Source organism: Schistocerca cancellata, chromosome 5 (assembly GCF_023864275.1).
Source record: "Schistocerca cancellata isolate TAMUIC-IGC-003103 chromosome 5, iqSchCanc2.1, whole genome shotgun sequence".
Taxonomy (NCBI): Eukaryota; Metazoa; Arthropoda; class Insecta; order Orthoptera; family Acrididae; genus Schistocerca; species Schistocerca cancellata.
The window spans coordinates 30,884,104-31,028,282 of NC_064630.1; the positions used below are offsets into that span (position 1 = coordinate 30,884,104).

Consider the following 144,179-nt stretch of genomic DNA (forward strand, 5'->3'; position numbering starts at 1 on the left):
GGTGTCTAACAGATTACCCATCTTCCAAAAGACATATTTCAGCATTGTAGTGTTGGAAAGAACAAAGGAGGGGTAAGTATACGAGCGAAATTAGAGAAAGAGCATTACTTTAAGTGGAAAACATATCGAAGGAAGTCAGCTCTTACTCCCTTGCTTGCCAGAAATGAAGTGATTCAGAGAAGCAACAACCAGTCTAAATGAGGAACCGCGTGTGTTGCTACAGATGTAAAACGGTGTACTAATTTTACACGACAGCTGTACAAATCGCTGTCCGTCCAGTCACATTCAGGTTTTCCGAGTTTTCCCTAAAACGCTTAACGCAAATGCTTGGATGGTTCCTTTGATAGGGCGCACTCTTGAATCCTAATCGTTGTTCCTAAATTAGGACTGCTAGGCGGGGACGAAAAGTTTCTTCCATCCGAGCTTAAATGCTAGCCCCTATACAAATGACAAAATACATCTCTTCTAGGTACATAGCATTTATTTCCTATCTAGTATCGTCAAGAGGTAGAGGTTATGGCCGACTGGGAAACTGTTGGTACTATCAAATAACAGCTGCAATACCATATTAATGTTTGCGCATCTGTGCCCCGTTAGTTTCGACAAGTGGAAGATAATTGAGTGTCAAGGCGAGAAAAGAACACTATGTAGATAAAATACCTGCCCATTTTCATTGTAGGTATAACGATAAACACTCCGCTGTCTGTCTTTCAGTACTGAGTGCTCAAGGGCGCCCATATCTTGGGGCAAAGGAGGTGCCCCCTCCCCCACCGACCGCCACCTCCCCCCCTACCTTTTAGAGAGAGGAATAAATATACTGCAGTAGGTGTTTTTCTTTGAAGAAAATTGTTAAAAAGTCGGTAGTAAGCATGTTTTTAACAGGGTCGGAAGTAGAGTTTTGTAATGGCTACTTGCAAGTCGCTATTCGACTTCCAAATGATTACGAGTACTCCAAGCCCTAAGGTCTTGCCTCCCCATTCTTTCCTCCCCCTCCCCCCATACCACCCCCATCCCCCCGCCCCACTACAAACTAATTGTACGGGTGCTCTTATGAGCGATGGAAGCATAATATTAACAACTGAAGCATTTGTGGATCAAATTACAGTTCTCTGGCTTATATGTACAGTACAGAGTATTTCTAATTTTTGAAATGGAACATTTAACTATGAACGACTAAACTACTCTGGAAACCGGATAAACTAAGCGTTTGCGTTTGTTTCAAGAGTGTGGTAACTATGCTTTTCGATACTGCAACGAACTGACCAAGTTTTTTTTGGGAAGAAATGGCAGTAAGTAGGATAGAACATAAACTCATTCATTTGGCCGCCGTAACATGCAATTTAATACAATAAATGTGCGTATCGGAGTATATCATTATGATGGTGCATGCAAGGCTACATTCTGGCTAATGCTCCACGAGTCTTCCTCGGTAGTCATAATGCGACTCTCCAGGAAACTATATTTTCACAATTTCGTTTACGGATGTTACTTATAGTCCGTCTTATTAGCAATTTCTTTTTTTATTCGTATGACCGGTTTCGGTTCATTCAGAACCATCTTCAGATCTGATATATCAGTTACAGGAGTAACCCGTCCAGATCCAGCAAATTTCACATGCTGCGTCACATGAGCGTCACATGACGCAGCATGTGAAATTTGCTGGATCTGGACGGGTTACTCCTGTAACTGAAATATCAGACCTGAATATGGTTCTGAATGAACCGAAACCGGTCATATGAATAAAAAACAAAAAAAAATGCTATCAAGACGGATTATAAGTAACATTATAAAATCACTGATTGCTGTTATCCCATCAGACATTACGTCTGTTTTTTGCAAAAATCGTTTACGGATATCACAGATTTTCTGTAACTGATATTTACTGATCTGTTCCGTTATTTCGGCCGCTTCGGCAAAAGTCTAATAACAACTCTTGTCTTTGATACTGTGTATTTCAGAAGTTTTAGTAATGTTTCAGCGTCCTTTTCACTGCTCGAGGAGCCCATAGAGTGGTTCAAATTTCGGTCAACAGTCGCATACTAGCGGAGACACACATGTAATATGGCTGGACACGCCACACAATCAGAGCGATCTTTTATTTGGACAAGAAATATGTTTTAGTAATTTTCTTCTACGGCCTTCCGAGGAGCGATTCCAAATGGCAGCCAGTGACGAACGGTGTTGATAATCCGGTTATCTTCCACACGGCTCCTGCGCGACGACCACGGTGAAGAGGCCAGACCATAATAACAACAAAAGTCTTGAGAGTCGGCAAGTACTGCACGCGGTCCTCCGCGACTGTCCACCGGGGCATTTCGCTCAGCTGGAGCGCCGCTCGCCGGCCTCGCTCAGCGGTCGCTGGGCGGCCCCGACAGCCGCCACACGGCGTCGACGTCCGCGTCGTGGAGGCCGTCGCCGCCGAGGCGCGCCGCGGGTCAGTGCTGCAGCGAGTCGGCGCTCAAGGTCAGCGTGGTCAGCACGCCGCGACGCGACGGGTTCACGCCCAGGTTCTCCCAGTTGATCCACGACAGCCGCGCCGTCAGGTCTGCAACGGTTACATTCGAATACTGCTACACTCGTCTACAGCAGCTGCAAAATCTATAGCCGGAGTCACGAACGATGGCGGTCGAGTTTATGCTTCTTCTCCGTACCTACGTCACGTAGGCACCGACAGCCAATGAGCGTCCAGTGCGTTCTCTGCTGTGAATGTCGTAACTAATGCGAGCATTAAACGTGATCGTAGCGATTTGTTTATTGAATTTCGATTCCATTCGTTGCGAGTTGCTATCCCTGATTGTACTGGTAAATGATAAATTCTCCACGAGTAAGCGAGAGACATACACTACTGGCCATTAAAATTGCTACACCACGAAGATGACGTGCTACAGACGCTATATTTAACCGACAAGAAGAAGATGCTGAGACATGCAAATCACTAGCTTTTCAGAGCATTCACACAAGGTTGGCGCCCGTGGCGACACCTACAACGTGCTGACATCAGGAAAGTTTACAACCGATTTCTCGTTCACAAACAGCACTTGACCGGCGTTGCCTAGTGAAACGTTGTTGCGATGCCTCGTGTAGGGAGGAGAAATGCGTACCATCACGTTTCCGACTTTGATAGCGGTCGGATTGTAGCCTATCGCAATTGCGGTTTATCGTATCGCGACATTGCTCCTCGCGTTGATCGATATCCAATGACTGTTAGCAGGATATGAAATCGGTGGGTTCAGGAGGGTAATTCGGAACGCCGTGCTGGATCCCAACGGCCTCGTATCGCTAGCAGTCGACATGACAGGCACCTTATCCGCATGGCTGTAACGGATCGTGCAGCCACGTCTCGATCTCTGAGTCAACATACGGGGACGTTTGCAAGACAACTATCTGCACAAACAGTTCGACGACGGTTGCAGCAGCATGGACTATCAGGTCGTAAACCATGGCTGCGGTTACCCTTCACGCTGCATCACAGACAGGAGCGCCTGAGATGGTGTTCTCGGCGACGAAACTGGGTGCACGAATGACAAAACGTCATTTTTTCGGATGAATCCAGGTTCTGTTTACAGCATCATGATGGTCGCATCCGTGATTCGCGACATCGCCGTGAACGCACATTGGAAGCGTGTATTCGTCATCGCCATACTGCCGTATCACCTGGCGTGATGGTATGGGGTGCCATTGGTTACACGTCATGGCCACCTCTTGTTCGCATTGACGGCACTTGGAACACTGGATGTTACATTCCAGATGTGTTACGACCCGTGGCTCTACCCTTCATTCGATCCCTGCGAAACCCTACGTTTCAGCAGGATAATGCACGACCGCATGTTGCAGGTCCTGTACGGGCCTTTCTGGATACAGAAAATGTTCGACTGCTGCCCTGGCCAGCACATTCTCCAGATCTCTCACCAACTGAAAACGTCTGGTCAATGGTGGCCGAGCAACTGGCTCGTCACAATACTCCAGTCACTACTCTTGATGAACTGTGGTATCGTGTTGAAGCTGCATGGGCAGCTGTACCTGCACACGCCATCCAAGCTCTGACTCAATGCCCAGGCGTATCAAGGCCGTTATTAGGGCCAGAGATGGTTGTTCTGGGTACTGATTTCTCAGGATCTATGCTCCCAAATTGCGTGAAAATGTAATCACATGTCACCTCTAGTATAATATATTTGTGCAATGAATACCCGTTTATCATATGCATTTCTTCTTGGTGTAGCAATTTTAATGGCCGGTAGTGTAATTTGCGGGTATACGCTTTCTTCATGTGGAAAGCACGCGCATGCGCGTACCGCAACTGTCGCTTGGAATCCTCAACAATGCAATCCCACTGTCCTTTCCCCGACATGCGCCAACCGCCATCGTGCGTGGATCGGGCTATAACAAAAGTGGAAAGCTAACTGTGGCGATTTGCGTGAAGAGTATTTAATTTCATTGTACTGTGTGGAACGTTTATGTGCCATCTTCTTATTAATGAGCTACGTAATTAATTGTTTGTTTGTTTATCTGCAGTCAAGAAACGAACAAAAATTCCTAAGCCACAGTACTGTTAGCACGCCTAGAGGGGAAGTAAAACAAGCTTGTGCAGCCTATGTACACCCCCAGAGACTCAGAAATTGCAATTTTTATAGTATGTGAGTTGATCTGCACGAGACGTATCATACAACAAGAACTAAATTTTAAAGGTGACACTTAAAAGCTTATTATGCAGGGGTTGGATGAAACGTAGTAGCAATCTCTAATTCTTATATCGATTAGGAGTAGGTTTATTTTAAGCAACTGTGTATCTGCAATTTATAAAGTGTGCATTCTGTGTTGCTTGAACTCCTTGATGTGTGGCAAGAAAATTACAATTTTGTATTGTATGAGGGTCACTCCAAAAGAAATTTTTGTAAAAAATGCAGTTTTCATTCTGCATTTGTGAAAGTTTTACAGTGTGTAGATACATCGTTCCCGCTTGTTTTCAAACTTAGTTCAAACTGTTCCCGTGAGTGGCGCCATCACAGCATGTCTTCAAGATGGCTGCTACACTTGAAGTTCGTCAGAAGCAACGTGTTGTCATAGAATTCCTGTGCTGTGAAAACGAGACAGTGGGAAACATCCATAAGAGGTTGAAAAAGTTGTATTGAGATGCTGCTGTCGATCGCAGTTCAGTTAGTCGGTGGGCAAGCAGATTACGTGATGAAAGCGGGCATGGCAATATTGAGGATTGTCCTTGCAGTGGTAGGCCTCGTACTGCACACACTCCAGACAATGTGCAGAGAGTTAACGAATTGGTGACTGCTGACAGACGCGTCACAGTGAACGAATTGTCACGCTACACTGGGATAGGGGAAGGAAGTGTTCGCAGAGTACTGAAAGTGTTGGCCACATGTCAGTCAAAAAACCATGGAAGCGATCACAAAACTCGGATGGACAACACTGAAACACCCGCCTTGCAGTCCTGACCTGGCTCCATGTGACTATCATCTCTTTGGGAAACGGAAATACTCTCTTCGTGGTACAAGGTTTGAAGATGATGGCTCTCTTGTGCACGCTGCCAAACAGTGGCTTCAACAGGTTGGTCCAGAATTTTACTGTGCCGGTATACAGGCGCTGGTTCCAAGATGGCGTAAGGCAGTTAAGAGGGATGGAAATTATGTGGAGAAATGAAAATATTGTTCCTAAAGTATGTATCTACTCACTGTAACACTTTCAAACATGTAGAATAAAAGAAGGATTAAAAAAAAATAGTGTGCATTTCTTTTGGAGTGACCCTCCTGTATATGAAAAAAGCAAAAGAATATGTGCAAATTTTAAATTAATATAATATGAATATGTTTATGAAATAAGTATGTTTGTTAAAAGCTGGTTCATGCTTAGGGCATTTGTAACATGTAAACGCTGTAGGGAAGTCCCTCCGCAATGGAAGTGGCATGCCGCGATGTAGAAGGTGGGTTTGGCGGTCGAACTGAGCAGCTCCTCTGTGTGAACGGCACGCAGCGTGTGGCTAGCCGTAGCACGGTACACCTCGACGGTACTGAGAGAGGCAATTGGGAGTGGCATTACGAGGTGCATTCAAGTTCTAAGGCCTCCGATTTTTTTTCTTTGGACTGGAAAGAGATAGAAACATGCGCATTGTTTTAAAATGAGGCTGAGTTCATTGTCAATACGTCCCAGAGATGGCAGCACCATACGGCAGATGGAATATTACCGCCAGTGGCGAGAATGAGAACTGTTTTAAATACTTAAAATGGCGACGTTTTCCTTAATTGAACAGTGTGCAATCATTCTTTTTCCGAATTTGCGTGGTGTGAAACCAATTGAAATTCATCGACAGTTGAAGGAGACATATGCTGATGGAGTTATGGATGTGTCGAAACTGCGTCGTGGGTGCGACAGTTTAATGAAGGCAGAACATCGTGTGACAACAAACTGAAATAACTGCTGGCTCGCACAAGCCGGTCTGACGACATGATCGAGAAAGTGGAGAGAATTGTTTTGGGGGATCGCCGAATGACTGTTGAACAGATCGCCTCCAGAGTTGGCATTTCTGTGGGTTCTGTGCACACAATCCTGCATGACGACCTGAAAATGCGAAAAGTGTCATCCAGGTGGGTGCCACGAATGCTGACGGCCGACCACATGGCTGCCCATGTGGCATGTTGCCAAGCAATGTTGACGCGCAACGACAGCATGAATGGGACTTTCTTTTTGTCGGTTTTGACAATAGATGAGACGTGGATGCCATTTTTCAATCTAGAAACAAAGCGCCAGTCAGCTCAATGGAAGCACACAGATTCACCACCACCAAAAAAATTTCGGGTAACCGCCAGTGCTGAAAAAATGATGGTGTCCATGTTCTGGGACAGCGAGTGGGTAATCCTTACCCATTGCGTTCCAAAGGGCACTACGGTAACAGGTGCATCCTACGAAAATGTTTTGAAGAACAAATTCCTTCCTGCACTGCAACAAAAACGTCTGGGAAGTGTGCTGTGTCACCAAGACAACGCACCCACACATCGAGCTAACGTTACGCAACAGTTTCTTCATGATAACAACTTTGAAGTGATTCCTCACGCTCCGTACTCACCTGACCTGGCTCCTAGTGACTTTTGGCTTTTTCCAACAATGAAAGACACTCTCCGTGGCCGTACATTCACCAGCCGTGCTGCTATTGCCTCAGCGATTTTCCAGTGGTCAAAACAGACTCCTAAAGAAGCCTTCGCCGCTGCCATGGAATCATGGCGTCAGCGTTGTGAAAAATGTGTACGTCTGCAGGGCGATTACGTCGAGAAGTAACGCCAGTTTCATCGATTTCGGGTGAGTAGTTAATCAGAAAAAAAATCGGAGGCCTTAGAACTTGAATGCACCCCGTAGAAGGGATTTGCTTCGGATGTGGATCCGGCTATTATTTGGTATTTGCAGAATAATGGAATGGCTCTAGTATGTTGAAAATCCGACATCAAGAAGAGATTTTATAGAGCATTCGCACATCAAGAGCCGTGAATACATTTAGCCGCCATTTCGCCTGCCACTAATCTTCGCCACTGCTTCACAGATTTCATACATTCAGTTAATTTGTGTGTTGTTCCAATAATAATCACATAAAACGTCAGTTCGTGTTCGAAACCGTAACTTCAATCCTGATCACGATCCTACTTAGGATCCTTGCCTAAGTGCCACTAAAACCGAACATCCTGATTTAAATGAACAACTCTGGCGTTCATGTGTTTAAAAGTGATTTTTTTGTCTAAAGTAAAGGGAGTAGCAAAAGTTAGAGAAAAATTTGGATGGTTTGTTTATGGACTACTCCAAGTGAAATTGTTAAGCTAGGAAGTTTAATTACAAAAATTTAAAGATCAGTCAATAGGAAAGTGAAAACCTTAATTATTTAAAAGCTAAAGCCATAAAAGTGAAGTTGGATAGGCTTTTGCTAAAGTGTCCTTAGTTAGCCTGCTCGGTTGGCCGTGCGGTCTTTCCGGGCGGGAAGGAGCGCCTGCTCCCCGGCACGAATCCGCCCGGCGGATTTATGTCGAGATCCGGTGAACCAGCCAGTCTGTGGATGGTTTTTAGGTGGTTTCCCATCTGCCTCGGCGAATGCAGGATGGTTCCCCTTATTCCATCTTAGTTCCACTATGTCGGCGATTGCTGCGCAAACAAGTTCTTCACGTACGCGTACACCACCCTTACTCTACCACGCAAACATAGGGGTTACACTCGTCTGGTGTGAGACGTTCCCTGGGAGGGTCGACCGGGGGCCGAACCGCACAATAAGCCTGGGTTCGGTGTGGGGCGGCGTAGGGGTGAAGTGGACTGCGGTAGTCGTCGTGGGGTTGTGGACCACTGCGGCTGCGGCGGGGACGGAGCCTCTCCGTCGTTTCTAGGCCCCCGGTTAACATACAATACAATACAATACAATCCTCAGTTTATTATAAAATATAGTTTTGTAGGATTACAGTGCAGGATTGTGTAAATATTATTGCCAAGAATACCTGCTTCACGGGTGATTAAAGTACAAGTACATATAAATCTTTAATGAAGCGATTTGCAGCAGTACTATTAGAAGTGAAGTTACACACATTTTCAAAGATAGTGTAGTTTTGGTACCCATCATGAATGGTTCCTTTTGAATTTAATTAAGCCCATTCTTGCATCTTGTTACCTTACAAAATAAGTGAATGATTAGCTTTTAGAGATAGGTTTTACCTTTGCAATAATCAAAGAACCTTGGATGGTGAAACTATAACAGTTTATGGGTCCCTATTTTGTTGTCCTCCTATTAAGAAAAAAATAAACTGTTACTGTTGCTAAGGAAAACTGCTACATGCAGAGGAGCTTAAACAGTGTAGTTAAGATGTTATTTATCTTTATTTGTGTTATTCATGTCACTCAAGATAGAAGCCTCTCATGTCAAAAGTTAGTTCTGCACTTCATACAGTGTTGTTTCAGTGTTTTGATTAAGTAATACTATTGATTGTGGCCACCATTAGTATGAGCTCGGTGCAATTTTGCTCCCCCATAACTTAATGGTGTCTGTGTTATTGGTAACTGCTGCTAAACACAGTACAGAGTGCACTGCGTCAGTTTGTATCCTATTTGCTATTCAAAAGAAAATCTCAAGAAAAGTAACTTCAATAACTAATATCCAATTTTCTCAAATATATATTTCGAAATTGATGTGCCTAATTAGGCTGGCGACCTTTTATTTTATTTTTTTTTCTTTCACTTATAACTCTACCACTTCTGTAACTCCCAAGGTGTCCATTAGACACTCGCACGGTCGAACTTTGAAATTCTCTCAGAGGGTAACGTTAGCATGTTTCACGGCACGTTAGTGTTATACGTAGCTTTTCCCGTGACAGAAGTAAAGGTTCAGTAATTACGGAATAGAGTTATAAACACTTCCGTAGCTTGAAGGACGTGCGTCAAAACGCAGGGGCGCTGTCTGTAGCTAATAGCAGAAGGTCAGTGCGAGAGGCCAATTCAAGCGCCTTAACAGCACGTTTAAGGAAACACGAACAACGTGCGTGGATCAAGACTGAAGTGGCACGAGGTCGGAGTGCACGACATTGTTTTAAGGGACTGTGTGAGGTGCGTGTGTGGGACGCAGAGTTGCCATATCGTACAGTGGCGAACTCCGTGTACGCAGCGGTTGGAGATACTGGAACATCCACCGTATTCACCCGATAGAGTCCGTCCGATTACGATGTGTCAGCCAAAATGAAGGAACCTCCTCATGACATGCGCTAGGGCACAAGAGAAGACGACGTTCGCGCCATAGGGCGGTTGTTGCGAAACATCGACAGAGACGGGGGAAGGATATCGAGAACGGGGCAATTATATTGAGGGCATGTGGTACGGCGGACGTCTGTCAATGAAGTCTGATATGAATTATAACAGTGTCGCCACTACTTTTTATCCAACCCAGGTATACCACAGAACTGAATGTTATCCACTCAATAATTGTTGTAGGTATATTGTTAATTAAAAGATAAACAGGATTTCACTATTATCTTCAAAGTGCATCTTTTTGTACACTATCTGATCAAGAGTATCAGGACACCTGTTAGCGGACGGCTTGAACTCTACTGGGGATAATTTCCTTTACTTCACGTCAATGATCGCAAAGTTTTTCATCATCAGACCACCTGTTTTGGTCTATAATGCGCATTTTCAGATCTGTTTTATAAAAACATGTCCTGATATACTGGAACCACAGTGGTATCGTCAAATGCTAAACACTAAATCAGCGCCAGCATCGTCAAATGTACAGGGCTATTACAAATGATTGAAGCGATTTCATAAATTCACTGTAGCTCCATTCATTGACATATGGTCACAACACACTACACATACGCAGAAAAACTCATAAAGTTTTGTTCGGCTGAAGCGGCACTTCACGTTTCTGCCGTCAGAGCGCTCGAGAACGCAGTGAGACAAAACGGCGACAGGAGCCGAGAAAGCGTATGTCGTGCTTGAAATGCACTCACATCAGTCATAACAGTGCAACGACACTTCTGGACGAAGTTCAACAAAGATCCACCAACTGCTAACTCCATTCGGCGATGGTATGCCCCTCTGTAAGGGGAAATCAACCGGTCGGCCTGCAGTGAGCGAAGAAACGGTTGAACGCGTGCGGGCAAGTTTCACGCGTAGCCCGCGGAAAATTGGCTCATGCCACAACTGGAGACCGACAGCGCCGACTTCATCTTTCAACAGGATGGTGCTCCACCGCACTTCCCTCATGATGTTCGGCATTTCTTAAACAGGAGATTGGAAAACCGATGGATCGGTCGTGGTGGAGATCACGATCAGCAATTCATGTCATGGCCTCCACGCTCTCCCGACTTAACCCCATGCGATTTCTTTCTGTGGGGTTATGTGAAAGATTCAGTGTTTAAACCTCCTCTACCAAGAAACGTGCCAGAACTGCGAGCTCGCATCAACGATGCTTTCGAACTCATTGATGGGGACATGCTGCGCCGAGTGTGTGAGGAACTTGATTATCGGCTTGATGTCTGCCGAATCACTAAAGGGGCACATATCGAACATTTGTGAATGCCAAAAAAACTTTTTGAATTTTTGTATGTGTGTGCAAAGCATTTTGAAAATATCTCAAATAATAAAGTTATTGTAGAGTTGTGAAATCGCTTCAATCATTTGTAATAACCCTGTATATAAATATCAGTGTTTCGGCACCTTGTTTTAAAATGTGCACTTATTGTATTTCATTTCACCTTTTATTATTACTGTTTTTAACTACCAATGCAAGAAGTGACCCATCGTATATCTAAAAACTTCAATTTATTTTTCACCTTTTAAGTTTTAAATCCGATCTAAATATCTCCTCTATCTGTTTCTTGTTTTCTTCCCCCTAATTTAATTTTTATTGTGAACTGGCTGAAGAGCTCGTTGCCTGTACTAGGACTGTTGATATATTTCGAAATACCTGGAAACGGATATATTGATTTAAAAAATATGCAATTATGCGCCTCCGATATATCGACAATAGCATCGGTGACATCGACACCGACAGCAAAGATATCGACGTGACTGCCTATAAAATATCGGATGCACATTGTAAGCATACTGCCGGTTTTAAAACTGTATATTTAAGTACTGATTTATTATTAGATATTCTGTACATCAGCAAGTTAGCACCCTGCCTTTTCCTCTTAGAGCAAGAATTGAAAGGAAAACGATGCACTTTCATGCTTGGCGATAACCACTGTGCCAACAATGGTTATCGCACAGTGGCACAATGAAAGGTGTCCAATGGGTCCGTCGTTCGGTTTCGTCACATATCGGATTTGTCTGGAACACTTCATGTCGACTTCCCTGTTTTTTTCATTTCTGCCAATGCCAGAGACCTAGCAGTTGTAGTGTCAAAACTGCGTGGTGAAGTTAAACGTTGCAGTTTCATGTTGGTAGCACCGAGCGCCGACTACGTCAGCATTTCCCCTCACACGTCTCCGCCAAAACCAACGCTGTCATTTAGATTTTTGTTCATCATTTTCAGCAACTGTTTTCGAAGAACGTCGATGAGTAAAAAGAAGTAGTAGAGTGCTATTCTTCATATTGGAAAATCTTGTTATTCCATTCACACCCCTGCATCCCTCCCTCCCCCTCCACCCTCCACCCCTCCCAGTGCAACTGGACTTCTTTTGTGCCCAAGTACACTTACTTCACGCAGTCAAAGAGAAAGATTGGACGTGATGAAATCTCGAAAAGTGGTAAGACTCCTTCACACTGTGAAAGTGTAATTGGGCCTAATTATGCAATAAGGATCCAACCACAATTTTCTGGATTTTTGGATTTATGTTGGAAAATGTGCCTGAAGGTGTGTACCATGTTATGCAAAATAGAACCAATTCCTTTCTGTAATGTGCTGCCATCTAGATAGTGCAGAACTGCCAGCACTAGAATCGAAGGTGCAGTGATTTGCAATACGGAACAACGTCATGTCTACAGGTCCTTAGCAGGCAAAAACATGACTTTAAAGGAACCTCACAACTTGACAAGAGTAATGTTAATAGTAAAGAAGACATACATCAGAATAAAGTAACCTTGCTGCAACTTCGTCAGATTAGAATATTAAAGAGCAAACCCTTCTTTGTATTTACGAATACAGAATTAGATGAGAATTTTGTTGAAGTTGATGTCAAGAAAAGAAGAGCTGGACGCCCAAAGTCTGCAGTAAACTTCTCATCGCTCCTGTTACCTTTGTGGCCTATTGGAAAGCCTATATCACAGTCAAAATTGGACTACATCGCATCCATTATGCATCTCATTCCGAGTGATGCTACCACGTTTAACAGCAATCTTTCAGTAGTTTGTGGTATTGTGGATGATATTGATGGGGGTCGATGGGGAGCTGGACTTAACCTTGGAATAACATCGGATTCATTGTACAAAATGTATTATTTTTCTTACCATTGCACTGTATTATGTTCATATTGTTTGGTAAATAATTGATGATGTTTGTTTTGTGGGGCGCTCAACTTCGCGGCTATCAACGCCCGTACAAATTCCCAACCGTTGCTAAGTCCAATCTCGCCACTTTTATGGATGATGATGAAATGATGAGAACAACACAAACACACAGTCATCTCGAGGCAGGTGAAAATCCCTGACCCCGTCGGGAATCGAATCCGGGACCCTGTGCTCGGGGAAGAGGGAACGTGACCGCGAGACCACGAGCTGTGGGCGTAAATAATTGAAATTTAATACATGAATACATGCTAACATCACTATTGCCAGGTTTTTCACGGTCTTGCTGCACACTGCCCAGTTCCTCAAAATACGATTCAAAAGATCCAAGTGCCATTTTAACTTATTGAAGTAAGCAATAAGGAACCAACTCCCGTTTGGGCCGTTTCCACCTAAGGAAATCTATATTTTATACCTTTCTTCATTTTAAATGTTGGTATCTAACACCTATACTGTAATAACATTCTCACCTTGTCTACATTGTATTTGCTTGAATTTTATTTTCAATGTCTCGCAAAACAGGATTTAGCTAAAAACTACGACGGTTGGAACTTTAAGTGGCAAATATTTATTTACAGCTCGTACAAAATACGTGTTTCAAAGTTTTACTGACCTTCAAAGTAGTCACCAGCATTGTGTATAACCCGTTGCGACCGATATGGAAGTCGTAGGATAGTCTTCCTATCCTAGGATAGTCTTATACATGGAAGAACCCTGGAGATACTAAAAGGTATCAGATAGATTATATGATGGTAAGACAGAGATTTAGGAACCAGGTTTTAAATTGTAAGACATTTCCAGGGGCAGATGTGGACTCTGACCACAATCTATTGGTTATGAGCTGTAGATTAAAACTGAAGAAACTGCAAAAAGGTGGGAATTTAAAGCGATGGGATCTGGATAAACTGAAAGAACCAGAGGTTGTACAGAGTTTCAGGGAGAGCATAAGGGAACAATTGACAGGAATGGGTGAAAGAAATACAGAAGAAGAAGAATGGGTAGCTCTGAGGGATGAAGTAGTGAAGGCAGCAGAGGATCAAGTAGGCAAAAAGATGAGGGCTAGTAGAAATCCTTAGGTAACAGAAGAAATATTGAATTTAATCGATGAAAGGAGAAAATATAAAAATGCAGTAAATGAAGCAGGCAAAAAGGAATACAAACGTCTCAAAAATGAGATCGACAGGAAGTGCAAAATGGCTAAGCAGGGATGGCTAGAGGACAAATGTAAGGATGTAGAGGCTTATCTCACTAGGGGTAAGATAGATACTGCCTACAGGAAAATTAAAGAGACCTTTGGAGATAAGCGAACCACTTGTATGAACATCAAGAGCTCAGATGGAAACCCAGTTCTAAGCAAAGAAGGGAAAGCAGAAAGGTGGAAGGAGTATATAGAGGGCCTATACAAGGGCGAGGTACTTGAGGACAATATTATGGAAATGGAAGAGGATGTAGATCCAGATGAAATGGGAGATACGATAATGCGTGAAGAGTTTGACAGAGCACTGAAAGACCTGAGTCGAAACAAGGCCCCCGGAGTAGACAACATTCCATTGGAACTACTGACGGCCTTGGGAGAGCCAGTCCTGACAAAACTCTACCATCTGGTGAGCAAGATGTATGAAACAGGCGAAATACCCTCAGACTTCAAGAAGAATATAATAATTCCAATCCCAAAGAAAGCAGGTGCTGACAGATGTGAAAATTACCGAACAATCAGTTTAATAAGCCACAGCTGCAAAATACTAACACGAATTCTTTACAGACGAATGGAAAAACTAATAGAAGCCGACCTCGGGGAAGATCAGTTTGGATTCCGTAGAAATACTGGAACACTTGAGGCAATACTAACCTTACGACTTATCTTAGAAGAAAGATTAAGGAAAGGCAAACCTACGTTTCTAGCATTTGTAGACTTAGAGAAAGCTTTTGACAATGTTGACTGGAATACTCTCTTTCAAATTCTAAAGGTGGCAGGGGTAAAATACAGGGAGCGAAAGGCTATTTACAATTTGTACATAAATCAGATGGCAGTTATAAGAGTCGAGGGACATGAAAGGGAAGCAGTGGTTGGGAAGGGAGTAAGACAGGGTTGTAGCCTCTCCCCGATGTTATTCAATCTGTATATTGAGCAAGCAGTAAAGGAAACAAAAGAAAAATTCGGAGTAGGTATTAAAATCCATGGAGAAGAAATAAAAACTTTGAGGTTTGCCGATGACATTGTAATTTTGTCAGAGACAGCAAAGGACTTGGAAGAGCAGTTGAATGGAATGGATGGTGTCTTGAAGGGGGGATATAAGATGAACATCAACAAAAGCAAAACGAGGATAATGGAATGTAGTCGAATTAAGTCGGGTGATGTTGAGGGTATTAGATTAGGAAATGAGACACTTAAAGTAGTAAAGGACTTTTGCTATTTGGGGAGCAAAATAACTGATGATGGTCGAAGTAGAGAGGATATAAAATGTAGACTGGCAATGGCAAAGAAAGCGTTTCTGAAGAAGAGGAATTTGTTAACATCGAGTATAGATTTACGTGTCAGGAAGTCATTTCTGAAAGTATTTGTATGGAGTATAGCCATGTATGGAAGTGAAACATGGACGGTAAATAGTTTGGACAAGAAGAGAATAGAAGCTTTCGAAATGTGGTGCTACAGAAGAATGCTGAAGATTAGATGGGTAGATCACATAACTAATGAGGAAGTATTGAATAGGATTGGGGAGAAGAGAAGTTTGTGGCACAACTTGACCAGAAGAAGGGATCGGTTGGTAGGACATGTTCTGAGGCATCAAGGGATCAGCAATTTAGTATTGGAGGGCAGCGCGGAGGGTAAAAATCGTAGGGGGAGACCAAGAGATGAATACACTAAGCAGATTCAGAAGGATGTAGGTTGCAGTAGGTACTGGGAGATGAAGCAGCTTGCACAGGATAGAGTAGCATGGAGAGCTGCATCAACCAGTCTCAGGACTGAAGACCACAACAACAACAGGATAGTCTTAGCAGTGGCAGTTGTGTTGACAGTTCGAGCGGCGCGGTCCGTTGCCCGACGAATTTGTAGCAGTTCTGAAGCGAACGCCGTGAAGTGTCTCTTTCAGTTTAGAAATCGAGTTGAACTTACGAGGGCTTAAGTCTGTCTCTGTGCTGTTCATTTTTGGAACACATCCTACGACCAGTTTAGAGACAGAAGTCATGACACTTTCTGCAGGACCTGACCATCATTTTGCTGGACAATGCTCGAGCATGTACAGTGCAAGCTGTTACTGATTTGTTTGACTAATGGAGCTGCTAAGCGCTATATCTCGTACTGCACTCCCCTGACTCAAGCCCTCATAAGTTCAACTCAGTTTCTAAACTGAAGGAAACACTTCAGGGCATTCGCTTCAGAACTGCTACAAATGCGCCGGGCAGTAGACCGCGCGGTGTCCGCAGCTCGTGGTCGTGCGGTAGCGTTCTCGCTTCCCGCTCCCGGGTTCCCGGGTTCGATTCCCGGCGGGGTCAGGGATTTTCTCTGCCTAGTGATGACTGGGTATTGTGTGCTGTCCTTAGGTTAGTTAGGTTTAAGTAGTTGTAAGTTCTAGGGGACTGATGACCATAGGTGTCAAGTCCCATACTGCTCAGAGCCATTTGAACCTTTCAGTAGACCGCGCCACTGGGACTGTCGACACAACTGGCACTGCTAAGAGTATCCTACGACATCCACACCGCTGGCAACGGGTTATACACAATGCTGGTGACTACTTTGAAGGCCAGTAAAACTTTGAAACACGTACCTATTTTGTACGAGCTGTAAATAAATAGCTGCCACTATTGAAGTTCCAACCCTCGTATAAATTTGGTGTTGGTTCCATACTGCATAGCTGGGCCCAATTATGATGTACTGCAATTTTAAAAGAGGAGCTACAAATATTTACCGAAATTGTGAAAAAAAGTGTAAAATGAAAATATTGACACTCGATATTTTCATTTTTACATCTTTCTTTCTTTCTTTCGGTTACGCCATGGTCCCGGAGCGATCGCAGGGTCGGCGTGGTTAGAATGGATTTGGCAATGTTAGTTATAGGGATGGCCGGATGCCATTCCTGCCGCCACCCTGTACCCCCAGGGATGGAATCAGTGTACCCCCGCTGTCTGCATCTAGTGTAAATCATGAAATAGTGCGAACGTGTTTCAATGGAAAATTGTACTGAAATGCAGGAGGATCTGCAGCGAATTGACGCATGGTGCAGGGAATGGCAATTGAATCTCAATGTAGACAAGTGTAATGAGCTGAGAATACACAGAAAGATAGATCCTTTATCATTTAGCTACAAAATAGCAAGTCAGCAACTGGAAGCAGTTAATACCATAAATTATCTGGGAGTACGCATTAGGAGTGATTTAAAATGGAATGATCATACAATGTTGATCGTCGGTAAAGCAGATGCCAGACTGAGATTCATTGGAAGAATCCTAAGGAAATGCAATCCGAAAAGAAAGGAAGTAGGTTACAGTACACTCGTTCGCCCACTGCTTGAATACTGCTCAGCAATGTGGGATCCGTAACAGATAGGGTTGATAGAAGATATAGAGAAGATCCAACGGAGAGCAGCGCGCTTCGTTACACGATCATTTAGTAATCGCGAAAGCGTTACGGAGATGATAGATAAACTCCAGTGGAAGACTCTGCAGGAGAGACGCCCAGTAGCTCGGTACGGGCTTTTGTCAAAGTTTCGAGAACGTACCTTCACCGAAGAGTCGAGCAGTATATTGCTCCCTCCTACGTATATCTCGCGAAGAGACCATGAGGATAAAATCAGAGAGATTAGAGCCCACACAGAGGCATACCGACAATCCTTCTTTCCACGAACAATACGAGACTGGAATAGAAGGGAGAACCGATAGAGGTACTCAAAGTACCCTCCGCCACACACCGTCAGGTGGCTTGCGGAGTATGGATGTAGATGTAGGGCAAGTGCAAGCCGCTATTTCCATATTTTTATCTGTTCACTCTATGCAGGATGGACACGTAGGAGCTGAAGAACTTTTCAACATTCCTGTTATAGTTTTTCGCCATTAAAACAAGCCTGCGACCATTCGCGTCACCTTTCCCTTATTGATAGTATTTCCAAACCAGAGAACCATTCCTGACTCACTGCAGAACGGAGAAAGAACGCTTAGCTTCTGCAACAGTAGTGGGTTGTGGTAGTCACATCAGGATAGATTTAAATTCTTAACTACATTAGTTCGCTGGAAGCATAAGGGAAATAATATAAGAAAAGCTATTTAAAAACTTAACAGTACATGGTACAATTTTAACATCTTTGAAAGAGGCGGCAAACATGAAAATAGGCTATATTGCTCCATATTCGTCTGTAACATACTTCCCTCCTTGAAACAAGGTGTTTAGTTGCGAATAAATGATGTGAATCATTGTATAAAAATATGTCTTTAAGTCAAGTTATGGTCAGCCTCTCGTCCTCGCGAAGGTCCTCTGCTGTTTTAATTCGTTTCTTGCATAATTTAAACTGAACGGTTCATGTTTCACACATGTTTAAAGCTTCGACAAGTATTTGTCGCTCGATTCTTTGATGGCAGCTACCTCTGAGAGCAACTGAGCGATACGTAGCAGTTACGAGACAGACACTGGTCTCGCAATCAGGACGACGACGACTCGCAAGGAAACCCTTGACCGCGCTTCCATGCACCACAGACGGGTGGTAATTGTAATTTAGGGGGGGGGGTGTCAGACAGCATGATGCTACGGAGCGTAATTGAACTGGTTAGTTGACGAGTAACAACAGTGCTAAATTGACATTTCGGCAGAAAGGAACCCAAGGAATTTCGCAGAGTGAGAAAGAAATGGCAGACGACATAGTGTTTCTGCAAGATGAGTCACCGAAATATGTGGGGTCGTATACGCTCGACTGTGCGGACAATGTACATAAGTACAATGATATGTGCTTAACAAGTGAAAGCGGTACTGAAACAGGTGACGAGCTATGTAGTTCGTCATCCTTGTCGGACAGGGAGCCACAAATCCCATCTCCAGTGAAAATTGCGACGTGCTGAATGTGGAAATCAAATCAGGATCGAAGATACAGTTTACTGATATAAAACATAATAATTCAGAAATATAATGAAGATGACACAAATACATGACGTTACGCTGGACAGATGTACCGATTTTGGAGGACAGAAACTGAAGGTGGCAGTTTAAGCAGGATACGACGTTCTTCTCCAAAGCAACAGAAACAGTCCAGTCAAAGTGAGTACGAACTGTTTCCATCCAAACAGTCGACGCCCAGTGTATTAGAAGATATTGATGACAGCGTGCTACAGAACATCCATAGAACATTTACGTAGACTTACAATAGTGGCTTCAATTCGTATAGCAAACTAATGAGTCGTATAAATGCATTAAAAGTAAATCAAATTGCAGACTAATTCTGAATTATGTACCGAGCAAAAAGCGGAGTATGGATGTAGATGTAGATGACGCGTGTAACTGAGACGGAACGTGGGGACCAGCCTGGTATTCACCTAGCGGGAAGTGGAAAACCGCCTAAAAACGCCATCCAGGCTGGCCGGCACACCGGCCCTCGTCGTTAATCCGCCGGGCGGATTCGATCCCGGGCCGGCGCGCCTACCGGAGTCCAGGAAGCAGCGCGTTAGCGCTCTCGGCTACCCTGGCATTTTTACATCGATATATCGAAATAAACAGTCGATACACGTCGATGGTCTTGGAAAAAATGTTCGCCAACAGCCCTAATCTGTATCGCTGACAGGTCCCCCGCCCACACGGAGCGCGGGGGGGGGGGAATAAAATAACAACAATAATAATAATAATAATAGATAAATGAACGGAGTGGGCGCCGCCGCCGCCGCCGACTGACCGCTGGTGTTCCACTCTGCGCGCTCGGCCGCCTTCACCTCTCCGCGCAGGCAGCGTTCGACGTAGGTGAGCGGGTCGCAGTCGGCCGCCAGCACCTCCCTCAGCAGCGCGATGTAGGCGATGGCCAGCCGCAGCGTGTCGATCTTGCTGAGGCGCTTCTCGTACGGGAACGTGGGCACGTGCACGCGCAGTTCGTCGAACGCCGAGTTGATGCTGCTGAAACCACAACAGGGACCCAGCACAGGTTGATGGCGTGCGTCCCTCCGGCGCCAGCCGCTTGCACTCTAGCGCTACCGTCAGCTGACTAGCGCCTAGCGGGCGAGAGCCACTCTACGGTGCACCTGAAACTGTACGAAGCCGTGCTCATCCGTCGTAGCCTAACCGCTCTCCACTGCAGCCGAGTCCTATCCCTCGACAGCATACCTCGTGTGACTAACCTGATTCAGGTCATGCGGCAGCAGATGTTAGGTGGCCTCGGAGGCCAGGAACGCAATTTATACACTACTGGCCATTAAAATTGCTACACCAAGCATAAATGCACATGATAAACGGGTATTCATTGGACAAATACAGGGTGATTCAAAAAGAATACCACAACTTTAGGAATTTAAAACTCTGCAACGACAAAAGGCAGAGCTAAGCACTATCTGTCGGCGAATTAAGGGAGCTATAAAGTTTCATTTAGTTGTACATTTGTTCGCTTGAGGCGCTGTTGACTAGGCGTCAGCGTCAGTTGATGCTAAGATGGCGACCGCTCAACAGAAAGCTTTTTGTGTTATTGAGTACGGCAGAAGTGAATCGACGACAGTTGTTCAGCGTGCATTTCGAACGAAGTATGGTGTTAAACCTCCTGATAGGTGGTGTATTAAACGTTGGTATAAACAGTTTACAGAGAATGGGTGTTTGTGCAAAGGGAAAAGTTGTGGACGGCCAGGCAGCCCGTGACAGAGCACTTCATCACTGGCCTCCAAGAAGCCCTGATCTTACCCCCTGCGATTTTTTCTTATGGGGGTATGTTAAGGATATGGTGTTTCGGCCACCTCTCCCAGCCACCATTGATGATTTGAAACGAGAAATAACAGCAGCTATCCAAACTGTTACGCCTGGTATGCTACAGAGAGTATGGAACGAGTTGGAGTATCGGGTTGATATTGCTCGAGTGTCTGGAGGGGGCCATATTGAACATCTCTGAACTTGTTTTTGAGTGAAAAAAAAACCTTTTTAAATACTCTTTGTAATGATGTATAACAGAAGGTTATATTATGTTTCCTTCATTAAATACACATTTTTAAACTTGTGGTATTCTTTTTGAATCACCCTGTATATTATAGAACTGACATGTGATTACATTTTCACGCAATTTGGATGCATAGATCCGGAGAAATCAGTACCCAGAACAACCACCTCTGGCCGTAATAACGGCCTTCATACGCCTGGGCATTGAGTCAAACAGAGCTTGGATGGCGTGTACAGGTACAACTGCCCATGCAGCTTCAACACGATACCACAGTTCGTCGAGAGTAGTGACTGGCGTATTGTGACGAGCCAGTTGCTCGGCCACCATTAACCAGACGTTTTTAATTGGTGAGAGATCTGGAGAATGTGCTGGTCAGGGCAGCAGTCGAACATTTTCTGTATCCAGAAAGGCCCGTACAGCACCTGCAACATGCGGTCGTGAATTATCCTGCTGAAATGTAGGGTTTCGCAGGGACTGAATGAAGGGTAGAGCCACGGGTCGTAACACATCTGAAATGTATCGTCCACCGTTCAAAGTGCCGTCAGTGTGAACAAGAGGTGACCGAGACGTGTAACCAATGGCACCCCATACCATCACGCCGGGTGATACGCCAGTATGGCGATGACGAATACGCGCTTCCAATGTGCGTTCACCGCGATGTCGCCAAACACGGATGTGACCATCATGATGCTGTAAACATAACGTGGATTCATCCGAAAAAATGACGTTTTGTCATTCGTGCACCCAGGTTTGTCGTCGAGTACACCATCGCAGGCGCTCCTGTCTGTGATGCAGCGACAAGGGTAACTGCAGCCACGGTCTCCGAGTTGATAGTCCATGCTGCTGCAAACTTCATCGAACTGTTGGTGCAGATGGTTGTTGTCTTGCAAACGTCCCCATCTTTTCACTCAGGGATCGAGACGTGGCTGCATGATCCGCTACAGCAATGCGGATAAGATGCCTGTCATCTCGACTGCTAGTGACACGAGGCCGTTGGTATCCAGCACGGCTTTCGGTATTTCCCTCCTGAACCCACCGATTCCATATTGTGCTGACAGTCACTGGATCTCGACCACCGCGAGCAGCAGTGTCGCGATACGATAAACCGGAACCGCGATAGACTACAATCCGACCTTTACAAAGTCGGAAACGTGATGGTACGCTTTTCTCCTCCTTACACGGGGCATCACAACAACGTTTCACCAGGCAACACCGGTCAACTACTGTTTGCGTATGAGAAATCGGTTGGAAACTTTCCCCATGTCAGCACGTTGTAGGTGTCGCCGACGGCGCCAACCTTGCGTGAATGCCCTGAAAAGCTAATCATTTGCATATCACAGCATCTTCTTCCTGTCGGTTAAATTTCGCATCTGTAGCACGTCATCTTCGTGGTGCAGCAATTTTAATGGCCAGTAGTGTATCCGTGAATTATTTTGCTGCTGCGTACTTGTATCAAGGTCGACACGAAACCCAGTGACAAAATTCCACGGGTTGTTTAGTGATATTGTCTGAGTATTTTACAACAATTTAAGGCGTCCGTGGTGCCTCATTGCATAGTACTAATGTAATTAAGATTTATTCTGTTACTTACCACAATTGCCTTCGTTTCTGTGAAACTAGCTACACAGCAGTGAGAAACCAACGTCAAAACGTGCAACACAAAACACACAGAGCCATCCGACAGCGCCCTCACGTGCTATAGAACGGTGACGTGCTTGCCGTCGCTGCGGGACCAGCTCTGTGCCGCTCTTCCACTGCATTCACTGGAACCGTACACGAAGTATATATAAGCCAATTCTTCATCAGTAAATCTCCTCGTACTGCTGCCTATCACTGTCGACGTTGAACTAACGCTGCTGGAAAAACAAACCCGAAACTGAATCGAAGAGTACCGAATGAGGGGTTGGGGGTGTTGATTAGCGCTGTCAACAACTGGTCCCCAGAGTCTGTTTTCAAACGAAACACGTAGCATGTACGACGGGCATTTGAAAAGTCCGTGCAAAGTCCGAGAGATGGCACCACCGGCGCGTATCGAGGTGATGTTTGGTTAGTAGCATCTTTGGAAAGAACGCACACCAAGTTTCAGCCATATTGGTTTATTTATTTGTGTTTGGCATTCGTGTGAATCAAGGAAGTCGAGTGATTGTCAAAAAATGGACGTGTGGTGATTAAACGTTACTTTATCAAAGTAAAAACGCCTCAGCAGACTAAAGAGAAGCTTGATAAACATTACGGTGACTCTGCACCTTCAATTAGAACAGTTTATGAGTGGTTTGAAAATTTTCGGAGTGGGCATATGGGCACAAGTGATGCTGAACGTTCTGGACGCCCTGTGGAGGTTACGACTCCAGAAATCATTGATACAATCCATGATATGGTAATGGATGACAGATGAGTTAATTTGCGTGAGATTGCTAGTGCTGTGGGCATCTCGAATGAACAGGTACATAATGTTTTGCATAAACATTTGCACATCAGAAAGCTATCCGCAAGATGGCTTCCGCGATTGCTCACGCTTGACCAAAAACGGAATCGTGTGAAGTTTTACAAGGATGATTTGCAGCCGTTCAGGAAGAATCCGCAGGACTTTAAGCGTAGTTTCGTCACTGTGGATGACACATGGATACATTACTATATTCCCGAGACCAAACAACAATCTAAACAATGGGTTACCACGGAAGAATCTGCACTAAAAAGGCGAAGACCAGTCCTTCGGCCGGAAAGGTTATGGCGACTGTCTTTTGGGATTCACAAGGGATAATCCTGATCGATTATCTGAAAAAGGGTAAAACTGTTACAGGTGCATACTATTCATCATGCTGCAAGAAAAAAGCCGGCGATTGGACTGCAAAAAAGTCCTTTTCCATCACGACAGTGCACCAGCACACACCTCAGCAGTTGTGGTCGCAAAATTACTGGAAATAGGATTCCAACTCGTTTCACATCCCCCCTGTTCTCCAGACTTGACTCCCTCGGACTACTATTTGTTCCCCAATTTGAAGAAATGGCTGATGGGACAGAGATTTTATTCAAACGAGGAGGTGACTGCAGCAACTAATAGCTATTTTGCAGCCTTGGACAATTCCTATTATTCGGAAGGGATCAACAAATTAGAACAGCGTTGGACGAAGTGTATAAGTCTAAAAGAAGACTATGTCAAAAAATAAAAAAGGCTTACCCCAAACACGTAAAGTAGTTTTTATTTTTGCACGTTCTTTTCAAACGCCCCTCATATAGGGTGACCATTATTGAACTATATGAATAAAGTCGTCATGGCTTCTGACCAGTTCGCGTTAGGATGTTCACTTAGCCGGCCGGAGTGGCCGTGCGGTTCTAGGCGCTACAGTCTGGAACTGAGCGACCGCTACGGTCGCAGGTTCGAATCCTGCCTCGGGCATGGATGTGTGTGATGCCCTTAGGTTAGTTAGGTTTAATTAGTTCTAAGTTCTAGGCGACTGATGACCTCAGAAGTTAAGTCGCGTAGTGCTCAGAGCCATTTGAACCATTTTTTTTTTTTTTTGACGTTCACACGGCACGGTTGGCCACATGATGGGAATTGCACGGTTTGGTTTTGCGACGAAGCCCACTTTCATTTGGATGCGTTCGTCAATAAGCAAAATGGCTCATTTGCCGGACTCAGAATCCGCGTTTGACGAATCGAGATCTCTCTTCACCCTCAACGGGTGTCTATTTGGTGTGCAATGTCCAGTCATGGAATAAACTGTGCGACATTCCTTGATGGCACGGTGACTACCGAACGGTAAGTGAAAGTTTTGGAAGATGATTCCATTCCCCTTATCCAAACTGACCCTGATTTAGTCAAGATGAGGTTCATGCAAGACGGAGCTCGACCCCATCGAGGCGGGAGAGTGTTCGATGTCCTGGAGGTGCATTTTGGGGACGACATTCTGCCTCCGGTGTACCCAGAGGCCACTGGCATGGGCCTCAATTGGCCGTCATATTCTCCGGATCTGAACACATGCGACTCCCTTTTGTGGAGCTAATTTAAAGACAAGGTGTACAGCGGTAACCCCAAAACCATTGCTGAGCTGAAGACAGCCATTCAGGATGTCATGGACAGCATCAATGTTCCGACACTTCAGCGGGTCATGTGGAGTTTCGCTGTTCGTCTGCGCCACATCATCGCCAATGATTGCAGACATATCCAACATGTCATAACCTAAATCCGAATATCTGAAGTGACCTCCACCTGTTGAATAAAGTGCGTGCACGCCGCAGTTTGTGACTAATTTACGTTTTCTTTCATATAGTTCAATAACTGTCTCTCTGTATCATCGACATTTACAGTGTTGTGCACATATTTTCAGTGCAATACACGTGCAAAGATAAGTGGGGGCAAGCAATTAAACGAAACACAGTTACTTCGCAACGTGCCATTGGTGACTACTCCTCGCTTGTACCACAATACTCAGAAAATATCCCTGATTAACTTACGACATTTTCTCAGTGGGGTTTTTGTTCACCTTCAGTATACAAATGACGCTGTAAAGACCTCGGTGATTCAGCATGTTACAACCACTGCAAAAGCAGCTACTTGCGTTCTGCAGACGAAGCTGAGCAACATACGGAGTGGAACGGATATAAGTGCAGACATTTCTATTGGTGATCGGTATTTACGCCAGTATTTACATCAGTGTTTACGTCATTTGCACCCTAATGATTACAGCTACTGCAAGTCGCGGGTTTTTTGGTTGGTTACTACCTCCGAGTATGTGTGCCAAGAGCAAGTCATTAATGGTTATTTTTCCCTGGAAACGGTTCAGCTGTTGAAGTGTGGTTGCACGGAAAGAAAACGGTTAGTCTATACTGACAGGTACAGTCCACTTACAAATGGAGCAGTTAGGACCATGCAGAAAACATCAGGACATAAGGTTTGTGACGTGTTTATGGGACGCAGAGAAAAAAACAACCGACCCAGTGATATGTGCACGTATCAAGGCGCTACGTATAAAAATAGCTGCACTTATACCCGTTGCACCCTGTATATCAAACAGGCACATGAAGGACATTTCAAGTGAACAATAACAGCATGGCATGGATAACGAACTGAAAAGGAACCCTTTTGTTTTGAGAAAAATATATAATTTTTCTTGTATGTAATCTGACGACAATCACTAGTCTTACAATTAACCAGTTTCAGCTGTGATCCACATGCATCTGCAGGCCATTATATTGCTTCTTTTATCTCGCCGGATGAAAGTTACTGGTTTTATACTAGTAGTACCAGATCCTCCATACACCACTCTAAAACACACTGACCACTGAGCTACGGACGTGGACGCATAAACAAAGAGAAGTCTAAAAATCTGTATGAATCCCCATCCTTCATTACGACTGTCAGATAAAAGATTTATTTTCATATTTACAGAATAATTTAGGAGGCGACACAATAAAAAGAAAAAAAAAATCGTGAAACTGCACTGTAATACTATCCATTAAAAAATCACGTCCATAGTTCAGATTATCTAAGCCAGAAGGCTGGCGAGCAAAGCCTTCTGCTGTTTCTATGGTGTGAAATATACTAAACTTCTAACAAATACTTCCAGAAAACACTTTCTAACACATTTACAAATGAATGATAACACTTTTTTTTTCTTCCGACTGCCACTGCGTATTTTACATCCACTTTATTTCTGTACCGTCAGTTTTTGTGGCTGCTCAAATGCAAAAAGTCATCTACTACTTTCAGTGCGTCATTTCTTGTTCTAATTCCCTCAGCATTCAGTTCAACTACACTCAACTACCTATTTGCTACTTTTTTTATGTTCATCTTGTAACCTTCTTTCAAGAGAGTGTCCATTCCGTTCAACTGGCCTCCCATATCCTTTCCTGTCTGTGGCACAATTACCATGTCATCGACAAATCAAGAGATTCCTATGTCTTCGCTCTGAACTTTAATTTCCTTCAAAATTTCTCTTTAGTTTATACTGATTGCTCTGCTTACCGATTGAGTCACTTGGGGGATAAGTTACAGTCCCGTCTCACTTATTTTTCAATTACTGTCTCCCTTTCATATCCTTCGACTATTACGATTGGAGTCTGGTTTCAGTACAGGTGAACCGAGCGAGGTGGCGCAGTGGTTAGCACACTGGACTCGCATTCGGGAGGACGACGGTTCAATCCTGTCTCCGGCCATCCTGATTTAGGTTTTCCGTGATTTCCCTAAATCGTTTCAGGCAAATGCCGGGATGGTTCCTTTGAAAGGGCACGGCCGATTTCCTTTCCAATCCTTCCCTAACCCGAGCTTGCGCTCCGTCTCTAATGACCTCGTTGTCGACGGGACGTTAAACACTAACCACCACCATCAGTACAGGTTGTCGACAGCCTTTCACTACCTGTACCTTATCCCCTGTAACTTGAGAATTCCGAAGGGAGTATTTCAGTCAATGTTGTCAAACATTTTTTCTAAATATACTAATGCCATAAACCTACGTTTGTCTTTCATCAGTCTGTTTTCTAAAGTTACTCGTGGGGTCAATATTGTCTCGCGCGTGCCACGTTCTTCTGGAACCCAAGCTGATCTTTTCCCCGGTCTGTTTCTATCAGTCGTACCATTCTTCTGTAGATAAGTTTTCTTAGTAGTTGTCAAACGCGACTAATTGAACTGGTGGTTTGATAATACTGACACTTGTCAATAGTGCCATCTTTGGTTTTGGGATTATTACATTCGTTTTAAAGTCTGAGGGTATTTCGCCTTTCGCTTATATCCCGAATACCAACTCGAACAGTTTCTCCGATGCTGTCTCGAAGTACTAAAGGCTTGTGTCCACTAGTAAGTAAATTCCGCAAGTAACTTCTGCATGTACTTGCTGAGATGTTTACACTATAACAAAAATTTGAGGACGTTTACTTCTGGAAGTCGCTTGGGCAAGTTAATTTCAGGAACTCGCAGAAGTGTTTCCACTAGAGCTGCGCCACGAGATAGATAGTGGAAGTTTAGAGTGTCGTGGTTAGAAATAGAGCAGCCGCGCGTTATGTTATAAAGGAAAAATCGCGACCCGCGCCGTTGTTGCGTTATGTTATAAAAGAAAAATCGCGACCAAAAACAAGAAGTTAAGGAAAAAAGTATCAGTTGGTTGAAAAAATGGATGCGGAGGCGTAGATATTGAAGTTGTCAAGAAGTAAACAGTAAAAACCAAAGTATTGTTTACAGATCGGATATTCAGAGTGTGCCAATTGGGGTACCGCAGGGGAGTGTTCTAGGACCTCTCCTATTTCTTCTTTACATAAATTATATCAAGATTCCAGTAAATGGTACTCATATAACCCTGTTTGCGGATGACACAAACATTGTAGTAACTGACATAAACCGGGTATTGCCAACATCTGCAACCAGAGTTATAGAATATTTGCAAAATTGGTTTGAAGTGAACAAATTAACCATAAATATCTCTAAAACTAATTATATTCATTACAGGAAAGCAAAGTCACACTCTGATCTAGATCTCAGAATACAAAATAAAGAAATTGTGAGAGTTGCTACCACAAAATTCTTAGGTGTACATATAGATGAAAATTTAGACTGGAAATCCCATATCCTGTATCTCTCACATAAGTTAAGCTCTGCTTGCTTTGCTTTACGCGTTATTAGCTTTGTATGTAGTAGGGAATGTAGCAGAGCTGTTTACTTTGCTTATATACATTCTGCTATTACCTATGGCCTCATCTTCTGGGGTCATAGTAAGAAAAATCTCAAAACCATCTTCACTCTACAAAAACGAGCTGTTAGAATAATTACCAACAGTTCAAGGCTAACTCCTTCAAAGCAATTATTTAAACAGCTGAATATTCTACCCCTACCATGCCTCTATATACAGAAAAGCGTAATTAATATAAAACGAAATATTAACAATTTCCAATCCAACTCGGATCTACATACTTACAACACAAGAAAGTGCAATGACATTCATATAAAAAGAGTTAACAAGGCTTTGGCGCAGAAACAAACAAACATACAAGGAAGTAGATTGTATAACAAACTACCGGTAAAGATAAAAGAAATAAAAAAAAGTCTTCATTTAAAGAAGCAGTATTCAAATTTTTAATGACCAACTGCTATTATAGTGTAAAAGAATACCTGGAATAGCTCCATACTAAACAATTATATTTATGTACTCTGTGCCAATATTAATTTTTATCTGACTGTTGCTATGATCTAAATAAATAATATGTACAAAAGTGCTAGAATTGTATGTGTTATATCTAAATATCAACAGTGTATTCCATGTAAAAAGTCTTTCTCATACATCAATGTAAATAATCAAAGTTGTACATGCTATTTCAATGTGGTCTGATGTTACGTAGTCTACTATGCACATCTGTATTTTGTATAGTGTTGTTCACCCTATATGTGTGTATATATATACTATGTATTTTTTTGACGAAATCCAATCAATGTAAATTGTCTCCGGATGAATAAACTACTACTACTACTACTAAGCAGTACTGAATGAACTAAAATCTAAGGACGCCGTTCAGATTAAAAAATTCTTGAGATTTTGTATGCAAATTTGGAACTCTCTTGTCTGTCATAGGATCAAATTTTGGAAAACAGCGTACAAAAATGCGGCAAGCTATATCAGCAAGAGTTGGCATTTAATAGCTCTTCAAATTCGGAAACATTCTTTATTACTTTCATTCCAAATGTGATGCATTTATCTTCACGCTAACACTAAAAAAATCAGGTAATATTTAAAGATAGCTGTACTGCCATTCTACTTCCCCTTCAGGCGAAACAAAGTAATCGGCAAATTCATTTCGCATTTTCTTGCCTGACGAAGGCCAGTTAAATATGCTTAGGGGTTCCAGTGCTACATTTCTTTAGGCTCGTCAGTCTTTGCGGCACTGACATTATCGTACCAGCATTGAACACACAAAACTTCTGGAACTTTGAGAAAACCTTCAGCAACGGGCAAGCTCGGGAAGTACTTGTAGCAAGATGCATGAAACTGATTAAACCAACTTGCGGAAGTTACTTCTAGAAGTTGACAAAACATGGGGAAGTCGACTTTCTGTGGGTGTTTCGACGTCAAATAACTTGCAGAAGCACACTCCTTGAGAAAGAAAGTGAAGCAGCCAGAAGACATGGTCGGACGTCAACGTAATTTCGTACATATACGAGTAGACACCGGCGGCGGATAAGTAAATGATAAGAACTGCAATTGTCTGTGAAAGGTAGAATGGCCGCCAGGGTTCGTTAGCGTATTTTGTGTTTAGTGTTGTTACCACGCCTGGTGGAACAAGATGTCGTGTGTTCACTGTGAAGGACGTGGAGACGTATGCCACACGTGTGAGACAGCGTTATCAGTACTCGAGGGAGTTTGAAAGTAGCCTCATTGTCGGTCTCAATTTTTCCCAACTAGTCGAATCGTGCAATATCCAGATTTGTGGGGCATTCGGATGCATGGGAACGCGAGGGCAGACATACACTCCTGGAAATTGAAATAAGAACATCATGAATTCATTGTCCCAGGAAGGGGAAACATTATTGACACATTCCTGGGGTCAGATACATCACATGATCACACTGACAGAACCACAGGCACATAGACACAGGCAACAGAGCATGCACAATGTCGGCACTAGTACAGTGTATATCCACCTTTCGCAGCAATGCAGGCTGCTATTCTCCCATGGAGACGATCGTAGAGATGCTGAATGTAGTCCTGTGGAACGGCTTGCCATGCCATTTCCACCTGGCGCCTCAGTTGGACCAGCGTTCGTGCTGGACGTGCAGACCGCGTGAGACGACGCTTCATCCAGTCCCAAACACGCTCAATGGGGGACAGATCTGGAGATCTTGCTGGCCAGGGTAGCTGACTTACACCTTCTAGAGCACGTTGGGTGGCACGGGATACATGCGGACGTGCATTGTCCTGTTGGAACAGCAAGTTCCCTTGCCGGTCTAGGAATGGTAGAACGATGGGTTCGATGACGGTTTGGATGTACCGTGCACTATTCAGTGTCCCCTCGACGATCACCAGTGGTGTACGGCCAGTGTAGGAGATCGCTCCCCACACCATGATGCCGGGTGTTGGCCCTGTGTGCCTCGGTCGTATGCAGTCCTGATTGTGGCGCTCACCTGCACGGCGCCAAACACGCATACGACCATCATTGGCACCAAGGCAGAAGCGACTCTCATCGCTGAAGACGACACGTCTCCATTCGTCCCTCCATTCACGCCTGTCGCGACACCACTGGAGGCGGGCTACACGATGTTGGGGCGTGAGCGGAAGACGGCCTAACGGTGTGCGGGACCGTAGCCCAGCGTCATGGAGACGGTTGCGAATGGTCCTCGCCGATACCCCAGGAGCAACAGTGTCCCTAATTTGGTGGGAAGTGGCGGTGCGGTCCCCTACGGCACTGCGTAGGATCCTACGGTCTTGGCGTGCATCCGTGCGTCGCTGCAGTCCGGTCCCAGGTCGACGGGCACGTGCACCTTCCGCCGACCACTGGCGACAACATCGATGTACTGTGGAGACCTCACGTCCCACGTGTTGAGCAATTCGGCGGTACGTCCACCCGGCCTCCCGCATGCCCACTATACGCCCTCGCTCAAAGTCCGTCAACTGCACATACGGTTCACGTCCACGCTGTCGCGGCATGCTACCAGTGTTAAAGACTGCGATGGAACTCCGTATGCCACGGCAAACTGGCTGACACTGACGGCGGCGGTGCACAAATGCTGCGCAGCTAGCGCCATTCGACGGCCAACACCGCGGTTCCTGGTGTGTCCGCTGTGCCATGCGTGTGATCATTGCTTGTACAGCCCTCTCACAGTGTCCGGAGCAAATATGGTGGGTCTGACACACCGATGTCAATGTGTTCTTTTTCCATTTCCAGGAGTGTACTAGTCCTCAAGGTTCCCGCCGACCACGTTCGTCCACCACAAGGGAGTATCGACATGTATGCATCGATGACATTGTAGCCGCTTCACATCTGCGCCTGCCATCAAAGAACAATTGATGGCCTCCCTGCAAAGTTCTATGTCACCACGCACGGTTGGCCGAATGTTTGCAAGAGCCAGACTAGGGAATTACTGACCCGCCCGTAGGCTGGCAATGGCGCTGCAACACGAGCCACTGCGTCTGGGTTGGTACCGTGACCGTAAGGCTTGGGAGTTGGTGAATGGCGTCGCACTCTGTTGGGCGATGTTTCGCGGCTCTGCAGTATCAGGGACGACCAATGGCGGCGACCTGTGGAGAGGTCCCATTCTTCAATGTTTCGGAGGGACACAGATGTGTTAGGCCTACCGCTGACGTCATGGTCTACAGAGTCATCGTGTATGACTCCACGCCACTGCTGCTGGTGACTGAGGCGACCCTGGCAGCACAACGGTACACCACGGACATCCTGTGATCTCGCGTGTTACCTGTCATGTGGAAGTATCTAAGCACCTACAATCGCTTAGCAGTGGAAAGGCTTCAGCACCAGATGAGATACGTATAAGATTCTATAAAGATTATGCGGAAGAACTTCCTCCCCTTCGAGCAGTAATTTATCGTAGATCGCTTGAGCAACGAAAGGTACCTAACGACTGGAAAAAAGCGCAGGTCGTTCCCATTTTTAAGAAAGGCCGTAAGACAGATCCACACAATTGTAGACCTATATCGTTGACGTCAATATGCTGCAGAATTGTGAAGCATGTTTTATGCTCGAGAATTATGAGGTTCTTACAAAATGAATATCTCTTCTGTAAAAATCAATATGGATTCCGCAAGCAGAGATCCTGCGAAACTCATCTCGCTCTGTTCCTCCACAAGATCCACAGCGCAGTGGGCAACAGCGCTCAGGTTGATGCCGTGTTCCTTGATTTCAGTGAGGCATTTGACACCGTCCCGCATTGCCGTTTAATGAAAAAAAAAATTCGAGCTTACGGAGTATCTGAGCAGACTTGCGATTGGATTCAAGACTCTCTGGCAGATAGAACTCAGCACGTCGCTCTTAACGGAACAAAATCGACAGATGTAAAGGCAATATCCGGAGTACCACAGGGAAGTGTTATAGGACCGTTGCTGCTTACTATGTCTAGTAGAAAGCGTCGCATGCTCTTTAAGGCTAATCGCAGATGATACAGTAGTCTATATCAAAGTAGCAACGCCAGAAGATAGTAATAATTTGCAGAACGACCTGCACAAAACTGATGAATGGTGCAGACTCTGTCAGTTGACCCTGAACGTAAATAAAGTAACATATCGCGCATACACAGGAAAAGATTCAAATGGCTCTAAGCACTATGGGACTTAACATCTGAGGTCATCAGTCCCCTAGACTTAGAACTACTTAAACATAACTAACCTAAGGACAGCACACAACACCCAGCCATCACGAGGCAGAGAAAATCCCTGACCCCGCCGGGAATCGAACCCGGGAACCCGGGCGTGGGAAGCGAGAACGCTACCGCACGACCACGAGATGCGGGCATCTGCCGTAAAATATCTAGGCGTAACTATCCAGAGCCACCTTAAGTGGAATGACCATATATAACAAATAATGGGAAAAGTAGACACCAGACTCAGATTCACCGGAAGAATCTTAAGGAAATGTAACTGATCCACGAAAGACGTGGCTTATAAGGTGATTGTTCGTCCGATTCTTCAGTATTGTTCATCTATCTGGGATCCCTATCAGGTAGGACTGAAAGAGGAGATAGAGAAGATCCAAGGAAGAGCGGCGCGTTTCGTCACGTGATCGTTTAGCTGGCGAGAGAGCGTTACGGAGATGCTAAACAAACTCCACAGGCAGATATTACAAGAGAGATTTACGGAGAGATTTACTATTGAAATTTCGGCACAGCACTTTTCAGGAGGAGTCAGACACATATTACATCTCGCGTACTGACCACGACGATAAAATTCGAGAAACTAGAGCCAATACAGAGGCTTATCGACAATCATTCTTCCCACGCACTATTCGCGAGTGAAACAAGTTTGGAGGGATCAGATAGTGGTACCGAAACTACCCTCCGCCACACACCATTGGATGGCTTGTGGATTATGATGTAGATGTAGATATAAGTGACATTCTTCAACAGGACAATGCTCTTCCATACATGGCATGTGCGTCTATGAACTCCCGTGGCCACCTAGATCACTAGATCTGTCCCCGATAGAACACGTGTGGCAGCAGCTCGGACGTTACCTCTGCACCAGTGCCAGCATACGGGATACCAGTTGTGGACCAGAATGCCTCAGAACAGGATACAGGAGTTTCCTGGTACGATTCGGAACTGGACCAGTGTATGCATCCAGGCCAGAGCAGGTAAAACACCTTGCTGATAAGCGCTCTCATACTGCCAAGTTCTCTGTAAATTTGATCCCAATTTGTAATCACGGAAATAACATCAGACACTCTCTCTCAAGCTGTGTAGTTTCATTTCGTTGCATGCTTCACTTTTTTTCACAGGGAGTATAGCTTCTGCAAGTGAGTTGCGCAAGTTTACTTGATAGTGGACACACGCCTTAAATATGTAGGGTATGTGGGATAAAATAACGCGTGGGAAGGAGTACGTATCAAGTTTTAGGGTGCCTAAAGCAGAAGTTCACCATTTTTCCACCAGGCAGCGCATACGTCATCATCCCCTCAGTCCTATTCTGGAACCTCGTGGCAGTCGGACACTTTCAAAAATGGCTCTGAGCACTATGGGACTTGACATCTGAGGTCATCAGTCCCCTAGAACTTAGAACTACTTAAACTTAACTAACCTAAGGACATCACACACATTCATGCCCGAGGCAGGATTCGAACCTGCGACCGTAGCGGCCGCGCGGTTCCAGACTGTAGCGCCTAGAACCGCTCGGCCACACCGGCCGGGGAAAGGAAAAAAAAGACACAAAATATTACGAGAATTAAGAGAGGATTCCATAAAGACACAATAAACTTTATAGAATATAATTACCACAAAACCGATTCCAGGAACTACTATAAAATCTTTGGGAAACAACTATAGCAGTATGACCCCCGACGCTAATACTATAATATGAAGATGAAAGAATGGCACACAATAACAAAGAAAATACTGAAATCACGGAAAAAGCATTTAATATACATTTTAATTGCGACGAACCCAAAGAACTCTCACAAATCGACATAAATACCTCAATTAAAACCGAACCTAACAAATCAGACTCCACAATTTTTCAACAAGTAGAAGAGTCCTCAAAGGGCAAAAAAATTATAAGGCGTGTAGAAGATCAGGTTTATGCTGAAGAGTGTAAATATTCAAGTGACACAGCCAAGACCTCCTTACACAAGGCTCTGACAAAAATTTAGATAACAGAACAATTCCCTGAACACTGGACCACAGCCATCATGCATCCACTACACAAGAAGGGTGATAAGAGCAATCCAGATAACTACAGAGCAATCTCTCCCTAGACTGCAGATACATGATTTCATCCAAGACCCTACCGGGAAGAATCAGGGAACAACTACAACGGGAGTTAGGGAAATACCAAGGAGGTTCCAGATCACGAAGAAACTGTGCAGAGCAGATCATTAGTTTAAAATTGATTGTGGCATACTACATGAATCGGAAAAAAAGTCTTGAAATAACATTCGTAGATTCTGAGAAGGCATATGACTGCCTCTATCGACATTCAGTACAAAAAATTGTAAGGAATCTAAGACTCCATCCAAAACTAATTAGGTGAATAGGAGTTACTTTTACCAAAGCGAAAGTTCGATTTAGGAAGAGAAATTTCTGAACTATTACTTATAAAAACAGGCTTAAGACGGTTCAACTGTGCTCTTGAATACATAATGAGAAAATGGTACAAGAATAGCCCAAAGAATATAAGAATTGCAAGAGCTAAAAATGATATAAATTTGAGCTGCTTGGGATTTGCCGATGATGTTGCTCTCGCAGCGAACAATGTACACGATACCAGGCAACAAGTTAAATCAGTACAAGACATAGCACAGAAAATTGGCCTCAGAATATCATTTGAAAAAAAAAAAAAACCAGAGATATTGCTAACTGACCCACCACTTGCAAAAGAAATTGGAATAGGAGAACAAGAAATCAAAACTGTGGATAAATTTAAACATTTGGATGAAATCGTAACTTACAATCGAAATGTGAAACCATCATGCCAAAAGTAGAAAAAACTGATCATTACCAAAAACGCATACAATAAAAAAGCCTATCCATAGATGCAAAATTAAAACATAATAAAACAGTTACACAACCAGAAATAACTTACGCAGCTGAAATCATCTTCAAAACAACTAATGCAGCAGAAATTTACAAAATATTAAAGAAAGAAAGAAGAATAATTAGGACATGCGTAAATAAACAATACCAAATAAATGGCTACTGGAGAATAGCTTCAAATAAAACAGCGTACAATGAAATAGATTCAGTAACGAGCACGATCAGGAAGAAATATATTTCATTCTTTGGACATCTGAGGAGAACACCACGAAACAGGATTAGTAAGGGAATAACAGAAAAATTGTGGAAAAATAAGAGCAACGATAAATGGATCACAGAAATTAGGGAATATATAAGAAAACTCCAAATTACAATAGACGACTTAAAAAACAGGACAGAGGAAACCTGAATACTGCAAGATACACAAACCAGGCTACAAACGAAGATCAGTGAAAGAGCTACAGGAAGGGTGATCTCGAACATAGAAAGAAAATATCTGAAAGAATGAAGAAATATTGGGGAAACAGAAGAGAAACACACCATTCATGTAATAATAAATTATAACAATCCCTGTATAACTACCGCACTATTGAATTTCTTATTGAATTGTTATTGAACTGTATTGTACGATTGAATAGTAACAACCTGTATGCACTTTTGCATAACTGACTAGAGCGGTCAAAAAAAAAAAAGGCCATAAAATGAAAATAATAATAAAAGTTAGATAAACTCGGTACTGGAAACGGTGCCTATGAGCTTCCAATTTCCTTCTTAATCTCCATGACTTTAGTCGTGTGTGTTATCTGTAGATAGCCGAAAAAGAACTAAAGCAATGGGGGAAAAGTACTCTGGTCCAATGTGGTAGAAGTTAGCAGTGCGCACTTTTGCCCCATCAGGAAACTACACACACACACACAAAAGTTTTGCATCAAACCAGTTCCCAGAACTCCTGAAGATAGACGTTGACTGTGGATATTGTATCACAGACGCAGTCCCTTTGACTGTTCGGAAATGTCACTAAACCCGCCCAAAGATCTAAACAACCAGGCATGAGCAGCTCCTATTAGACGGAGGGTGTCTGACAGCCGATCAGTTCCAGTCATTCCACCGGGAAGGAGATACACGGCTCGTGTTGTCTGTAGTTCAACCATGCCTAGGCGGTCAACACAGCGGTTCGATCGCTTCCGCATTGTTACTTTGTGCCAGGAAGGGCTGTAAACAGTGGTCCGTTTCTGTTCTATTGAAATTGGTAGTGGGAAATGTACTGATTTGCTAGCCCGTTACTAGGCGAGTGATTGCAATTTGTTGTGTTAAAGCTGCGTGCACTGAGATAACAGTGCTGCTTCATGGTCTGTGTTAATTTATGATTGTGAGTGAGCAGCAAGCTCGATTAGTGATAGAAATGAATCTCGATAACTGTTAAACCGAAAGGTGGCGAACCTGTATCTTACAGCGAGATAATCCAAGAAGACGTGAAAACTGGACTTATTGGTAAACGCTGGACATTACAGGAACCATTGTAGTAAAGTTGAAGAAAAGAGTGGGCACGCTGCTGCTCCCTTATGTTCATGTGACGAGTGACCTTTTATTTTTTTGCCAGATAGGGACTACAGTGGATTTGCGATACGTCAACACCTGAAGAGGCATTCGTTTAAATTAAGGATCATCGTGGTAATGACATTTAGGATTTTTGTCTTAGTTATTTTTGCATGCATTACCGATTCGTATGGGTCTAATTTTGAAAGCACGCGATCACGCATATTCAGTTGTATTGTTGTTGAAGAAAAAAGGTTGCAACAAAACCAAGGTAAAAAAATTGATCCTGCCTTTTAATCATCATTGAGATCTGTTGCCCCCAGGGACGAACGATAGTCCTGAGCATATGATATAAAAATAATAATATAAAAACAAAAAAGGAGGTCAAATAAGTACAACACAATGAGATTATAAAGATTTTAATGACTTTTAAAATCGAAGAATGGTGATAAAGTTCGTAATCGAGGGTTATGGAATGTACGCTTTACGGCAGTAAGATTAAAAATAGTGAAAGCATTGATTCTATTAATGTCCGAAAGAGATTCTTTGTAGAAACAGTTTGATATTAGGATACATATGGCTGATAAACATTGCGAGCTTATCGTTGACTGGTAACGAATCACATCTCTGTTTATAGAGAGAAGTTCGAAAACATCGAAAGTAACGTGAGGAAAGGCAATTTTGCAATTGAAAATGCGAGACTAGTTATTTATTTAATTGGTATTGCTGATATACTTTATAACACCACAACTCTGTGGATGATCATACATTTTCTACGTGTTTTGCGACTTTTGTTTTATTAGCTGTGCTGAATATTACTCTTGTAAATATGTTGTCAAGTTACAAACGCTATTTGTTATTTAAGAAAGAGAATACGCATGGAATGTTAACATTTTGTAAGTAGACATGCTGGTCTAATCAAGGAAAAGATGTTGTCAAAGAGTGTTATGAACTGTAAATGCATTATCGCTGGGCGAGCGAGCACGCCAAAAAAGTAGCAGTTTGGAGTCGCGAGGAGACGGTTGGTGTCTTTGGTTGTGTGTATTCGCCAGAGTGACTATGCAGAAGTGCGGAGATGAAAAGTCTGTTTCCGAAGTGCGGAGCAGTCAAAACTGAAGTGGTTGGGTTGGCGGATGTTTCATATGGGCTATGTGTATGGCACTTATTGGGTACAGTACAAATGCAGCGAGAGTAATTCACATAACATCAAAAGTACCGGTGGGCCCTTGTTATTGGCTATGGTGTGGTAACAAGATCATCCTGTGCCCTATTTTACTGATAAATGAAGGCACTCGACAAAGCAACGGCATCACGAAATGAAGTAAGATCTAGACTTTTTATAACTAGAAGTGTAATAGACTGACCAGCGTAGTTGGAATTTTATTGCTTAAATAACATTGTTTTCGTGCATGTTGTCACATAAATAATTTTCCTAAGTCATCATCCTAGCCCTTTGTATGAATCAAGATAATCAGAAAATGAAGAGAATATTAATTTATTATATTATCAAAATATAGTTTTTACAACTTTTGGACAATTACGTAATTATGAAATCTTTGGCTGTAGTATGAATAATGTCAGAAATAGAATGATGCAAAAGCAAGTATCAATTCATATGACAAATTGACTGTTGGCTTCTGTCTCGGGTTCTTCGGCCGACGTTCGTCTGGTGATTTTTCTGACGTTTCGCTAGCACTTCATGAGTATAAACGGCTAGTTGTGTTTCACACGAATGATGTTTTCTAAATCCATGTTGACTGTGTGTCAATAGACCGTTTTCTTCGAGATAATTCATAATGTTCGAACACAATATATGTTCCAAAATCCTGTTGCTTATCGGCGTAAATGATATGGGCCTGTTTTTTTTTTTTTTTTTTTGCATCAGGACAACGCACCGGCGCACAAAGCCCTCGCAACGCTGGAAACTCTGCGTGAATGCGGGCTCCAGTTATTAAGTCATCCGCCACATTCTCCAGATTTGGATCCATAAGACCTTTTTCTTTTCCCAAACCTAAAAAAAAGACCTCAGAGAGGACGATTTGACAATGATGATGCAGTGATTGATGCTGTGAACGCTTGGTTGGACACGAAATCGAAGGCCTTTTATTTGAATGGTTTGTAGAAGTTACCTGATCGTGCCTGCAAGTGTATTAGTGTACACGGGTATTGTGAGGGTAAGTCAATTATTATCCGCAATTTAGTTATATTATTGTTTATTTTGGTAGTACTGTCGGTTCACGTTGATGACGTATGTTTTGTTTATTTTTTATTATGTCTTTGCAATTTTCAAGCTGCTAGGTTAGTTTCGTTATCGCTGCCGTGCTGTTAATCATGGCTGCCCCGCTGTCTATTTGCACCAAAGAAGAGCAACGTTCAGCTATCCGTTTTTTGTGGTCGGAAGGTGTATCAGGGGCCGAAATTCATCGAAGACTTTCGGTACAGTACGGGAACAGTGTTTTGCCACAACGGAGTGTCTACGAATGGATTGAAAACTTCCGAAAGGGTCGCAGAAGTGTTACGCACGATGAAGGAACCGGACAACCGTTTACCGCCACAAATGAAGAAACCATTGAGCGTTCACGGGAAATGATTCTCTTAGACAGACGATTTTGACGAAGTGGCACATCGTCTGCAAATTAGTCACGGTTCTGCCTACGAAATCACCCACAACAGACTTGGTTTCATAAAGTATGTGCAAGATGGGTCCCAAAACAACTCACACAGTTGCATTAAGAAACGCGCTTGGACATCTGCAAAAAATATTTGGATCGCTATGGTAACGAAGGGGACAACTTCTTAGACAGGTTCATTACTGGTGACAAAACATGGATCCATCATCACGAGCCGGAGAGTAAACGGCAGAGTATGCAATGGAAACATCCAAATTCGCCGTGCAAGAAAAAGTTCAAGACCCAACCGTCCGTAGGAAAACTGATGCTTACGGTTTTTTGGGACGCACAACATCCGGTAATGGAACATTATGGGGAAAGGGGAACAACAGTAAACAGTGTACGTTACAGTGAGATGCTTACCGCCAGGCTAAAGCCTGCAATTCGAAGCAAACGCCGATTGCTGTCAAAAGGTGTTGCATTGTTGCTCGATAATGCCCGTCCGCATACTGCTGACCACACTGCTGAAACGCTCCAGAAACTCAAATTTGAAGTACTGGATCATCCTCCATATAGTACCGATCTTGCCGCTTCTGACTATCACTTGTTTGGTTCACTCAATCAGTCATTAAGGGGCTGTCGATTTGCCTCGGACGAAGCAGTGAAAGAAGCCGTGCATTCCTGGCTCGCAGCTCAATCGAGAACCTTCTTTTACGACGAAATCAGGAAGCTTGTACAACGATGGACCAAGTGCGTTGAAACTCAAGGAGAGTATGTCGTAAAATGATGTTCCTGTAAGTTCCCTATTTGATTACGAGGTGCATTCAAGTTCTAAGGCCTCCGATTTTTTTTCTCCGGACTGGAAAGAGATAGAAACATGCGCATTGTTTTAAAATGAGGCCGCGTTCATTGTCAATATGTCCCAGAGATGGCAGCACCGTACGGCAATTGGATTTTTACCGCCAGCGGCGAGAATGAGAACTGTTTTAAATACTTAAAATGGCGACGTTTTCCTTACTTGAACAGCGTGCAATCATTCGTTTTCTGAATTTGCGTGGTGTGAAACCAATTGAAATTCATCGACAGTTGAAGGAGACATGTGGTGATGGAGTTATGGATGTGTCGAAAGTGCGTTCGTGGGAGCGACAGTTTAATGAAGGCAGAACATCGTGTGACAACAAACCGAAACAACCTCGGGCTCGCACAAGCCGGTCTGACAACAAGATCGAGAAAGTGGAGAGAATTGTTTTGGGAGATCGCCGAATGACTGTTGAACAGATTGCCTCCAGAGTTGGCATTTTTGTGGGTTCTGTGCACACAATCCTGCATGACGACCTGAAAATGCGAAAAGTGTCATCCAGGTGGGTGCCACGAATGCTGACGGACGACCACACGGCTGCCCGTGTGGCATGTTGCCGAGCAATGTTGACGCACAACGACAGCATGAATGGGACTTTCTTTTCGTCGGTTGTGACAATGGATGAGACGTGGATGCCACTTTTCAATCCAGAAACAAAGCGCCAGTCAGCTCAATGGAAGCACAAAGATTCACCGCCATCAAAAAAATTTCGGGTAACCGCCAGTGCTGAAAAAATTATGGTGTCCATGTTCTGGGACAGCGAGGGCGTAATCCTTACCCATTGCGTTCCAAAGGGCACTACGATAACAGGTGCATCCTACGAAAATGTTTTGAAGAACAAATTCCTTCCTGCACTGCAACAAAAACGTCCGGGAAGGGCTGCATGTGTGCTGTTTCACCAAGACAACGCACCCGCACATCGAGCTAACGTTACGCAACAGTTCCTTCGTGATAACAACTTTGAAGTGATTCCTCATGCTCCCTACTCACCTGACCTGGCTCCTAGTGACTTTTGGCTTTTTCCAACAATGAAAGACACTCCCTGTGGCCGTACATTCACCAGCTATTGCCTCAGCGATTTTCCAGTGGTCAAAACAGACTCCTAAAGAAGCCTTCGCCGCTGCCATGGAATCATGGCCTCAGCGTTGTGAAAAATGTGTACGTCTGCAGGGCGATTACGTCGAGAAGTAACGCCAGTTTCATCGATTTCGGGTGTGTAGTTAATTAGAAAAAAAATCGGAGGCCTTAGAACTTGAATGCACCTCGTACAATAAAGTTTTATAACTACTTTGCGGACAATAATTGACTTACCCTCGTATATTTAAAAAGTAATTGGTATTATGAAATTTCTATCATTATTTATTTGTTAGGCTACAAACTATTCGAAACCCCCCACCCCGTCCCTCTTATTGTGCTGTCAGCCGACTGGCGGTGCGTCCTCTGCACGGAGGAAGCGGGCAGCGATGCGAAATTAATGCCAGTAGCGGGCTGTCCGCGACAGGAACAAGGCGCGCCCGCTGCGTGGGAGTGCCAGGCAGCCGGGCGTGGGGGTGGGGAGTGGGGGAGTTGGCGCCGGCGCCGGCGCCTGCGTGTGATGGCCCGTCGTCGCAAGGCGCGGCGCGGCTCGCAGTCCACGCCCCTCTGCCCGGTATTGATTTCCTGCTCCCCACAACCAGTGCAGCGTTAATTACAACTCTCAAAATACGGACGGAGCTACAAAAGGGTGTCTAGTGCTGGTGAAGCGTGGCCCCCCTACAGATATCACAATACGATAACATGATAAAAAGTTATCGGTTTGGCATACAGATGGCGATGATCTTCTTCCTCCTCTTATCTTTGCGTTGGCGTCAATATTCCTTCATTGTTTCTCTGCATTTCTTTTTCCTGTCTTTAGACCACCTAGTTTTAAGTTTACCTTTCCTTCCTGACTCGGAGTCTTTCCAGTTGTAAGACTTTTCCCCTGAAAAACTCTCTTTTGAATACTTATCTTATGTTGTTCCTTTCCAAGTTTTTTCGCTCCTCCTGAATCAAGGTGGTTGTTAATATCTTTTTTCTGAGATATTTGGAGATCGGCTTCGAGAGTCTATTGTCATCCACAGAACCCTGTACGTTGTCCTCGATGGTGAGGGTATCATCTGGAGTGCCCCATGGAAGTGTGGTAGGTCCGCTGTTGTTTTCTGTCTACATAGATAATATTTTGGATAGGGTGGATAGCAATGTGCGGCTGTTTGCTGATGATGCTGTGATGTACGGGAAGATGTCGTTGAGTGACTCTAGGAGGATACAAGACGACTTGGACAGGATTTGTGATTGGTGTAAAGAATGGCAGCCAACTCTAAATATAGATAAATGTAAATTAATGCAGATGAACAGGAAAAGGAATCCTGTAATGTTTGAATACTCCATACTGTGTAGCACTTGACACAGTCACGTCGATTAAATATTTGGGCGTAACACTGCAGAGCGATATGAAGTGGGACAAGCATGTAATAGCAGTTGTGGGGAAGGCGGATAGTCGTCTTCGGTTCATTGGTAGAATTTTGGGAAGATGTGGTTCATCTGTAAAGGAGACCGCTTATAAAACACTAATACGACGTATTCTTGCGTACTGCTCGAGCGTTTGGGATCCCTATCAGCTCGGATTGAGGGAGGACATAGAAGCAATTCAGAGGCGGGCTGCTAGATTTGTTACTGGTAGGTTTGACCATCACGCGAGTGTTACGGAAATGCTTCAGGAATTCGGGTGGGAGTCTCTAGAGGAAAGGAGGCGTTCTTTTCGTGAATCGCTACTGAGGAAATTTAGAGAACCAGCATTTGAGGCTGACTGCAATACAATTTTATTGCCGCCAACTTAAATTTCGCGGAAAGACCACAAATATAAGATAAGAGAGATTAGGGCTCGTACAGAGGCATATAGGCAGCCATTTTTCCGTAATTCTGTTTGGGAGTGGAACAGGGAGAGAAGATGCTATTTGTGGTACGAGGTACCCTCCGCCACGCACCGTATGGTGGATTGCGGAGTATTTATGTAGATGTAGATATAGATTCTGGAAAGTAGTAATCTCCTCTTCTTCCTTATTGTTTATAATGTGAAAGTAGTGGACTAAAGCACGAAAAAATATCAGACGACGGTTGCCAGGTATCGCATGTAGGTGCGATTGTCCCCAATTCCCAGTTGAAAACTCGATTCCCGTTTAAACCGTTCGGTATAGGTAAAAATCCTGGTCACACAAAAATGGTCAATACTTCATATAATATTATGGTCTCCACTTGAAACTGTTCATTGTGATTTTAAAACTGAGGAGTAGTCTTGTAAAAGATACTTAAATTTGAAGTTCTGTTTTTAATTTTAGTCACAGAGCTAAGCTGGCAACTTGATTCAACAGCCGTTGTTTTCCAGTTGCGAGTCAGAAGTGTTTAATGGTTCTCTTGAAGAATAACTGTGTAGTGCTGTGCAATTTCCTTTCTCTATGACATCCTCGGTTGTCAGTAAAAGATGATCGTGTCAGATAATCCAAAAGAGAAGCGGACAGTTACTTGCAGCTTGATTTAGACTGTTAGGCAAATGATTTGACTTTGAAAAGAGCGTGAACAAAGCGTCCAAACCAATTGCGTTAACAGATAAACAGTGTATAATTTCAGAAATCAAAGAAGTGACTTCTCCATATGAACTTCGTGTAGACGAGGATTTGATATTCGAAGAATGTGTGCAATGAAACATCTTTCTCAAGAAAGAAGAGGAATTTTTTTAAACATGAAGTCAGATGATAAGTGGATGAAATAAAATGGTTCAAATGGCTCTGAGCACTGTCATCAGTCCCCTAGAACTTAGAACTACTTAAACCTAACTAACCTAAGGACATCACACACATCCAAGCCCGAGGTAGGATTCGAACCTGCCACCGTAGCGGTCGCGCGGTTCCAGACTGAAGCGCCTAGAACCGCTCGGCCACACCGGCCGGCTGGATGAAATATTTTTGTCGTTGTGACACTGTGGAAAACTGTTCAGAGTTGTCTGTTTCGGGTTTTCTGTACCTCACTCCAATGCGTCTGAGGGAAACCATTCGTCAGTGGCTACATTAGAAGCTGAATTAATGGTGAAGATGGATTACTCATTAACGTGCCTGCACTTTCGTCGTTTTCTCGATGGGGAAGAAGGGAAGGTCGTGGTAAGGACCGGATGCAAATATCAATAGAGTAAAAAGTTGGCCTTTATTACTGGGTATTTTGAGTTTTAGACCTGTGTGTGATTTGTCTACGTTTCGTGAGAAATCCGAATGTAGTACGGAAAAAACGTAGTAATCCTCTTTCAGACCAACAATCCTCTCTCATTTTGGAATTTAATTTTCTGTCTTCTTCAGTGTTCGATTTCAGTGACAGAGTGGAAGGCCCGCTGTAAGAAACCACCACGCTAGGTGGCAGCTGGCAAGAGAAGTCCGCAGTTGCTTCGTGCAATCCGTCGGGGCTCAGGATTCTGCGGAGTCCCAACTTCTGCAAGGATGAATCACACCATCCTTTGAGTCCTTCCGGGTTTACATTGAAGAAGAAATGCTTTGCACACCCTCTTAATAAAAATTCATTGCTAAAAGCTGACACACAAAAAAACCGGAAATTTTCTTAGGCAAACATGAAATCCGGACCTTAGCCGTTCAAGAGAATGTGACATAGACAAAAGAATATACAATCTTTAACGGTAAACCTGCAGTCAAAATTACCAAAAGAACGGCAGTACTAGACAGAGCCTTTTATGTTAATAAAACAATAGCTTATGATATTACCCAATTCAGATTCAGTTGAAAAAGATTATTTCTTTTCACAATGAAATGCAGGAACAAAAAGTATACATTTGTTAACTGCCGTCCGCCAATAAATGAAGTTATCAGGAAGAATCCTAGTAAAACCAAAGTACTATGGAGTCTTCTGGATGATGAAATATCCAAAATATCAAAATCAAATATTATTATACACCTAGGTGACTTTAATGCTCAAACAGGCGTTACTATTCATTTATGGTGCAAGTTGTAAATAATATTAGTCGTCATAGTTATGTTAACACGGCTCTTAAAGCAGTATTCTGTCTGTGTCAGCCAAGTGGATAAATTTCAATACATTGTCTTCATAAAACTTTTGTACTGGGCAGTTTTTCGAGAACGGATGTCCACCCGAAGTTTGTTCTTGAGTGTTCAGGAATGTGTGAGTTAAACTTTTCGTGATCTAATTAATTATACTACTGGCCATTAAAATTGCTACACCACGAAGGTGACGTGCTACAGACGCGAAATTTAACCGACAGGAAGAAGATGCTGTGATATGCAAATGATTAGCTTTTCAGAGCATTCACACAAGGTTGGCGCCGGTGGCGACACCTACAAGGAAAGTTTCCAACCGATTTCTCATACACAAACACCAGTTGACAGGCGTTGCCTGATGAAACGTTGTTGTGATGCCTCGTGTAAAGAGGAGAAATGCGTACCATCACGTTTCCGACTTTTATAAAAGTCGGATTGTAGCCTATCGCGATTGCGGTTTATCGTATCGCGACATTGCTGCTCGCGTTGGTCGAGATCCAATGACTTAGCTGAATATGGAATCGGTGGGTTCAGGAGGGTAATACGGAACGCCGTGCTGGATCCCAACGGCCTCGTATCACTAGCAGTCGAGATGACAGGCATCTTATCCTCATGGCTGTAACGGATCGTGCAGCCACGTTGTAAGTAGGCTGTTTATGTTTTCTTATTGGCAACGTTACGTAGCGCTCTGTATGAAAATCACTGGCTGTGCTGTGTGCAGTCTGTGGCTAGTTTGCATTGTTGTCTGCCATTGTAGCGTTGGGCAGCGGCAGCTGGATGTGAACAGCGCGTAGCGTTGCGCAGTTGGAGGTGAGCCGCCAGCAGTGGTGGATGTGGGGAGAGAGATGGCGGAGTTTTGAAATTTGAAACACTGGATGTCATGAACTACTATATATATTATGACTATTAAGGTAAATACATTGTTTGTTCTCTATTAACATCTTTCATTTGCTAACTATGCCTATCAGTAGTTAGTGCCTTCAATAGTTTGAATCTTTTATTTAGCTGGCAGTAGTGGCGCTCGCTGTATTGCAGTAGTTCGAGTAACGAAGATTTTTGGTGAGGTAAGTGATTTGTGAAAGGTACAGGTTAATGTTAGTCAGGGCCATTCCTTTGTAGGGATTTCTGAAAGTCAGATTGCGTTGCGCTAAAAAATATTGTGTGTCAGTTTAAGCATAGTCTTGTATAATTGTTGAAGGGGGACGTTTCAACGTCTCGATCCCTGGGTCAACAGATGGGGACGTTCGCAAGACAACAACCATCTGCACGGACAGTTCAACGACGTTTGCAGCAGCATGGACTATCAGCTCGGAGACCATGGCTGCGGTTACCCTTGACGCTGCATCACAGACAGGAGCGCCTGCGATGGTGTACTCAACGACGAACCTGGGTGCACGAATGGCAAAACGTCACTTTTTCGGATGAATCCAGGTTCTGTTTACAGCATCATGATGGTCGCATCCGTGTTTGGCGACATCGCGGTTAACGCATATTGGAAGCGTGTATTCGTCATCGCCATACTGACGTATCACCCGGCGTGATGGGATGGGGTGCCATTGGTTACACGTCTCGGTCACCTCTTGTTCACATTGACAACACTTTGAACAGTGGACGTTACATTTCAGAAGTGCTACGACCCGTGGCTCTACCCTTCATTAGATCCCTGCGAAACCCTACATTTCAGCAGGATAATGCACGACCACATGTTGTAGGTCCTGTACGGGCCTTTCTGGATACAGAAAATGTTCGACTGCTCCGCTGGCCAGCAAATTCTCCAGATCTCTCACCAATTGAAAACGTCTGGTCAACGGTGCCCGAGCAACTGGCTCGTCACAACACGCCAGTCACTACTCTTGAAGAACTGTGGTATCGTGTTGAAGCTGCATGGGCAGCTGTACCTGTACACGCCATCCAGGCTCTGTTTGACTCAATGCCCAGGCGTATCAAGGTCGTTATTACGGCCAGAGGTGGTTGTTGTGGGTACTGATTTCTCAGGATCTATGCACCCAAATTGCGTGAAAATGCCATCACATGTCAGTTCTAGTATAATGTATTTGTCCAATGAATACCCGTTTATCACCTGCATTTCTTCTTGGTGTAGCAATTTTTATGGCCAGTAGTGTATAATATCCCACATTATTGTAAAAACTGGTTTTCTGCTATTGGAATGGATACCTGTGAGGCCATGTTGCTGAATTTTGATTGTTGTTCATAGCTTTATAATTATTTTATGATGCCCGTAAGTGTTCCGCTGGACTCAGGGAGGAATAGTTGGTTCCATAACTTTATTCCTGCTCGAGTCCAGCGGAACGTATGCGGCCCATTTAAAAGGAATTTTCTACTAGGGATTAGAATCTGTAAAAAGAAGGAGGAAAGTACCATTATTGTGTCAAACAAATTCCAAAATAATAAATCAGTTATAGTTTTGTCAGCTGCTCAACACCCGAAAGGTATAAATTCGTCACAAGAAAAAACAGAGCCGCTACAACCTACCCTGCCCCCATAGCAGAGAACACAGCTGTGATGGGAGCCGTAGACCGGTTCGACCGGCGGAAAGAAAGACATGCAGTAGGTGGTTATTGGCATCGTCTTTCTTATTTTCTTTTGGGCTCTGCCATAGCAAACAGTTTCATCACGTATAACTGTAATAATGGAGGAAAATGTGAACAATTTACTGTTCACTTTGCTTTTGTGAGGCAGATCTTAGCTGGAAGAAATATAAAGAGACGGAGAAACCAAGCATTCGTCACAAAAACAAACCACGAGTTTGTGGAGTTTTCCATTTCATATCAAATGATAAAAACAAAACAAAAGTAATGGAATTTAGTCAATTGACGTGATGCTTAGGGAATTAGATTAGGAAACGAGACACTTAAAGTAATAGACGAGTTTTGTTATTTGGGCAACAAAATAACAGATGATGGACGAAGTAGAGAGGATGTAAAATCTATTTTAATTTTAATAATTAACAGCCTCAGTTGCACCGTTTACGTATAATTTACCTAGGTTTCAGTCAGGATAACCCAACCTTCTTCAGAATAACAGTAACTAGCGTTTGTCCATAGTGGACATCGTCAAGCTAAAACTACAAAACCATAAATTATCGTCAGACTATAAAATACTTATCTGGAACTGCCTCGGCCCCACTTCGCGACCGCGATGCGACAGCCACTAGTGCTGTACTGGAACTCAGGGTAAAAGGTGCAACTGAGGCTGTTAATTATTAAAATTAAAATTAATATTTACACAGTTGCTGACAGGGCCGCTAAATGTTGAAGATATTTAAATATAAAATCTAGACTGGCATTGGCAAGAAAAGCGTTTCTGAAGAAAAGAATTGTTAATATTGAGCATAGAATTAAGAGTTAGGAAGTCTTTCCTGAAAGTATTTGTATGGAGTATAGCCATGTGTTGAAGTGAAACATGGGTGATTGGATGACGGGTACTTTAGGAAAGAACAGAATGGAAGCTTTTGAAATATTGTGCTACGGAAGAATGCTGAAGATTAGATGGGTAGATCATTTAACTAATGAGGAGTTACTGAACGGAATCAGGGAGCAAAGAAATTCGTGGCACAACCTGACTAGAAGAAGAGATTGATTGGCAGTGCGTATTCTGCGACATCAATGTAACACCAGTTTAGTACTGCAGGGAAGTGTAGGGGTAAAAATCGTAGAGGGAGACCAAAAGATGAATACACGAAGCAGATTCAGAAGATGTATGTTGCAGCAGTTACTCGGAGATGAAGAGGCTTCCACAGGATAGATTAGCGTGGAGAGCTGCATCAAACCAGTCTTTGGACTGAAGACAACAACAACATCAACTCAGGGGAAATAAAATAACATTACAGCACCGAATAAAATATACGAATGTAAAAATTTTAACACAAATATTAACAAAAGGCGTAAATAGAAATTATCTACACGTACTGGCCATAACGCAACACCATTAAATAAATTTCAAAGTGTTATATCAATAAATATGTGCACAAATCTGTATTTTAGTAGCAAATAATGTAAAAAAAGACAAGAAATACCTTTACGGATCTACTGCAGACGGGAAAAAATTACATAAAACCGCCAAAATAGAAGGTGTACAATTCACAACTGAAACAATTAGGAGATATCTCGCGCATTAGGTGCCAAATAATAAGCCTGTTGTCTTCAAACAGTTGATATATTCGACGATAGACCGCAGTACCACACAGGTAGGGGATTTTCATATCCCTTTGAACCCAGGGAAATAAATATGTATGTAGGACACATATGTCCCATTGATCACGAAATGGTTAACTCAAGCGAGGCTTCGTAACCCCTTAAGATGATCTGCCGTTGGTCGTCGAACAACTACAATCGAAGAAGAAAACGTCTAAAACAGGAACAACACGGAATCCGAATGTCGCCAATTAAAGGGTTACAGCGTAGATGACGCTACTGCCAAATCAGAAGCAAGGACACTAAGTTTTACCGTTTAGGAAACTGTGAGGAACTTCTGGAGCCTTAGTCCGAAGAACAAGCGCTTTATATACACTTCTGTGATAAGAATTATGATAATTCCTGGGGTTTCAGTACTGTGGAATAAAGTAGAACAAAAGATGGTTGCTAAGGACCTCGAGAAGGTGCAGAGATTGGCCTACATAGACGTAATAGGTGGTATTAGCAGTACGCCACTGCTGAGATGGAGACTGAAGTGTTGGCAGAAGTGCCAACACCTTGTAGTTAGAGGAGGCCGAAATGCACGCGATAAGCTGACGCAGACTGGCGTGAGGTCTGGAATATTACAAGGTTATTAATATAGCAAATAAAGTACGTCGTTGAAGTAATACTTAACTTTATTCCATAATTGGAGAACATAGGTCTTGATTATACATAAGTGCAATCTCCATCAATTGGTAATGGCGCCTTGCTAGGTCGTAGCAACAGACGTAGCTGAAGGCTATGCTAACTATTGTCTCGGCAAATGAGAGCGTATTTGTCAGTGAACCATTGCTCGCTAAGTCGGCTATACAACTGGGGCGAGTGCTAGGACGTCTCACTAGACCTGCCGTGTGGCGGCGCTCGGTCTGCCATCACTGACAGTGGCGACACGCGGGTTGTCGTATACTAGCGGACCGCGGCCGATTTAAAGGCTACCACCTAGCAAGTGTGGTGTCTGGCGGTGACACCACAGAGACCATGCTGGACATACATCCATTACATATTTGGGCTAGAATGAAGGCAACAACAGGGTCATACATATTAAAAACTGGAAATATCCACAATCCAGCACTAATAGAATGAATGTAAGTACAGGAATGATCGTAGAAATGCAGGCGGACTGCACAATGACATCCAGCTGCTTCAATAAATCTTTCAGTGTAACAACAGGAAGTAGAGAGCAGCGAAGAAGGAATCATGACACCTTTCAGGTGGCATACGTTGGTCCACTGACGGGTCGGAAACAGAAGACGGTAATCGGGTCCGGATGAACGGGGCACACTCCAGCTGATCTGGCTACGGTATTCCTGGCTGAGACATTCACTGTCAGAGAATCTACGTAGGTGCTAGAAGGATCGTAGCATCTACGTTCATTTAGACGGTCGAGCAGCTCTGAAATCTCTAATAGCCCCTGCAACGATCTCAAAGATCGTTGTAGAATTCCATGAACCCCATATGAGAGTAGGGAAAACCAAGAGGGGTATTTGCTGTGCGTCCCTGGTCACTAATTAGTTAGCAGTAACGACAAGCTGATAGGCTGGCCAGACAGGGGCGATGACTCCATGTGTTGGACCGAAACCTATCTTGACCATCACTAAGGCTACGGTTACAGTATCCGCGCCTACCCGCCGACCCGTCTGCAACCGCTTGCACATCCGCGTTTCGCGGGTAGTCTAGCTTCAGGTGTTGTCCGCAGTAGGCGTTCGTCATTCCCGTGTGCACGTATATCACTCGCACACGCAGATACTGTAATGGTAAAATCTAAAGTACGTTGCTGGATCAGGGGGCAGCGTGTAGAACATTCGACTTAATCTCAAAAACGAAACGAAGCAAGCTAATGGTGCCCAGATCATGTTTAAAGAGAAGTTGCGAAATCCTGGGCTGCCACCTCCTACCCCCCCTCTCTCTGTTCATTTCCTCTCCCCTGTTATCCATACCTCTGTCCTTCAGCCTTGTTCAATGTTCTTGCAAAACGAAACCTTCCTTGGGAACTGAAGTCGCTTAAAATGAATGGGTAAATCAGTTTGTCATTGGTATACGGGGTATGAGAGAGACCTCTCCAGCTTGTGAAATTCTGAGGGTTTTAGCTTCAATTACAGTGTTTCGCAAAGATTTAATCTGTGAATGGGTAGGATTAGAAAGTTTTGGACGGATCGGATTTCGTAGCAGTATTCTAATCATAAGCCATAAATATACCTTTCCTGTTTCCTTTAAAACCGAAAACAAGGATACAAAAACAACACACTGTTGTGCATACAGTTTTTGTTTGAAATTACAGATAAAAAGAAAGAATTTATATATGTGACAAAACAATTTGTCTAATGTTTTGTATGCTTCGGTATCGTAGCTGAAACTGACTGCGAGAAAGATAATGGAACTGCACATGTTCACACCACAGCGCAGCATTTTCTTTCCACACTCGGTTTTAATACAAACCTTGCACGTCATCGTTTAACAAAATATGTAGCCTATTCAGTCAGAATGTTTATCAGCGTATCGTGTAAAAGTTTAAAATAAAACCGTCAACAAATTATCGAGATTTTTGCTAATATTTCCCCTTTATGCATTATATAAATATTTATACATGATGTATGTGTTAAAAATATATAGCCTTCGTCCGTCCGAATGGTCATTCGAGTACAGAGTAAAAATTTGAAATAAATCGGTCAAGAACTTTTGCAGATTTTTAATAAAAACTTTTCCCATTTGAATATTATATATTTATATTACAAGTACAATGAGGTGACAAAAGTGATGGGATAGCAATATGGACATGTACGAGGTGCATTCAAGTTCTAAGGCCTCCGATTTTTTTTCTCCGGACTGGAAAGAGATAGAAATATGCGCATTGTTTTAAAACGAGGCTGCGTTCATTGTCAATACGTCCCAGAGATGGCAGCACCATACGGCAGATGGAATTTTACCGCCAGCGGCGAGAATGAGAACTGTTTTAAATACTTAAAATGGCGACGTTTTCCTTACTTGAACAGCGTGCAATCATTCGTTTTCTGAATTTGCGTGGTGTGAAACCAATTGAAATTCATCGACAGTTGAAGGAGACATGTGGTGATGGAGTTATGGATGTGTCGAAAGTGCGTTCGTGGGAGCGACAGTTTAATGAAGGCAGAACATCGTGTGACAACAAACCGAAACAACCTCGGGCTCGCACAAGCTGGTCTGACGACATGATCGAGAAAGTGGAGAGAATTGTTTTGGGGGATCGCCGAATGACTGTGGAACAGATCGCCTCCAGAGTTGGCATTTCTGTGGGTTCTGTGCACACAATCCTGCATGACGACCTGAAAATGCGAAAAGTGTCATCCAGGTGGGTGCCACGAATGCTGACGGACGACCACACGGCTGCCCGTGTGGCACGTTGCCGAGCAATGTTGACGTGCAACGACAGCACGAATGGGACTTTCTTTTCGTCGGTTGTGGCAATGGATGAGACGTGGATGCCATTTTTCAATCCAGAAACAAAGCGCCAGTCTGCTCAATGGAAGCACACAGATTCACCGCCACCAAAAAAATTTCGGGTAACCGCCAGTGCTGAAAAAATGATGGTGTCCATGTTCTGGGACAGCGAGGGCGTAATCCTTACCCATTGCGTTCCAAAGGGCACTACGGTAACACGTGCATCCTACGAAAATGTTTTGAAAAACAAATTCCTTCCTGCACTGCAACAAAAACGTCCGGGAAGGGCTGCGCGTGTGCTGTTTCACCAAGACAACGCACCCGCAAATCGAGCTACCGTTACGCAACAGTTTCTTCGTGATAACAACTTTAAAGTGATTCCTCATGCTCCCTACTCACCCGACCTGGCTCCTAGTGACTTTTGGCTTTTTCCAACAATGAAAGACACTCTCCGTGGCCGCACATTCACCAGCCGTGCTGCTATTGCCTCAGCGATTTTCCAGTGGTCAAAACAGACTCCTAAAGAAGCCTTCGCCGCTGCCATGGAATCATGGCGTCAGCGTTGTGAAGAATGTGTACGTCTGCAGAGCGATTACGTCGAGAAGTAACGCCAATTTCATCGATTTCGGGTGAGTAGTTAATTAGAAAAAAAAAAGAAACGGAGGCCTTAGAACTTGAATGCAACCCGTAGAGACGACGGTAGTGCCATGCGCACAGTGTATAAAAGGGTGGTACATTGGCGGAGCAGTCATTTGTACTCAGGTGACTCATGTGAAAAGGTTTCCGGTCTAATGTTGGCAGCATGGCGGGATTGAACAGATTTGAATGACAGAGTTAGACGCGTGGGACTTTTCATTTTGGAAATCGTTAAGGTATTCAGTATTCCGGGATCTACAGTGTCGAGAGTGTCCTGCGACAAATGTCAGGCATTACCTTCTACCGTATCTTCCTTCGCCGTCGGCGTTGTCGTTGTTACCGTGAGACACCGTTATACCAAGAGGAAAGGCGCGTCGATCTTAGAGCATGAGATATGATGACCTTAAGCTATTGACAACACACAACGGTCACGGTAGCACCTGATTCCAGAATAGCTGCAGTAGTTAAGATCTAGGAACTATCCCCTGTTGACCAGGTTCCCAAAACTTAACTCGTAACGAGATCCCTTCAAAGCAAATTGTCATAACGATCGTCTATAAAGGCTTCGTACAACGAGAAGAAATGTTACGGTTGATGGAATAATAACAGATAAGACCAAACTGTCTTGTCTCTTCTGCTTTATTTAACATAACTACGTTCACAGTTTCATTTCGCATTCACCACTCATTCACCGAAACCCTTTGATGAACAGTTTTGGTTGCTTAACACCAACAGTCAATGATAATGATACAGCTTTTCTCCTTTTTATAAATTGAAGCCCGCTCTCCGTGATATAATAAAAAAAACCGGTCTCAATACCGCGTCCCTCGTGAGATGCGAATAGACTTATCCCGGAATTGACCGCCCTGTAGGTGTACTCAATTTAATGACCACACTTCGCTGTCCGCTATTTCGCGTAACTGAATGTCCATTTGTTACTCTGATTATACACTGTAGCTATTTAAAATTCGCCCCTATATTTTTCACAGCGCACAATTAGCACTTCGTTACTTGTTTGTTTTCATTCTAAGAGTAAACGAAAAAAAAGACGCCGTATCATCGGCTTAGTCGACATAAAGCAAAACACCTTAATATGCCCAATTTCACCTCTTCTTATAGGATCGGCTACCTTACTCATTAATTTGCTACATATTATTTCCAATAACACTAAACAGGTATCGCCGTTATATTTTAATTATATTCAAAAGCATGTTACTACTACACTCCTGGAAATGGAAAAAAGAACACATTGACACCGGTGTGTCAGACCCGCCATACTTGCTCCGGACACTGCGAGAGGGCTGTACAAGCAACGATCACACGCACGGCACAGCGGACACACCAGGAACCGCGGTGTTGGCCGTCGAATGGCGCTAGCTGCGCAGCATTTGTGCACCGCCGCCGTCAGTGTCAGCCAGTTTGCCGTGGCATACGGAGCTCCATCGCAGTCTTTTAACACTGGTAGCATGCCGCGACAGCGTGGACGTGAACCGTATGTGCAGTTGACGGACTTTGAGCGAGGGCGTATAGTGGGCATGCGGGAGGCCGGGTGGACGTACCGCCGAATTGCTCAACACGTGGGGCGTGAGGCCTCCACAGTACATCGATGTTGTCGCCAGTGGTCGGCGGAAGGTGCACGTGCCCGTCGACCTGGGACCGGACCGCAGCGACGCACGGATGCACGCCAAGACCGTAGGTAGGATCCTACGCAGTGCCGTAGGGGACCGCACCGCCACTTCCCAGCAAATTAGGGACACTGTTGCTCCTGGGGTATCGGCGAGGACCATTCGCAACCGTCTCCATGAAGCTGGGCTACGGTCCCGCACACCGTTAGGCCGTCTTCCGCTCACGCCCCAACATCGTGCAGCCCGCCTCCAGTGGTGTCGCGACAGGCGTGAATGGAGGGACGAATGGAGACGTGTCGTCTTCAGCGATGAGAGTCGCTTCTGCCTTGGTGCCAATGATGGTCGTATGCGTGTTTGGCGCCGTGCAGGTGAGCGCCACAATCAGGACTGCTTACGACCGAGGCACACAGGGCCAACACCCGGCATCATGGTGTGGGGAGCGATCTCCTACACTGGCCGTACACCACTGGTGATCGTCGAGGGGACACTGAATAGTGCACGGTACATCCAAACCGTCATCGAACCCATCGTTCTACCATTCCTAGACCGGCAAGGGAACTTGCTGTTCCAACAGGACAATGCACGTCCGCATGTATCCCGTGCCACCCAACGTGCTCTAGAAGGTGTAAGTCAACTACCCTGGCCAGCAAGATCTCCGGATCTGTCCCCCATTGAGCATGTTTGGGACTGGATGAAGCGTCGTCTCACGCGGTCTGCACGTCCAGCACGAACGCTGGTCCAACTGAGGCGCCAGGTGGAAATGGCATGGCAAGCCGTTCCACAGGACTACATCCAGCATCTCTACGATCGTCTCCATGGGAGAATAGCAGCCTGCATTGCTGCGAAAGATGGATATACACTGTACTAGTGCCGACATTGTGCATGCTCTGTTGCCTGTGTCTATGTGCCTGTGGTTCTGTCAGTGTGATCATGTGATGTATCTGACCCCAGGAATGTGTCAATAAAGTTTCCCCTTCCTGTGACAATGAATTCACGGTGTTCTTATTTCAATTTCCAGGAGTGTATGTACTTATACATTACAGATATTTAAAAAATGTACAAATTATGTCCGTCCCAATTATCATTAAAGTCAAGTGTAAAAATTTGGAGTAAATATATAAATTACTTTTCGAGATTTATGGTAACAACGTTAAAGAAAGACTTGTCTTTATATAGTAGCATAAATTAAGGGGATCCGGACTTGTTTAAACATACTAACATTGCTACACATTTATCAAAAAGTATCTGTTCAAACCAAGTGAAATTTGAAACTTGCGTAAGGTGTCATAATTTCTTCAAAGTGTATTACTTATTTAACTGTAGCGTTATTATTTGACTAGAAATCCGTAGAAAAGTACGTGACATAAAAAAATGGTTCAAATGGCTCTGAGCACTATGGGACTCAACTGCTGTGGTCATAAGTCCCCTAGAACTTAGAACTACTTAAACCTAACTAACCTAAGGACAGCACACAACACCCAGCCATCACGAGGCAGAGAAAATCCCTGACCCCGCCGGGAATCGAACCCGGGAACCCGGGCGTGGGAAGCGACAACGCTACCGCACGACCACGAGATGCGGGCACGTGACATAAAAACTGGCATTTAAAAAATATATAAATATTTGTCACAATTGCCATAATTCTAGTACACTTTAATGATAATGATGTAATTAATTTCTGTAGCAAGTTTCACTGAAAAACACAATAAGATAACTTCCCGAAATCGTGTGTCTACTTCACAACACCTCAAACACGTAAACAGAGCACTGAGGCGACTGCTACGTACACTCGCTTAGGACCCGGGTGACCAACGTGATTGATAGTGGCCAAAAACAAAGAAAGGCTGCTGCAGCCGGGATAAAACAGCTGAACTGACAGGAGACAGAAGGGGGCGTATCGTTGTTTAGTAAATGTTTTCTCTTTCCGATCAGTATGCGCCAAGCAAACAGAAAAGATAGATATTGTTGTTCTGAAATGACAAGTCTACAGGTTAACACAATAAAACAAATCGTTGCTTCGACGGATTGTCACTTCCTGGAATCCTTAATACTGACTAAATTTAAATAATAAATTACCTTGCATGCCTGTTTTTCTCAATACCAGTAATTCAGTCCGAGTGAATGTAATATTCAGAGAGCTCTGGGAACAGCGAAAATTTTACGTTTTAGAGATGGTATACTCATTTCATTAGAAACTTGTGAGGTTTCCTCACTTTTAATACCTCTTTTTTGGATAAAATTCTACTTCATTTTGAAAGATCAATTGTTTTATTAATCAGTTTTGATACGAACTTGTTCATTGCTGATAGAAGGCATATTAGGGACTTTCTTGTTGCGTTAATAACCCAAAGAATACGAAAACACTGAGATGAAGCAGTGAAAGGTAGGTGGACGACGTCAGAAAAATTGCTGGAGCAACTAGGATGAGTGTAGCTGAAAACAAAAAGAGTGTAAAGTCTGCAGGAGGTTCTTATGCAGTGGTGCAGATGAAGTGGATGACATACCGTACAGATGTTTCCAAAGCACCAGTACGGGTGGAGGAACTAGAGGGATGCTCTCTACTTGGTTGTATAAAATTATAGGTAATTTTTATTGTACAAATGTTTACAAGTGCATTGCAAGTGTTGCTACGCTTCACATAGAGAGCTGGCAAGCGAAGGCAGCGGTAGCAGGCAGCAGCAGCAGCAGCAGCAGCAGCAGCAGAGCGACAGAAGCGATATTCTGAGGGCGAGAAGTGCTCCTCACTTTTTGCCGCCTGACCTCAACATGCGCTTGCGCTCCCGGATGTTGGCGGCGTGCCGCTGGATGCGGTACGGGCTGCCGCCGCCGCCCCCGCCGCCCCCGCCCGCCGCCGGGTAGAAGCCGCTGCCGCCCCCGCCGCCGCCGCCCGCGGAGGCCGAAGAGGGGCCGCCCGGGTCGTCGCCCGCGCCCTCGTCCGCTCCTGCGGGGCACCACACACTCTGCTGTACACCCACGCACACTTCTGTTACAGCACCGGGCAGAGATCGTGGAAATTCTGCGGTGTGCGAAACGTAGGTACCAATGTTAACTGTCACATGATGTACGTAATGGGAAGTACAATCAAACAATTTAAAATCTAAGACGGTAAGACAGTCTATATGACTGAAAGTCCAAATCCGCATTCGCTGTTTACTATGTTTTTCCCTGTCTGACGACCAGTTTCATAGCCTGGAGGTATATCTTCCATATCATATCTGCATATACACTGAGTCGCCAAAGAAACTGGTATAGGCATGCGTATTCAAATACAGACGTATGTAAATAGGCAGAATACGGCGCTGCTATCGGCAACTCCTATATCAGACAGCAAGTGACCGGCGCAGTTGTTAGATCGATTATTGGAGCTACAATGGCAGGTGTCACGATTTGAGTGAGTCCGACATCGCTGCGGCCCGAAAAAGATCCCGTAGAACGGGACAGACGATGACTGAAGAGAATCGTTCAACGTGACAGAATTGCAACACTTCCACAAACTGCTGCAGATTTCAATGCTGGGGCATCAACAAGTGTCCGCGTGCGAACCATTCAACGAAACATCATTGATACGGGATTTTGGAGCCGAAGGCCCACTCGTGTAGCCTTGATGACTGCACGGCACAAAGCCTTACGTCTCACCTAGGTCCGTCAACACGGTCATTGGAATGTTGATCACTGGAAACATATTGCCTGGTCGGACGAGTCTCGTTTCAGTTGTATCGAGCCGATGGACGTGTACGGGTATGGAGGCAGCCTCATGAATCCATGGACTCTTCATCTCAGCAGGGGAGTGTTCACTCTAGTGGAGGCTCTTTAATGGTATGGGGCCTGTGCAGTTGGAGTGATATCGGACCCATGATACATCTAGATACGACTCTGACAGGTGACACGTTAGTAAGCATCCTGTCTGATCACCCGCATCCATTCATGTCCACTATGCATTCCGACGAACTTGAGTAATTCCAGCAGGACAATACGACACCCCACACGTCCAGAATTGCTACAGAGCGGCCCCTCTGAGTTTAAATACTTCCGCTGGCCACCAAACTCCCCAGACATGAACATTATTGAGTATATCTGGGATGCCTTGCAACGTGCTGTTCAGAAGAGTTCTCCACCCCCTCGTAATACTACGGATTTATGGTCAGCCCTGCAGGATGCAGGATTTATGGCGTCAATTCCCTCCAGCACTTCTTCAGACATTAGTCGAGTCCACGTCACGTCGTGTTGCGGCAGTTCTGCGTGCTGAGCGGGTGAAGGGGCGGGGAGGGGATGACCTACACGATATTAGGCAGGTTTACCAGTTTCTTTGGCTCTTCGATGAACCGACAGATGGGCATCCGACCCGAACTGTGCCTGATCCGTAAAATATCTCGAAAACTGAGTCAAAAGACGAGTCCGGATAGCACATGAGAATCCACGTCTGATAGGATAAATCCTATGAGCACGAAACATTAAAACATAGCTCGCGATGTCGGTGGAGTATAAAAGGGAAGAAACTTACCATCTTCAAAATCCGCGGAGGAAACAAAAAATTAAAAGACACACAATCCTTGGGAGTCGCCAACATACTAAAATACATTGGCAGGCGTCAAATAGAACTACATGTTACAGCGCTAGCCACACACTCAATACTGTGAAGTCAAGCACGCACCGACATATGGCGTGTCGAAGATAGCGACATCTAGCGGTAGAAACCAAATTAAAGGACAAGTAGACTAGATCCTGGAAATCGCAGTAACAAAATGGATCTCAGTGTTAAATAACAATCCAGTACAAGAGACAGAAAATATTAACAATAATACTTACGAGAAGTAAGTTACACTTAAAATTACTTACGGCTAGGAAGTACTAAACTACCTGGTTACATCCAGAACAAGATAACAGAACCCGACTGAAGTCTTAGTCCTTGATGGAAAAGTACGTTAAACCAATAAAAATATAAAACAATTTTATGTATAGGATATAAAAAGTATAAAAAAATTTTAAAAACAAAATATTTTAAACGGTGCATAATTATGCTAGACGAAGCTCACGCTAAAAAGCTTCACCCTATCCTTTTCTTTTAAACAATCCAAATTAACATGGAGAATATAGAGACAACATGATGGATCTCCTAAAACTAATCTCTCAAATCGAAGATGATGCATCTTAGTAAAACGAGACCAGAGCTGAAAAAGGCACATTCAGGAATCAAAACCCTCTTAAAACTAATCTCTCAAAACCGACCAAACCTCCGTGGACGGGGTTGGGGTGGTGAGGAGGTGTAGGAGGTGGTTGGGAATAGAGATGAAATATAAGAGAACTGGATTTAGGTGACAGGTTCTATTATGCCGATCTGCCGGTTCATCCACGGTTTTACCGAGGAAGAACATGTATCTATGCGTATTGTACCTTGGGAATCGTGACACATGAAGTATTTTTTTGTGAGTGCATCGTTTTATTGTGTATCTCTTCGGTAGGTTATGTTGATTATTAGCGCTTGTACTTATGTAGCTTCATTCTATATGTAGATGTGACAGCAAGATATATCTCCAGGGTGCGAGACCGGCCGTCAGGCAGGGGAAAACACAATAAACAGCCCGAATGCAGATTTGGACTTTTAGTTTAGTATATACTATTTTACAATCTTAGATTTTAAATTGTTTGATTGTCCTTCGCATTATGCACAAGTTCTTCAGCTACAGTTGCCGGATCTATAAGGTTATTTGTTACACATGACGTGTCACTGGCACGTAACATAGCTCGATGAAACTTGCACCATACAGAGAAAGAATTACTGCAGTATAGTGAAGAAGGTAACTGAATGAAGTACACAATGAGGCTGTCAATTCAACTAAGTACCTGGGTGTTAAAATTACGAACAACTTCAGTTGGAAAGACCACATAGATAATATTGTGGGGAAGGCGAGCCAAAGGTTACGTTTCATTGGCAGGACACTTACAAGGGAACCTCCACATCGCACCCACCTCAGATTTAGTTATAAGTTGGCACAGTGGATAGGGCTTGAAAAACTGGACACAGATCAATCGAGAAAACAGGAAGAAGTTGTGTGGAACTATGAAAAAAATAAGCAAAATATACAAACTGAGTAGTCCATAAACAAGATAGGCAACATCAAGGACAATGTAGGCTCAGGACGCGCCGTGGTCCCGTGGTTAGCGTGAGCAGCTGCGGAACGACATGTCCTTGGTTCAAGTGTTCCCTCGAGTGAAAAGTTTAATTTTTTATTTTCGGACAATTATTATCTGTCCGTCCGTCCGTCCGATGCGAGGTAACTGCGCCGTAGTATGGGGACGCTACAGCTAAACAAACATCGAAACACAACATATTTTTTGACAGGGCACAGGGAAAATTGTGCGACTGTGAAACTGTTGCATTCATTTGTTGCAGTTTATGTGATAAACTATTATGTTTTCATCACTTTTTTCGGAGTGATTATCACAACCAAAAGAAAACCTAAATCGCGCAAGGTAGAAGAATCTTTTTACCCATTCGCCAAGTGTACAAGTTAGGTGGTTCGACAACATATTCCTGTCATGTGACGCACATGCTGTCACCAGTGTTGTATAGAAGATATCAATATCAGACGTGTTTTCCTGTTGAGGAATCGGTTGACCTGTGACCTTGCGATCAAATGTTTTCGGTTCCCATTGGAGAGGCACGTCCTTTCGTCTACTATTCGCACGGTTTTGCGGTGCGGTCGCAAAACGCAGACACTAAACTTATTACAGTGAACAGAGACGTCAATGAACGATCGGACAGATCATAACTTTGCGAAAATAAAGATAGAAAACTATTCACTCAAGGGAAGACTTGAACCAAGGACCTCTCATTCCGCAGCTGCTCACGCTAACCACGGGACCACGGCGCTCCTGAACTGACATTATCCTTGATGTTCCCTATCTTGGGCATGGACTATTCAGTTTGTATATTTTGCTTATTTTTTTCATGGTTCCACACAACTTCTTCCTGTTTTCTCGATTGATCTGTGTTCAGTTTTTCAAGGCCTATCGACTGTGCCAACTCATAACTAAATCTGAGGGGGGTGCGATGGGGAGGTTCCCTTGTTAGAAGATGCAATAAGTCCACTAAAGAGACAGCTTACACTACACTCGTTCGTCCTCTGTTAGAATATTGCTGCGCGGTGTGGGATCCTTAGCAGGTGGGATTGACGGAGGACATCGAAAGGGTGCAAAAAAGGGCAGCTCGTTTTGTATTATCACGTAATAGGGGAGAGAGTGTGGCAGATATGATACGCGAGTTGGGATGGAAGTCATTAAAGCAAAGACGTTTTTCGTCGCGGCGAGATCTATTTACGAAATTTGAGTCACCAACTTTCTCTTCCGAATGCGAAAATATTTTGTTGAGCCCAACCTACATACTTAGGAATGATCATCAAAATAAAATAAGAGAAATCAGAGCTCGAACAGAAAGGTTTAGGTGTTCGTTTTTCCCGCGCGCTGTTCGGGAGTGGAATGGTAGAGAGATAGTACGATTGTGGTTCGGCGAACCCTCTGCCAAGAGCTTAAATGTGAATTTCAGAGTAGTCATGTAGATTTAGATGAAGACAAATGACAGTTTTAGTCAGAGCCAATAATGTCACTCAAGTCATGGCGATTTATGACGACCCCTGGACATTAGAAAAGGTGGGACATGGGTCTTAATAGGGTGTGTGATCACCAGATCACCAGGGAAGGCAATCCATTCTCTGCAACGTGCTCCTATGCTGGCCACAAGGCTGGTAAGGAGTTCTTGTGGTACGGCGTGGCTCGTGTTCCCGCCATCATGTATTTTACACCCTGTTTTTAACGTACTTCCACATCACTACGTTAATTCAAATTACTACTGTCACTGAGTTGCTGCTTTGCCTGACCGTGAGCGCCGCTAGCAGCGCGTATCGGTATTTTCCCTCTCGTAGTATCTTCGCTCGACTGCTACTACTCTCTGGTCGTTGTCTGTCGTAAGCCAGTTCGGGTCGCGAGTTCGGGCTGCCAGTCAGTTTTATTCGGACTGTTTTATTCGGGCTGCCAGTTTAAGTTAGATTAAGTAATGTGTAAGCTTAGGAACCGAAGACCTCAGCAGTTTGGTCCCTTAGGATCTTACCACAAATTTCCAAAAGAAACGTGAAACGCTTTTTGTTGACTACAGTTCTAGTTGTTAAAATACTACTGCTATATTACTGTACTCGTATTACCAGAAATAAAACCTAGTGCCTGTGTTTCGCCATTTGAAACCAAAACCTGATTAAAAAGTTCTTAATAAATTATACATTTTCTAATTTGCAGTTATGGAGTCGGAAACATAATTCCGTGGTATCAGAATTCCGTCTCAGTTTGATGTGATTTAATTCTCACAACAAATCTGAGATGTGGCATTTGGAACCATTCCCATTATTCAATTAATAATAACATTTTACCAGTTGTTAGTGGAATTCTTCCTAACATCGTGCTTTCCAACAGCTGTGGATGCATAGAATATAAATTAAACTAGTTGGTATTAATAAGATTTGTTCATATGGGTCCTGAGGTGCCTTCCCACGCTCAGTATTGGCTCTGGAGCAAAAACTTTCACGACTGCTGCGTTCAACAGTCCGCGCAGGAGACCAACAAATGGAGCAACTTCATTCGGGATGTGTACATGGCCACAATAAAACGCGGTAGCTCCTTCCAGCCTTTCTACACTCCTGGCCATTAAAATTGCTACACCAAGAAGAAATGCAGATGATAAACGGGTATTCTTTGGACAAATATATTATACTAGAACTGACATGTGATTACATTTTCACGCAATTTGGGTGCATAGATCCTGAGAAATCAGTACCCAGAACAACCACCTCTGGCCGTAATAACGGCCTTGATACGACTGGGCATTGAGTCAAACAGAGCTTGGATGGCGTGTACAGGTACAACTGCCCATGCAGCTTCAACACGATACCACAGTTCATCAAGCGTAGTGACTGGTGTATTGTGGCGAGACAGTTGCTCGGCCACCATTGACCAGACGTTTTCAATTGGTGAGAGATCCGGAGAATGTATGGCCAGGGCAGCAGTTGAACATTTTCTGTATCCAGAAAGGCTCACACAGGGCCTGCAACATGCGGTCGTGCATTATCCTGCTGAAATGTAGGGTTTCGCAGGGATGGCTGGTTCAAATGGCCCTGAGCACTATGGGACTTAACGTCTGAGGTCATCAGTCCCCTAGAACTTAGAACTACTTAAACCTAACTAACCTAAGGACATCACACACATCCATGCCCGAGGCAGGATTCGAACCTGTGACCGTAGCGGTCGCGCGGTTCCAGACTGTAGCGCCTAGAACCGCTCGGCCACTCCGGCCGGCTTGCAGGGATGGAATGAAGGGTAGAGCCACGGGTCGTAACACATCTGAAATGTAACGTGCACTGTTCAAAGCGTCGTCAGTGCGAACAAGAGGTGACCGTGACGTGTAACCAATGGCACTCGATACATTCACGCCAGGTGAGACGCCACTGTGGCGATGACGAATACACGGTTGCAATGTGCGTTCACCAAGATGTTGCCAAACACGGATGCGACCATCATGATGCTGTAAACAGAACCTGGATTCATCAGAAAAAATGACGTTTTGCCATTCGTGAACCCAGGTTCGTCGTTGAGTACACCATCGCAGGCGCTCCTGTCTGTGATTCAGCGTCAAGGGTAACAGTAGCCACGGTCACCGAGCAGATAGTCCATGCTACTGCAAACGTCGTCGAACTGTTCGTGCAGATGGTTGTTGTCTTGCAAACGTCCACATCTGTTGTCTCAGGGATCGAGACGTGGCTGCACGATCCGTTACAGCCATGCGGATAAGATGCCTGTCATCTCGACTGCTAGTGATACGAGGCCGTTGGGATCCAGCACGGCGTTCCGTAATACCCTCCTGAACCCACAGATTCCATATTCTGCTAACAGTCCTTGGATGTCGACCAACGGGAGCAGCAATGTCGTGATACGATTAACCGCAATCGCGATAGGCTACAATCCGACCTTTATCAAAGTCGGAAACGTGATAGTACGCATTTCTCCTCCTTACACGAGGCATCACAACAACGTTATACCAAGCAACGCCGATCAACTGATGTTTGTGTATGAGAAATCGGTTGGAAACTTTCCTCATGTCAGCACGTTGTAGGTGTCACCACCGGCGCCAACCTTGTGTGAATGCTCTGGAAAGCTAATCATTTGCATATCACAGCATCTTCTTCCTGTCGGTTAAATTTTGCATCTGTAGCACGTCATCTTCGTGGTGTGGCAACTTTAATGGCCAGTAGTGTATGACGTCTCCACGTCTGGCGATCTTACTGCGCTGTTTCCTTACAACTGACTGGCGCACACACGACACTTCACTACCGTAACGTACGTGGGCGTTGGTTGGGAGGGTGGTCATGTTACCGCCTAGTACCGTTTCCACCTTATCTACAGCACTAAAAAGCGACAAGTATGCTATTTGGGGGGGGGGGGCGGGGGGATAGCTTGTATTTTGTATGGTGAGCGTAGCAAGGCTTTAAAGACATTACATCAGTAATAACGGGATCCCCCATAGTGGGTGTCGAGTTACTCGGAACAGTGCGCCTGCAGTATGCAGCTGCGACTGGCAGCCTGTGTCACTGGCGGGGCGCATCTGCTGCGCGTGCTGCGGGTAGCAGCAGATAGAGGGGGCGCGTGGCGTGGGCGGCACCTGCCACCTGCTACCTGCTGCTGCAACCCGACACCAAGCAGCGCGGGCTGCCAGGTCCCCGCTGCCACCACCCGGCTGACGTGACTCCTTTGTCAGTTTCTCGTTATATTCATAAAGTGCTATAGAAAACGTTAACAGACGTAATGACAGGAACGTTACTAAAAATATCGTGAATGTGTGTCACTACAATACGGATGTGCTACTCACAATTTTTCCCATTCTTTATTGTAAATATGATAAACATGTCTTACTCTATAAATCTTTAAATATCACACTGAAGAGCCAAGGTAACTGGTACATCTGCCTAACAGTGTAGCCCCCCCCCCTCCCCCGGGAGCACGCAGAAGGACTCAACTAATGTCTAAAGTAGTGCTGGAGGGAACTGACTCCATGAATGCTGCCGGGCTTTCCATAAATCTGTAAGAGTACGAGGTGGTGGAGATCTCTTCTGAACAGCACGTTGCAAGGCATCCCAGATATGCTCAATAATGTTCATGTCAGGGGAGTCTGGCGGACAGTGAAAGTGTTTAAACTCAGACGAGTATTCCTGGAGCAACTCTCTAGCAAATTTGAACGTGTGGGCTGTCGTATTCTCCTGCTGGAACTGCCCAAGTCTGTCGAAACGCACAATGGACATGAATGGACGCTGATGTGTTGGCAGAAGAGCCAACACCGTGTAGCTAGAGGAGGCCGAAATGCACGCGTTAAACTCACGCAGACTGGCGTGAGGTCTGGAACAGTAAAGTAGTTGAGTCTAGTAAGGAAAGAACGTAGTTGCTCGAATACTTAACTTTAATCCATAATTGGTGTACATCGCTCTTTACTGTACAGGTTCACAATCTCAATACTAACTGGTAAAGGCGCCTTGCTAGGTCGTAGCAAATGACGTAGCTGAAGGCTATGCTAACTATCGTCTCCGCAAATGAGAGCATAGTTGTCAGTGTAGCATCGCTAGCAAAGTCGGCTGTACAACTGGGGCGAGTGCTAGGAAGTGTCCCTAGACCTGCCGATTGGCGGCGCTCGGTCTGCAATCACTGACAGTGGCGACACGCGGGTCCGACGTATACTAACGGACCGCGGCCGATTTAAAGGCTACCACCTAGCAAGTGTGGTGTCTGGCGGTGACACCACAGATGCAGACAGGATGCTTACGTACATGTCACCCGTCAGAGTCGTATCCAAACTGCACACGCCCTGCACCATTACAGAGCCTCCACCTACTTGAAAAATCCCCTGCTGGCATGCAGGGTCCGTGGATTCATGAGGTGTCTCCATACGTCCATCCGCTCGATATTCAAATGGTTCAAATGGCTCTAAACACTATCGCACTTAACATCTGAGGTCATCAGTTCCCTAGACTTACAAGGGAACCTCCCCATCGCACCCTCCTCACATTTAGTTATAAGTTAGCACAGTGGATAGGCCTTGAAAAACTGAACACAGATCAATCGAGAAAACAGGAAGAAGTTGTGTGGAACGATGAAAAAATAACCAAAATGTACAAACTAAGTAGACCATGTCCAACATAGGCAACATCTAGGAGCATATAAGCTCCGAAGCGCCGTGGTCCCGTGATTAGAGTGAGCGGCTGCAGAACGAAAGGTCCTTGGTTCAAGACTTTTCTCGAGCGAAAAGTGCAATTTTTTACATAATCAACTTCACTCTACAAAATTCCAGAACATGTTCAGATTTGCTTGGGCATATGCCGGATTTGATGGTCTACACACGTAAATTTTGGAAACCTTAAAAATATATGTTTTGACAGAGCACAAGGAAAACTGTGAGAGTGTGAAACTGCTGCATTCATTTGTTGCAGTTTATGTGACAAACTCTTATGTTTTCATCACTTTTTTGGGGGTGATTATCACATCCACAAGAAAACCTAAATCGGGCAAAGTAGAAGAATCTTTTTACCCATTCGCCAAATGTACAAGTTAGGTGGGTCGACAACATATTCCTGTCATGTGACGCACATGCCGTCACCAGTGTCGTATAGAATATATCAGACGCGTTTTCCTGTGGAGGAATCGGTTGACCTATGACCTTGCGATCAAATGTTTTCGGTTCCCATTGGAGAGGCACGTCCTTTCGTCTACTAATCGCACGGTTTTGCGGTGCGGTCGCAAAACACAGACACTAAACTTATTACAGTGAACAGAGACGTCAATGAACGATCGTACAGATTCTAACTTTGTGAAAATAAATAAAGTAAAATTATCGCTCGAAGCAAGATTTGAACTTACGACCCCTCGTTCCGCAGTTGCTCACGCTAACCACGGGACCACGGCGCGCGTGCGGTGACACTATCCTTGATGTTCCCTATCTTACGCATGGACTACTCAGTTTCTATATTTTGCTTATTTTTTTTCATAATTCCACACAACTTCTTCCTGTTTTCTCGATTGATCTGTGTTCAGTTTTTCAAGGCCTATCCACTGTGCTAACTTATAACTAAATCTGAGGGGGGTGTGATGGGGAGGTTCCCTTGTTAGAACTACTTAAACCTAATTAACCTAAGGACATCACACACATCCATGCCCGAGGCAGTATTTCAACCTGCGACCGTAGCAGCATCGCGGTTCCAGATTGAAGCACCTAGAGCCGCTCGGCAACAGCGGCCGGCCCAGATCGATATGAAACGAGACTCGAGCGAACAAGCAACATGTTTCCATGATGATGATGATGATGATGATGTTTGGTTTGTGGGGCGCTCAACTGCGTGGTTATCAGCGCCCGTACAATTACCCAATCTTTGCTCAGTCCAATTTCGCCACTTTCCTGGATGAGGATGAAATGATGAGGACAACACAAACACCCAGTCATCTCGAGGCAGGTGAAAATCCCTGACCCCGCCGGGAATCGAACCCGGGACCCCGTGCTCGGGAAGCGAGAACGCTACCGCGAGACCACGAGCGGCGGACGAACATGTTTCCAGTCATCAAAAATCCAATGCCGGCGTTGACGGGCCCAGGCGGGGCGTACAACTTTGTGACGTGCAGTCATCAAGGGTACACGAATGGGCCTCTGGCTCCGAAAGCCCATATTGATGATGTTGAAACGTCCCCTTTGAACATTTATACATGACTGTGCTTAAACTGACACACAATATTTTTAGCGCAACGCAATCTGACTTTCAGAAATCCCTACAAAAGAATGGCCCTGACTAACATTAACCTATACCTTTCACAAATCACTTACCTCACAAAAATCTTCATTACTCGAACTACTGCAATACAGCGAGCGCCACTACTGCCAGCTAAATAAAAGATTCAAACTACTGAAGGGACTAACTACTGATAGGCATAGTTAGCAAATGAAAGACTTTAATAGAGAACAAACAATGTATTTACCTCAATAGTGTTCAAAAGTCATAATGTATATAGCAGTTCATGATATCCAGTATTGCAAATTTCAAAACTCCGCCATCTCTCTCCTCACATCCACCACTGCTGGCGGCTCACCTCCAACTGCGCAACGCTACGCGCTGTTAACATCCAGCTGCCCCTCTACAATGGCAGACAACAATGCAAACTAGCCACAGACTGCACACAGCACAGCTAGTGATTTTCATACAGAGCGCTACGTGGCATTACCAATATAAAAATCTAAACAGCCTACTTACAATGTACGGTTGAATGGTTTGCACGCTGACACTCGTTGATGGCCCAGACTTGAAATCAGCATCAATTTGGGGAAAGGTTGCAGTTCTGTCACGTTGAACGATTCTCTTCAGTCGCCAGAACAAAAACAACGATGTGCGGACGCCTGGCGTGACTCAACTGAAATGTAGAACGCGGATAATTCCCTTCTGTCAAAAATCATCGAGGGTGGCGAGACTCGGTGTTACCAATACGAATCTACCAGAAAACGACAAAGTGCAGAAATTCACATGAAGGGTCAACACCTTGACGACATAACCGGCGTTCAAGCCAGTGTGAGGCGTGAGCTGAACACCATCCCACAGAAGGACTTTTCTGACGGTTTCACCTGCTCGTATCAACGTCCTGTGCGTTGTACCCACATTATGTCCGATTATGTAGAACACATGAAGCATTAAACGCACCATTTTAATTTTTCTCAATTTTTTATTAGTTCAGCCTCGAAATTTTTTGGACTGACGGGGATTATTCGCCCTACGGGAGAGCTGTGGTGAGACGAAGTACCCCGCGCACAGCCGTCTCAATGTCGTAAATAGGTCAATGCTGATTGTTCAGGCCATAGTGTTGGCACCAACTGACGTCCATTCAATCTGCTGCGACCTGTCCTGGCGCTGGTGCAGTGTGGTCGCTGCACGACATGTCCACCGTCAGACCGTTTAATGCGCTGGTAAGAAGAAAATGCGCTGTGCTCGTTCACAGCATAAGTAACGAAGTCCTTTTACATTTACATCTATATTTACGTCTGTACTTCGTAAGCCACTGTGGCCGAGGGTACATCTGACTAATATAATCGATTTTCTTTCTTATACCAGTCAAGTATTTCGCTTATGTTGTTGATGTTGACGAACTGTGTAACTACGCTCTGTTTTTTACATGAGCAAATATTCTTTAGGCTGTAATTATACACTCCTGGAAATTGAAATAAGAACACCGTGAATTCATTGTCCCAGGAAGGGGAAACTTTATTGACACATCCCTGGGGTCAGATACATCACATGATCACACTCACAGAACCACAGGCACATAGACACAGGCAACATAGCATGCACAATGTCGGCAGTACAGTGTATATCCACCTTTCGCAGCAATGCAGGCTGCTATTCTCCCATGGAGACGATCGTAGAGATGCTGGATGTAGTCCTGTGGAACGGCTTGCCATGCCATTTCCACCTGGCGCCTCAGTTGGACCAGCGTTCGTGCTGGACGTGCAGACCGCGTGACACGACGCTTCATCCAGTCCCAAACATGCTCAATGGGGGACAGATCCGGAGATCCTGCTGGCCAGGGTAGTTGACTTACACCTTCTAGAGCACGTTGGGTGGCACGGGATACATGCGGACGTGCATTGTCCCGTTGGAACACCAAGTTCCCTTGCCGGTCTAGGAATGGTAGAACGATGGGTTCGATGACGGTTTGGATGTACCGTGCACTATTCAGTGTCCCCTCGACGATCACCAGTGGTGTACGGCCAGTGTAGGAGATCGCTCCCCACACTATGATGCCGGGTGTTGGCCCTGTGTGCCTCGGTCGTATGCAGTCCTGATTGCGGCGCTCACCTGCACGGCGCCAAACACGCATACGACCATCATTGGCACCAAGGCAGAAGTGACTCTCATCGCTGAAGACGACACGTCTCCATTCGTCCCTCCATTCACGCCTGTCGCGACACCACTGGAGGCGGGCTGCACGATGTTGGGGCGTGAGCGGAAGGCGGCCTAACGGTGTGCGGGACCGTAGCCCAGCTTCATGGAGACGGTTGCGAATGGTCCTCGCCGATACCCCAGGAGCAACAGTGTCCCTAATTTGCTGGGAAGTGGCGGTGCGGTCCCCTACGGCACTGCGTAGTATCCTACGGTCTTGGCGTGCATCCGTGCGTCGCTGCGGTCCGGTCCCAGGTCGACGGGCACGTGCACCTTCCGCCGACCACTGGCGACAACATCGATGTACTGTGGAGACCTCACGCCCCACGTGTTGAGCAATTCGGCGGTACGTCCACCCGGCCTCCCGCATGCCCACTATACGCCCTCGCTCAAAGTCCGTCAACTGCACATACGGTTCACGTCCACGCTGTCGCGGCATGCTACCAGTGTTAAAGACTGCGATGCAGCTCCGTATGCCACGGCAAACTGGCTGACACTGACGGCGGCGGTGCACAAATGCTGCGCAGCTAGCGCCATTCGACGGCCAACACCGCGGTTCCTGGTGTGTCCGCTGTGCCGTGCGTGTGATCATTGCTTGTACAGCCCTCTCGCAGTGTCCGGAGCAAGTATGGTGGGTCTGACACACCGGTGTCAATGTGTTCTTTTTTCCATTTCCAGGAGTGTAATATGAACTGAAAATATTAATCTGTATCCAACATGCCGCAACACGACGTGGCACGGACTCGATTAATGTCTGAAGTAGTGCTGGAGGCAACTGACACCATGAATCCTGCAGGGCTGTCCATAAATCCGTAACAGTACGAGGGGGTGGAGATCTCTTCTTAACAGTACGTTGCAAGGCATCCCAGATATGCTCAATAATGTTCGTGTCTGGTGACTTTGGTGCCCAGCGGAAGTGTTTAAACTCAGAAGAGCGTTCCTGGAACCATTCTGTAGCAGTTCTGGATGTATGGGGTGTCGCATTGTCCTGCTGGAATTGCCCAAGTCAGTCGCATGCACAATGGACATGAATGGATGCAGCTGATCAGACAGGATGCTTACGTACATGCCACCTGTCAGAGTCGTATCTAGACGTATCAGGGATCCCGTATCACTCCAGTTGCACACGCCCCACACCACTACAGAGCGCCCACCAGCTTGAACAGTCCCCTGTTCACATGCAGGGTCCATGGACTCGTGAGGTTGTCTCCATACCTGTTCACGCCCAACCGCTCGATACAACTTGAAATTAGACTAGTCCGAGCAGGCAACATGTTTCCAATCACCAGCAGACCAATGTCGGTGTTGACGGGCCCAGGCGAGGCGTAAAGCTTTGTTTCGTGTAGTCATCAAGGGTACACGAGCGGAGCTTCGGATCCGAAACCCCATATCGATGATGTTACGTTGAACGGTTCGCACGCTGATACTTGTTCGTGACCCAGCACTGAAATCTGTAGCAATTTGCGGAAGGGTTGCACTTTTGTCACGTTATACGATTCTCTCGAGTCCTCGTTGATACCGTTCTTGCAGGATGTTCTTCCGGCCGCAGTGATGTCTGAGATTTGATGTTTCACCGGATTCCTGATATTCACTGCACCCTCGTAAAATGGTCGTATGGGAAAATCCCCACTTCATCGCTACCTCGGAGATGCTGTTTCCCATCGCTCGTGCGCCTACTATAACACCACGTTCAAACTCAGTTAAATCTTTATAACCTGCCATTGTAGTAGCAGTAACCGATCTAACAACTGCGCTAGATCAGTTTGGATTCCGTACAAATGTTGGAACACGTGAGGCAATACTGACCTTACGACTTATCTTGGAAGAAAGATTAAGAAAAGGCAAACCTACGTTTCTAGCATTTGTAGACTTAGAGAAAGCTTTTGACAATGTTGACTGGAATACTCTCTTTCAAATTCTGAAGGTGGCAGGGGTAAAATACAGGGAGCGAAAGGCTATTTACAATTTGTACAGAAACCAGATGGCAGTTATAAGAGTCGAGGGGCATGAAAGGAGACAGGGTTGTAGCCTCTCCCCGATGTTATTCAATCTGTATATTGAGCAAGCAGTAAAGGAAACAAAAGAAAAATTCGGAGTAGGTATTAAAATTCATGGAGAAGAAGTAAAAACTTTGAGGTTCGCCGATGACATTGTAATTCTGTCAGAGACAGCAAAGGACTTGGAAGAGCAGTTGAACGGAATGGACAGTGTCTTGAAAGGAGGATATAAGATGAACATAAACAAAAGCAAAAAGAGGATAATGGAATGTAGTCAAATTAAGTCGGGTGATGCTGAGGGAATTAGATTTGGAAATGAGACACTTAAAGTAGTAATGGAGTTTTGCTATTTAGGGAGTAAAATAACCGATGATGGTCGAAGTAGAGAGGATATAAAATGTAGACTGGCAATGGCAAGGAAAGCGTTTCTCAAGAAGAGAAATTTGTTAACATCGAATATAGATTTAGGTGTCAGGAAGTCGTTTCTGAAAGTATTTGTATGGAGTGAGACATGGACGATAACTAGTTTGGACAAGAAGAGAATAGAAGCTTTCGAAATGTGGTGCTACAGAAGAATGCTGAAGATAAGGTGGGTAGATCACGTAACTAATGAGGAGGTATTGAATAGGATTGGGGAGAAGAGAAGTTTGTGGCACAACTTGACTAGAAGAAGGGATCGGTTGATAGGACATGTTCTGAGGCATCGAGGGATCACAAATTTAGCATTGGAGGGCAGCGTAGAGGGTAAAAATCGTAGAGGGAGACCAAGAGATGAATACACTAAGCAGATTCAGAAGGATGTAGGTTGCAGTAGGTACTGGGAGATGAAGAAGCTTGCACAGGATAGAGTAGCATGGAGAGCTGCATCAAACCAGTCTCACGACTGAAGACCACAACAACAACAACAGGGTGTTACAAAAAGGTACGGCCAAACTTTCAGGAACCATTCCTCACACACAAAGAAAGAAAATATGTTATGTGGACATTTCTCCGGAAATGCTTACTTTCCATGTTAGAGCTCATTTTAGTACTTCTCTTCAAATCAAATTAATCTTGGAATGGAAACACACAGCAACAGCACGTACCAGCGTGACTTCAAACACTTTGTTACAAGAAACGTTCAAAATGTCCTCCGTTAGCGAGGATACATGCATCCACCCTCCGTCTCATGGAATCCCTGATGCGCTCATGCAGCCCTGGAGAATGGCGTATTGTATCACAGCCGCCCACAATACGAGCACGAAGAGTCTCTAGATTCGGTACCGGGGTTGCGTAGACAGGAGCTTTCAAATGCCCCCGTAAATGAAAGTCAAGAGGGTTGAGGCCAGGAGAGCGTGGAGGCCACGGAATTGGCCCGCCTCTACCAATCCATCGGTCACCGAATCTGTTGTTGAGAACCGTACGAACACTTCGACTGATATGTGCAGGAGCTCCATCCTGCATGAACCACATGTTGTGTCGTACTTGTAAAGGCACATATTCTAGCAGCACAGGTAGAGTATCCCGTATGAAATCATGGTAACGTGCTCGATTGAGCGTAGGTGGAAGAACATACTGACGAAACTAAAATGAGCTCTAACATGGAAATTAAGCGTTTCCGGACACATGTCCACGTAACATCTTTTCTTTATTTGTGTGTGAGGAATGTTTCCTGAAAGTTTGGCCGTACCTTTTTGTAACACCCTGTATGGGCGTTGCCGACCGCAGCGCCGTATTCTGCCTGTTTACATATCTCTGTATTTGAATATGCAGGCCTATACCAGTTTCTTAGGCACTTCAGTGAATAATGTCCCTGCTGCCGTGTGTCGCGGCTCGAGGCACGCGTGTTCGTGCAGCGTGCAGGACTCGCCGCCGCCTGGTGTGTAGATTAGTTTCTCGCTGTCGTCGCCGAACCTGTGTTGTACCGCAGAATGGCATCAGCCCTAGTCTGGTAATATGTTTTCGAAGAGACGTAGCAATGAAGTACTTTGCTATATTCGCTTTAAACGATTAAAGATTTGCTTGCCATTTCTACGTAGTGAGATCCAGTTAGAGATATATTTTATCTATATAAAATTTCGTCAAGGCAAAGGAGTTCCTGTTACCGAAACAAGAGAATGTGAATAGCCGTGTTGGCAAGAAGACGCTCAGGTATTGCAGACGCAATGTGTAGAGATTTTTATTGTGAAGCATTTTGGTGACGAATTAGGGCTTGGTCTGTGAGGAATTTCGGAAGTGGTTATCCAGAGATCCCTTTGGTTGTACTTTGCTATGTGAAGACGACGTGAAGGCTGTCAAATAGTAATTTTGTACGCCGCAGTATTACGTAAATGGAGCTTGTTGCTTTGTTAAAAACGAAGGTTGTTAAAAGATTACGGTCATGAATGTGAATAACGTGGAATACCGAAGTTTAATAAGTGAGAATTTCTTATAAGAACTGTGAACTGTGGTAACTGGATGCTGCAGTGTATCGAACTATGATTTGTTCTTCACGGACGAGTTAAGAAGAGATTAAAATTTAAAGCAATGGACCGAAGTTTAAATAGACAGAAGCGGACCGACTGTACGGCCCATTCGCACATTTTTGTCCGTTCTTTGTGTGCAATAAAATAAATTTGGACGCTCTGATGAAATAAATTTGGAACGGGAGTGCACTGTTAACTTTATTAACCGTCTATTCTAGCGTCCGTCCCGTGGCAGTTGAGACTTTCAGCACATCGCAAACTGTCGAAGAACTTAAAGCGTGAAATCCATAACGCCGAATTTTAATTTGTTTTTAAACATGGGAGGTACGACGTTACCAAGATCGTCCATTTTGTCTCGATGCAGCGGCGGTCGCAGATTTTATTGCAACATCAGCGATGCTATGTCATCCCAAGGTATGTGTTCTCTGACATCTCTCTCCTCTTTGACGAAACTCAGCCGCAGCTTTTGGGAGCCTTATACGAAAATGTGTATTTACGGAATGAAGTTGACATATACTAAAGCAGAATCAGGATTAAAGCTAGTAAAAGAGTAAAAAGGTTATCATTTTCGAGAAAAACTGATTTGTAGTTAAACATAAAAAATAACTCATCTACTGAGGGAGGTTACTTGACATGTCGAGAGCGAAGTATCTGGTTGACAGCCGGGCAACAGCATTCGACAACCACTGAAACTGAGTTGCATGCAGTATCGTTAATCATTTCATGCCGATAGCTAAAACAGAGACGAAAATTGCTAATATTTATCAAGAGGTTTTGAAGTGACAGATATTGAAAATCGTACAGAATTACTTCACGCAACCATCTGCTGTCACTAATCTTTATTTTTATGTTACGTTAAAACTGTGGCACGTTACTTCAGTATCTTATAGTGCACTATGGTTGAGAGAAAGCATAAGTATTGTATGTGCTATTTACGCTCAACTCGGACAGATTAGGAATTGAATATAGCATTTTGGAAGAAAATCTGTTTAGTGGAGAACAATGGCAGCCACTAGGAGTGTGCAGAGCTATAGACTCTGTGTGTGTCCTCACACTTCATATCTTATTTTCATCATCACTACGCGAGATACAGTATACGACGGCGGCTGTATAGTCCGTAATGGCTGCAAAGTCTTCTTCAAATACAGGTACTCTAAATAAACCGAACAGGGTTTAGTGATAGCTACGTCGTATTTCTTTGAAGGATCCCCTCTTAAATTTCCCGAGCACTTCTGTTACACTTCCGTATGACCTAAACCGACCTGTTACTATCTTAGTACGTTGCCATTGAATTGATTCCATACATGTTGCTATTTCCGTCTAATGAGGTTATTACTCTTTGTTCTAATGTTATCTTACATTTATTCACATTCAAAGCGCCTGCCATTCTTTACACCAAGTAAAAAATTTGTTTATGTTTTTCTGAGATTTCTTATGGTCACCCAGCGACGACACCTTCCTGTAAACATCATCAAAGCCAGCGAACAATGTTGTAGTGCTACTAATCTTGTCTGATTAATCGTTTGTGTATTGAAAACATTAGAGGTCCCATTAGCTTCGTTGGGGCGCGCCCGATATCACTTTCGTTTTTGTTCAACATTCGCCTTTCAGCATGAGGTGCTGGATTCTGTTAGACAAACATTCATGAATCCAATCGCATATTTGCGAAGTTATTCTGTGTAGTTGTATGTTGGTTCGTAGTCGACCATGCTGTACAGTGTGGAACGCCTTTCGAAAATCTAGGAAGACGGAATCTTCGACCATAAATATAATAGACTGGCCCTGACTTCATTTTCGTGGCTCCAACATCTCTGGGCTGAAGTCACGTGAATTTTGGCAAAACATGGTTGTTTCGCGTTGCGCTTATGGCTGTACTCAGCGTTTTGTCGGGGAAATGGCATTTTATTTCACGTGTAAGTGTGTCTAAGATAGTGCAGATGCGTTTATTGAAATCTGCTGAAGTGACTTTTATATGTTTTTTACACTTGAAATAGAGTATCACGTAAATTAAAGTGTTGAAAGTGATGCCTGTAAAGTCAGACTCATATTACATTTTGGAAATTATCTGTGGTAATTTGGTTACAGAAGTAAGTATAATCGTTTCTCGTTCCTACTCATAGGTTCCGTAAGGATGAAAACCGAAGGCAGCTTTGGATACAGGCCCTGAAACGGGAAAACTTTAAGCCGTTTGCACATACGCGCCTTTGCTCGAAGCACTTCGCGGAGAAGTGTTTTGATAGGTTAGTTGTTATTTACAATGTATATCTATAATTGGTATTTACAGTGTCTGTCAGTTTTAAACCTAGGCTCCAAAATTATTTTCTGAAACTGCAAAGTCTCACCTTTCATCTAAAATATCATTTTTTTAAACTGATAGTTTAAACTTTTGTAAAAATAGTGGGAACTGAACCTTTGAAGTGCACCTAAAATTGATACTCTAAAATGGACCTGCTCCTAAAGTAAACAATTTTGACACCTGTAGTTGACATAATTCCCATAGCCCATTTTCTTTTATAAGTGACTAAAGCTCGAAACGTGGCGAATCCAATGTTTAAGGTTTTGACACGAGCCCACTCTTACTGTTTAAAAGAATTTTAACGACATTTTACTATAATTGATAGTTTATAGTAATTTCGTCCCGCTGCCCACCAGAGTGGCGTTCGATGTATTTGTTAGATTTTATAAATGGTACTTTGAACAAATCCAGGTCAAATGTAGTTCTGGCATAGTTTTTCACAAATAAAAAAGTAGTTTTTGTTGGAAGCGTTTGGCAGTCAATTGAGAAATGTGGGGAAAATCCGATACAAACACAGGATGGCAGACCACTGATTTGAAATCCCGCCACGTTCTGCCAACAGTCACGTGGTTTATGTTGGAGCCACACTAACCCCATAGCTTCTGCACAGCAAGGCCAGTCTACTAGTATCTATGGTCGAAGGACGGAATACAACTGTTCTCCCTCATCTAATGTCTGAAAATGTTGAGTATGGGAGAGCAGGCTGTATGTCACGCGAGCGGTCTCTGTGACAAACATCACCCGTCTCAGTGTCAAGCCAGTTTTACTCTTTATGACCAAAATCGTCTACTCGTCGCTAGCGAGCGTCATGCGCTTGCGCGTAAATCAGCCGATCAGCCGCCAACCACATCGCGAATGGATCAGTGGCGCCAGTCATCAATAGACTGTGACGTGTGTGGAGTTCTGACATCTTGAGTATGCTGCTGACTGCGCATGCCCAGAAATGGTAGACTGTGGCTTCGTTTGCTAATATAGGAAGCTAACCTACTCCACCACCTGTCGAAGTAATGGATTTTGTGCCTTCTTGTTGTTGGCTATGTTTTCGTGACACATTGCGAAGGTTGCTCACGGCTTGGTATTTTTACTGCTCGTGTTTTTTCACAATAGAGACGAAATATCCGACAGCAGAAAGGTATTTACGTTTCACAGTACCTGGCAAGGAAAAAAGCCTACATTGTGCATAAACAATAACGTTTTTAATGAAAATCGTTACAATTGCGAAAAGGTCATTTCTGTTTAACGAGAAAAATAATTTTCGTTATTATTTGACCCGTAGAAAGAAAAAAAAATACAAAGGATAAAGAAGAGCACAGTTTTCTGCCTTCTAAATATTGTCTGATGTGTTTGTAAATATATATTTTTTCGATCAAATTTAGATGTTTTGAAATGCTTTGACGATACCTTTTCTTTCTTTTATTTCCCAGGGGTGTGGAGAATTTACCATACGATCTTTGTCATCAATATTCACTATGAACTTTGCTTTTATCATTAGTAATCTACTGTAGCATTCTTGTTCCTATGTTTTATTACTATATTTCGAGTCTTCGAAAAAAGGATAGTCGCCCATAAAACCCCTTCCACCGTTCAGGTGGCAAATTGCACAGAAGCCAAATCTGGCAACACGCGTCATTTTGGTGCTGCCGTGTAAACGGAAACGACTACTCGTGATAGACGAGAGCAAAGCATGTGCAGTCGCGACACTAGCGCCCCTAGCGGCAAGAAAGTCTTTCGTCGCCTGACGTCATATAAGTTTAATATTTGTTTTCAATTATTTTTCTACCTAATTTGCGGAATAGCTACTATTTTTCTGTGTCCCAAGCGTTGGTACAATAATCACAAAATAAATGTGAACAGAGCCAAAGCTCATGAATGAAATGACTTTATCCGTAATTTCTTGGTGAAAAAATACCCTGAGAATTGCATGCAATTGTAGCTGTTCCCATTCAAAGCAAAGCGAGCTGATGTAAACACAGTATTTCATCCATTAGAAGCATATGTATCTTAGTTGTAAGTGTCCTAATGATTGGCACTTTCCTCGACAAACTGCAATATTGCTCGAATTCTAAAGATTTACTCATTCTTGCGCTTCGCTCGTCTTTCCAACTGACGAATATTGGTTTAATATAATTACTTGTATTTTTAAAATATGGCTGTGTTGAAAAAATTTGATGTTTGTGGCTCTGATGTAAAACAACTGCAGAATTGGTTTCTTTTGCTTCGGGAAAGAGTTTCATTGTTTTTGTCATTTTATTGTCACTCCTGTTTGATAGTTTTCTCTTCAGCTAGAGCTAGTGTGGTTTAACTGGTATGTTAAATAATGTAAGTGGTGCATTCCATACAAGTTTCCTAGTTTTTTACGGATTTATAAACTGGTATGTTTAGTAATGCAGTGAAGAAAACTTCACCTTATTGCATAGGCGAGTAACGTCTGTCGACAGTTCATCATATCTTCTGCTGTTTGGTATCCGTTTCTTGTTATTGAAAGAAAACGTTATTCTTCAGTAAATGGCTTTAGATCACAAGAAAACTGTTACCAAAAATGCCTGTAATATTCTGTTTCACACCTCTCATGGTCCTTAGGAAATCTATACAGGATGATCCGTTGTTAGTGGAATCCACACAAACACATAAATTAAAAGTGTCACTAAAATATATTGCCGAGAACACTTAGAAATAGATGAAAACAGCCAGCCGTAAGGGTATTTTATTTTTCGTACTGAGAGATTACATTTCGTATTTACAGGATGTTCAAAGCGTCTACAGAACGTTGTTCAAAGCGTCCTGAACTGAATTCAGAACACGGCTCTGTCCTTCTGCACAATGACCGTCGCACGCGTTGGAAAATCCGAGGCATTACCTGAAACGTATTTGCAGCAGCCACTACTTCGCTCCACAGATCTTTTGTGTTAGATCGCTGCGAGAATACATGCTCTCTCTCATGGTAAAGGACGTGAGACCTAGAGACCGTGCTGGCGACACAGCAGATCCTTTACGTCCAGTGGTCCTGCCAGGGTAATGTTCACTCTAATAGTGAGCCACAGCAAGGTGAGAATGTGCAGTGAAGCAGCCACATGTTCTGTCACGTTGCCTCCGGTGGACCAGGAAGAACGCTCCGAATAAACTACAAGCAAGCGACACGTCGTAGTCGTCCAGGCAGTTCAAATGGTCCAAGCAGGTAATCACCAACGATTCCTGCTAAAACACTGGTGGAGAACTGAATCTGGGAATGGTCCTCCAAAGTGGCGTGTGGTACTTCGTCAGCCCAAACAAAGTAACTGTGTTGACTGAAAGTGCCATTTATGGCAAATGTTGTCTCATCCATTGCCAATACTTTACAGAGCGTTTGTCGACCTGTGACGTGTTGGTTCAGCAGCCGATCACGGTGTTGAAAAGCAGGATTATGGTTTGAGCTCATGAAGAAACTGCACACGGAAGGGATTCAGTAACTGTTCAGTGCTGTTCTTCACACAGACTGCTGTGATTGTCGATGGCGCACAGGTAACATCTGGGTACTTAGTTTTCGTAAACCAGCAGCATACTTACGAAAAGCAGCAGCACAATTCTGAAGTTCCTGACCGGAAAACTAAAACCATATCACTCAATTCATCATTTCCATAATCTATCGTCTTCTGCGAACCAAAGCAAGTAATTTACAAAATGTTTATAGCCCATGATAATGCGCTGCAGCGGTGCGTGCACACAATACCAACGACGTTGCCACAGCTCACAAAGGTTTTTCGGCAATATGTTGTAACGACACTCTAAGAGATATTTTTTGGTGCAGATTCCACTAGTAACATTTATCAACTATTACGGGTAACCCTGTACCACTTGGCGCGCTGCTGTCGCTGTGTATTACAAAAATCAGCAGGTGTGTCGCGACTGTACGTGTAAAGCGATCCTCATACACTCAGTATTTATTGCACAATAATATTGTGTCAGCGAATTGCACGAAAATGTGAGAGGTGGCATGAGCCCCCTCTCATATTTCTATCTTACGATTCTCCTCTCTAATTGCATGCGGTGGAAAGTTGCTATTCCTTCACACGCGGACATCCCACGCAGCGTCTCTCGTCACCCGGGTGGTCCAGTGACAGGCGGGCTCTGTTGACTTTGAAAGGGTAAGCCGACAGGTGTGAGGGAGTCGAGTGAATGCTTTCCAGACGCCGACATTGTCAAGAGGCACGCCCGTAGGGCCTGAAGTAGCGGCTGGGCTAGAGGTTCTGTTACTTCGCAGAAACTTAGCGAAAACACTTTCTGGCGGGCTACCAGCGAGGCGTGGGAATGACTTGTGTACCCAGGCAGCTGTGGCGGGAAAATTCCCGCGCTTTCTGCAAAATAGTAACTGTGATTGGCTTGCTCAGGGCATAGCTCCGTGACGTAGCAAGATCGGCGCAGAAATTGGCGCCAAGAATCTCCATTGGTGGAATGGTAGCGTTCCGGCAATGGAGTGGAATTTTCCGCCGGTTTTCGAGTTGCTGATTGGAACGTTTAACCACGGCCACTGTCGTGGGGGCGGGAATGTTCTGTGTTCAGTTTTGTACGGGTGCTCTTGTGAGGAGTCGGCTCTCGTCTTTCGGTCGAGGACGTCGAAGCAACCAGCCATCGGCTCCGGTACGCCAGATCGTGTTCTGGCAGTTAAGAAGACAGTTTGGTAATGTATGTCCGCAGCACCGGCAGACAGGGATTTTCCTAGGTGATAATCAGAGCTCAGCAGAGCACGCCTGTTCTTCTTTTTCTAACTTTGTTCTGTCTTGGGTAGCAGGAATTAATGTTGGGTTGGCTATGTGTTTTCTCTAAGATTTAAGTTGCAAGGAATTGGCTGCACATACCACTTCGTCATAATCCTCACAATCTAGTTTAGGGACAACTTCACATTCACAGCGTTTGTTTGAGTCTCCAATTTGAGCCAATTTGATGTATTATAAATGTTTCATGTGTTTTTGTTTATTATTTTGTGTTTAGTCTTAATAAATCATATTGTTATTTTGGACAGAACTTTCATTCTGTTAATCGGTAGAGCAACCCCATCATTCCTCACCATGTTAATGAAACCTTCGTTTATTTAACTTATTCATCACATTAAATTATTGCAGGTGCCAAACTCTCTTCTACTCCACTGGCAGGGTTGATTAGAGTCAGTTCGCGTATTTTTTTTATCCCTTTTCCAACAGCAAAAGTTGGAGTTAGAATAGGGGGGGCTTAGAGCATCATGTACATATGTAGATTCTAGAAGAATTGAGTGTTAAATACACTGCTCGCCCCGGCACCTCGCAAATGTGAGGCCGAGAACGGCAATATTGATGTTAGGGACGCAGCAGTTACTATTACGACACTACGACAGTTTCTTCTGACGTTGTGGCAATGAGGTACTTGGCGTCTCCTAAACAGTCAGCAACTTCATTTCTCAAAGTACAGTATGGTTTTTTTATATATACATACTCCATCACACTCCTTGATCTTTTGTCATTCACTTTATTCAGTTGTTTGCGAAAATTCCTTCGGAGCGAAGGCAGAAAGTTCGTTTTATTCCGCAATGCTACCCTTACACAGTACAATATACACTGAGGCGATAAAAGCCATGGTAGTGATATGCACATATACAGATGGCGATAGTAGTGCTTACGCGACGTATAAAAGGGCAGTCTAGTGGCGGAGCTGTGATTTGTACTCAGGTGATTCATGTGAAAAGGTTTCAAATGGCTCTGAGCACTATGGCATTTAACATCTGAGGTCATCAGTCCCCTAGAACTTAGAACTACTTAAACCTAACTAACCAAAGGACATTACACATATCCATGCCCGAGGGAGGATTCCAACCTGCGACCGTAGCAGCAGCGTGGTTCCGGACTGAAGCGCCTAGAACCGCCCACATCATAGCCTACGTAGTAAATGTTAGCACACATTTCCATCAGTGCACACACATGCAACAGCTATAACTGTTATTTTTTTAGACATGTATAAAACAGTAATGCTTATTCTAATGACTTCACAAAGACAACAAATGACAGCTCCCTCGAACCGTACTTAGGGTACTGGCGACCCGTGTCACGAACGCGTCGAAGTGGGCTCGACAGAGGTCGCTAGCAGCTACAACGCAAAGTACAGTACCTTTCCAGCCAGCTGCCGTTTTCCTGTATTCGTGAAGTCATTTGATCTCATACAAGCATCACTATTTTATACACGTCTAAAAATACCAGTTATGCCCATTGCATATGTGTGCACTGGTGGAAATGTGTGTTAACGTTTACGACGAAGGTTAAGGTTTGAGATGGGACAATGCAGTCGTAGACTAGTCACCACAAATAAAAAATTTTTACTTTAACTGTGACAGAAACTAGAAACAACAAAACTTATTTTTTAGTTTTTTTCCATTTCAGTTCGAATATCTACACGCTTTAAACATACAATTTTTGGAATACATGCTAATTAACACATACCTAATTGTCATTTTTATGAAAAATGCGAGTCTTCTTATTTCTAATTAGTATCGCACAGAAATATCCAGTTTTCATTGAAAATATAAATTGTTAATAACTGATCTTTTATAAAAGACCGCTTAAATTTTGAAAATTACAAGTACAATCTTTTTCAGCTTTATGTATTTTACGCTTGACAAATCCCGCCCGAGGCAGGATTCGAACCTGCCACCGTAGCGGTCGCGCGGTTCCAGACTGAAGTGCCTAGAACCGCTCGGCCACACCGGCCGGCCATTACTGAGGAAGTGCGGTCTTACATGCAAGTAATAACGAATATTGCAGAAAAATCTTAACTTACACGAATAACAATGTCTCAGAACGTGTTGCATATATGAGGAGGAAAAAAAAAAAAAATTTGCATCTACCAATGCGCGAACGCGTGACATTAGGTATCGCATTCCCGCGCGCTAACCACTTTTTTCTTTCTTTTTTGTCATTTTGTTCGTTATTGATCGTTGTGGGTGGTCGTTGCGGACGTCGCAAGACATCCTGTTCAAGTTCGGTGGTTGATCCTTCCACTCAGTTTTTCACTACAGAGGCCAACCGGCTCTCTGACCGAACACGCTTTTTTTTTTTTCTTTTTAAATCTCATTTTGTTCTCTTTCGTTCGTTGTATCTGCTCGGGGCGGACGTCGTAAGACACCCGCTTTGGTTCGTTGTTGATCGGTGAACTCAGTTTTTTTATTACAGAGGGCAGCTAACCCTCTGACCGTAAACGCTGAGCTACCGTGCCGGCACAGCTACAACGCGCCACTTGGCCAAATGGTGGTGTGTAAGTCATACACGCGTGATAGTTTGGAAGGTTTCCAGTATCAGGCTTCACATAATTGCTTTCCAATGTTACCTGAAAGTTGCAAACACGTTTCGATAGTTACTAACAAACCTATTTGTGGGAAAAAGTACACAAAGGCACTAGTAACGTCAGTTCACATTCATGTACTATACGTAAGCAGAGCCGATGTCTTGATATTTAATGATCTTTAAACTCTTATTTGCATGAAAATAACACGTATTTTGAGAGAATATTGGCCGAAAACGTTTTTTTCTTGTAGTCATTCACAGTAACAATCTAACCTAACCATATTTCTAACAAAGGAAAATAGTCTATTACGAACTCACTTTCCAACTGGATGCGTCCTCAGGTGATTCTTTAGTAACACAATCACTAAATCCAAAGTTAAAATAGCTAAATATGTTAAAAATAACAAATTATAGGTGTAGATAAACCAGAGCTCACCGATCGACAGGGCCAGACCGAAATCCAAAATCTCTCGGTACAATTACCGTAAAATCGGTGGGAAGACCGTTCGGCAACAAGTGTCAGAAGCTTACTGAATAGGATGTTTCGATACAGAACCGAAAATGACGTCACTACCGAGACTAGCCTACTACACCGATCGGTATGAACGATCAGGGGATCCCCCACTACCACTCAGTGTTGCCAACACTCAGAAAAGGAAAAAAACCGCAGCCTGTTACGGTCGCAGTACACTTACATCACGAACGTGCCTCGTAGAAGGGGCTTTAGTGGCCTAATGCTCTGAAGTGAGGCTACAAGTCTCAGAAGCTTACTGAATAGGATATTTCGATAAAGAACCGAAAATGACGTCACTACCGAGACTAGCCTACTACACCGACCGGTATGAACGATCAGGGGATCCCCCACCACCATTCAGTGTTGCCAACACTCAAAAAAGAAAAAAAAACTACAGCCTGTTACGGTCGCAGTACATTTACATCTTGAACGTGCCTCGTTTTAGGGGGATGATGTTGTGAGGTGAGGCTACAAGTTGCTACGGGTACGTGGACGGTAGACCGACCTGCGAGTCCGAGGTAGTGCATGCCGGGGTGCTGGTGCGGCCCGTTGGCGGAGCTGCTGGAGGAGCAGACGGCCGCGGCGGCGGCGGCGGCGGCGGCTGCGGCGGCGGCGGCCGCGCTGCGCGCCGCGAACGCGCACGACGGCAAGTCGGCCAGCTCGTCGTCGCTGCCGTCGCAGGCGTCGTGGCCGCCCGACTGCGACAGGAAGTAGCCGGCCAGCTTGTGCGCCGCCTGCCCGTGCCCGTGCCCGTGGTGCTGCTGGCCGTGCTGGTGGCCCGCCTGGTGGTGGTGGTGGTGGTGATGGTGGTGGTGGTGCGGCGACGAGCTGGAGTCGGCGCGCGTCACCTCGACGACGCCCCCGCTGCGCGGCTGCGAGGAGCCGGGGGACGCCGCCGACGACGCCGGCAGGCGGTAGCCCGGGCTCTGGCTGCTCGACATGGCCGCCCTGCTCTTCCCACTCCCTCGCCTAACACGCGAAACCTCTACTGCGCAGCAACGCCCTCTATTGTCAACTCGTGCATCTGCCGATAAGACGCGAATTTCACTGCTACCGAATCCTGCACAGAAATATTATGAACCTGTTCCACTGCGAAACGTGAACTAGCCCGAAGAAAAAGACAGTAAACTTAGTTCGGCTCGCCTATATAGCGCAAACCGATGACAGTTATCAGCTACCTAACAGGTGTTTACCGCACGGTCAACTCCAGTGCAGTTTCAGCCCGACCCTCGAAGCCTCACGCTGCGCACTTCTGCCGTACCGCCTCCGTCCGTGCGAAATCTGAGTCTTCTTCGCGACAGTTCTCACGCCACTAGAAGCTCCATCTTCCTGCGAATCACCTGAAACAAATGCATATATTGTACGTTAGTGAATAACCAGTAACCTCTCTCCCTCACGGCCAAAATTCCTTAAATAATCCATATCCCATATAAAAAACAGCTTCAGAGGTCTGATTATTTCACAAATGAGTTGATGTGTTAAGTATTTCGCGTTAAGCGTGTAAAATCTTGAGTACATAAAACGATAATTATGACGGTTTTATTAGTTTCGGATTATTCATCCATAGATTAAGAAAAAAACTCAAAACAAAAATTGGTAACTCAGAAAAACAACAACCCCTTTGTATGGTTATGTAAAATCTTTTTGGCAAAGAATGCATTGTGCCAGATCGTTTGTTATACGCTTGATCGTAGTAAAAGTAAGTTATAAAACGAAGATCATTAACTGCAAATTAACAATGAAATGTCCTCCAAATATTAAGGTGTCAATTTTATTTTTTACGTGACACCAATATTTTCAGTGCAGTCCTGGTATTTTGCGCTGCCTTTTAAGGAAAAGCTAGTTTTTCACGCATCTCAATCTTTATGATACCATATCTCCTGAACTACGTGTGGTACAATGCAGTAATTTTGCAGTTGCATTTAGTGCTATATGTGGATGCTGTCTGCAAAATGTGTTCCTAATTGAGCTAAATAAGTAATGAACTAAAACGTTGTGCTTCGTGCTGAAGTTTTATTGCATGAAATGCGAAAATGTAGAGAGCGATAAACTCTGTTCCCTTCATTATTTTTTGCGGGATATCAGCGAGAAAATATTAGAGAAGGTTTGAAATTATGTGTAAAGCTTGTTGCAAGTTGCTAAGTGCTCTCGTGGTTGCAAAGATGGACCTCGCCTTGGACGTAGGGAGTGAAGTTGCGCATCATGCAGCCTACTGTGCACAGTTTGAGTCGTAACACGACGTCCTGTGGCTGCACGAAAAGCATTATTCAACATGGTGGCGTTGCTGTCAGGGTTCCTCCGAGCCATAATCTGTAGGTGCCGGTCATCCACTGCAGTAGTAGCCATTGGGCGGCCTGAGCGAGGCATGTCATCGACAGTTCCTGTCTCTATGTATCTCTGCCACGTCCGAACAACATCGCTTTGGTTCACTCCGAAATGCCTGCACACTTCCCTTGTTGAGAGCCCTTTGTGGCACAAAGCAACAATGCGGACGCGATCGAACAGCAGTATTGACCGTCAAGGCATGGTTGAACTACAGACAACGCAAGCCGTGTACCTCCTTCCTGGTGGAATGACTGGAACTGATCGGCTGTCAGAGCCCCTCCGTCTAATAGGCGCTGATCATGCCTGGTTGTTTACATCTTTGGGCGGGTTTAGTGACATCTCTGAACAGTCAAGCCGGCCTGGGTGGCCGGTTCTAGGCGCTACGGTCGCAGGTTCGAATCCTGCCTCGGGCATGGATGTGTGTGATGTCCTTAGGTTAGTTAGGTTTAAGTCGTTCTAAGTTCTAGTGGATTGATGACCTTAGAAGTTAATTCCCATAGTGCTCAGAGCCATTTCTTTGAACAGTCAAAGGGACTGTGTCTGTGATAAAATATTGGGCCAATATTGTCTGGATAATTTGCTCGCGATGAGTTAAGTAGCCTCAAAACATATAAAGTTATTCACTTTAATTATTATCTTACACCGTTAAAACTTTATTCAAAGATTATAACTTTTTCTGACAACATTATGACAGCAATTAAAATTTTTAAATGTAGTCAGTAATCGTAAAAATACATCTACATTTACATCTACATCGACATGAATACTCTGCAATTCACATTTAAGTGCTTGGCAGAGGGTTCATCGAACCACAATCATACTATCTCTCTACCATTCCACTCCCGAACAGCGCGCGGGAAAAACGAACACCGAAACCTTTCTGTTCGACCTCTGATTTCTCTTATTTTTATTTTGATGATCATTCCTACCTATGTAGGTTGGGCTCAACAAAATATTTTCACATTCGGAAGAGAAAGTTGGTGACTGAAATTTCGTAAATAGATCTCGCCGCGACGAAAAACGTCTTTGCTTTAATGACTTCCATCCCAACTCGCGTATTATATCTGCCACACTCTCTCCCCTATTACGTGATAATAAAAAACGAGCTGCCCTTTTTTGCACCCTTTCGATGTCCTCCGTCAATCCCACCTGGTAAGGATCCCACACCGCGCAGCAATATTCTAACAGAGCACGAACGAGTGTAGTGTAAGCTGTCTCTTTAGTGGACTTGTTGCATCTTCTAAGTGTCCTGCCAATGAAACGCAACCTTTGGCTCGCCTTCCCCACAATATTATCTATGTGGTCTTTCGAACTGAAGTTGTTCGTAATTTTAACACCCAGGTACTTAGTTGAATTGACAGCCTTGAGAATTGAACTATTTATCGAGTAATCGAATTCCAACGGATTTCTTTTGGAACTCATGTGGATCACCTCACACTTTTCGTTATTTAGCGTCAACTGCCACCTGCCACACCATACAGCAATCTTTTCTAAATCGTTTTGCAACTCATACTAGTCTTCGGATGACCTTACTGAGAATAAAGTCATTGTTGCCCCTGAAAGCCGTTAGATACACAATGCGCAACAAGGATTCGAGGACTTTAACCTAATATAGACGTCCAGCATTCTGAGCACAGACGATCTTGTTAAAACTTGACTACGCAGCTTGTCATCTTCTCCTTCCAGCTATAAAGTGTCTCTCTCTTACAAAAATGGCGTACAAAAATTGGAAATGATTTACGGCATATCTGCACTGAGGTGGCAAAAGCCATGTCATACCTCCTAATACCCTGCACCAGCTCGAGGTGGCATGGACTCCACAAGTCGATAGAAATGTTGAGTCAAGCTGTCTCTACAGTCGTCCACAATTGCGAAAACGTTGCTGGAGCAGGATTTTGTGCACAAATTGACCTCTCGGTTATATCTCATTTCACGTCGGGCCATCTGGATGGCCAAATCGTTTGCTCAAACTGTCCGGAATGTTCTTCAGGCCAATCGCGAATAATTGTGATAATTGTGGCCCGGTGACATGGCGCAGTGTCATTCATAAAAAATGGTTCAAATGGCTCTGAGCACTACGGGACTTAACATCTGAGGTCATCCGTCCCCTAGAACTTAGAACTACTTAAACCTAACTAACCTAAGGACATCAAACACATCCAAGCCCGAGGCAGGATTCGAACCTGCGACCGTAGCGGTCACGCGGTTCCAGACTGTAGCGCCTAGAACCGCGCGGCCACTCTGGCCGGCCATTGATAAAAATTCCATCGTTGTCTGGGGACATGAAGTCCGCGAATGGCTGCCAATGATCTTCAGGTAGCCGAACATAGCCACCTCCAGTCAATTATCGGTTCAGATCGGTTCAGCTGGACCAGAGGACCGAGTCCATTCCACGTAAACACAGCCACACCATTACCGACCGACCACGAGCTCGCACAGTGCCTTGTTGACAACTTGGGTCCACGGCTTCGTGAGGTCTGCTCCACACTCGGACCCTGCCGTCAGCTGTCACCAACTGAAATGGGGACTCGTCTGATGGGGCCACTGTTTTCCAGGCCAGTAGGGCCCAGAAGATACGGTGTAGGCGATGCTGTGCTGTTGACGAAGGCACTCGCTTCGGTCGTCTGCTGCCACAGCCCAATAACGCCAGGTTTCGCTGCTGTGTTCTGACGGATACGTTCGTCGTACGTCCCACATTGGTTTCTGCGGATATTTCACGAAGTGTTGCTTGTCTGTTAGCACTGACAACTCTACGCAAACGCCACTGCTCTCTGTCGTTAAGTGAAGGCCGCCGCCCACTGTGTTGTCCGTGGTGAGAGGTGACGCCTGAAGTTTGGCATTCTCCCCACACTCGGCACACTCTTGGCAGTGTGGATCTCCAAATACTGAATTCACTAACGATTTCCGAAATGGAATGTCCCATGTGTGTGGTTCCAACTATCATTCTGCGTTAAAATTGTGTCAATTCTTGTCGCGCGGTCATAATCAGATTGGAAATCTTTTCTCACATGAATTGTCTGAGTACAAATGACAGCACTGTCAATGCATTGCCTTTTTGTACGCCGTGTATGCCATACTAGCATGTAGAGCTGCATGGAGAGTTGGACCAACACAATCTCCGTACTGAAGACCACAACAACAACAACACATGCGAGACTACCGCCATCTGTGTATGGACGTATCGCTAACCCACGACTTACGTCACCCCAGTGTATACTGCCGCTAATCGTGCCGGAAATACGTTTTTTTTTTTTTAAATTTAACTTCAAAAAGGATAGAAATTGAAAGAATGAATTAAAGTTTGTGTTACAGCCAAAAGTGGAACTCAGGTGTCCTGCGTAGGAGACAGATGTGCTAACTACTGCAGCACCACGCTACTAGCACATCTGCCTAGAAACGCGGAGACCTGCGTTCAAATCCCAACTGTGGCACAAATTTTAATTCATTGCTCCAACCTCTGTACTTGTAGCAGATAAAGTTGGGACACATATGTCTGCAGGAAAATGTATCTTTCAATTTTAATTAGGGCCAGAGTTACGTTAATTTTTTTGAAATTTATTTAATTTTTCCACCTCATTTGGCAACGTATCTTCCCATAAATGCGTATTGCATTGCGTATATTGCACATAAGCAAAATGAGATTTCTTCTTAATTTTGTCAAAATTTGACTCTTAACATGTATCATGTTTGAAATCTCTGTCTCCTAGAAAAATCACGTAAAAATGCTGAAATTCGCATTTGGTATAGACCTCTGCAGTGTCTCTAAGCATGTCAAAATCTGTTCTTAATTTCAATTAGGCACACAATGACTTTTTTCTTGAAATATTCGAAAATTTCGCGTTCCGTTAAGTCCCCTACTTTAGAACTGGCAGTGGCAATCCTCGGCGCAGCAAAAGTGGCAACACAGTGGGAGCCCGGTCCATCCCACTGTCTGTCAGGCGCCGACTGCTTTAGGCCGGACTACAGCAATCCACCGACATAACAGGCTAAATAGTATTGGCTCGTGGGTTCTTTTGATCTTGGATGTCAAGCGCGTATCTTACACAAGGTCATACAAATGTAAGACACCATACGAAGGATTATATTTTTTATAGCAGTTTTTCGAGCGGAGGTCGCGTCACAGAAGCTGATTTCTGCTCCATTTACTCCTGTCTGTACGGGACAAAATGTAGTTACTTTATTTGGGATGGAAATTTGGAAATTTGTGGTAAGCTCTATGGGACCAAACTGCTGAGCTCATCGGTCCCTAGGCTTACACACTATTCACTCTAACTTAATTTAACTTACAATAAGGACAACACACAGACCCATGCCTAAGGGAGGACTCGAGCCCCCTGGAGGGAGGGGGGGGGGGGCGCGGCGCCGCGCGAACCGTGGCAAGGCGCCTTAGACCGCATGGCTACCCCGCGCTGCTCGGGACGCAATGGGCACAAAATACATCTTTATCAGATTAACATAAGTTTGTCTTTGATGGAATAATTGCTTAAAACTGAATATCTCTCTACAATCGTCGGAAATATATTACGTAGACAAGGATGTAATACACAGGGTGTTTGGTAACGTTTTTTTTTTCTGGAATTTTCAAAATACTAACTGGGGGAATATTTATTTAGATAGGTAAAAGTAAAAAACACATTAGCCACATTTCTGTGGAATTATTGACTTACTTTACTTAATCATTGCCGACCGCGGTGGCCACGCGGTTTAGGGGCTGCAGTCCGGAACCGCGCGACTGCTACGGTCGCAGGTTCGAATCCTGCCTCGGGCATGGATGTGTGTGATGTCCTTAGGTTAGTTAGGTTTAAGTAGTTCTAAGTTCTAGGGGACTGATGACCTCAGAAGTTAAGTCCCATAGTGCTCAGAGCCATTTCAACCATTTGAACTTAATCATTTTCCAGGGAGTTCCAGAAACGAGTTATAATTTTTCAAATAGAATTTGTTTTCTGTCTTGTACCTGATGTAGTTAAACCAACTATGTAGGCACAAATCAGTTTAAATCAAATTTCTATCAAAATTAGTTAGGAAGCGAGAAACGTTCAAAGTTTCGGGGTGTATGTAACATGTCGTACATGAAATTGTTGTGCCAAAGGGCGGAAAGCTTCCTAGAAGCGCTTTTAATGGAAATTTAATTTATATTGATTAATGCACAGTTTGTTTAAACGCATCAGCAACTTAGTAGAAAACAATAATTTGCTGTTTAAAAAATTGTAACTCCTAGCTGTTACTCCTTGCAAAATTACTAAATAGACTATGTTCATAACTCTGTAGAAAGAGCAACGATTCTTACGTTTACCTGTCTACATAGATATTCATCTCATTTGTTATTTTGTAAGTCATAGAGCAAAATATTTCAGCTGAAACAACCTTCACAGAGCCCGGTATACGAAAAGGTGTTTTCTGTTGTGGACTAAATTTGCAAGGATAAGGTCATTTTCTTTCGCTGGTGTTAGTTTGCAGTTTTTGCGCAAGGAGTGCTATTGTATCGGATCACATAGAGAGCCTTTGGATGATACGGTAAATGTAGTATATACATTTATAAATCAGCTGAACGTTTAAAAAGTGGTATTAGTTGAAATATTCGTAACTTATTGTGGACACTTTTTAACTGAAGAGGATTGTCACGAGTTAACAGTGAACTAGAGTAAATTCGCAACTTGTGCAACAGGCTTTGGATGAATTAGGAACAATGTAGTGTACAACAAAAATCGTAATATCGCTGTTATATGCAAGGACTTTGAAACTGTGATTCCAACACAGTTATGCCACCTGAGAGTATAGAAAACACAGAAAAAGGAAAATGAACGACTTATTACATTACTGGAGGGAAGGTATTCACGTAGGTATGAAATAGGATTCTGAAGATGAGGGGTACCATGCATTAGTGTTACGACGCGTCAGCTAGATAATGCGTCCATTAGAAGCGGTCAGTGTTCAGACACATCACGAAAAGCGGCAGAGGGATGGCACAGTTACTATAAGACCCTTTCGTTACTGTTATTGTGTGCTGTCGTGTCTGAGAAGCGAAGTAGTAACACATAGCACTACTCACAATTTGTTTCATTCTCTCAGAAGAGGGCGGCGAACAGAAAATGGAGTTTATTCTTATGTACGCAAAGTACTTTCAGAAAAATACGAAATTTAGGAGGGCAGATTTTTTTTTGTGTACTGTGCATTTTTCATCGAAAACTGGGCATACTTTCACAGCGTCCGTAAATGGGGGACAATTTGTCTCTCCCCCTTACGCAAAAAGCATTCACTGCATAAAAGAAAGTAATTAGAATAGTGTTTGGAATTCACACAGGTACATCTTGCAGGTATCTCTCTAAGCAACTGGTAATATTCACTTATGAAATTTCTTATCAATAATCAATCTGAATTTGAGAGTAACAGAGATGTAGTAGTACAACACTATCAAGAAAAATGATGTACGTTACCCTTTAATGAATCTATCTTTGGCACAGAGGGGGATTAAATTTGAGCTGTAAACCTCTTTGACAGTCTACCCGTGGAAATAAAATGTTTGACAGGTAGCAGAAACGTTTTAAAATATGGATTAAAGGTGTTCCCCTTCACAACTCCTTTTATACCGTAGAGGAATTCTTGAGTAAGAATAATTAGTAATTTTTAAAGAAAGAAAACATGTAAATGGGCAGCATTGTCATATAAATATTATTTTTTATATGTTTTTAATTGTATGTAAGTGTTCTATGTTTGCTGCGTTTGCCGGCCGGTGTGGCCGTGCGGTTATAGGCGCTTCAGTCTGGAACCGCGTGACCGCTCCGGTCGCAGGTTCGAATCCTGCCTCGGGTATGGATGTATGTGATGTCCTTAGGTTAGTTAGGTTTAAGTAGTTCTAAGTTCTAGGGGACTAATGACCACAGATGTTAAGTACCATAGTGCTCGGAGCCATTTGAACCATTTGCTGCGTTGACACGTATCCATATCATAACGTTAATCGCGAATTTTATCTATGGAACAAACTCTTGCGGGGGTGGTGTCAAATATTTGGTACCCCAGGATTCTGTGTGTCGTGCAAAAAATTAATTTGTTCTTAGAACACAATGTAAACGTTTTACCAAATAGCACAGTTGATAATATAAGCATGTGGCGCCGAACAACACTGAGAAATGCCGTCTATAGGATAACATTGACTCGAAGGTTAAGTACGAAATTATCAGACCATAAATCGTTTGTACGATATTTTGTCTCTTATCGCTTTCTTTACTTCTGGCAGTACGCTGTTGATGTCAAAATTAGCAGAAAGCTCCGTGGTTGGGAGCCCACGTTTAACTGTAGGTCCTGTGATAACTGAATGGTTAAGTCAGTTCAGAGGTCGGAGGAAGGCAATGGCATAGCACGTCCCATAGAACACTAAGGCGTTCAAACCTTCCTTCAAGTTAAGAACAGCTGTATCTTATATACTGTAACACTGTTTATTATATTGTAATAAAACAAGGAATAAGAGTAAAGTCTGTTTGCTTAAGTAGTGAAAAATTACATTTGGACCTATGATGACGAAATAAAGGCGAATCAACAGGTGATGTAAAATATAATAACCTACTAACATTAAAAGACCCAAATAAATTTACCTGAAAACACATGGGATAAGAAGCTTTATTTCATCATAACAAACTTCACAAAGATGGCAGTCTACAGTGATACAAGAACTAACGAACAGGGTCAAGTGATTACCGCAAAAACTTGTATGAAATGTAAATTACTCATGTATGCGGTTTATTTGCAGCTTCGTTTCATTCTCAATCAATTCAGCACCTTCAGGGATCGCACAAAAATCCTTTCTTGGTTATTTGATCAGTATTATAAACGGTGCAAAATGACTTCGCAGAGAGAATACCACACGAACATAAGGAAAAAGTCTGGCAACGAATGACAATTATTTTAAGGTTAAAAATAAACTTATTTCTCTATGAAGTTTCTAGTAGTAGCCCACTGCACACTGGCTCACATTTTTCAGGAGGGGGGGGGGGGGTTGATTCGATACCTGAAGTAAATCCTTGATAGCCTGCAAAATAGGGATCTACGACATATTAACAGTTCCTTGAACTCAGAGCGAACCGAAGCAAGAAACTTACTTAGACATATATACAGGTGGAACTCAGAGGGTGCTAATTCTGATGAAAAGGATATATGTTCCAACGATTCGAATCTGAACTTCTGGATTTCTCACAATACCGAAGCACATTATTCTATTGCCCTGAAGGCAGATGACTTTTTTGATTTTGTGTCACAGGCACCTTCTCAAGAACTTACTTTTATCCGGGTTGTCTAGAAGACTAGTTTAGTATTCGTCAGATATTACTTTATCATAGTAAGGCGATCAACAAAAACAATCTCTTTTGAAAACATTAACCACCATTTTAGTATAAGCTGGCTTATTTTTATTGCAGAGCCTTCGGGTTCTGCCGATGCGTTGACTGCCGTTCGTTTCTGATCTGAAGTTGTAGACAGTATTACATCGATGCATAGAATCTATTCGTTTTAACTCTCTTCAAGCACTGCCGAGAAAATCGTTTTCCCATTTTCTTTAGGTCGCCATTCAACGAATCTTGCACAATCCACCCCCACACTTTCGGCTCAAATGCTTGTGGCTTATACATGTCACATCTTCAGTCAACGAAGACCCAAAACGATACTATCTGATCTTTCGAATTTTTCGCCTGTGGTGGCGGTTTTCGGACGTCACATGAATCATTCTCAAGGGAAGTACGGTCGTGTTATAACTGTTCAAACAATCTGGATGAACTTCCTTAAGAGATAACCTGCCAAAACAAAAACTTGTATGCCGGCAGGGTATTCCAGTTTACGTATTTGAAAGAAATTCACAGTATAATCCTACTTTAAAAAGCCTAATAAACGAAGATTATTCCGTGGATCAACTTGATATCAAGCTACACGAATCAACGTAACTAAAACAAACATTAGTTGATATTAACGGCATATTTCTATGATGTCGAGTTAATTATTTCTAATCCACCTGACAACTAATATCGCCTCCAGACAACTGCAGTATTTAAATCCGAGGGCTTATGGTTAAGCTCAAGGAGGAAATGAACAATATTACACTTGAGAAGTAAAGCAACCTGCTGGAACAGTAAACGCAATACAATGCACAATTCAAATGAAACAAAAAAAAATTACAGACGGAAATACAGATCGTCTTTTGGAAGAAGTTCTTATCTTAACTAGCTTCTGTTAGCTATGAAAGTATTTATGTCTCTCCGCCGCAATGTTTGGGGAATTGGAGACCAAAATTTATGTAATGATAGCGAAATCTATCCCAGAAACAATAATGAGGAAATAATAAAAATTGAAAAGTAGTGTGTAGAGTACAAATGTAGACTGAGAGGAAATAAAAAAAATAAAATAAACAGGATAGTAATGATGGTTAGCAGAAATGAAACGAAAATAAACATTAGTTGATATTAACGGCATATTTTTACGATGCCGAGTTAATTATTTCTAATCCGCCTAACAACTAATATCGCCTACAGACCACTGCAGAATTTAAATCCGACTTCACTTCAAACTACTGGACCGAATAGAAGACGAAGTGAGGGGACTGTGCTGCCTCGTAAGCAAAATAACTGATGACAGACGAGGCAAGAACATAAAAAGCACACTAGCACAGACACACACGCCATTCCTCGCTAAAAGATGTCTTCTACTATCAAACTTGGACCTTACTTTGAGAAAGAAATTTGTAAGTATGTACGCCTGGTGCACAGTATTGAGTGGGAGTGATTCATACGCTATTTGGGATGTGGTGTTCTATAAGAATGCTGTAAGTTAAGTGGACTGATTAGATAAGAAATGAGGAGGCTCCCTGCAGAATCGGCGAATAAAGGAATATGTGCGATACACTAACTAGAAGAAGCGACAGGACGACATGTCGGGTGTTGAGAGATCAGGAAATGGCTTCCATGTCGCAGAGGGCGCAAACTATAGGGAAGAACAGAAATTGGAATTTATCCACAATAAGAGATTAGTAGGGTGGCACTGGAGAGGCAGTTATTGCGGGTAGCAATAAACTAGTCAGAAACTGATGAAAGCACCACGAAGTTAACCATCGTGGATAACGTGACATGTACTTGTGACTACCACGATGCAGTTAGCAGCTAGGCTACTACGAGACCGGATAATATTGACATGGACGTCGATAAAGAAGAGAGTGAACGAGCGAGCGAGCGAGTGAGAGAGAGATACCTGCTGGGGCGCTGGGCAGCTGGTGTTGACGGTTCGCTTCCCGGGCGTCTACTGACGGGCTGCGGCAGCTTCAGCAGGGGCGCCTGCGCCTCCCTTCACCCTCACCGCCTCCACCCCAGGGCGGCGCCACCAACGCCGCCTATTGGCCGGGCTGGGGGCGGCTCCACCCTCCCTCTGTCGTCACAGGTCCAGCCGGGATTCACCGTTTACAAAGAAACAAGCCAAACGACTCCCCGCCAACTTGCCAGTTTCCCGTCGATTTCGCTGGGGAAGGCCGGCCTTCTGCCAATGTCTCACTTAGTGTAAGGCTCACATGTTCGTTTCCACTACATTTACATGTTAGGCTCCCAACACCAGATTTCGTAAACCGATTATCTCATACCGTTTCTGCTTGGCCATGCAGACACTCCAATATCGATTCTACAAACGCGGTTCTAGCTTCTGGGTTTACTCTTCCACTATCGATTTTCGCTTCCATGCAACCTATTTTGAAAGATGCTTGGGGTTTAGATTACGAACTGTATTTGAAAATTTTCGGCTGAATTAGGTGGAGAGACTTTTTGTTCAATGAGGGAGAAAATGAAAAAACTGAACATGAAGTCGTCTACTTCCGGCATTTAACTGAAGGGAAACAGCCACTGCGCTGACTAAATCAGAAACTGGAACAGCTGATTTCCACAGGCCATACACTTTTTGGAATTTTCCTCGCGGGTCTGCTCCAGGTGGCTTTCGAGAATTGCAATGTTGGAGTACATCTGCATGCTAGGAAAGATGGAAGGCTTTTCAATGTCAGTCTTCTGAAGAGTAAGACAATGCGCTACGAGATAGTCGCTCGTGAACTCCTGTATGCTGATGATGCTGCAATTGTTGCGAACTCCGCAGAAGAGCTGCAAGAGCTAGTATCAAGATTTAGTCACGGATGCCACCTATTCTCGATGAGTGTAAACAGCAGTAAGACCGTAATTATGGTTCAGGGTGCTAACACAAAGCCGAATATCACACTAGATGGCACTACTCTGCAAGTCGTAGATAACTTCTGCTATCTTGGATCTACTATAGAATCAAACATGTCTGTTGACAAGGAAGAACTGCGACAACTTTTGGCAAACTCTCTACACGTGTTTGGAAAATCAACAAACTCTCTTTGACCACCAAAATCATTGTATATCAAACTTGCATCCTCAGCATCCTTTTGTATGCATCGGAAACATGGACTACCTATGCCAAACAAGAACGTCGCCGTAATGCTTTACAGATGCGGTGCTGAGATCCATCCTCGGAGTAACGTGGAAGGACCGAGTGACCAACGAAGCAGTGCTATCTAAAGCTAACTGCAACAGTATTTCAGGGATTTTCTCTGCCTCGTGATGGCTGGGTGTTGTGTGCTGTCCTTAGGTTAGTTAGGTTTAAGTAGTTCTAAGTTCTAGGGGACTGATGACCATAGATGTTAAGTCCCATAGTGCTCAGAGCCATTTGAAATTTGAACAGTATTTCAGCTCTACTGCCGGATGTTTGTGTCGCTCTGGCACACCAGAGCGACACAAACATCCGGCAGTAGACCCGATTACTCCACATGTCAAGATCTCGCCGGGAAAGCCTGAAGAGTTACAGTGTTTCAGCTGTCTTGAAGCAGAGACGACTCCGCTGGCAGGGACACGTCCACCGTATGGATCCTGACAGATTACCACGTGAGGTGATGCTTGGAGAGATCTCTATAGCCAAAAGACCTGTATTGAGGTTCGAGGACTCCTGTAAACGAGATATGGAGAGCTTTGGAATCGACACAAACAGATGGGAGGCACGGGCTAGCATGAGACCAGAGTGGCGTGATGATATATCATCTGGAATGTAGAAGCACGATGAAGGCTTGTTAGACAGATTAAGGCAGAAAAAGCTTCGCAATGCTACCACTGCTCCTGCCTCAGCAGCCAGATACACTTGTGACAATTGCGGCAAGAGGTGCCGTGCTGCCATTGGCTTGACAAGTCATATGAAAAAATGCAGCCCATAAATACACAGACACTACAACAATCATATATATATATATATATATATATATATATATATATATATATATATATATATATATATATATATCCAGGGTGAGTCACCTAACATTACCGCTGGATATATTTCGTAAACCACATCAAATACTGACGAACCGATTCCACAGACCGAGCGTGAGGAGAGGGGCTAGTGTAATTGCTTAATGCAAACCATACAAAAATGCACGGAAGTATGTTTTTTAACACAAACCTACGTTTTTTTAAATGGAACCCCGTTAGTTTTGTTAGCACATCTGAACATATAAACAAATACGTAATCAGTGCCGTTTGTTTCATTGTAAAATGTTAATTACAACCGGAGATATTGTAACCTAAAGTTGACGCTTGAGTACCACTCCTCCGCTGTTTGATCGTGTGTATCGGAGAGCACCGAATTACGGAGGGATCCAAAGGGAACGGTGATGGACCTTAGGTACAGAAGAGACTGGAACAGCACATTACGTCCACATGCTAAAACCTTTATATTGGTCTTTTTCACTGACGCACATGTACATTACCATGAGGGGTGAGGTACACGTACACACGTGGTTTCCGTTTTCAATTACGGAGTGGAATAGAGTGTGTCCCGACATGTCACGCCAATAGATGTTCAATGTGGTGGCCATCAATTGCTGCACACAACTGCAATCTCTGGCGTAATGAATGTCGCACACGCCGCAGTACATCTGGTGTACTGATTACGTATTTGTTTATATGTTCAGATGTGCTAACAAAACTAACGGGGTTCCATTTAAAAAAACGTAGGTTTGTGTTAAAAAACATACTTCCGTGCATTTTTTTATGGTTTGTATTAACCAATTACACTAGCCCCTCTCCTCACGTTCGGTCTGTGGAATCAATTCGTCAGTATTTGATGTGGTTTACGAAATATACCCAGCGGAAACGTTAGGTGACTCACCCTGTATATATATATATATATATATATATATATATATATATATATATATATATATGGACTGATGACCTCAGATGTTAAGTCCCATAGTGCTCAGAGCCATTTGAACCAAGCCAAAACAACTGACGATCCGAAAACCAATATTTCACCAGCCTAGCAAAACCGCTTCGGGACTTTATACGTGAACACCACAGCGAAAAACGAGTTTCGAAATTCGGTTTTCGTCTCCCGGGAGTTGAGTCTTACGTAAACGTGGTGTACGGGACAGAGACTACATTGCGGCGGCTGCAGGTTGTCGTATGACGGCAGATTAAAGAACGAGCATCCGATAACGTCGCTCCAAACTCCAACTCCCCTCTCCCCGTCCCCCCCACCACCCCTTCCGTCAACCATACTCAGCTTATTCTTATTCGTTATTCCACCTCCTCATTACAGGTGGGTGTTGTTGGGAGCCCAATGCCAATATTTAAAATCCTCTCTCCACACAGAGAGATGAAAATATATACAACAGTCATTTAAAAACGTAAAAATGTGTTACATAACGTCTATATTTACGTACTGACTTCGCAAGTCACTATATGGTGTATGGCCAAGGGTACTTTGTATCACTACTAGTCATTCACCCACAAATGGAGCGAGGAAAAACGATTGCCTATATACCGCCATACGAGCCCTGATTTTTCTTATTTTGTTTTCGCGATCCTAGCACGAAATGTACATTGGCGGCAGTAGAATCATTCTCAGCTAATACTGTATTCGAACACTACAGGATTGTTTTTCCTACTCAGTTGCGTTAATTTACACTTTCCTACATTTAGGGAAAGCTAGCATTCATCACACCAACCAGGAATATTCTGACTAAGGCGTCCTATACATTCCTACAATCACTCAGTGACGACACCTCCAATACAACACAGCGTCATCAGCAGGCAGCTGGAGATTACTGCTCATCCTGCCCGTTAGATCATTTACCAATGATGCACATACCTAATAACAGCGGTCCTACCACACTTCCCTGGGGCACACCTGACGACGCCCTCGTCTCTGAAGAACATTCGCCATCGAGGAAAACGGACTGGGTTCTATTATTTAAAAGCTCTTCCAGTCACTTGCATGACTGGGGACCTAATCCGTATGCTGGGACCTGCTCTATCAGTCCGCGGGGCGGTGCTGTGTCAAACACTTTTTGGAAATAGAGCAATATGGAATCTGCCTGTAGTCCTTCATTCGCAAGAAATTGTGCGAGATAAGGGCAAACTGAGTTTAGCACAAGCGATGCTTTGAAAACCTGATTTGTGGGCGGAAACTTTCCTGTTTCAAGGAAATTTATTGTATTCGAACTGAGAATGTGCTTGAGAAATCAGTAGGAACCCGACGTTAATGGTATTGGTTCTTTATTTTATCCTTCTTGTATATGGGAGTCACCTGCACTTCTTCCAATCGCTTGCCGTTTTGCGCTGGGAAAGAGATTCGCGATAAATGCAAGCTAAGAAGGGCCAGTGCCGAAAAGTATTCCCTGTAGCAGCCTGATTGGTATTCGAATCGGAACTTGCGACTTATTTTTTTTTAATACACACATCAAAGAAAGTTTTGCATCGTCCCTGTTCCCAGAACTTCTAAAGATAGACGTTGACTCTGGATATTTTATCACAGACACAGTCCCTTTGACTGTTCAAAGAAATGGCTCTGAGCACTATGGGAATTAACTTCTAAGGTCATCAATCCACTAGAACTTAGAACGACTTAAACCTAACTAACCTAAGGACATCACACACATCCATGCCCGAGGCAGGATTCGAACCTGCGACCGTAGTGGTCGCGCGGTTCCAGACTGTAGCGCCTAGAACCGCTCGGCCACCCAGGCCGGCTTGACTGTTCAGAGATGTCACTAAACCCGCCCAAAGATGTAAACAACCAGGCATGAGCAGCGCCTATTAGACGGAGGGGCTCTGACAGCCGATCAGTTCCAGTCATTCCACCAGGAAGGAGGTACACGGCTCGTGTTGTCTGTAGTTCAACCATGCCTAGACGGTCAATACTGCTGTTCGATCGCGTCCGCATTGTTGCTTTGTGCCACAAAGGGCTCTCAACAAGGGAAGTGTCCAGGCGTCTCGGAGTGAACCAAAGCGATGTTGTTCGGACATGGAAGAGATACATAGAGACAGAAACTGTCGATGACATGCCTCGCTCAGGCCGCCCAATGGCTACTACTGCAGTGGATGACCGGCACCTACAGATTATGGCTCGGAGGAACCCTGACAGCAACGCCACCATGTTGAATAATGGTTTTCGTGCAGCCACAGGACGTCGTGTGACGACTCAAACTGTGCGCAGTAGGCTGCATGATGCGCAACTTCACTCCCTACGTGCAAGGCGAGGTCCACCTTTGCAACCACGACACCATGCAGCACGGTGCAGATGGGCCCAACAACATGCCGAATGGACCGCCCAGGATTGGCATCACATTCTCTTCACCAAAGAGTGTCGCATACGCCTTCAACCAATCGTCGGAGACGTGTTTGACGCAACCCGGTCAGGCTGAACGCCTTAGACAAACTGTCCAGCGAGTGCAGCAAGGTGGAGGTTCCCTGCTGTTTTGGGATGACATTATGTGGGGCCGCCGTACCCCGCTGGTGGTCATGGAAGGCGCCGTATCGGCTGTACGATACGTGAATGCCATCCTACGACCGATAGTGCAACCATATCGGCAGCATATTGGCGAGGCATTCTTCATGGACGACAATTCGTACCCCCATCATGCACATCTTGTGAATGACTTCTTTCAGGATAACGACATCGCTCGACTAGAGTGGCCAGCAGGTTCTTCAGACATGAATCCTATCGAACATGCCTGGGATAGATTGAAAAGGGCTGTTTATGAACGACCTGACCATCGACCACTCTGACGGATCTACGCCAAATCGCCGTTGAGGAGTGGGACAACCTGAACCAACAGTGCCTTGATGAACTTGTGGATAGTATGCCACGACGAATACAGGCATGCATCAATGCAAGAGGACGTGCTACTGGGTATTAGAGCTACCGGTGTGTAAAGCAATGTGGACCACCACTTGTGAAGGTCTCACTGTATGGTGGTACAACATGCAATGTGTGATTTTCATAAGCAATAAAAAAGGTGGAAATGATGTTGATGTTGACCTCTGTTCCAGTTTTCTGTACAGGTTCCGGAACTCTCGGAACCGAGTTGATGCAAAACTTTTTTAATGTGTGTACTTTTAGTTGCTTTTCAAAACCAGAGAATCCTGTAACTATATGTGAACCGTGTCAGGCTGGAGCCACTCTGCCTTTTCATTCCTTTTATTACCTAAATCTACATCTAGGCAATAAAAGGAATGAAAAGGAAGACTGGCTCCAGCCTGACCTTGCTGTGGTACTGCGAACAGCTGAAAGCAAGGGCAAACCACAGCCGTAATTTTTCCCGAGGGCATGCAGCTTTACTGTATGATTAAATGATGATGGCGTCCTCTTGGGTAAAATATTCCGGAGGCAAAATAGTCCCCCATTCGGATCTCCAGGTGGGGACTACTCAGGAGGACGTCGTTATCAGGAGAAAGAAAACTGGCGTTCTACGGATCGGAGCGTGGAATGTCAGATCCCTTAATCGGGCAGGTAGGTTAGAAAATTTAAAAAGGGAAATGGATAGGTTAAAGTTAGATATAGTGGGAATTAGTGAAGTTCGGTGGCAGGAGGAACAAGACTTTTGCTCAGATGAATAGAGGGTTATAAATACAAAATCAAATAGGGGTAATGCAGGAGTACGGTTAATAATGAATAAAAAAATAGGAGTGCGGGTAAGCTACTACAAACAGCATAGTGAACGCATTATTGTGGCCAAGATAGGCACGAAGCCCACGCCTATTACAATAGTACAAGTTTATATGCCAAGTAGCGCTGCAGATGACGAAGAGATTGAAGAAATGTATGATGAGATAAAAGAAATTATTCAGGTAGTGAAGGGAGACGAAAATTTAATAGTCATGTGTGACTGGAATTTAGGAGTAGGAAAAGGAAGAGAAGGAAATGTAGTAGGTGAATATGGATTGGGGCTAAGAAATGAAAGAGGAAGCAGCCTGGTAGAATTTTGCACAGAGCATAAATTAATCATAGGTAACACTTGGTTCAAGAATCATGAAAGAAGCTTGTATACGTGGAAGAACCCTGGAGATACTAGAAGGTTTCAGATAGATTATATAATGGTAAGACAGAGATGTAGGAACCAGGTTTTAAATTGTAAGACATTTCCAGGGGCAGATGTCGACTCTGACCACAATCTATTGATTATGAACTGTAGATTAAAACTGAAGAAACTGGAAAAAGGTGGGAATTTAAGGAGATGGGACCTGGATAAACTGACGAAACCAGAGGTTGTACAGAGTTTCATGGAGAGCATAAGGGAACAATTGACAGGAATGGGGGAAAGAAATACAGTAGAAGAAGAATGGGTAGCTTTGAGGAATGAAATAGTGAAGGCAGCACAGGATCAAGTAGGTAAAAAGACGAAGGCTAGTAGAAATCCTTGGGTAACAAAAGAGATACTGTATTTAATTGATGAAAAGAGAGAATACAAAAATGTAGTAAGTGAAGCAGGAAAAAAGGAATACAAACGTCTCAAAAATGAGATCGACAGGAAGTGCAAAATGGCTAAGCAGGGATGGCTAGAGGACAAATGTAAGGATGTAGAGGCTTATCTCACTAGGGGTAAGATAGATACTGCCTACAGGAAAATTAAAGAGACCTTTGGAGAAAAGAAAACCACTTGTATGAATATCAAGATCTCAGATGGAAACCCAGTTCTAAGCAAAGAAGGGAAAGCAGAAAGGTGGAAGGAGTATATTGAGGGTCTATACAGGGGCGATGTTCTTGAGGACAATATTATGGAAATGGATGAGGATGTAGAAGAGTTGGACAGAGCACTGAAAGACCTAAGTCGAAACAAGGCCCCGGGAGTAGACAACATTCCATTTGAACTACTGATGGCCCCGGGAGAGCCAGACCTAACAAAACTCTACCATCTGGTGAGCAAGATGTATGAGAGAGGGGAAATTCCCTCAGACTTCAGAAGAATATAATAATTCCAATCGCAAAGGAAGCAGGTGTTAACAGACGTGAAAATTACCGAACAGCTGCAAAATACTAACGCGAATTCTTTACAGACGAATGGAAAAACTTGTAGAAGCCGACCTCACGGAAGATCAGATTGGATTTCGTAGAAATATGAGATAATACTGACCCTATGACTTATTTTAGAAGCTAGGTTAAGAAAAGGCAAACCTACGTTTCTAGTATTTGTAGACTTAGAGAAAGCTTTTGACAATGTTGACTGGAATACTCCCTTTCAAATTCTGAAGGTGGCAGGGTAAAATACAGGGAGCGAAAGGCTATTTACAATTTGTACAGAAACCAGATGGCAGTTATAGGAGTCGAGGCACATGAAAGGGAAGCAGTGGTTGGGAAGGGAGTGAGACAGGGTTGTACCCTGTTTCCGATGCTATTCAATCTGTATATTGAGCAAACACTAAAAGAAAGAAAAGAAAAGTTCGGAGTAGGTATTAAAATCCATGGAGAAGAAATAAAAACTTTGAGGTTCGCCGATGACATTGTAATTCTGTCAGAGACAGGAAAGGACTTGGAAATGCAGTTGAACGGAATGGACAGTGTCTTGAAAGGAGGATATAAGATGAACATCAACAAAAGTAAAACGAGGATATGGAATGTAGTCGAATTATATCGGGTGATACTGAGGGAATTAGATTAGGAAATGAGACACTTAAAGTAGTAAAGGAATTTCTCTATGTGGGGAGCAAAATAACTGATGATGGTCGAAGTGGAGAGGATATAAAATGTAGCCTGGCAATAGCAAGGAAAGCGTTTCTGAAGAAGAGAAATTTGTTAACATCGAGTATTGATTTAAGTGTCAGGAAGTCGTTTCTGAAAGTATTTGTATGGAGTGTAGCCATGTATGGAAGTGAAACATGGACGATAAATAGTTTAGACAAGAAGAGAATAGAAGCTTTCGAAATGTGGTGCTACAGAAGAATGCTGAATATTAGATGGGTAGACCACATAATTAATGAGGAGGTATTGAATAGAATTGGGGAGAAGAGAAGTTTGTGGCACAACTTGACCAGAAGAAGGGATCGGTTGGTAGGACATGTTCTGAGGCATCAAGGGATCACCAATTTAGTATTGGAGGGCAGCGTGGAGGGTAAAAATCGTAGGGGGAGACCAAGAGATGAATACACTAAGCAGATTCAGAAAGATGTAGGCTGCAGTAGGTACTGGGAGATGAAGAAGCTTGCACAAGATAGAGTAGCATGGAGATCTGCATCAAACCAGTCTCAGGACTGAAGAACGCAACAACAACATTACGTCTACATACATACTCGGCAAGTCACGGTACGATGCGTGACGGAAGGTACCCAGCACCACTACTTTTCATTTCCCTCCTGTTCCACTCGCAAATAGAGCGAGGGAAAAACGGCTGTCTGTGTGCCTCCGTATGAGCCCTCATTTCTCTCATCTTCGTGGTCCTTACGCGCAATATTTCTTGGCGACAGTAGAATGGTCCCGCCGTCAGCTTCAGATGCCGGTTCTCTGAATTTTCCCAACAGCGTTTGTCGAAAAGAAAGTCGCCTTACCACCAGGGATTCCCAGTTGAGTACCCGAAGCCTCTCCGTAGCACTTACGTGTTGTTCGAACCTACCAGCAACAAATCTAACAGCCCGTCCTCTGAATTGTTTCCATCTCTTCCATCAATCCGACCTGGTACGGATCTCCAAACACTCGAGCAGTACTCAAGAACAGGTGGCACCAGCGTCCTATATGTGGTCTCCTTTACAGGCCAACCATTCTTTCCAAAATTCTCGCAGTAAACCGAAGTCGACCATTCCCCCTTCCCTACCACAATTTTCACATGCTCGTTGCACCTCATATCACTTTGCAACGTTACACCCAGATATTTAAAAGACGTGACTGTGTCAAGCAGGACACTAGTATAAGATCGTAGGCTTCCGCCGTCGGTGTCATAGTAATTAGAATTCTTCTGGGTATTCTGCCGCGTCATTGCTAAAAACTAACAATAATAAACTAAAACTGACGTTTCCGCCGAATTGCTACGGCCATCCTCAGGGGCACTACTGGTTTTGCACGGGCATAGGTGCTCCTATTTATTACAGACTATCGATGTCTGACGTCACTGTTGTAAAAATTTAAATTGGCCCTCTAATTTGATTGGCTAGTCATTAAGTAAGGGAAGATGGAAGGAAAGACGCTATTCGTGGATGTCCATCTCGTCAACGATTGGTAGCTGTCCGCCAATCAGCGTTCGGCTTCTGGTCGGCAAGTTTTCCTCCTGGTGTGCGCGGAAGTGGACTGACAGTTGCTCTACAGATACGCCCGTGTCCCGTGTAGCTTCTGCCCCGTTGGACTGGGATGGCCGGAAGCCAGGACGCCGGGAGTTTGTAGCCCTCCTCTCTGTTGATGTTAGGCTGCTTAATAATTTCGATCGCCTCCCTTATTTTGCGTTCTCGCATCCACGTTTCTTTCGCCAGTACTCGGGCTTCCTGGAACCTGAAAGGTTGTCCACAGTCACGGCGGTGTTCCGCTATCGCCGATTTATTATGTTGTTGTAATCGTACATAGCGTTCGTGTTCTGCTACTCGTAAGCTGACAGGTCTCCCTGTTTCTCCTATGTAGGCAGCTCTGCACTCACACCGCAGTTCGTAAACACCTGCAGTGTTAAGATTGTTGACTACATCCTTGGTGGAACCTATCATTTCGTGGATCCTGTGACTGCTTCGAAAAATCGGTTTGAAACCTCGTCGGCTGAGGACGTTGCCTAGCCGTTCACTGACGCCTTTTACATATAGTAAGTGTACCAGTGGAAGCTTCTCTTCTTTGCCCTCTTCTCGTGTTCTGTTCCCTTTGGTTTTAGCTACCTTATTTGTGATGTTGTCATCATAGCCGTTGGTACAAAACGTGTGTTGTAGCTCCTTTAATTCTTCTTTGATGTTATTTTCATCGCTTATCCGGTAGGCTCGGGCAGCTACCGTATGCAGAACAGAATACTTTTGAGCTGGGTGGTGGTGGCTCTCCGCGTGCAGGTACTGATTAGTGTGCGTTGGTTTCCGGTACACTTTGTGTCCCAGTTTACCTTCGGCAGCTCTGTATACTTCCACATCCATAAATGGCAAGGTACCATTGTTTTCAGTCTCATGTGTGAACTTTATATTTTTGTGCAGGCTGTTTAAGTGCTGAAGAAGTTTCCCAATTCCGCTTCACCGTGAGGCCAGATAACGAGTGTTTCGTCCACATATCGTAGCCAACAACTGGGACGTAACGGAGCAAAAGCTAGGGCCCCTTTGCTCAAAGGCTTCCATGAATTATGCATGCAGCTACAGGTGAGAGTGGCGAACCCATTGTCACTCCATCTAACTGTTCGTAATATTTTCCCCGCCAGGTGAAGTATGTGGATGACAGGCATAAGCGCACCAGATCGCAGATATCTGGTTGGATCCGATCCTGTACAATGCGCATAGTCTCCTCAATAGCTACGTTAGTGAAGAGAGACTTGATGGCAAAACTGACCATAATGTCTGATGGCTTTATTCGCTGTTCCCGAATCAGTTGTATGAAGTGGGAAGAGTCTTTCACGTAGGTGTCTGTTTGTCCCACAAGACGGCGTAACTTAGGTGCCAGATGTTTCACAACATAATACGTAGGTGAATCTATTGCGTTCACTATGGGTCTCAGGGGATAACCCTCCTTATGGAGCTTAGGTATTCCGTAGATTCTAGGAGGAACAGGTACCTTGGTGATAAGTCTATTGGCTGTGTCAGGATCCACGAAATGATAGGTTCCACCAAGGATGTAGTCAACAATCTTAACACTGCAGGTGTTTACGAACTGCGGTGTGAGTGCAGAGCTGCCTACATAGGAGAAACAGGGAGACCTGTCAGCTTACGAGTAGCAGAACACGAACGCTATGTACGATTACAACAACATAATAAATCGGCGATAGCGGAACACCGCCGTGACTGTGGACAACCTTTCAGGTTCCAGGAAGCCCGAGTACTGGCGAAAGAAACGTGGATGCGAGAACGCAAAATAAGGGAGGCGATCGAAATTATTAAGCAGCCTGACAACATCAACAGAGAGGATGGCTACAAACTGCCGGCGTCCTGGCTTCCGGCCATCCCAGTCCCACGGGGCAGAAGCTACACGGGACACGGACGTGTCTGCACAAACAGCTGTAGAGCAACTGTCAGTCCACTTCCGCGCACACCAGGAGGAAAACCTGCCGACCAGAAGCCGAACGCTGATTGGCGGACAGCTACCAATCGTTGACGACATGAACATCCACGAATAGCCTCTTTCCTTCCATCTTCCCTTACGTCGTGACTAGCCAATCATATTAGAGGACCAATTAAAAGTTTTACAACAGTGACGTGAGACATCGATGGTCTGTAATAAATAGGAGCACCTATCCCCATGCAAAACCAGTCGGTTTTAGATCATTATTGTTAGTTTTTAGCAATGACGCGGCATAATACCCAGAAGAATTCTAATCACTAGGACACTAGTAATTCTGTATCCGAACATTACAGGTTTGATCTTCCTACTCATTCGCATGAACATAGATTTTTCCAAATATAAGGCTAGTTGCCATTCATCGCACCAACTGGAAATTTTGTGTAACTCGTCTTGTATCTTCCTAAAGTCACTCAACTGCGACACCTTACCTCACACCACGGCATTATCAGCAAATAACCGCAGATTGCTGCCCATCCTGTCAGCCGAATCATTTATGTATGTCTAGAACAACAGCCGTCCTGTCACACTTCCTTCGGGCACTCCTGACCATATTCTTCTGGATAACTGTTGTTATACACTGAACAGGTGCAAAGTGTTCAAGTAAGACTTTATTTGTTAACTGTTAAGTTCGGCAATAGTGGCAATATTGTTTTTGTGTCCACATTGTAGAAGGTGCAGATTGATCATTGAGTGGTGTTGCAATGTTACGCGGCCTTCCAGATTTTCGCATTGTTGCTTCAGTTCCATCAGGCGATTCTTGGTTCAAAAATGGTTCAAATGGCTCTGAGCACTATGGGACTTAACATCTATGGTCATCAGTCCCCTAGAACTTAGAACTACTTAAACCTAACTAACCTAAGGACAGCACACAACACCCAGCCATGACGAGGCAGAGAAAATCCCTGACCCCGCCGGGAATCGAACCCGGGAACCCGAGCGTGGAAAGCGAGAACGCTACCGCACGACCACGAGATGCGGGCACGCGATTCTTGGTCTGATCGATCAACAATATATCCGCTACAGTAAACAATGTCCTCTTCTTTGACGACATTCCATCATATGGCCACAAGCTTTTTGGCTTAAACCCGTTTAGTGATACGCCCATACAAACTGATTTGGAGTATGCATTAGCCAGGAGCTTTGCTATCTTGGCTTGTTTTGTGACACTGCCAGGATCTGAACATACAGTAGGCACCAAGATGCCGCTTCATTGTGGTTGTTTTTAGTGTTTTAAAGAAGGATATGTTCAATGACCGCAGAGAATGAGTTGTGTGAGCAGGAAATGAGAGCCTGATTCTGCCATAATCAGGAGCCAGATAAATTGCTTCTAAATTTTTGGTGTGTTGTGCTATGCCCATCCCGTAGCACTTTTGTGCTTTTTATGAAGTGTTCTAGCCATCGGATAAACAGTTCTGAGGTTATCTATCCCTGTGTCGAGCATCCAAATGCTGTGTTTGGTGGAATTCCCCTTCTTAAGACATCAAGCATTCTGCTGCGCTTAGTATTGACGTCTCAGGTATGAATTCGCCGTTTGCTTTCATTGCACATACTAATGTCGTTGTAAGATTCCTTTCTCCGCTTGTGACCGCGCCTACTTGGTGTTTCTCTTTTCGCATAATTACTTTAGAACTGTGGATAATTCGGTTTGATCCACATAATGTATTTGGTCAACAGTAAACTTATGCTCATCTAATATTTCCTCATATTTATCAAAAAATTCATTAACACGCTCTTTCTTAAATCCCTTCCTTTGTGCCATCGACATTGCTACACGAACTCGCGTGGACAAAGTGGTATAATCTTTCATCAACCTGTAATACCATTTTTTACTGGCTATCTTTTTTTCTTTATTGAAGCGATACGGTAGATGATACTTTTCAGCAAGTCGTTAGGCAAGTTTCCTTATTCAGTAATATTTAATCCGAAGACACTGGACTCTACATCAATTACATCCTAATTCATCTTCCATCTCTGCTCTCATATCATTTGGTCTTCCGAATTTTGATGATCTATTTAAAACCCAAATGATGACGCAGTGTAAGCTTCGGTATTTTATACACTGAAGAGCCAAAGAAACTTGTACACCTGCCTAATATCGTGTAGGGCCTCCGTGATCACGCAGAAGTGCCGCAACACGACGTGGCATGGACTCGACTAATGTCTGAAGTAGTGCTGGAGGGAACCGACACCATCAATCCATAACAGTAGTAGCTGGTGGAGATCTCTTCTGAACAGCACGTTGCAAGGCATCCCAGATACGCTTAATAACTTCGGAGCCTGGTGGCTAGCGGAAGCGTTTAAGCTCAGAAGAGTGTTTCTGGAGCCACTCTGTATCAATTCTGGATGTGTGGGGTGTCGCATTGTCCTGCTGGAATTGACCATGTCCGTCTGAATGCAGAATGGATGTGAATGAATGCAGGTGACCAGACAGGATGCTTACGTACGTCTCACTTGTCAGAGTCGTATCTAATCGTTTAAGGGGTCCCACATCAACTGCACACGCCCACAACATTACAAAGCCTCGACCAGCTTGAACATTCCCCTGTTGACATCTACATCTACATCTACATTTATACTCAGCAAGCCACCCAACGGTGTGTGGCGGAGGGCACTTTACGTGCCACTGTCATTACCTCCCTTTCCTGTTCCAGTCGCGTATGGTTTGCGGGAAGAACGACTGCCGGAAAGCCTCCGTGCGCGCTCTAATCTCTCTAATTTTACATTCGTGATCTCCTCGGGAGGTATAAGTAGGGGGAAGCAATATATTCGATACCTCATCCAGAAACGCACCCTCTCGAAACCCGATGCAGAGCGCCTCTCTTGCAGAGTCTGGCACTTGAGTTTGCTAAACATCTCCGTAACGCTACCACGCTTACCAAATAACCCTGTGACGAAACGCGCCGCTCTTCTTTGGATCTTCTCTATCTCCTCCGTCAGCCCGATCTGGTACGGATCCCACACTGATGAGCAATACTCAAGTATAGGTCGAACGAGTGTTTTGTAAGTCACCTCCTTTGTTGATGGACTACATTTTCTAAGGACTCTCCCAATGAATATCAACCTGGTACCCGCCTTACCAACAATAAATTTTATATGATCATTCCACTTCAAATCGTTCCGCACGCATACTCCCAGATATTTTACAGAAGTAACTGCTACCAGTGTTTGTTCCGCTATCATATAATCATACAATAAAGGATCCTTCTTTCTATGTATTCGCAATACATTACATTTGTCTATGTTAAGGGTCAGTTGCCACTCCCTGAACCAAGTGCCTATCCGCTGCAGATCTTCCTTGCATTTCGCTACAATTTTCTAATGCTGCAACTTCTCTGTATACTACAGCATCATCCGCGAAAAGCCGCATGGAACTTCCGACACTATCTACTAGGTCATTTATATATATATTGTGAAAAGCAATGGTCCCATAACACTCTCCTGTGGCACGCCAGAGGTTACTTTAACGTCTGTAGACGTCTCTCCGTTGATAACAACATGCTGTGTTCTGTTTGCTAAAAACTCTTCAATTCAGCCACACAGCTGGTCTGATATTCCGTAGGCTCTTACTTTGTTTATCAGGCGACAGTGCGGAACTGTATCGAACGCCTTCCGGAAGTCAAGAAAAATAGCATCTACCTGGGAGCCTGTATCTAATATTTTGTGGGTCTCATGAACAAATAAAGCGAGTTGGGTCTCACACGATCGCTGTTTCCGGAATCCATGTTGATTCCTACAGAGTAGATTCTGGGTTTCCAAAAACGACATGATACTCGAGCAAAAAACATGTTCTAAAATTCTACAACAGATCGACGTCAGAGATATAGGTCTATAGTTTTGCGCATCTGCTCGACGACCCTTCTTGAAGACTGGGACTACCTGTGCTCTTTTCCAATCATTTGGAACCTTCCGTTCCTCTAGAGACTTGCGGTACACGGCTGTTAGAAGGGGGTCATGAATTCATGAGGTTGTCTCCATAGCAGTACACGTCCATCCTCTCGATACAATTTGAAACGAGACTCGTCCGACCAGACAACATGTTTCCAGTCATCAACAGTCGGTGTTGACGGGCCCAGGCGAGGCGTAAAGCTTTTTGTGTCGAGCTGTCATCAAGGGTACACCTGTGGGCCTTCGGCTCCGAAAGCCCATATCGATGATGTTTCGCTGAATGGTTCGCACGCTGACACTTGCTGATGGCTCAGCATTGAAATCTGCAGCAATCTGCGGAATTGCAGTTCTGACACGTTGAACGAGTCTCTTCAGTCGTCGTTGCCTGATCTTTTTCCGGCCGCAGCGATATTGGACATTTGATGTTTTACCGGATTCCTGATATTCACGGTAGATTCGTGAAATGGTCGTACGGGAAAATCCCCACTTCATCGCTACCTCGGAGATGCTGAGTCCCATCGCTCGTGCGCCGACTTCAACACCACATTCAAACTCACTTAAATTTTGATAAGCTGCCATTGTAGCAGCAGTAACCGATCTAACAACTGCTCCAGACCGCAGCGCCTTATTCTTCCTGTTTACATATCTCTGTGTTTGAATAGGCATGCCTGTAACAGTTTCTTTGGCGCTTCAGTGTATATTCTAAATGCTTCACTGAATCCAGTTTCACGATTCCTACATTTCAGTATACATTCGTCCATATCCTCCTGCTTCCACTTACTGTACGGTGTCTTCGTGATAGTGATCAGGTGAAACAAACAATTTTTAGCTGGTATGGAACTACCATCAAGGGTTACATCGTACCTGTGCGATTAACAAATTCTCCACAGGTACGACCTAGGCAGTGAGATCTTTAACGTTTCCAATTAGAATTACAGTAATAACTGCAAATTTTTCGACCGTTTGATTATGCTTAAATGAATGGTAGAGTACCACGAAAATAGACATGATACGAAACAATTACTTTATCATCATATTGTTCTTTGTTTACAATTGAGCGAGAGAATGTAATAAAAACAGTCGAAGAAACTTACTTGTTAATTATTTTTTGTCGTTACAGTCAGCGGTACGTTCACTTGTCTTTTCTTACTCGCACGAATATTTAGTTCAGTTTAAAACCACTTGACGTCGTATTCAATGGACGTGGGATCAGATATTACGGGAGAATGACTTCCGCTGTGGTAAGACTAACGCAGCTGTACCCTACCTGGGTGTAGCACTTCGTACAAACATGAAATGGAGCGATCTCATCATCTCAGTCGTAAGTAGGTAGCACACATCGGTTTACTGGTAGAATATTGGGGACATGCAATCACCGTAGAAAAGAGTGCTTACAAATCACTCGTACTACCCATCTTAGAGTGTTGCTCAAGTTTGTGGGACTTCTAGCGAATAAGACTAACAGAGGATATTGAACGTATACATAGAAGAGCAGCACGAATGGTCACAGGTTTGTCTGATCCGTCGGAGAGTGTCACAGAGATGCTGAAGAAACTGAAGCGGCAGACTCTTGAAGATAGACGCACAGTATCACGAGAAAACCTACTTATAAGACCTGTCTTCAAATGATGACTCTAGAAATACACTGAAACGCCCTACATATTGCTATCAGTCGTCAGGGCAAGAGTAGATTAATTAGAGCACGCACGGGGGCATTTAAACAATCATTCTTTCCCGATCTATATCTAAAAGGAACGGAAAAAGCCCTAATATCTGGTACAGTTGAACGCACCCTCTGCCATGCACTTCACAGTGGTTTACAGTGTATAGGTGCAGATATAAAAGTAGATCATTTAGTCTACACTGTTGACTAAGTTTCTTGACGTAAATCTTTAATACAGCGTAGTTTCTTCTTTCATTTGCGAAAACCATTGCAAAGAGCGTAAGAAACGATGTTTTCGACAGACGCCATGTCAGCAGGTCTTTAAATATCGGCATGAGAAACTCATAGCAAGGAATAAAGAAGTAATATCTGCAATTGATGGCTGCAACTCGAAGCTTTTACAGTGCGCCTGATGGTAGACATTAAAATCAGGCGCGATTACAAAAAAGTGCTTAAGGCTCTGGAGCGAAACTTCAGCGACGCTAAACAAAGAGGGATGGAACGATTTATCTTTGTGGTGCAGGCAGCGCTCCGCCCGGTGGACGGAGTAATTGCGCCGTTTGCCAGCAGGAGAGGCTGTTGGCAGCAGGCGGACGTCACTTACAGCGGTGGCCTGCGGGTGACAGTCGGGCCATGGCGGCGGTTGGCGGGCCCCCACCCCAGCGTGCTGCTGCCGAGGGCGTGGCCGCCGCCCGCCGGCAGCCAATCGCCCGCTTCCCCCTCCCGTACGCCCCGCCCACTATTGGCGCGCGCTTCGATGCGGATCAATACTCTTGCGGCTCAGGCGCGGCAACGGAGACGAGGGCTGAATACAGCTTTAGGGCTATTTTCCACCCGCGAGTAAGTTTCTCTCTTGAAAGTAACTGGGTCTTACAAATGAGATACGTTATACTGAAATCAAATTACGAATGAGGAGCGGTAAAGATTACGGTTCACCTGGAAATCCTCTCCTCCTTTCTCTCTTTCTTTTAGGAAGTGTACGAAAGGAAACTGGCTTCATTCAAGAATATCCGTTTTTTGTTGCTTTACAAGATGCGTTTTGAGCCCTCTGGGTGCATATTCGTGCATAATTTGTTTATTTACATGTGTATCGTATCTTTTGAGATGTTACAGCAGGGAAAGAAGGAAGTTTGAGAAAAAGCTAAGGAAAAGTTATTAGGTAGTGTGATCCGACTAGTATTTCTGACAGTAAGGTCCAGTTTAGCGGAGCTTGTATTGAGCCAAGACGGTAAATCACGCTCGAGGATACATATTTGTTTGTAGAACCAACACAGTTCAGGAGTACGGTGTACAAAGAATTAGACGTACACGAGGTCTCTTATTCGATGCTAAGTTCATGCAATATATTTTGACATATGGCTGGGCCGTTCAATGGTTGCGTGTTATTCTACACATCTAAAGGTACGGGGTTCAACCCCTGTCAGCACTAAGCTCTTTTTTTTCTATTACTTCGTTCACCACAAACTATGTCCAGTTACTGTAAAGAATTACAACTTCATCTTAACGGAGTCTAAGGTAGGCTCTGATCTGTAGTTGCTGCTATAACTTGTTGCATAAGTCAGTTCGAAACAGTCTTATTCATTATGGATAATGTGGTACGCTACCGTATGATGCATTTTAAGTGAAGCATAAATACAGATAGCTGCGACCAGTCACTTACAAAATATTTTATTTCATTTTCATTCATTACTTTTCCTGTCTTTCCAGACTCATCTACAGGGAGGCATGCAGAAGTTCACATATTTGTATTTATAACAATATGCATGGGTCTTGGAGGTTGTTATTCTGTGAGAAGGAAATATCAAACACTTTAATGGATTACATTGTATGGAAAACAATGGTCTTCACTTTCTGCGGCGGTAAGGACGGCATGGAAGTTAATATCCAAGTCTGTCTTTTATAAAACAGCAATGACAAGCAGAGAATATAATGAATACTGCTTAGCTCTGTGTCTGCCAAACAATGGCAGTGGAAGCTGCAGGTAGATGTTAACATACATACTGCCCATACGGCCACACATCCTAAAACATTCATTTTTCGCCTCGGCTTGTCATACAACAACACACGAGACGATACATTAGATGGTTTCGTATCCTTTTGCCACAGAGAAGCAATCATCAGTACACAGAATCACGCAAAAGAACGACCTTGTAACGCCGGAAATGCGTATCCTCCTATTTCCATCTATTGCACTGCAAATTTTTTTCCTTATTTTGTCACCTGAAGATATGACATTTCTGTCTCTTTATATATTGTAATTGTTTTACTGTTTGTATATATATATTTATGCATTTATGTCGATGTATAATTGGTTTGTTTTCGTAAATACTATTTGTATTTTGACGCTGGGTCTTGCCTAGGGAAAACTGCTATCGAACGATTACGTCGATAGGTCGTGTGAAGAATCAAAGTGTGTAGGATCTTTGGTAGTGTTAACTCTGCCTCGTGGAGCGCGGGCTGAGCAGAGAGAGTCTGGCTGGAGGAGTGCGGTTGAGCAGGTGTGTTGTGTGAAGCTCCCGCGAGTTGCCGCGCTTTCGGGGTTTGGCAGCATGTAATTGCGCTCGACTTGCGATGATAGTTTCTGACATGGTGTCGCGGACGGGAAGCATTAGCTGGCGCACATCAAGAGCCCTTTTCTTCTGGTGACCGTGTCGAGAAGAAGGCGCGCCAACATCCAGCTTCTGCAACAGCGACGGCCGACAATGATTGACTGTCGCCACCTCCTCGATCGACGGCTTCAAACCTTCAATCAACCAACAAGGAAGACTGGAAGCACGTAAAGTTTTAGAACTGTATGACAGACCTCAGCTTTTCAAACTTTTAAAATGTTTGCATCGCAAAATTACAGCTACTTAGCATGAACCTTTGCTGCTCATTGTCCCAATTGTATTGCCAAGCAGGGTCCCTTCCTTTTCCGGAATGAACCAGAGTGTCGTTCAAATTCAGACGCCAGCATTAAAGCAATATAATACGATTTCACTGCTTTAATTTCAAAGTTCAGTTAAGGCATTCATAGCTGGCTACAATATTTAGATAACACAAGCACAAATTAAGAGTGCGAGTTTTGTTACCGTATTTTAGCTTACCTGTGACTGCAGCTCAGCTTGGTACGTACTAAATTTTACTATTGTTAATTGTTCAGAATCATTTAATTCAGGTTCAAAGTTAAATCTCTTATTTCTAAATTGCGTAGATTCAACTAGCCTTTGAAATGATTCTTGAGGTAGTCCAAGACTAACCGTATTTTACTGAATTTCGATGTGCTTCAGAAAGAAAGCTCACTATTAACTTCAGTCACTAAATTAACTTTCGATTTTCCTGTTTTATTAATTCTTTTGCTAAATTAAGTCAGAGTGTAGCGAAATTTATTACTTCTGACAAACTTTCAGTTTTCACACTGCACGTGTCAACCTTCAGTTGCCACGCTTCTAGTGCTAATCATATGTATAATAACCTTTCTTTTTCAGTCACTATAGTAATTGTCCTTAGGACTGGCGACCGTAATTCCCCCCAAATCTCAAATATCTAATTACCGCTAGTTAATTGTTAACGTAACGGCCGCACATTTACTTTCTTTATTAACTTTACCCCTTTTCAAAATTAATTTCCACCAGTTTCATTTGCATTTTTCCTTTCATTTAGATGTAACCCTTTCCTCCCTCTTTACCGACAGATTAACTTCGGTGACGATTGCTTTGTCCCAAATTTCCATTAGGTACACGCGGTTTAATTTTTCACTGTCATTAAGGACGATAAGTGAGGGGGAGGTTACAACCTCTTGCGTGCCTCACCTAAAGATGAGCCTCAAAAGGCATGAGAACTAAGTAATGAAAATAAAACAAATATTTCGTAAATAACTGGCCGTATCTAACTGCATTTACGTTTCAAAACCAGAGGTTGAGGGACGGCGTCGCACAACACGATCGCTCCTACTGAGATAACATTACTTCTACTGATGTGCACTGATATTCTTGGCGGCTTTCATTGTATTTCAGTGATGATTTCTTTAGCTCTGTAGCAAATGTTCGAAAGTACTGAAATGACTGTAACTAGGAAAAATGTGTTTACGTTGACCATGTAGATCAGAACAAAATAATGATATCCGTTTTATGCAGCTGCAAATTAACCTAACATGTTGAAACTTCTCCTTTGAATGTAAATAATGACAGTGCTGGAAAAACTATTACGTTATTTGATTTTCAAACAGATGAGCAAAACTCAACGTATTTAGACAGTTTTATCTTTACTTATTCTGATCATCACTATACTGACACAATACTTCAGCACAACGCAATCTGACTTTCAATAATACTTACAAAACAATGGCCCTGACCAGCAATAACCTATACCTTTCACGAATCACTTACCTCACAAAAATCTTCGTTATTCGAACTACTGCAATACAGCGAGCGCCAATACTGCCAGCTAAATAAAATATTCTAACTACTGAAGGGACTAACTACTGATAGACATACACTCCTGGAAATGGAAAAAAGAACACATTGACACCGGTGTGTCAGACCCACCATACTTGCTCCGGACACTGCGAGAGGGCTGTACAAGCAATGATCACACGCACGGCACAGCGGACACACCAGGAACCGCGGTGTTGGCCGTCGAATGGCGCTAGCTGCGCAGCATTTGTGCACCGCCGCCGTCAGTGTCAGCCAGTTTGCCGTGGCACACGGAGCTCCATCGCAGTCTTTAACACTGGTAGCATGCCATCGCCTCCGGTACGCCAGATCGTGTTCTGGCAGTTAAGAAGACGGTTTGGTAAGGTATGTCCACAGCACCGGCAGACAGGGATTTTCCTAGGTGATAATCAGAGCCCAGCAGAGCACGCCTGTTCGTCTTTTTCTAACTTTGTTCTGTCTTGGGTAGCAGCAATTAATGTTGGGTTGGTTATGTGTTTTCTCTAACATTTGAGTTGCAAGGAATTGGCTGCACATACCACTTCGTCATAATCCTCACAATCTAGTTTAGGGACAACTTCACATTCACAGCGTTTGTTTGAGTATCCAATTTGAGCCAATTTGATGTATTGTAAATGTTTCATGTGTTTTTGTCTATTATTTTGTGTTTAGTCTTAATAAATCATATTGTTATTTTGGACAGAACTTTCATTCTGTTAATCGGTAGAGCAACCCCATCATTCCTCACTATGTTAATGAAACCTTCGTTTATTTAACTTATTTATCAAATTAAATTATTGCAGGTGCCAAACTCTCTTCTACTCCACTGGCAGGGTTGATTAGAGTCAGTTCGCGTATTTTTTTTTATCCTTGTGCAACAGCAAAAGTCGGAGTTAGAATAGGGGGGGGGGGGGCTTAGAGCATCATTTACATATGTACATTCTAGAAGAATTTAGTGTTAAATACACTGCTTGCCCCGGCACCTCGCAGCGTTACCAACATAAAAACCTAAACAGCCTACTTATCATGTTTCACCTACTCACGTTAGGCCTCATTACTTCTCTGTAAAATAAAGGATCTACATATACGCCTACACTCTCCAAACCACTGCGAAGTACATAGCAGAGGGTACGTCGCATTGTAGGCCTAGTAGTTACTAGGGCTTCTTCCGATCTGTTCACTAGCGGAACGAGGAACGATTGACTCCTGATGCGCCTGTGAGCGTGTTGTACTTACTGGAACCTTCTCCTCGTGATCCCTACGGGAATGATGCGTACGAGGGTATTATATGTTCCTAGATTCATCACTTAATGTTGGTTCCAGAAACTTTCTGAGAAGGCTTGCTCGGGATAGTTTACGTCTGTCTTCAAGCCAATTCAGTTCTTGTAGCATCTCCGTGACAGTCTCCCACGGGGTAGAACAAATCTGTGACCCAGAATGAGATTTTCACTCTGCAGCGGAGTGTGCGCTGATATGGAACTTCCTGGCAGATTAAAACAGTTTTAATCTGCCAGGAAATTCCATATCAGCGCACACTCCGTTGCAGAGTGAAAATCTCATTCTGGAAACATCCCCCAGGCTGTGGCTAAGCCATGTCTCCGCAATATCCTTTCTTTCAGGAGTGCTAGTTCTGCAAGGTTCGCAGGAGAGCCTCTGTAAAGTTTGGAAGGTAGGAGGCGAGGTACTGGCAAAAGTAAAACTGTGAGGACGGGGCGTGAGTCGTACTTGGGTAGCTCAGTTGGTAGAGCACTTGCCCGCGAAAGGCAAAGGTCCCGAGTTCGAGTCTCGGTCCGGCACACAGTTATAATCTGCCAGGAAGTTCCAAATCTGTGACACCTCGTGCTGTCATTCTCTGTATACGTTCAATATTTCCTGTTGGTCCCGTCAGGTACAGATCCCACTCACTTGAACGATATTCTCGAATGGGACTCACGAATGTTTTCTGTGCAATTTCCGTTGTTGACTGATTGCATTTTCCTAGTAAACAATTAAAATCGCTCAAAAGAGGAAAGGCCTCTGGACCTGATGGGATACCAGTTCAATTTTACACAGAGTACGCGAAGGAACTTGCCCCCCTTCTTGCAGCGGTGTACCGTAGGTCTCTAGAAGAGCGTAGCGTTCCAAAGGATTGGAAAAGGGCACAGGTCATCCCCGTTTTCAAGAAGGGACGTCGAACAGATGTGCAGAACTATAGACCTATATCTCTAACGTCGATCAGTTGTAGAATTTTGGAACACGTATTGTGTTCGAGTATAATGACTTTTCTGGAGACTAGAAATCTACTCTGTAGGAATCAGCATGGGTTTCGAAAAAGACGGTCATGTGAAACCCAGCTCGCGCTATTCGTCCACGAGACTCAGAGGGCCATAGACACGGGTTCACAGGTAGATGCCGTGTTTCTTGACTTCCGCAAGGCGTTCGATACAGTTCCCCACAGCCGTTTAATGAACAAAGTAAGAGCATATGGACTATCAGACCAATTGTGTGATTGGATTGAGGAGTTCCTAGATAACATGACGCAGCATGTTATTCTCAATGGAGAGAAGTCTTCCGAAGAAAGAGTGATTTCAGGTGTGCCGCAGGGGAGTGTCATAGGACCGTTGCTATTCACAATATACATAAATGACCTAGTGGATGACATCGGAAGTTCACTGAGGCTTTTTGCAGATGATGCTGTGGTGTATCGAGAGGTTGTAACAATGGAAAATTGTACTGAAATGCAGGAGGATCTGCAGCGAATTGACGCATGGTGCAGGGAATGGCAATTGAATCTCAATGTTGACAAGTGTAATGTGCTGCGAATACACAGAAAGATAGATCCTTTATCATTTAGCTACAAAATAGCAAGTCAGCAACTGGAAGCAGTTAATACCATAAATTATCTGGGAGTACGCATTAGGAGTGATTTAAAATGGAATGATCATATAATGATGATTGTCGGTAAAGCAGATGCCAGACTGAGATTCATTGGAAGAATCCTAAGGAAATGCAATCCGAAAACAAAGGAAGTAGGTTACAGTACGCTTGTTCGCCCACTGCTTGAATACTGCTCAGCAGTGTGGGATCCGTACCAGATAGGGTTGATACAAGACATAGAGAAGATCCAACGGAGAGCAGCGCGCTTCGTTACAGGATCATTTAGTAATCGCGAAAGCGTTACGGAGATGATAGATAAACTCCAGTGGAAGACTCTGCAGGAGAGACGCTCAGTAGCTCGGTACGGGCTTTTGTCAAAGTTTCGAGAACATACCTTCACCGAAGAGTCAAGCAGTATATTGCTCCCTCCTACGTATATCTCGCGAAGAGACCATGAGGATAAAATCAGAGAGATTAGAGCCCACACAGAGGCATACCGACAATCCTTCTTTCCACGAACAATACGAGACTGGAATAGAAGGGAGAACCGATAGAGGTACTGAAGGTACCCTCCGCCACACACCGTCAGGTGGCTTGCGGAGTATGGATGTAGATGTAGATGTAGTATTCTACCTGTGAACTGACGTCTGCCACCCGCTTTACCTACGACTAGCCACCCCCCCCCCCCCCCCCCAAATATTTTAATGAGTTTACCGATTCCAGCTGTGACTCATTGGTGCTGTAGCCACAGGACACCACGTTCTTCCGTTTTGTGAAGCGCACAATTCTACTCCTCTGAACATTTGAAGTGAGTTGCCAATATTTGCACCACTTTGAAATCCTTTCATTATCTGACTGAATATGTGTGCAGTTTCTCCCAGGCTGTACTTCATTACTGATAGCTTCAATATCTGAGAAATGCCTCAGATTACTGTTCACATTGTCTGCAAGGTCGTTAATACACAGCATGAACAGCAAAGGTCCCAACACGCTCTCCTCGACCACATGTCAAGTTACTTCTACGTCTGTCGATGGCTGCCGTCCAAGATAAAATGCTGTGTCGTCCCCACCAAGGAATCCTAAGTTCAGTTACAAATCTTGCTGTTCTGTGATCTCTTCAACGCCTTCGACTGTGTCGATCATTTTACTCTATTAGAAAAACTCAAGATTTATGGAACTGATGGCTTTACACACAGCTGGTTTGAATCATGCTTAATAAGAAGAATGCAAAGGCTATGCTGAATAATTCAGAAAATGTCGGAAAGGTAGAAAATTTTAGTGACTGAGGTAAAATCATAAAGGGAGCTCCACAGGATTCAATTTTGAGTCCACTCCTATTCCTTATCTATGTGAATGACCTTCCACGTAACATTCAATAAGCAAAATTGGCATTTTGTGACGACGATAGTACTGTTATAATAAATCCCATTAGAGAGAAAGCGAAAGAAGAGTTACTTAATGATACTTTTCTGCAATTATTATGCGGTTGTCTGAAAATTTTGAAGAAACGTACTATATTCAATTCTTTACAACAAATAGAGTCATACCAACAACTGAAGTAGCACATGATGATGTGTTCATTAATGTTAACATCAATCATATATACAAATCCTGTAAACTAACTCGTTCCATGTCATTTCGATAAAAGAATCGTTCATATGATGTATGGAACATGTAGCTAAATAACTAACTTATGCTCCATATGTGTGTAGTTATTATAGTAAGCATAGATGTGGTACTACGTCAAATGCTTTAGAGCAATCGAGAAATGCTTTACCCTCCCGTGACTGACTTGATCCATGGCTGTCAGGATGTCATGTTATTGAAATGCGAGTCGGCTTACACATGATCGCTGTTATCGTAATACACGCTGGCTGGGATAGAGGAGGACGTTTTATTCGAGATACTTCATTGTGTTTCAGCTCAGATTACATTCTAAGATTCTGCAGCAAATGGATGTCAACGATACTGGGTCGTAGTTTCGTGGACCACTTATTCTGCCCTTATTGTTGATGGATGTGGTGTGACCTGTCCTTTGTTTCAAGTATTGCGACTGTTTTTTGCTACAGGAATCTTCGATGTATTATGGTGACAAGATTGGCAGCTCAGCTACAAATTCAGCATAGAATCTAACAGGGATTCCACAGACCCTGGACTTTGCTCAGTTTCATCTACTTAACTTGTCTCTCAATGCCACTGTCTCCAATATTTATTTTTGCGTGCAGTGGTACGAGAATTAAAATGGGACTTTACTCCTGGGTTTTCCTTTGTGAAACAAAAGATGATTATTTATTTATACATAATGAGGCATGTAGTGTTTCCTGGCAGTACATTCAAATTATCTTACTACTTACAACCATGATTTATCACTTACTTGCATGTCTTCTATTCTTCTCGTGTGTTCACTAGTGCTTGTGTAGACTCTAAATGAACACAGCACAGGCTGCTAATTGACTGTACGAATCAACTCGCATTTCACAGTACGTAGCCCTTCTTCTTGCTGCGCTCTGCAGTATCGTGAGGGCTGCAGAGGGTGGCAATGGATTTGGCTGTTCTGATAGTAGAGACATTCTGTGTCTGTGTGTGACTTTTTTAAAATTTTGCTTTTATAATTATTTTTATTGAAATATTTTTTATTTCAGTATTTCTTAATATTTTTCCATGGTAAGCTATGCATTAGAACGTTATCCTGTTATTACATTTTTGATCATTGATCTTTTTTTTTCATTTTTATTTATGGCCCTCTGTATGAAATGCTCTTTTTGGAAAGCGAGCAATCAATTTCTTTCGTTATTATAGCATAAGACTACTATGTCTGTTTTCCTGCAAGTATGGCGGCGATTTTCTTCTAATAGATATTCTGCGTATGTATGGTTGTTAAATACATTCTTCAGTGCCTTTATACGTCCATGTGGCTGACATTAAAATTTCTTGCAGTCACTCCAATACATTTTGAGTAGCTACTATTGCAGTTTAGTTCGTATATTCCTGAAATATTGTATTTATCATTCGCTTTCGTCGCAATTTTTAATTTATTTGCGTTCATTCTATGACATTTGAAAATTTTATTAATTTATTAATTTAGTATACAGGCTTGTTGTGGTATGTGACAGTGTGATGTTTTGTGTCTGTGTTGCAGGATGAGTTTTCTAGAGTGAATGTGCATTGTCTGTTACTGTTCACTGTTAGTATGTTTTCACTGTTCTTATTTTTGATTTCTTCTGTTTGTATCTTCTTATTAAAGGTGTTGTATAGCTTGTGTTCTAGCCTTCTGTTGTAGCCATTGTTCTGTGCTGTGTTGATGATCATGTTTAGGCCTTCTTGGTGTTATTTTTGCTTGGAGGTCTGCTGCATAGTCGATATTGCATATGTCTGACTGCTGCTATTTTTCTGAGTGAGGATGGTTTGATTTCGTGTTTGTTATCATGTCTATTCTTCTTTTTTGAAAATGTAAAAACTGTCTGTGATTGGTATTTGTGATTTTGAGGTCAAGGGCAATTGAACGTTGTGGTGTATCTCACGTTTCTGCATGCGTTAACTGCTTTTGTTTTCTTACGGTTTGTCTATGAGGCATACCAACACCAGTACATACGATGGAATGCTAAACTGAAAGCACTTTTGCTCGACGATTACTTTTATAGTTTGTATAATTTTCTCTGTGGTATTTAGGATTTCAGGATTACCTGTAAGCTGCACTTTTGCGACGTTAATTGTGACACCCAGTGGAACTGAAGTATACAGTCTTTCACATTAAAAGATATCAGTTTTGCTGTTTGTGAGATTGATATGCGAAATATGTAACGCGCTATTTGGAAGCACTCTTCAAATTGATAGCTGTTCTCATAGGGATAGGGTCTTTATGTATTCTGAAAGTAGGTGTTACTGACTTTGTTGTACTGTTTTGTTTATATATTTTGCTGAGTAAGTTTCTGAAATTTTTTATCTGTTTTCAAGTTAATTTGAAACCTATTACTCGGCTCAGACTTTAGTTCTTCAGTGTTATTTTCTTGTGATAAGTATTTTGTTTTATTCATCTTTTTGTTTATTCATGAGTTGAGTTCTACAGTGTTACTTTTGTCTGCTTTTCTAGCGATTTCCCCTATTCCTGCATGTTTCTCTTAAGCGGCTTTTGGTCGTGTTAGGTTCGCATTCGCTAATGTTCGCTCTTGTTCTGCTGTATATCGACCTCTTAGAAAACCGGGAAAGTGAGTTCACATTCTGTCCGTTTCGGATCTTGCAATGCGGAAAGCTTTCGGCTCCTATCTTGTCTTGTAGAGATGAGTTGCATGAGCAGTGGAGTGATGTGAAGAGAATGTATTGTTGCTGACGGAAGAATGTAGACATCATACATGCTTGTGGGATCGAAAAGATCCACAGCACATATGGCATAGGAAAATAAATACGATTGGTAGAAATTTTCCGAAGTGGTCAAGAGACCCAACTAGGGACATAAGAAAGACGATAAATTTATTACGTCGTTGCATCAGCAGGAAATAGAATGAATAAGCTCAAGTTCTGTGTGTGTTTCTATTAAAAAGAAACATCACAGTAAATTGTCCTGAAAGTAAACAGATGCATATACGCAGGGGAGACCAGGACTAGTGGCGTAACTACGTTTTTGGTGCGGCCCTCTGCAAATAAATTTTAGGGGCTTTGTTCACAAATGAATCTTCAGACAACAAATATGAAAGCATTAGACATTCACACAACACAATTCAGGTTAAAAATGAAATAAACTCATCTACTGATGTATCATTAATTATTTGTCCATCACGCCATGTAGTTTCTACGTCTCTGAATAACCAGCACGTTATTCAGCACACTGCATTTCAAGTAGGGGAATAGTAGCACCAAAATCGTTCAAATTTCTGACCGGTTTTAGAATAATTATAATAATAACCACAGCTAAACGATCTTTTGGTCTTAGTATCTCTAGGGAAATGACTATGAGGCTTGCATGACCTGCTATTTATAATTTTTAGTTCAGTCTCTTCGGTCAGTTTACCTTAAAATAACCCTCTTTCAGTGCTGAATGTTGCATTTTGCTGATCATTTTGAAGTTGAGAAGAACAATCTGTTGGCGTGAATCGTCGTCTATTGCTGTTGGCATTTGTATCACCAGAATTTACACAGCCGATATCGTGTCCTCCATGGACTTGCAAACTGTGAGACATTTCCTCCATTTAATTTTTGCAACGCAGTGACTTCCAGTTTCAGCTTTTTAGTCGCCAGACTTTTCTCCAATTTCACTTTCGTTATTAATTTTAGCACGTATGTGTTCAGCTACATAGGTGACTGCTGGATTAGATTAGATTAGATTAGATTAATACTAGTTCCATGGATCATGAATACGATATTTCGTAATGATGTGGAACGAGTCAAATTTTCCAATACATGACATACACTCCTGGAAATTGAAATAAGAACACCGTGAATTCATTGTCCCAGGAAGGGGAAACTTTATTGACACATTCCTGGGGTCAGATACATCACATGATCACACTGACAGAACCACAGGCACATTGACACAGGCAACAGAGCATGCACAATGTCGGCACTAGTACAGTGTATATCCACCTTTCGCAGCAATGCAGGCTGCTATTCTCCCATGGAGACGATCGTAGAGATGCTGGATGTAGTCCTGTGGAACGGCTTGCCATGCCATTTCCACCTGGCGCCTCAGTTGGACCAGCGTACGTGCTGGACGTGAAGACCGCGTGAGACGACGCTTCATCCAGTCCCAAACATGCTCAATGGGGGACAGATCCGGAGATCTTGCTGGCCAGGGTAGTTGACTTACACCTTCTAGAGCACGTTGGGTGGCACGGGATACATGCGGACGTGCATTGTCCTGTTGGAACAGCAGGTTCCCTTGCCGGTCTAGGAATGGTAGAACGATGGGTTCGATGACGGTTTGGATGTACCGTGCACTATTCAGTGTCCCCTCGACGATCACCAGTGGTGTACGGCCAGTGTAGGAGATCGCTCCCCACACCATGATGCCGGGTGTTGGCCCTGTGTGCCTCGGTCGTATGCAGTCCTGACTGTGGCGCTCACCTGCACGGCGCCAAACACGTATACGACCATCATTGGCACCAAGGCAGAAGCGACCCTCATCGCTGAAGACGACACGTCTCCATTCGTCCCTCCATTCACGCCTGTCGCGACGCCACTGGAGGCGGGCTGCACGATGTTGGGGCGTGAGCGGAAGACGGCCTAACGGTGTGCGGGACCGTAGCCCAGCTTCATGGAGACGGTTGCGAATGGTCCTCGCCGATACCCCAGGAGCAACAGTGTCCCTAATTTGCTGGGAAGTGGCGGTGCGGTCCCCTACGGCACTGCGTAGGATCCTACGGTCTTGGCGTGCATCCGTGCGTCGCTGCGGTCCGGTCCCAGGTCGACGGGCACGTGCACCTTCCGCCGACCACTGGCGACAACACCGATGTACTGTGGAGACCTCACGCCCCACGTGTTGAGCAATTCGGCGGTACGTCCACCCGGCCTCCCGCATGCCCACTATACGCCCTCGCTCAAAGTCCGTCAACTGCACATACGGTTCACGTCGACGCTGTCGCGGCATGCTACCAGTGTTAAAGACTGCGATGGAGCTCCGTATGCCACGGCAAACTGGCTGACACTGACGGCGGCGGTGCACAAATGCTGCGCAGCTAGCGCCATTCGACGGCCAACACCGCGGTTCCTGGTGTGTCCGCTGTGCCGTGCGTGTGATCATTGCTTGTACAGCCCTCTCGCAGTGTCCGGAGCAAGTATGGTGGGTCTGACACACCGGTGTCAATGTGTTCTTTTTTCCATTTCCAGGAGTGTAATTAAGTTAATTTAGCAACATAATTAAGTTAATATAACAACGTTTTTATTTTTTTGTTTTTTTAATTTAATTTTTTTTGTTTTTTCTTAATTTATATCTAAAAATTCCTCTATGGAGTAGAAGGAGTTGTCATTCAGAAATTCTTTTAATTTCTTCTTAAATACTTGTTGGTTATCTGTCAGACTTTTGATACTATTTGGTAAGTTAAAAAAAATGGTTCAAATGGCTTTGAGCACTATGGGACTTAACTTCTGAGGTCATCAGTCCCCTAGAACTTAGAACTACTTAAACCTAACTAACCTAAGGACATCACACACATCCAAGCCCACGGCAGGCATTTGGTAAGTGACCAAAGACTTTAGTGGCAGTATAATTCACCTATTTCTGTGCCAAAGTTAGATTTAATCTTGAATAGTGAAGATCATGCTTTCCCCTAGCATTGTAGTTATGCACACTGCTATTACTTTTGAACTGGGTTTGGTTGTTAATAACAAATTTTATAAGAGAGTATATATACTGAGAAGCTACTGTGAATATCCCTAGACCCTTAAATAAATGTCTACAGGATGATCTTGGGTGGACTCCAGCTATTATTCTGATTACACGCTTTTGTGCAATAAATACTTTATTCCTCAGTGATGAATTACCCCAAAATATGATGCCATATGCAAGCAATGAGTGAAAATAGGCGTAGTAAGCTAATTTACTAAGATATTTATCACCAAAATTTGCAATGACCCTTATTGCATAAGCAGCTGAAGTCAAACGTTTCAGCAGATCATCAATGTGTTTCTTCCAATTTAATCTCTCATCAATGGACACACCTAAAAATTTTGAATATTATACCTTAGCTATATGCTTCCGATTAAGGTCTATATTTATTAATGGCGTCATACCATTTACTGTACAGAACCGTATGTACTGTGTCTTATCAAAATTCAGTGAGAGTCCGTTTACAAGGAACCACTTAGTAATTTTCTGAAAGACATTATTGACAATTTAATCAGTTAATTCTTGTTTGTCAGGTGTGATTACTATACTTGTATCATCAGCAAAGAGAACTAACTTTGCCTCTTCATGAATATAGAATGGCAAGTCATCAATATATATTAAGAACAACAAGGGACCCAAGACCGACCCTTGTGGAACACCATTCTTGATAGTTCCAAAGTTTGAGGAATGTGCTGATCTTTGCATATTATGAGAACTGCTTATTTCAACTTTCTGCACTCTTCCAGTTAGGTACGAATTAAACCATTTTTGCACTTCCCATTCATGCCACAATACTTGAGCTTCTCTAGCAGAATTTCATGATTTACACAATAAAAAGCCTTTGAGAGATCACAAAAAATCCCAATGGGTGGTGTTCGGTTATTCAGATCATTCAAAATTTGATTGGTGAAAGCATATATGACATTTTCTGTTGAAAAATCTTTCTGGAAACCGAACTGACATTTTGTCAGCACTTCATTTTTACAGATATGTGAAGCTGCTCTTGAATACATTACTTTCTCAAAAATTTTGGATAAAGCTGTTAGAAGGGAGATTAGACGATAATTGTTGACATCAGATCTATCCCCTTTTTTATGCAAAGGTATAACAATAGCATATTTCAGTCTATCAGGGAAAATGCCCTGTTCCAGAGAGCTATTACACAGATCTGTCTTCATTGTGTTTTCAACTTCTTTGTCTCGGCAAGTTCTTAACTTTCTTTTTTGCGCACAACTTAAGTAAGACCTATTTCTAGACATTGTGGTTCTAGCTTAATGCGAACGTTCGAGAGCAGCCCATATAAGAACAACCAGCAATACGTGTTACATTAATGCAAACACAGCTTAGATGAAGAGGAAATAAACTACATTACCCAGGTAACTGATGTATAGAACTGTAATGACCGAGTCACTTTCTATTTGCATTTTACTTGCATTGTAACACTGCATCCATCACAAACATACAAAAAATCTTAAGGGATTATTGGCTGGAGAGCCTATTGTTGTCAAAACTAACTGGTCTACTGGCCTCTGCTTGTGTAGCAAAATAGCGCTGGTAGAATCAGCGCACTGCACGTAGTGCTGTAGCATTCTCACTAATTGTAAGGAAGAAAGGCTACGAAATGTTCGCTAGCAAACTTCCGGGAAATTGAAAATAAGAAGACCCCACGCAAATGCGGGGCCCCCTTAGTAGCCTCTCACCCTCCCATCCCGGCATTGTGGGGCTTGCAACACAGGTCGGAAATGAGGCGAATGCGAATCTAATGTTGCGGCTTGCATACATTACAAAAATTTAGGCGCTGCGATTACGTCAGTGCTAACGGGGGCCCATCATTTCAGCTGCAGCTCCGAGAGTATGACGAATAGCTCTGGGAACTTGAGCGCTGCCGTCGCTTCGTACTCGTCGACTCGCTCCCTGTTACTGAAGCGTGCAGGAGTGTAAGGCTACTCGCGACTTTCTGTTAGTACGGAAGATGGGTACACGATCTAGATGCTATAAAGTAGCACCGACAGGACGAAATGACCGACTGTCGGGATCAGATGGCCTTCAACGAATCTGTGTTTTGTGAGACTGAGGAGGGTGTAAGATGAGAACTAATTGATGCAAAGTGCTCAACTGCGAATGTATTCCATAAGAGAAGGAATGACATCTGCTATGAGTATCACGCTATACTCCACGCTTCTTAAAAAAAACATACAAATTTCGTGCAATGCAAACAAGATGTTTATATTCTTCGTCATTCCACGTCCACTAAGACAAAACATATCTGCTGCGTCAAACGAAAACTGGCCACAGAACAACGTCACTGTTTTATTCCTGCGACAAAAAAGCGCGCTATTTCCTTGTTTATTTGGTCATAGAAACTTACGTTTATGGGATAATAGAGAATTGTGTAGCTTATCCTTTATTTCTGCAGTTCATTTCAATAATTAATCACCATTTAGAGATTGCACTTCATCCTCATGTCGTGTTTTGTAACCTTTGGGAAGTTTGCGCATTTCAGCGAAAGAATTAGACACTCTCTGAATAGATATTAAATATTAAAATAAATAAACAGCAATCTTCGAAAAAGTGTTATCTGTATAAGTGTATGTATAATCAGAACATTCACTGCCAACCGAACTGTCGTTATATTAGTATATAATTTGTTTCTGTCATTTAGATAGGTCTGACATTTTGTGACATTTCAACTTGCATTTAAGAATGGCTGTAAAGCCGAAATCATGATTGTGTGAAATAAATGAATAGTAATTTAGTGTTTAACGGCAGAAATTACTTTCAAAGCCGGCCGGTGTGGCCGAGTGGTTCTAAGCGCGTCAGTCTGGAATCCTGTCTCGGGCATGGATGTGTGTGATGTCCTTAGGTTAGTTAGGTTTAAGTAGTTCTAAGTTCTAGGGGACTGATGACCTCAGCTGTTAAGTCCCATAGTGCTCAGAGCCATTTGAACCATTTTACTTTCAAAACTGTCGCTTACGTAACGGGAATGAGACGAGTCCGCAGTTACACTTGCGAGCTCGCGTACTCGCCCTCCGTTCTGAACAAGTCGAGTCCACTTCTAGGCTACCCGACGCAACAGACCCACGTAACGAGTGGGCTGCGGCGAAGACTCACGACTAGGGACACACGGAGACGGCTAGTTCGGAGTTGACGTCAAAAGACTCGCTGGCGAATTTAAAGCGAGTATACGGAGTTCGTTTCTAATCTCCAGTCTGCGGTGCCGTTATTTAAGCCACTGGCCTGACAGGTCAGCACATCCACGCAGAGCACTTTCCTCGGAAACTGTTCTTGCTGTAGCGCTACCGACAATAGCAGATTAGTACAACCATTTACTGAGGGCTCTCACATACTTCACGGCACCAGTTGAGAGAACATCTTAGCGTGAAGAACATATCTGTATTTTTGTGCAAGATAAGTAAATTTTATTACTCGAATTTCGAAGCTCCTAGGCAGCGTACGTTTCACAACTGAGAATAACAGTAATATCACAAATTGAGTCCGCTTTGATGCAAAACACCTTGTTATTCGTTTATTTCTTTATTATCTCAGACTGAGCTTTTGTTGATGTTCATCTTATATCCTCCTTTCAAGACACTGTCCATTCCGTTCAACTGCTCTTCCAAGTCCTTTGCTGTCTCTGACAGAATTACAGTGTCATCGGCGAACCTTAAAGTGTTTATTTCTTCTCCATGGATTTTAATACCTACTCTGAATTTTTCTTTTGTATCCTTTACTGCTTGCTCAATATACAGATTGAATAACATCGGGGAGAGGCTACGACCGTGTCTCACTCCCTTCCCAACCACTGCTACCCTTTCATGTCCCTCGACTCTTGTAACTGCCATCTGGGGAAAGTTCATAATTTTTTCAAAAAAAGGGGGGTACGAGGGAGGTTTGGATACAGATGTCCCTATTTGCAGTCCAACACCGTGACCAGACAGCCGCGACGCCGTGGTTCTTGCAGTTCGAACGATGTTGCTTGAGATTTGGCCGTTCATTGTTTCTATTTTGCCTCAGTTTTCGCAGTTCAGTACACCTTGTTCCTGTTTTCATGCTTGATCTGTATTCGGCTTGGAATCTCATTGAGTGGAGTAGACATTTCTTCAGTGATGAGTTCCGCTTCCAGTTGAGCCTCGATGACATGTCTGGAGTAGAGATGGGCAAAACTGTTCTCTTCAGAGATCGGATCACAACTGTTCACTCCCTGAAATGAATTAGCTCTTTTTCATGACTCACCACTCATTTACAATAGAAAATAAATGGAAGGCACATTGCCCTTTAAACTTGGTTTATTCCAGTACTATACCTGCATTTTTATCTTATTTGATCCTATTTTGAAGTAACACAGATAATGAGTAAGAATTTTGTATTGTTTATTGAAATTTCCACGATATGACAAAGTTTTTGATTATTGATTTATTTTGCACTATCGTGGTTTTTTGGGTGATCGGAAAATGTTCTAACTTGAGATTTACATTAACAATATATTTGGCTATAATGTATTAAAATTTCATTAACCTCATACAAATACATCGCAAGCCATATATTTATAAAGTGAACGTTTCCTTCCGAAGACGCCTAAAATCGCGAAATCCGTACCAGAATAAGAAAAAAAATATAAATTTGACTGTAAGACGAAAGTGCTGCATATAGCCTTACGCAGAATAAAACAAGGAAAATATTGGTGTATCACATTTTGCGATACGTTTATCGGTTTGCTCGTAATTAAAGCGTAAATTCGAGTGTCCATAATAAAAATCCTATAGTAAGAGGAGTCGTCAGGAACCTAATCTGATCAGTTTAAACAAATAAAAATAAAATAAAAATAAATGATGTATACATAACATAATAATGTAATATACATAGCGGTATTACTACGAAGAACAATATCCAGTAGAGACGAACTCTGATGCAGAAGCACTGAGTCGAGCAGGTCGAGCAGCGAGCTGTATTACTGCATGAGCTAAGACGGCAGAGACCAGAGTGACACCTGAGTTGCTTTGCTCAACGCTCTGGCTAGAGTCGAGAACGGTGGGGTGAGCGATGAGCGGGCGAGTTCCGAGGGTGGGGGGAGTGGTGAACGGCCACCAGTCACCTGCTCTGAGACAAATCGTCCGTTCTCTTGCGAGCAGGTTGTTGCAAGTAGTTCCTATGTTCTCCGCTAGGAGGCTCTCTGTCCTGTTGCTCGCATAAACTGCCCAGATGGCAGGACGCGCGACTGAAACGATCGCCGACAGAGTGCGATGCTAAGTTGAGCTGCACCAGACACTGCACGTGGCAGAGGACGCACAGAGATGGCACGGCATATGTGAAACACAAAATCCAATGGGGTACTGCACAATGCAGGCAGCCAAGGTAGAAGCAGGGCAGAAGCCGGCGCTGGCTGTGTTGTGTGGCATGCACTGTGCTCTGACCAGCAGAGGCGCCGCTGATATGCTCCGTCTCTCTCTCTCTCTCTCTCTCTCTCTCTGCCGTGGGAAACGTTTGGAGCTACCGTTCTTTTTTTCTGAATCACTGATTGTTCACTCCTTTGAAAGATTCAACTCTATGTATCAGTTCAGGAGCGGATCCCCCATCTCTAGTCTGGAGACTCTCTGGACAGCGGTGGCGCACCACCCTTACAGACGCCCGACAAGCAGGAGTGTTGGTCTGGGGGTGCCATCTCTCCTCACTGCAGGATCCCTTTGTTGTCATCCGCAGCACCCTTACAACACAGCGGTACGTCGACGATATTCTACGCCGCATATTTTTTGCCCTTCGTGGCAAGCCATCCTGGGATTACATTTCAGCAAGATAATGCCCACCCAGACACAGCGAGTGTGCATACTGCTTGTCTTCGTGATTGCCAAGCACTGCTTTGGCCGCAAGGTCGGCGGATCTCTCCCCACTTGAGAACATCTGGAGGATTACGGACAGGGCTCTCCAACAATCTCGGAATTTCGACGATCTAACAGGCCAGCTGGACAGAATGTGGCACGATATTCTTCACAACATCCAACAAATCCATCAATCGGTGCCAAGCGGAATGACTGCTTGCATAATGGCCAGCGGTGGACCAACACGTTATTCATTAACTGAATTTGTGTAGCTCTTTTTCTTGAATAAATCGACCAATTTTTCTGAAATTGTAACCATTTCTTTGTCTGTACTCATGTACATCACATCTACAGTTTTCCTTCGCGGAGAGTCTTTTGTTTTTGTCTTAGAGTCTATACGCTCGTTTACGGTAGATTATTCTGCTTTACACGGTACATTTGCATAGTTCGAAAGTGTGAAAGTACTACTGTAGTTTTGGAACTAATTCAAACATGTCGACGGGACACGTTTACGCAATTCTGTTGGGGAAGTTTACGCTACATTTTGCATTGTCCTCCTAAGTGGTACCCCAGTGAAGGAAATTTTAAGATAACAGGAGTCGGAAATGAAATCTACAAAAAATGAAGGCTGAGTAGAATAAAAGCTACAAATGGCTAAGAAAGCTATTTGAATCTAATGAATCTCAAGCAGAAAGAATTAATTCTACGAGAGCAAGGACTGAAGAGGGCAAGAAATTGCTAAAAGCAAGAACAAGGAAAAATGTGGATGGAAGTAATTTTTATGTCATCATTAGAGTTGTGTCGAGCGGCAGCTTTTCACGTGGGAACTCCCCATGTTCTCCTGTGTTCTGCCTTCCTCTTCAGATCAGCGTACTTTCCGCTTCCCTTTATGTCGTCTACTATCCTTCTTCTCTGTCTCCTCTCACCAACCAGAACACCTGTTAGGAAGCACTCCCGTCTCGACGAATGCCCCGTCCAGTACTCCTTCCCTTCTCTTATAGCCTGGAGTAGTCTGATGTAGAGGATGAAAATTGCCTTTGTATTCACTGCCTGGCGAAAATCAAATCGTGAACGGGCCCAGTGCCTTACACGTAAAAGGTGCGCTCACGATGATTGTGCCACAGGTAAAACACCATTGTTTGTGAGAAAAGTTGCAAGCTGGACAACGATGATGAATAGGCCTTTAATTAAGACTGAAAGTTCTATGTAGGCCATAGAAGTTGGCGATGGTGGAAGTTCGACAAAAAATTTGTTTACTGCCAGTAAAATTGTAGTGTTTTACCATGTTAATTGCTGTAAGTAATCCTGTTATTGTGCTTACTGCCAACGGAATACATCTTGAAAATTTTAGCAGTGTTTTTTGTTTAGTCGTTGTTGTTTTCTATGGTATACGTAAACGAGCCCCCACAGGTGCGTAAACCTGCCCCATAACTGGAGCACGTTTATGAACTCAACATGAGCCAACATAAAATTATTTTGCACTCTTAATGTCCCCCACCCCCCCACCCCCCGGAGTAGACAACATTCCACTGGAACTACTGACGGCCGTGGGAGAGCCAGTTCTGACAAAACTCTACCATCTGGTGAGCAAGATGTATGAAACAGGCGAAATACCCTCAGACTTCAAGAAGAATATAATAATTCCAATCCCAAAGAAAGCAGGTGTCGACAGATGTGAAAATTACCGAACTATCAGTTTAATAAGTCACGGCTGCAAAATACTAACACGAATTCTTTACAGACGAATGGAAAAGCTAGCAGAAGCCGACCTCGGGGAAGATCAGTTTGGATTCCGTAGAAATACTGGAACGCGTGAGGCAATACTGACCTTACGACTTATCTTAGAAGAAAGATTAAGGAAAGGCAAACCTACGTTTCTAGCATTTGTAGACTTAGAGAAAGCTTTTGACAATGTTGACTGGAATACTCTTTTTCAAATTCTAAAGGTGGCAGGGGTAAAATACAGGGAGCGAAAGGCTATTTACAATTTGTACAGAAAGCAGATGGCAGTTATAAGAGTCGAGGGGCATGAAAGGGAAGCAGTGGTTGGGAAGGGAGTAAGACAGGGTTGTAGCCTCTCCCCCATGTTATTCAATCTGTATATTGAGCAAGCAGTAAAGGAAACAAAAGAAAAATTCGGTGAAGGTATTAAAATCCATGGAGAAGAAATAAAAACTTTGAGGTTCGCCGATGACATTGTAATTCTGTCAGAGACAGCAAAGGACTTGGAAGAGCAGTTGAACGGAATGGATGGTGTCTTGAAGGGAGGATATAAGATGAACAGCAACAAAAGCAAAACGAGGATAATGTAATGTAGTCGAATTAAGTCGGGTGATGTTGAGGGTATTAGATTAGGAAATGAGACACTTAAAGTAGTAAAGGAGTTTTGCTATTTGGGGAGCAAAATAACTGATGATGGTCGAAGTAGAGAGGATATAAAATGTAGCCTGGCAATAGCAAGGAAAGCGTTTCTGAAGAAGAGCCATTTTCTTAACATCGAGTATAGATTTAAGTGTCAGGAAGTCATTTCTGAAAGTATTTGTATGGAGTGTAGCCACGTATGGAAGTGAAACATGGACGGTAAATAGTTTGGACAAGAAGAGAATAGAAGCTTTAGAAATGTGGTGCTACAGAAGAATGTTGAAGATTAGATGGGTAGATCACACAACTAATGAGGAAGTATTGAATAGGATTGGGGAGAAGTTTGTGGCACAACTTGACTAGAAGAAGGGATCGGTTGGTAGGACATGTTCTGAGGCATCAAGGGATCACCAATTTAGTATTGGAGGGCAGCGTGGCGGGTAAAAATCGTAGGGGGAGAACAAGAGATGAATACACTAAGCAGATTCAGAAGGATGTAGGCTGCAGTAGGTACTGGGAGATGAAGAAGCTTGCACAGGATAGAGTAGCATGGAGAACTGCATCAAACCAGTCTCAGGACTGAAGACCACAACAACAACAACTCTTAATGTAATGTTGAGTTAGTGGAATGCCGTAATATTCATACTTTAGTAACACTATTAGAAGATTAACCAATTTTTAACACGATAAATCTGCCTAAAAATGTTAAAAAATATCCGAAAAGAAATCCGCGTGTGTATGCTCTCGACTCCTCTGTGTGTTATTTGGACTGAAATTAAATATTTACGAAAGACCTGACTGTTCTCGTTGCTTACCATCATATTAGCCGCAATTACAAGCTTGATGTTTCACTGTAACGTTAGAGAATTTTATATGACGAACAAAGTTAATTTACCCAAGGTAAACCTCTGACCTCTAACAGTTTATATAGCAGATTTTATCAAGAAGGTTATATGACATGTCGTATGTATATTTCACATTTCATTAATCATATTTTATTGTCATTAATCTCCTTATTCGTACTTCATTAAAGTCCTCGAAGTGTTTCACGTATGTCCCTGCAGGAGTGAGAAAATGTCTGAGATATGCCTATAGCATCCACTCAAATGCCAATCACAACAGCAAATGTCTCCAATTGCTAATAATCAAAGTGTCAGTGCTAGCCTTTCTCCGGGTTGTGTTGGTACTCCGTAATTAGTGTTCTGTCCTCCTCAGTTATAATGAGAAGCCAGCGAAAAGCGTCAACCAACGTATGTGCAAAGTTTTGGAATAATGCTAAGGATAGCTGGAGCTACAGTTCAGTGTTAAGTGCAATGCCTCCATGCGCTCACCAGGCAAAATAATCCTTTATGAATGTAAAAATTTTGCATGTTTATCTGTCTATACAGTCCTCTATCCTGTGTGCCGATTATTAGCGCCAAAAAGCGATAGCGCAACGTTCGTAGGCTTTGCTCATTATCCTGTGCCCCGTTTCGTTTCCTCTGGTGCAAACGCTTATTCACAGATAAAAGCGGATGGCAGTGAACACAGGCGAACTGCCTAAGAATGCGTCCGTTCGTTCCGGTGTGTACCAGGCGTCAGCGATGCGCGGCGTGCCGAAGGCAAAGTACCGAACTTCCTGCTATGGCGAACTATTCGGAAATGTTTGATGGCGGACGCGGGTTAAGCCTCAGCACAGCTACACTGCTAGATCAAGGTAAGTTAAGGGCCACTGGTCTTATTTTGAGCCGCGAGACGAGGCTAAAACTGCCACTACCCCTGTGCCACTTGTAAGTGCCCTGCAACAATACGGACACTTCCAAATGTTCACGTTATTAGACCACTACATACGAACACTACAGAAAGTCAATCTATAACACCCCCCCTGCTTCCCGGGATTTGCGAAATTACAATGACCGTGAATTATGAATTTTGACCTGCGTCGGGATAAGGCATCCGAATCCGAAGTAAATAATGATTATTCCGCGGGAAACAGGAGACGTTATAACTTGATCGTTATTGAATGAGTAATTTCATTCAATAACGATCGGTAAATGAAATAATGGAAATAATTTGAAAATAAATTTTGCCAGTGGATATTTTGCCGAAAGGAATGATTAAGTTGTAAAAGCAATTAAAAAATTGGTCCCTAGCTCAACTGATGAGCGACAGTACTGTTAAGTACGTGAATCATTGTGTCAAAAATAAAGTTTACCTGTTTGTAGCGCAGCAGGTGGAACGGGAACCTTTACAAGTTGTTTTGGGCAGTGGCCAATACAGATTTGAAATTTTTTTTCATAATTACAATAACAAAAGAAATCAAATGCACACACTTATTGATTCAATGTTGGTCAAAAGCTAAAATTTTCTCACAGTCCATAAAGACAGTCCTTATCATTCATCACAGTAAAATTGCAGTGTTTTTTTTTTTTTTTTCGAAGTCTGGGCAGTAAAAGAAAAAGCGCACAGAAGTAGTGGATTTCCATGCGGTCTTGAAGAAGTAGTGTTGTCCTTCCAACGGAAAGACAGTGCTGACTCTTGACATACAGACAGGTAATGGGCCACAACAGAGAAAACCCACAGCAGAGTCAGTCGAAGTTTTGAAGAATATTGGTAGGTAGGGTATCACAGAGCAGACCCACTGTAGTCCTGATAGAGATTATGGTATTGGTGGGCCACCAGAGGTGCAGACCCACTGCAGTCCTTGTAGAAATAATGGTATTGGTGCACCATCAAAGATTCAGACCCACTGTAGTCCTTGTAGAGACGGCCAGCAGCCATCTGTTGCGACTGTGCAGGTGCACAATCACCATCGAAGAGTCTTGCGGACAATATAGTAAGTCCCTAAACCACCATTTGTGCACTCACAAAGTTTTTGGAATTGTCCTTAGAACCAGCAATGCTGTTAATCAGTACCTTGCTGAATTATTAACACACGTGCAAACACTAACAGTCCCAACTTCTCATCTATTGTGCATATACTATGACCAACAGAAACAGTGTGCAGTGAAATGTAACTTAATTTGATGAACTGGTGTCTATACAATTATAAATTTACAATATAAGAATACAATTACAAAGGTACAAAATACATAATTAACGAACATAATAGTACAGATAACATTTGTAGTAATACAGGCTTTACAAAGAATAGAAATAAAAATGTACATCAGTGTTACAGGAATTATGACATAAGTAAATAAATAAAATTGTGAGAATAGTTTTCGAAACATTAATTTCACGTATGAGCATTGAAACAGAACAGAATTAATAATGTCTAAACATCTTTAAAACGTAAATAACATATTATTAATGCAAATTATATTTGAGGATAACAGTATTCCTCATCATAGTGAATGTAGCTGAGTATTAGAAAAGTTCTAAAACATAAATCGTATCAGATAAACACATAAAGACAGGAAGAACACAAATACACAAGGGTACACAAACATATAGCGGAATAATACAAAAGGAAAGGACAGGGTTTGTTTTACTGCAGTATTTTGCAAACAAAACTTTCTTTACTTCTTGAAGATCTCCCTTCATTCATCATTATTCCCAAAAAGTCCTATCTATACCTCCTTTCTGTATTCTATTCATATTTCTTTCAAAATAATTATTTCTCATTGTACAATACTCATTTTGGCCAAAATCTTTTTCATATAACTTCTCAATGCATTCTTTCCCTATTCTCCATAGTCAGTTTCTTATACAGTCTACCCCCTCTTAAGCTAAATTAAATCTACTGAGCTCAGATATATATACTAAGGGACGAGGCAATGCAGCAGTACAAAACAATTAACACAAACAGCAATGACAAAAAAATGCAAATTGGCAAAGCAAGCAGCAGTAAATCTAAATTAGCAGAGCAAATGCAACATTAGAACTAATATGAGCAAATGTGCAGGAACAAGAAAAATAAATCAGTAGTAAAACTGGCTTAACAGAGAAATATGAAGTGAAATTTAGTAGCACTATGCCTGGCAAACAGCAGCAGCAAATGCTATAACTTATATCTAAACATGACAAAGCTCAAGCAGAAAAAATATCACAGTAAAGATAGGAAATGTCTAACAACTATGTCAGATCTTAACACTAGAGTGATGCATCACCTTAACTTACACTACTAAAAAGTTACCAGCCATTGACAAAAATTATGTATGCAATTCCTGTGAGGGACAATGTCTTTATGTGCTCCCTCGTTTTTTTAAGTAGATCATAAAGTTATTTACTGGATCTATAGGCATAAAATATCTATATTAGTACATCTATAAAATTTTATTTTAACCAATGCTGCAGTGCAGCTAGAAACTAGATATTAAAC

At 43.6% G+C, this 144,179-nt stretch overlaps 1 protein-coding gene across 1 annotated transcript; it reads right to left on the reverse strand.

Moving 5' to 3' along the window:
• Positions 1–2,435: 2,435 nt before the first annotated feature.
• On the reverse strand, positions 2,436–87,666 carry LOC126188345 (transcription factor Maf). Its single transcript, XM_049929944.1, has 5 exons — positions 87,231–87,666; positions 59,088–59,212; positions 58,957–59,054; positions 19,842–20,056; positions 2,436–2,545 (listed from the first exon to the last, which is right to left on the reverse strand). The coding sequence occupies exons 1-5, from the start codon at positions 87,664–87,666 to the stop codon at positions 2,436–2,438; spliced, it is 984 nt and encodes a 327-aa protein (XP_049785901.1).
• Between the last annotated feature and the right edge of the window lie 56,513 nt (positions 87,667–144,179).

Bases quoted from the DNA above. Each gene is read 5' to 3' on its own strand.
- LOC126188345 (XM_049929944.1), bottom strand. From the start codon at position 87,666: ATGTCGAGCAGCCAGAGCCCGGGCTACCGCCTGCCGGCGTCGTCGGCG. The intron at 59,055-59,087 runs GCGGGCGGCGGC...GGCAGCGGCTTC, and splicing joins GCGGCCCCTCTTCGGCCTCC to TACCCGGCGGCGGGCGGGGG. The intron at 2,546-19,841 runs GTCAGTCGGCGG...TAACCGTTGCAG, and splicing joins CGCAGAGTGGAACACCAGCG to ACCTGACGGCGCGGCTGTCG.